Raw genomic sequence first — 136,114 nt, 5'->3', positions numbered from 1 at the left:
GGGGTCAACATCAGGACAATCCGGTGATCGGTTGTGCCAAGCATTGGATGCTGAGCTGAAGGAGATGCAAGAAAGGATGGCCAATCGCCAAAGGTACGAAGCATCAGGCCGCGCCTATGTCCTCTCCGGCTTGAGCTCACACTCATGGCAGAGAGCAACTGCGCGAGGTGACTCCACAGACAGCGAGAGCCTAATCCAGGCCTACCAGACTTCATCCATGGTCGACATGCTGCTGCGCTCGCAGACAATGAGCCGCTCCTCAACCCCTCGACAGATGAGGCATGTGAAGTCGTTTCCAGCGCGCCCGCAGCCTAGGTAACTGCAATTTCTAGTGTTTGGCAACGCCAATAAGGATGGGTTTTGCTAAAGCCTAGATGTGAATTTGGTGAAAGTAGTAGTGTCAGTTGAATTCTTGGTTTTGTGGCGGGAGGACGGGACGGGGGTATAGTTTGTGTGGTATAAGGGGGATTTTAACGGTGTAAATTAATTTGGGTGTGGTGGGGGTAAAAGGGAAAAAGAATCTGTATTTGGGAGAAGGATGGTATAAGAGTTGGGGAAATGGGGTAAGATAGGGTGGCTATTATTTTTTTTTTCCTTCTTGTTGGTTACCTGGTATACTCCCAGTATTGTACTAGTAGCTCTCCTCTCTCCTTTGTGTGGTGATGTACATAAAGAGAAGGGTATACATTTGTGAACTGGAATGTGGTTGAGGATGGGGATGGATACCTAATCCTTTTGCAAGGCTTGGCTTGCCTCTTCCTGGAAATTGAAAATTCTGATCATGGCCTCTTGTGTTCTGTTTTGTTTCCGTTTGCATCTGCTGGTGATGCTGCTGCATGTTGTCATCTTGGTGTGACGCTTTGCTTTGATTTGTTGGCTTGGTGGAACTGGTAGGGATGATCCAGTTGGCATCTTCAGCATCAGGAGTTTGGACAATCATCAGCTGGGAATCGGTTGGTAGATGAAGTTGTATTGATGAGGAAAAAAAATTCTCCCAGTTGATATAGATGAAATAATTTGGTGGAGCAAATGGGCAACACTAGCATCTTAGCATGTACTACCTTCATCCTGTTTAGATTCGCAGCACTTAGAATATATCACATCACATCTAGTACTAGATTAACTTATTCTGTAGAATATATCACATCTAGTACTAGAATATATCAGAATATATCATGTCCAGCACTAGATTAACTTATTCTATGATAGTGGAAGTGTACTCGATATGGCGAGAGAAGAGAAAGGAAAAGTGGGGAATCTGCGGAGGAATTGGCACCTTGAAATGCTTGACCGATCGTTGATAGATCGCAGCCGCCCTCCACCGCCGGCCACGGAGCGGCGTTTCTCCAGCTCGATCTGCCGATTCGGGCACCGCCGAAACCACGCGGCGGCGGGCGATCGCCGTCGGCCACCGCCTGCGCCGCGCCGCCAGGAAACGTGCCGGTTTCCAGCATTTTGGTGCGGCCCAAGAACGGGATGAATACTTTCGAGGGTAGGGATTTGCAATAAGTTTACTTCAGATACCTCATCTTACGTCGAGTTTGAATTTGTATAACGTGTCTCTCAACTGCAATACCGGTATACCCGAGATTGTAGGACGGTATACAAAAGAGTTGAATGGGACGAGTTGAATGGGATCCAAAAGAGTTGGCGTCGAGGATACCTGGTATTGTGTTTGAAGGATATGTGCAACTTAAACATGACCTCAACTAGGGACCAAAAGTAAACTTATTCCATGGATTTTGGCCTGCATGCGGTTCATTTTGGTTGGCCCGACTTACGTGCGGCTGGCCCATGTGAGTTCGGTAGCAAGGATCTGTATTACGTGCGGCCCATTCTGTTTGGGCCAGGGAGGAGGAGTTGTTGGGCCGAAATGTGTTTGGGCCTGCGTGATGGAAAGGAAAGGGACGTTGGCGTGGCGGTTGGTGGTGGGCGGGGTTGACGTGAATGGCTCAACTACGACCGTGCTTGTGTTTGCTGTGCTGCTGCTGCTGATCCGGTCGGTCAGGTAGCTACGCTCCGCCAATCTCCGATAGCGACCGACCCAAACGCAAACGCAAACGCAAGCGCTGATCGATACGTACTACGCACCGCCTACCGTCAGGAACAGCTCGGTTTGCCAAAAACCGGAACACAAACCGACAGTTTGATTTTTCGATTAATTTTTTTAAAAAATAAACTGGTTTTTTAATTAAAAGATGTTCGAATATTGTCGAGGGTCTATTGTTTTGAAACAATTTTCATTAACTCCGAGACAATAGTTGACATTCCGTTTTTTTGGCTCTGGAACGGTTCACCCTGATTCGAACACTATTACTAATATAGTATAGTTTATTCATTTTCCTTTTCTTAAAAAAAAACACAATACGAACGTAAACGTTGATAACCGCGTACACTCACCCATATAAAAACACAAGCACGCCCTACCATTAGGAACACATCCAATACTATTTGACCGGCATATCTTTGAATTGACGATGTCACTATGAATGTCGACTAGTATATTATTTATACAATTTTTTTTAAGTTTCATTTGAATCTGGTGTAGCCGGTCTTCCTCCGCCGCCTGCCAGCGTTCAAAGCGAAAACGATGCCAAAATCATCATTTGTTAACAGTGCGACCAGCACATCATCGCCACCACCACTCGCTCGTCACCTTTCGTGGATTACCACTAAAAAAACGAGAGTGCCACACGCCCGCACGTAACCCCCGGCTGCTACTAGTACAAGCACGACACAGCCATATGGGCATAGCATAGCATCCAGTGCTTTTCTTATCGCTACATCAGCCCACTAACAACATGGGATCAGTAATACTCTGTTAGTGTTACAGTAGGATTCTATGCTTTAATCATGCCGTCAACATCCGTCGGTGCAAAAGGTTTGCAGGTACGAAACTCTTATAGAAAAAGGAAAATGAAACGAGTGAGGTACGAAATGCTTTAATTAGTACATGATTAATTAAGTTTTAATTAGAGTAAAATCCATCACCGGTCCCTAAACTTGTACCGTTGTGTCATCCCAGTTCCTAAACTCGCAAATCAACCGTTCAGGTCTTCAAACTTGTTCGACTGTGTCATCCAGGTCTCTAAACTTGCAGATCACTCGTTTAGGTCCTCTAACTTGTTCAGTTGTGTCACCCCGGTCCCTAAGCAAGACGGTCTAAAAACTTTATATCAAAAATAATTCATAACTTTTTCATGTGAACTCTAATGAAGACAAACTTTATATCAAAATTATAGCCCTCGACGTGACCTACAACTTTGTAGTTGATAAGTTTTTTAATTAAAACTGTTTAGGGTCCCAAAATATTGTTGCATGTTTATAGATTTTGAAATTTTAATTTTAAAATTATATTTTGGGACAAAAAAATGACTTAAAATAAAAAAAATCAACTATAAAGTTGTAGATCGCGTCGAGGGCTACAAGATTGATATAAAGTTTGTCTTTATTAGAGTTCACATGAAAAAGTTATGAATTATTTTTAAATATAAAGTCTTTAGACCGTCCTATTTGACTCAGATGATATTAAAATCTAAGTTTAGGGACCGATAAAACACAACTGAATAAGTTGGAGAATCTAAACGAGTGATCTGCAATTTTAGGGACCGGGATGACACAATTGAACAAGTTTGAAAATCTGAACGGTCGATTTGTGAGTTTAGGGACCGCGATGACACAACGGTACAAGTTTAGGGACCGGTGATGGTCTTTACTCTTTTAATTATTATAAATTTTTAAAAGTAATTTATCTGATATTTTAAAGTGATTTCTATATAAAATGCTTTTACGGAATACACATGTTAGCAGTTTTAAAAACGTACGATAACACACGAAGTGAGCACAATAGGGTTTAATGCTATATATGATTTGACTTTGTTTTACTACTGTTTTGTTTTGTTTGTTTTGTTTCGGTTTATAATCTAAATTGGCAGAGTTTGTATCAATCGTAAAAATTTTCTTTGTAACGCAATACGTATTTTTGCTAGTTTAATAAATAAAGAAAGAGGCCTAATTAACAAAGGACGATAGGTGTACGAGCATAGCATCAGGTCCCGTTCGAAGCCAACCGAAGTTTGTTTGGTGTTTATATGGGGGTTCACATGAGGGGGGGTGCAGATCTGTGTGGTTCACAACGAGATGGCCAGCTAAGATCCACGAGGAGAAGATGGCCAACTGTCGGTTACTAGCTCGGTTGACGGTGCGGCTCAATTTCTTTCAACATTTTCCATTTCTTGTTGAGGAGAGAAAGGTACAAACCTGAAAAAAAAAGTTATTCCCATCCATGAAAATCCCTGAAAAAGTCAAGGAGCATATGACACAAAAAAAAGTTTCTTGCACTCACTATAATTATTTATCTTATTATTTTTTTTGGAATATCATTTTTGGATAGAACGATTTTTATGTTTTCCCTAACAAATTTATTTGGTGTTTTTAAAATTTCACATCATCTACCACCCTTCTTGAATTTCCTGGGTCCTTTGGGGCTGTAATTTTCAGATATACCAAATGTTTTGACCTAGCAACGACAAGATACAGTGGAGGAGCAAAAAAACAAAGTAGCTGTGCAAAGCATGCACAAAGAACACACAATAGAAAGGTCTTTTTTGGGTGGCAGAAAAACGGTTAAGGTTTCAACAGTTGAAATTAAAAAAAGAAAAAGAAAACACACACACAACGCGGAATGTGAAAGGTATGGGCATTCTCTAGAAGGAAGGAGCGTTCAACGTGTTTGTCAGTTGACACCGTCTCAATATGCGGGCTTTATTCCCAGGGGTCCCAGCTGTCATCCAGCAAGGGGCCGTTTAGTTTCCAAATTTTTTTCCCAAAAACATCACATCGAATCTTTGGATACATGTATGGAGTATTAAATATAAATAAAAATAAAAACTAATTGCACAGTTATGGGAGAAATAGCGAGACGAATCTTTTGAGCCTAATTAGCCCGCGATTAGCCATAAGTGCTACAGTAACCCACATGTGCTAATGACGGCTTAATTAGGCTCAAAAGATTCGTCTCGCGGTTTCCCGGCGAGTTCTGAAATTAGTTTTTTCATTCGTGTCCGAAAACCCCTTCCGACATCCGGTCAAACGTTCGATGTGGCACTAAAAAATTTTCTTTTCCCAAACTAAACACAGCCAAGGTTTAACCATGCACCACTTAGCAATACAGTTATTACAATCTATTAAAAGCACATTAACATAACATACAACAAAGTAAATAAAAAAATTAGGAACCCCTACACTAACATGTTACAAGTCAACCGTAAACACATGTGAAAAAGAGAAGAGAAGAGAAGAGAAGGAAAACAATCTATATATTGGTAGCCAGTTGCAGCACAGACTCTAATACCGTACAGACTCTAATACCATGTGAGTGTATAAGAGGTGAGACCATATATTAATGGTGTAGTATATGATTATAGCTTACTTAGCTATTAGATCAGCTATAAATGAATTGGAATGAATAGTTGGTTATATTATTAAACTTACTCTCATATGCTTTCCCTTTGTCAGCTCCAGCTCATTCGCTATTCGAAGAAAGAAAAAACTACCACCAAAATACGCAAAAAATAATACCAGTACTAGATCTCGACTAATCCCGCGTCACGAACTTGCTAATCAGTCAATAAACCTAATCAGGAGACACCAAACCACCGAAAAAAAAAGGAGAGAAATAATAATATTCGCGCATCCATCACGACCCCAACTCGTCCTCAATCGCGGCCACCCGCCGACCCAGCGACGACAGCGCAGGGAAGAAGGGAGGACGCGACGCGACACGAGCGCGAGAGGAAAGCGGAGGAGATCGAGGAGAAACTCCATTTTTTCCCCCCCTCGCCTTCTCCGATTTCCCTCGCGTGGAATCCCCTTGGACTCCTCCCCCTCCCGCCGCCGCGCGAGCCGGGCACGGCGAGCGGCGCCGCCCTGCCCCCGCCGATCTGCTCTGCCTTCTCCTCAGGTTCGCCGTCTTGTTGGATTCGCCTTTTTTTGCGTTCGTTTCGGGCGCCGTCAGATCCCCGCGCCGTGTTTGGTGAGCGTGAGCTAACGGAATGGCACGGCCAGATCTCGCGGGGGGATCCGAGGCGGTCGGCGGATGCTAGATCTGGTGCGGGGAGCTGTACGATCGCCGCCGCGTTAGATCTGGTCCCGTTGCTCGCGCCGGATTCCGCTGCTTTTGTTGTTCAAATTGTTTTGGTTTCGAGCTTTACCTTTGCGGGCTATTGGGTTGGATGCTCCGTGATGCTTCGAAGCTACGGGAGAATGTTAGTGATGATGCTTTTTTGGATCTTATGGACGAATTTTATACAGGGGCTTGCACCGAGGAGGAGGAGGAGAGAGCTGAGCAGAACAAGCTAGATTCTCAAGGAAGGGCGCCATGAAGAAAGTATTCGATCAAACAGTCCGGGACCTGTACGTGATTCACCTGCCATCTTATCGTATACCGTGTGCAGTTCAAGCTCTGTTCGTTTGCTTGATACAATATATTTCTGTCGTAATTTAATCTGTTCTGGTCTTTGTTTTTGCAGAAAAAGAGAGGTGAACAAGAAGGTCCTCAAGGTGCCTGGTATAGAACAAAAGGTAACAGAGATCTCTGCTGCTCCCTCACGCAAAAGCATGTGTTAAGCATGATAGTTACTGAATTTAATGGATTGCTCTGCTTTCAATTTTCATGAAGCATAATCAGTGACATCAGACTTATTCCATTTTGCTCGATGGCCTCATACAGATTCTTGATGCCACAAGCAACGAGCCATGGGGCCCACATGGATCACTCTTGGCAGAAATCGCCCAAGCAACACAAAACTAGTATGTTTCCTTCTTGGGCTTTTGTTATTTGATCACCTTTGTAACAAACAAAACCTAATTTTCCCGGTGCCAATGCCCTTTGCGTGCTTGCAGCCATGAGTACCAGATGGTCATGAATGTTGTGTGGAAGAGGATCAATGACACTGGTAAAAATTGGCGGCATGTTTATAAGGTTTGTTTTCTTATTTGCTTTTACCCCTTAACCTTCAGTGTTCTCTCCTTTTATGGATGTAAGTGGAAATAGCCACAGCAATATGTAGGGCAGTTTATTCTGATGCTATACTATGCTTGATATGTAGGGATTGATTGTCCTGGATTACTTGGTTGCTCATGGTACAGAGCGAGTTATTGATGACATAAGGGAACATTCTTATCAGATATCGGTATTGCTGGAAATCTATTTTCTGTTTCATATACTCCATGTAGTTTCTGCCTCAAGTTTCGTCAGTATCTTAGTTGCTTGATGCTCATTAACTTTGTTATTATAATTGCAGACACTAGCTGATTTCCAGTATATCGATTCGAGTGGGAGAGATCAAGGTAGCAATGTACGGCGGAAATCCCAGAGCCTTGTTAGTTTAGTTAATGACAAAGAGAGGATACAGGAAGTTAGGCAGAAAGCACTTGCTACCAGGGACAAGTGAGTGTGCTAGCTTTTCGTTATATCGGTACATTGTGTTTTGTGGACATGCATATTCTCTGTTATATTGACTACTTTTATGTGTTCATCTGAAGATACCGGAGTGCATTCGCCACCAGTGGAACACACAGGAGCCCAGGTGGCTATGACAATGACCGCTATGAAGGAAGCTATGGCAGTAGGTATGATAACAGAAATGGCTACGGGGGAGAAAGAGAGTATGGATATAGGGATGATGACAGATATGGTGTTGCTGGAACTACTCCCAATCGGGAAGGAGATCGTTATTCTAGGGATTCTAATGAGCAGCGCTACAGCAGAGATAGAGAAGATGAGTACAAAGGAAGTCATAGCAACCATGAATATGCAGAAGGATCAGGTCGCAGGAGCTATGGACGAGATAGGGATTCATATGGGGATGATGAAGCTTATTCATCCCGGTCCGTTTCATTGTTTTTTTCTGGATTTAATTTTTTACACGTTCATATAGCAGTCAATAAGCAGCCTATAAGATTGTTATTTCATTAAGTTGCTAATATTCACTTGGTTATTTATGGTTCTTTATGGACCCTAACTTACATACATTTTTCCATCACAGTGGCCGGCAAAGCAATGCTGACGGACCTACTCAGGATGAGAGGTAAATGATGGAGAAATGCTAAGTTCATAACATATTAACTTGTCTTATTTGAGCAAGTTATCTTATGTTCTGTACCTCCTTCGGTAGGCCCATGGAGCGGAAGCCTTCTAACCAGCAGATTGCTTCACCACCGCCAAACTATGAAGATGTCACAAGAGATACCCAGGATAATAATCATGATGGACGGTATGTATTTTATGTTATAATGTTTGATCAGTAGACATGACAACGATCTCTGATTTCTGAACCACCGTTCAATATCAGAAATGGAGGGACTGTGCCTGTGCCAGTTGCTGCAGCAAAGGTGTCTTCACCTCCAAGAACAAGTGTACCCCCAGGTCAGGTGAATGGTGTACATGATAATACCGTGGAAGACATACCTGCACCACCACCTACTCATCCTGAAGTTAATGGGTTTGACGAGTTTGATCCTCGTGGATCAGTACCAGGTATATTTTTCTCCTTTTTTGACACATTGCATTGCATATGAACCAAAAGCCCACATTAATAGAAAGCATCACACAATATTATTTTCTGATACATTTATGAAGAGAACTGTAGAAGGAATGACCCCTATTCTGGCATTATACTAGTATCAATATCTTTTGGTAGTAATTGAGTACTGATTTTTTTTTTCAATATTTGCATCCCATGTCAGATACCTCACCTCCAGTGAACCCCTCACAAGCCGTGAATAGCTTGGAAATGGATTTATTCGGACCAGATCCTATTAGTTCGTTGGCTTTGGTATCTGTGCCTCAGCCAACTGCCAGCCCAAATGTCGAGCCATCAGCAAATCCAGGATTTGAGAGTAACAGTTTTATGGGCATGCCACCGGCTTCTACTGGATTCAATGAGGTACGCGTCTATTGAACATAAGGCCATTCACGATACTAATCTCATGTTCTAATGTTGGCATGGATCTGTTATACTGAATTGTAGTTCTATGATTTTGTGGGCTCGAATAATTGCACGCGGCAAAGTGACACACACTATAGGACAAAACTTTATTTAAATCATGTTGTTTCTTAAATGTATTTAAACAGCAGCAGTAGTGGTCACAGAATTGTGGTCAGTACAAACTTTTTGAATTAACATCAAGATACTTGTTTTGGTGATGGGATGGTTGTGTTGTTCTATGTTTATTTGATTGGAATTTGCCTTGTCTGGTAGTTAAATCCAACCACCTGTTCATCTTATCCTTTTGGATTTTGACCTTGCAGGCCTTTGATGCAACTAATCCTTTTGGGGATCCTACGCCTTTCAAGGCTGTTCATGAAGAAACTCCTGCAGTTTCTCAGACAAATGCTGCACCTGCTGGTTCTTTCCATGCTACTGAACCTGCTGCAGATGCAAATCCTTTCCAGCCTGCTTCAGCAGCAAGCTTTGGTTTTGGAGACACTCTTGGCGACCTCTCTTTTGGATCGAATGCTGCACCTGGGCAGCAAGATATTTTTGTGCCCACCTCATCACATTCAGAGGTACCACCTGCAAACCCATCTGTGCACCCTGAACAGGCAGTCCCATCTTATGTCTCCTCCCAGGCACCTCAGCCTGCAGCTGCTGGTCCACAAACTCATGCTGCTCCCGCTTCATTTGCTTCTCAAGCACCTCCCACTTCATTTGCTTCTCAAGCACCTCAAGCAGGGGCACCCTATCCTCAGGCTGCCTCCACATTTCCTCGTTCACAAGCACCTCATCCTGCAGCCACTAATCCATCTACAATCCCTCAGAATGTTGCCACACCATTTGCTCCTTCACAAATGCCTCAATCTGTACCATCAGGCCAATCAAACAATTTTATGCAACCAGTTCCAGGGACTGGCATTAATGGCATGTCTGGGGCTCCTTCACAGAATGGAGCACCATCCTACATCCCTTCACAGGCTTCTCAATTTGCAGCTCCAACAAATCTACAGCCCTCTCAGCCAACCTTTCCCCCACAAACTGCCATGGCAGCTTCACAGGCAACATCAATTTCTCGAGGGGCATCTCAGCCTCTTGCAGTGCCGAATTCAATGCCTTCTGGTGTGAACTTTCCATTACAATCAAGTTCATCAGCTCCCCCTGAAACAATCCTTTCAGCCTTGCAAGTTAGTCAGTCTGAGCCAGTGAAGAAATTTGAGTCCAAATCTACAGTTTGGGCTGATACATTGAGCCGAGGTTTAGTCAATCTGGACATCTCTGGACGTAAGTGGCTTCTCTCTGGCTGTCTTCTACACTTGTACTTTTGTACTTTTGTGATCTGACGTAATCTTATGTCTGTTTTACAGCAAAGGCTAATCCGCACGCTGATATTGGAGTTGACTTCGATTCAATCAATCGCAAGGAGAAAAGGCAAGAAAAGAAAGTCTCTCAAGCTCCTGTGGTATCTACGATCACTATGGGCAAAGCCATGGGAACTGGCTCCGGCATCGGTCGGGCAGGTGCGAGTGCCATGGCACCTCCAGCCAACCCAATGGGTGCAAGCAGGGGCATTGGCATGGGTATGGGCGCTGCTGGTTCCGGTTACGGTGGTGGAATGGGAATGAACCGGCCAATGGGCATGGGAATGGGAATGAACCAACAAATGGGTATGGGAATGGGGATGAACCAACAGGCCATGGGAATGGGGATGAACCAACAGGCCATGGGAATGGGGATGAACCAACAACCAATGGGAATGAACATGGGCATGGGGATGAACCAGGGTATGGGAATGAACATGCGGCCTCCTATGGGAATGGGTCCAGGTAGTGGATATAATCCAATGGGTACCGGATACGGAGGGCAGCAACCATATGGTGGGTACAGGTGAGATTATACTGTACAATGCGATATTCAGTGAGGGGTTGAGAAACAGTTTAGGAGGCGTTTGGATTTTGGTCACCTGGATTTTCTTTATGTATGGTTTCTTTTGTTTTGTGGGGGGGGGGGGGGGGGGGGGTATAATTTTTCATCACTATTCTTTTCCTATCCATGTTGGATATTGTATCTACTAAATATATGACATGTGAACGGGGGCAATGCTACAACTACTGTGTTGTGTTGGATGCAAAGCCTTAATACTATAATCATCAATGTAGCTGTATAATTCTCTATAGGATGTTTTTTTTTCAGTAAACATTGTGATTGTTTCAGCGTTCTTGCTGGCTTGACAATAAAAAGGCTGTACCATTTTGTTCAAGCTATCTTCCTTTCTTTTTATGTCGTCACATTTTGAGGTGCAGACCTGCAGTTTTTGTGTCAGATGTCACCCGTCAGTCTGCAAATAGTAGTATCTGAATTATTTTTGCTCGTCCGAACTTTGGAACTACAGGAATGGCCCATCTCTACTGTTCGCCTCTTTTCTGTTCTGATGCGTGGTCACACAAGCCACTGTTGACACAGCAACTTTGTATCTCCATTATTGACACAGCAACTTTGTATCTGACCATAATGAAACGAAGAATTTTGTGAGTTCTTTTTATTTGGCTGGGATTCTTACAAAAACTGCAACCTAACCAGTTAAGTACTTGAATCTTAAGTCGAATCTTGAAGTTTGTAAAACGTGTCCCAGGAGCAGCAATTGTCGCATGTCATTTAACCAGCTGTATGTGAGGTTCAGGTCATCAGGTGGTATCAAAACGTGTATGCATTGGCGCATGCACGGTCGAGAATTTATAAGCCATTTTGACTTTGCTCATGCTACTAGCGTCCTAGCTACAAAATCTCGTGGCCAAGGTTTCCGTTTCTCCTTTTGAGAATCCCACGGTCACCACAAGCCGACGCCTCTAAAGTCAAAACTGGTTAAATATCGAGCTTTGTACGCCAACGAGTTGCAGTAACCTCTGCGTGATAATATTGGCTTAATCACTTCCATCGATTACCTTTCAGCTTATAGCCGTAACCAAAAATTAAATTTTAAAATTTAGTTTCGATGTTGATTTTAGTAGTTTTCATCTTAGTTTTTTTTTAATTTTCTCTGTTTTAAAATAAGCCAACCTTTATACATCTATATCAAAATTCATATATAAAAGTCGGTTTATTTTTGAAACATATGAAGTATTATTTGCCTTTTAAATTGCTAATAACATATTTATAAAAGTTTTATTCATAAATTATTTTTAAGTTGTTAATAAGCCGTTAGAGCTTATAATCAGCAAAAGTGAAAGTGATTCTTGTACACTTATGTCTCATTACCCAAGTATAAGAACACAGGTCAGTCATCCACCCTAGTCAAAATCAAGACTCCGACCCTTGCATCATGGAGGCCTAAAGCTTAACGAAATGGCCATGGCATCATTCTTTCGGAAGCAGAGAAAAAGCTCCGGTTGAGCTGTGTCGCTAGTACTACCATATTTGTGATGCAAGTTTGACCTAAAAACGCAGGGTCCCTTGCTTGCTCTGGAAAAAGAAATAAAAAATGCAGACGGTGTTTGAACTCAAAAAATCAAAATGATTGGCCCTGAAAAAGTCTGACCACCCACAGTTAAGAGGAACACAAATTGTTAACTGTTGCTTGCACTGAAGGACATTGAGCAGTGAATTCACCAGGGGTTTTAACCTACAGGTTTGCAGCAAGCGTAATCTTGGTAATAGGTTGTAACAGCATATTCTAATGACTAATTAGTCGGCCAAAATAATTCCACCAGATACAAATGTCTGCAAAACTCTGAATACTAGTACAGTGCATTTTGTGAGGTGCAATGCACACTATAGAATCTGAATCTGTAGACAGAGCACAGCATTGTTTTCAGTTTTTGTACAGTGATTCAGAGTTGCTGACATACAGTACAGTACAGTACATTGCCCTGGGCTCAGAAAACGAGCAGGATTGCTTCTTCGGATGAACTGTGCATCTTTGCCCTCAAACTGCAGCAAACTCGATTGCAATGTTGGCGTGAATGCATGTGCGAATGCTCTTGGTTTGTAGGTGTCGCGAGATCCACGAATGCCGGTGGTCTCCGCGTGCTCTAATGGCGATACGACGCCTCTCGCTTGGATTAGCTGCATTCTCGCTGTGCCCCTTTTCCTCCTTTTCTTGCTTCCTTCGTCTCTCCGAGTGACTCATCCTGCTTTAGCTTTAACCCATAATAAACTTGTCATCTGGCTTGCATTGCCCATGGTGGTTTAACCAGGGTTCACGCTACGTGTGTTGACATTTTGCAGATCACTGCAGCATTGGGAACTGGGTCCCGTTATTAGTTCTATGATCACTGTTAATTACTCGTGATTCCGGTAATTAGGCTTGACTGAAGCATAAATCCTTCAGATCAAAGGCCATTTCTTGGGAACTTGCTGGTTCTTTGTCTGTTCCCTCTGTTAGCTTTGTTTGCAAAATGCAAACCCTTTATTCACATCATCCAACGTGCCAGAGTTCGATCATTCTAGTAATTTGAGAACAAAATTTAAAAAAACCACATTTTACAGCCATAATCTTCGGATGCAAAAGTTGGCTTCTGACGCTGTCCGGCAGAGCGCATACTATACTAATTAAGCCAATGCATGCTTGGTTTTCTTAGCTTAGTTTTGTCTGAATATTTCCTGTGATGTTGAGAGCATTTTGTGCAGAGAGCATGTAGCTCTCGCTTCGTTGACACTCGCCATCGTCGTGCCTAGTGTTCACATTCCTCCTTCCTCTCACTCTAAGCTTCAGCTTTTCTGACAGCACCAAGTGATTACAGTTTGATTTGCTTCGGAACCAATTCTGAACTTTGCAGTGCAGCATCGACGGTGCCCTTATTACTAGCTTATAAAAAGGAGGCACATGATGCATTGCAACCTAGAGTCCAGTCCATGAACGATCATATCTACCTGCACTGCATTCCTCTGTGCTCGACTCTCCTGTATCTTCCTTTCTCTGAATCTCTGATTCATCTGATGTTCATTCATTCATTCGTCTCCTGCTGCACTGCACTCTGATGCAGTAACTGCTGCTTATTCTGATCCTGCAATGCTTCTGCTGAATTCTGCATGTATCAGCTCAATCTGAAGAGTTAATTACGTTGTTTCTGGCGTCTCATTTCCTGAAGGTAATAGCAAACAATTTCTCTGAACTTCATAGTAACATGCCACTAAGTATCTTTTTTTTTCTTTTTTTTTTTGTTCTCATGTCTTGTACTAGCAGTCATCAGGCTACAACTAGCTAGCTGCATATACAAATAACCTAAGGCAAGTCATATACAGGTTGCTTGTGTGTTCTGAATCATGTAATCCACTTTACTGAATTCTTACTGCATCTCTTAGATTCAGAGTAAGTAATTCATCGTGTAGCTTATATACTCATCAAGTCAAAAGTAGTACTAGTAGAGATTTCTAATACATTTCATCTCACACAGTTGATCGTTGAACGCTTTTTTTTTTCTCTCTTTCAGTTGATTTCCCGCCACAAAGTGCACACTAGTAGAGACGTTGCGAAAGAATTTAAACCGATCGATCAGGCGGGGTGGCGCGAGCGAGTTCCCGCCACCACCATGGGCGTCACCCGCGCGCACATCGTGAAGAATGACGCGCTGGAGGGGATGCTGGGCGAGTTCGTCGGCGGCGGCAAGGGCGGCGGGAAGGCGGGGCGCGCGGCGGCGAGGCACTCGTCGCGGCTGGTCGCGGCGCTGACGTGCCTCCAGCTCGCGTTCGCCATCTACGCCACCTTCCTACTCTACTACATGAGCCCCGCCGTGGACCTCCGCGCCAAGCCGGACTTCGCGTGGGCGACGCGCATCGCGCAGCACTGGAAGCAGCTCATGGCGCAGCCCGACGGCGGCGGCGGCGGCATGGCGGTGTCGCCGGAGGAGGTGTGCGAGCACGAGAGCATCGACTTCGAGCAGAAGAAGTCGACGGACGCCGTGATGATCCGCCTCAAGCGCGAGCTCTACGACGAGGTCCGCGACTTCCAGCGCCGGAGCTTCGGCGCCGAGACGCTGCCGGAGCTCCTCCGGATGCGCTCGCGGTGGAGCGCCGCCGCCGCCGCCGCCGGCAATCAGCCGCGGGTGACGGTGATCCTGAACCACTTCAAGCGGCGGACGCTGTGCGCGCAGCTGGACACGCTCCGGCGGCAGACGGTGCCGTTCCACCGCGCCTGGGTGCTCGCCTTCGGGAGCCCGAACGAGGCGGCGCTCCGCCGGATCGTCGGCAGCTACAACGACTCCCGCATCAGCTTCGTCTCCTCCGGCCACGACTTCAAGTACTACGGCCGCTTCCAGATGGCGCTGCAGTCGGAGTCCGACTTCGTCTACGTCCTCGACGACGACATGATCCCGGGCGCCCGCATGCTCGAGATCCTCACCCATGTCGCCGGCACCGACAAGTACCGTAACGCCGTGCTCGGCAGCATCGGCCGCATCCTCCCCTTCCGCCAGAAGGACTTCACCTTCCCGAGCTACCGCAAGTTCCGCTCCAAGGAGGCCGGCCTCTACCTCCCCGACCCGGCGTACGACATCGCCGTCGACCGCATCGTGCAGGTGGACTTCCTCTCGAGCTCGTGGTTCCTCGCCGCCGACCTCGTCAAGGCGCTCTTCATCGAGGTCCCCTTCACCTTCATGACCGGCGAGGATCTCCACCTGAGCTACCAGCTGCAGAAGTACATGGGCGCCGGGTCGTTCGTGCTCCCCGTCGACGCCGGCGACAAGGAGACGTGGGGGGACAGCGAGCACCGCCTCGCGTACGTGGCGGAGACGACGGTGATCTTCAAGGACATCGTGCAGGTGCGGGACGAGCAGTGGTGGCGCGCGCTCACCTCCGGCTACGTCACGCAGTGGGCGGCGATGCACCCGCAGAAGGTGGACGCGCTCTTCTACGCGCACTCGCTCGGCGAGGTCCGCGCGCTGGCGCCGCTGCTGGAGCGGTTCCGCACCACCGCCGGGAGGAAGGCCTACCTCGTCGTCTCCGGCGGCGGCCACTGCCCCTGCGAGGAGGCGGCGGCGGTGCTCAAGTGGCCCAAGGTTGTGTGCAAGGAGAGGCGCTTCAAGATCTTCGACCTCGCCGTCGGCGCGCTCTCCGGCCCCTCCCACTCCGACGTGCCCGTCCTCCACGCCGTCTACTCCAGCATGCGCGGCATCGTCCGCATGCACAACCCGAGCGTCATCGTCGCCGTCGCCGACGTCGACTCCAAGATCAAGGACGCCCTCCGCATGGCCGCCGACGCCGCCGTCAACCGCACCGCCCTCGTCCTCCTCCCCCGCAACTCCATCTCCAAGGTTCTCTGGATGGCCAACCTCCGCCCCACCTCACTGCCCAGTAAGCTTCTTCTACCTCAAAGCTCTAATCCGCCATTGTTGCATTGCATCAAAGCTCTAACCATTCGGGAAAGTGAATTCATACCTCGAGGGGATATCCCCTAGTTTCGTGAATGCACCTAAATAGTCATCAAAAAATATATAAAAAAAATTAGCAACATAAATTAATATGAAATATATCACTCTATAAACACACAAGTTTAAATTCAACTTCTATAAGTTATAAAAAAAATAATAAATATAGTTGCGAATGTGCGATAACTATTTTCAGTTTAATTTGTTATCTTTGTTGCAATTTATAGAAGTTGAATTTGGTCTTACATGTTTGTGGAATAATATATTTAATATTAATCTATGTTGTCAATTTTTTTTCATTTTTTTTATAATAATTTAGATGACATGGAAACAACGAGTGTATCCACATCCTAACCAATCCATGGATTTCACGCAGACTGGAACAGGATGCGGATCTCGGTGAACATCATCACGCAGAACCGGGCCAAGTCACTGCGGCGGCTGCTGGCGTCGCTGCGGGACGCCTACTACGTCGGCGACGAGGTGCCGATCAGCTTCAACATGGACAGCCGCGTGGACGCGGCGACGCTGAACGTCGTCAACGCCTTCGACTGGCCGCACGGCGGCAAGACGCTGCGGCGGAGGATCATCCAGGGCGGGCTGATCCGCGCCGTGAGCGAGAGCTGGTACCCGGCGACCGACGACGACTACGGCCTCCTCCTCGAGGACGACATCGAGGTCTCCCCCTACTACTACCTCTGGATCAAGTACGCCCTCCTCGCCTACCGCTACGACCCCCAGGTCTCCCTCCCTGAGCTCTCCTCCATCTCCCTCTACACGCCGCGCCTCGTCGAGGTCGTCAAGGAGCGGCCGCGCTGGAACGCCACCGCGTTCTTCGGCCGCAGCAAGAACCACCACCCCAACACCCCCTATCTTCACCAGCTTCCCTGCAGCTGGGGCGCCGTCTTCTTCCCCAAGCACTGGCGCGAGTTCTACGCGTACATGGCGGCGAGGTTCACCGAGGATGCCAAGCAGAATCCAGTTCAGATACCTCGGTCCCGCACCAATGGCTGGCAGGCGTCTTGGAAGAAGTTCCTCATCGACATGATGTACCTGCGTGGCTACGTCGCGCTCTACCCGAACTTCCCCGACCAGAGCAGCTTCTCCACCAACCACATGGAGCCCGGCGCGCACATCAGCGCCAAGGGCAACGTCGTCAAGCACGACAAGAGGGACTTCGAGGTGCCGCTCGTCGCCGACGACTTCTCGCCGCTGCTCCCCGCCGGGAGGATGCCGCCGGCGTCCAAGCTCCCCGTGCTCAACCTCTTCAACCAGCCGGTCTCCTTCAAGGCGCTCAAGGCCGCCGGCGCCAAGCTCCGCCAGGACGTCATCGGCTGCGCCGCCACGCAGCTCGTCGCCGTCGACCACGTCACCGGCCTCCCAAAGAACTGCACCGCCTTCTAATCACATATATTTTGCATTGAATTTCTTCGATGCATGAACGCGTGATAAACGATCTGATGACCCATATGTTGTTTACTATTCGATGCGTGGTGATTTTTATTCTTTTGCTCATGATCTCTACACTGTATTTAGCTGTGATTTACACGTCTCGGTTCTTTCGGTTTCTTTGTATCATTTAGCAGTGAAACTGAAGGGAGTTGCAGCGCATTTTCGCGCTCTGTACGATGGTCTGTAAAGGGCTAAAGATGTAGCCAAAAGTGGCTTCTCTTTGTTATTGTTCTTGATTTTCACCATAGATTCATCATTCATGGAAAGTACACTGCTACCTCAATAAGAACTGTTCTAGTTGTATAGTCTTCAATTCCTCTGTTTGTGTATAATGATCTTCAATTCACAACAGGTTCATGCAGAGTACATTGATTTCAGAGAGAGAGAGAAGCAATCTTGAGATGGTTCTAGGACAGTAAATTTGTGAAGGAACGACAGCAATTTCCCACCATTTTGGGCCTAGCAATTCTGCTATGCTTGATGTTTCATACTACTACTTGCTTAGACAGGAGCTCCAGTATCCAAATAGCAGCTGATCCACTCTCTGCTTTTAATTGTAAATTTTACTGAATGTCATAAATCTTCGGGTGAACAAAGTACAGAAACAGTAGGAGTATGACTCTGCTCATCGAATAATCGCTACTAGCAATCCATCTTGAGATTTCAACCGTGGAGAAGAAATGGTGAGAGGAATTAAAGATGGAAAAGAGAAACAGAGCGCCTCAGTTTTAGCCTTCAGGAGAGTAATGCCGACTTGCAGAGAGCTGCATATGATTTAGTCGCTGCTCCCCTCTCCTGCCCGGTCGCCCACGTGGACGCCATCGGCCATTTAGGGCATTTACCAATCTGGTGATCTGCCGGACCTCATCGCCGGTCCGCCGGCCGCTGGCGTCTTCACTGGTCATCGCCGGCCGCGTCCGGGCCTCACCTAGTCACCTCCCTTCGGCCTTGGACCAACAGCCCAACAGGCAATTCCTTCGAGAAGGCTAATTCGCGACTGGTGGCGTGCGGAGAGGAGGGCGGTGGACAGCGCGGTTTCTTTTTTTTTGGGTTTACGGTTTCCTTTTTTTTTTTTTTTTCTGTTTCACCTTTCCGTATCTTTTTTAGGGTCCCTTTGAATCGTAGGAATGAAAAAACGGAGGAATAGAAAAAACATAGGATTCTGACAGGAATGTAAGTGTAAAACAGATGATTGCAAAACACAGAAAAAACATAGGAATGATTGTTTGATTGGACCATAGTAAAAATACAGGAATCGGATGAGAGAGATAGACTCAAAGGATTTTTACCAAGAGGTTGGACCTCTTGCTAAGTTTCCTCTAAAACCAATATGCAACAAGCCATTCCATAGGAATTTTGTAGAATTTGGAAAACTTCAATCCTTTGAATCAAAGGGCTACATGGGAAAATTTCCTGTAAGATTTCAATCCTATGAAATTCCTTCATAATTCCTTTGATTCAAAGGGGCCATAGTATTTTCGCTTTTTTAAATACGTATTTATAAAACTTTGTATACGTACACATAAAAACTTTATATACGTGTATACAAACTTTATATACGCGTATATAAACTTTATATACGTGTATATTTTGGGTTTTTATCCGTACGCACTCAAACTTAGTATATGCATATACAAAGTTTATATACACGTATACAAAGTTTGTATAAGTGTGTTTTTTAGACTTTTTTATACATATGAACACAAACTTTGTATACATATGTATATTTTTATACATTAAAGTGTGTATGTATATCCAATATACATACATATAAATTTTGTATTTACGTATACAAAATTTATACATATGTATATAGTATATGCATACGTATATACACTAGTACTTCCTCCGTTTCACAATGTAAGTCATTCTAGCATTTGCCATATTCATATTGATATTAATAAATCTAGATAGGGAGTGGATTCTAATCCCTCGAGGGGATATCCCCTCGTATACCTTTTTCTTTCAAATTCGATGTAAATAGTTATGAAAAAATCTGAAAAAAATTGACAATGTAGAGTATAATGATACCTACTAGTGCACCAAATTCAAGTTCAAATTCGATCTACATATCGAGAAACAAAAAGACAAATTTAAATATAAACAGTACGCTACTATTCATATGCTGAATTTGTCTTTTTTATATCTCGACGTGTGAGTTGAGTTTGGACTTAAGATTTTGTGGAGTTGTATATATGTGTTGTATGAATGTTGTCAAATTTTTACAGAATTTTTCATAACCGTTTAAATGGTTTTTAAGCAAACGAGGGAACATCCCTTCGAGGGATTAGAATAGTTTCCCATCTAGATAGATATATATGTCTAGATTCATTACCATCAATATGAATGTGGCAAATGCTAGAATGACTTACATTGTGAAACGGAGGGAGTATATAGGAGAAGAGAGACTAGAGGGGGCCAGCTGATCGCGCGCGTGCGCGGCCGCGCGACTACCCGCGGATCAGCAGCCCCCTAATGCAGAAGCGGATTCAACGTGGGTGCCTACAGGGGGACTTGAGTCTCACTACACCCACAAGACCCATGGATACCCCTCAGCACCCTTTTCGATTTTTTCACCATGGGTGATAAATCAAAGGTCTCTAGATGGCTAGAGGTTGAAAAAACTGCGTAATTGAGCCCCCCCCCCATTTTTTTTTTCCTGGATCCGCCCCTGCCCCAATGCCTTGGCCTCCTCTCACTTCTCCTCTTTTTTTTCTAATTCTTGATTTGATATGATTTGATTTAGTGTAAGAACTCCAATATTTCTATTAAAAGTTTTGAATCACTGTATAACTAGCATGTAGCATGTTAGGCCACGTAGATTACATGGCTAGAATTATTATATTTTTCTCACATAATAGCATATATATTTTTCATATTTTATTAATAAAATATATTAAATGGTAACATAATTTTAAGTTCTGTACTAACTTGATTAGATTAACAAATGTGTAATAACTTAATTATATTTCTATATGGACTCTAGATTCCTCTTCCAATATTCCTTATTTTTTAATTTGAAGTTTCGTTATTTATAAATTTTATTCCTATATGTACTCTAAACCCTTATTTCAATATTTATTATTTTTAAATTCCGAATTTCAGTTATTTATAAATTTTATTTCTATATGGACTCTAGATTCATATTCCTTATTTTTTTAATTCCGAACTTTTGTTATTTATAAATTATACTTCTATATGGATTCTAAACTCTTTTTTTCAATATTCCTTATTTTTAATTCTTAATTTTAGTTATTTCTAAATTGTATTCATATATGGTCTCTAGACTCCTTTTCCAATATTCCTTATTTTAATATTCCTCAACCACTCACAGAGAACTCCGGTGGGATCGCTACCACGCCGATAATTGGACCAGGTGTGTAGTTGTACCTTGACCACTCGTAAAGAACTCGTAGAGGTGGTGGGATCGCTACCATGCAGGTACTCGGACCAGGTCTCTAGTCGTACCTTGATCACTCGTAGAGAACTTTTAGAGGTGGTGGGATCGCTACCACGCTGGTACTCGGACCAAGTGTGTAGTCGTACCTCAACTACTCGTGGAGAACTCTTAGAGGTGGTGGGATCGCTACCATGCGGCTACTCAGACCAGGTGTGTAGTCATAGCTCAACTACTCATGGAGAACTCGTAGAGGTGTTGGGATCGCTTTTTAAACCACGCCTGTACTCGGACTAGGTGTGTAGTCATACATCAACCATTCGCAGGAGCGCTTGTGTTGATTATTACATGTGCTTTTCATGTGGCCAACATGACATCACATACCTAACTTATAAGCATGTCAGATGTCCATTCACAATCATGCCGGGTGATCAAGCTGACAATGCTCACGAGGAGATTGTATGTAGCAACCTTTTCACAAATAAACTGGGTCGTGACCGGCACTAAATGTGAGATAGGCCGCCGGTATTTGTTGGTAGGTTTGGTCCGACAAGTCCACGTTTGTTCAAGAACGTTCTCGACAATGGGGTGTAATCGACCTCTGGCTATTAGAGTGCTCGATCATTCCTGAAAAATATTTTCTACAAGGCAACATATATAACATAGAAAGCCGAGTACATACTCAGAAAATTGTATAAATCTTCTAGTATTGTCAGGATGTAATGAGCATATTTGGATTAAGAATCGGGTATTATGTTTACTGTAAACAAGCGTCATATATACAGAAAGAATAGAGTAAGCCCTCAGTATTAAATGGTAATCGGCCTAATATAGGGAGCACTTGCACAATAGATATTGTATAAAAATATGTTATATGTAAACATAATAAATTATTGATATGAAAATAGGTATGGTAAATTGTATATATAAAATATTATGTATCTTTGTAGATATATGCCGAATATATATATGAAATTTTTAGATTAAATGAAATCAATTAGTCTATTATTTACCTTTTTGGACACATACTACAGTCTACAGGTAATATGCGTGTTTGTCTCCTGGATGTCCATGTGCACGTTTCTGGTAAGTGACCACCAAACAAGCACGTTGGTTTTGTCCTTTACCGAATAGGTGCATGGATCGGGTCATACGGTGTATTCGCAGTTACAGTCGTAGACTCGTAGGTATGCGTCGACAGAGTAGATTGTGATTACGGTATTTGCATGATATGAGCATCGTTCGTGCTAACGTAGACGCGAAATTGAGATAAAAGAGATATAGACAAGTATTTTTATATAGGTTTGGGCTCCTTGATTGTCAGGTAATAGCCCTACTCCTGTTGATCGAAGCCTATGTTGCTCTTATTTATCAGGATCATATGAGCACAATATTTGGGTCTAACCTACCTAGTCGTCGTCGACTTGGCAGCATGGAACACCACATGTAGTTGACGACAGGGTAGTCTTCTTACTTGAATATTAACTAGACGAGGTTAGAGGATAGCTCTAGATCCCTCATGTTGGCCTCTGTGACTCCAGATTGGGTCTATCTAGGCTTGTCCCTCATGTTGGTGTTTGTTGGCATATATTTGTGTGTGTCCCCTCTTCTCCTAGGGGATCTTGTATTTATACCCACGAATATCCCTTTTTCCAAGTAGAACTAGGAAGATATATATGGATATGATCAGAATAATCCTTGTAGTTTCCAACTTGAACTCTGCTTGTCCTTTCTTATCTAGAACACCTTTCGTATATGAGGTATGATTTAGTATAATAGCAGTTATATGGTGGGCCTCACCGAGACCAATCCAAGATCATTAAGCATGCCTTATCCATTACACACAATATGCATTAGTTGTTGTCGTGTTCGACTTGATGATAGATGGGAGGATGCAAGCGCACGACAAGTTTGCAGGGGAGATCAACATAGTACTCTGTACTCGACTCTGATTGCTCGAGAGTGCCGATGTCCGTCCAATGTGAAGGGCAATCTTCCCGAGGTTTAGGTTGTTGAGTCTTGGTTTGTGTTGATTTGAAAGTAGTCAGCCCGGGTGAACTCTTGTGGTCGACGATATCGAACCGTTGTTAGTCAATCTTGGTAGATGGAAATTGTTGGCGGCGACGTTATCTAGTCGGGTCATATTTCCCAGAGCCCAAGCCGTTGAAGTATCTCTCGTCGAAAAAACCACACTAGCAATGTCTTGACAAAGTTTAAGACAACGAGGATCCCGCTCCATTGAAGAGAACGCGCTCCGATTGGGTCGTATGTCCTAAAGCCGAAGTCATCAGAAAGTTCGCCTCTTGAAACCCATCTCGTCGAAAACTTGAAGCACCAAGCCCCCTACCTAGTGCTCCACTATCGAGGGTGGATATCCCGACCACAGTATTTTTACAGTATGGATATCCCTACCTGGTGCTAGGTTATACGTGAGATTGAGGTAAAAGAGACGGGAGACAGATATTTTCATACAGGTTTGGGTCCCTTAACTGACCGGTAATAGCCTTACTCATATTGGCCAAAACCAGTGTTGCCTTTATATATAAATATCATACGAGTACACTATTTGGGATGATTTAATCTAGTCTTTGTCGGCTTGGCGGCATGGAGCTCTCACATGTAGGCGACGGCTGGTGTAGTATTCTTTCTCGGATCTCGAATATGAACTTGGCAAGATTGGAGGTAGCGCTAGATCCCTCATGTCGACCTTTGTGGCTCCAAATTGGGTTTGTCTAGGCTTGCCTTCCATTGGTCTAGATTTGTATTGGCTTCTGTTGGCGTGTCCCCCTCCTCCTAGGGGTCTTGTATTTATACTCTCGGATGTCTCTTTGTCCAAGTAAAACTAGGGAGATAAGTATGTATACGATCCTTGTTTAAGTAGAACTAGGAAGATAAGTATATATACGATCCGAGTAATCCTTATAGTGCCCGAGTAGAAGTTTGCTTTTTCTTCTTTATCCGAAACACCTTCCGTATATGAAGCATAATTCCGTATAAGATTTAGTATATGGTGGGCCCCGCCAACCCCAACCCAAGATTATTGAGTATGCATTATCTATAACACTCCTTCCTAGATGGAGGAGGCTGCCCCCCAATACCACGTGGCCCTCCCCAAGGGGAGTCAGGCCTGAGGTGGGGCGGCGACCACTCCTTCCTAGAGACTAGATAGAGGAGGCTGCCCCCAATACCACGTGGCCCTCCCCCGAGGGGAGTCAGGCCCGAAGTGGGACGGCGGTCACCCCCTCATGTGACTAGGGGTCGGGCTCCCCCGACCCCCTCAGCAGGTCGCCACGTGCGGTGGGTTAGGTGGCCACCTTCCAGCGCTCACCTACCCGCATTAGTGGTGACCTGAGCAGACGCGCCACGCCGCATTTAATGTGGCGTGCACCGCGCGCTAATTTGGTCTGTGACTGGTCGAATGACCGACGGGACCCAGGGTGTTAGGCGTACTATTGCATGGGTCAGGGGGCGTGCACCCTGTCTTGTCCCATCAGTCATGATGACGAGAGGTCTTAACCTCTCATCCTGGCCAGAGTTGGTCCGTCCGCCCTAGTCAATTGGAGATTCCGTTTCCCGGCGCAAATAGGGACCCAGAAGTCTCCACCCATTAATAGCAGCTGACATGGGCGCCCCTCGTGTCAGGCAGCAAGATTTGACAGGCCCCATCATCAAGATGACATGCGCTTGCTTCCCAAGTCAAGAGACAAACATGCATTTAATGCAAAACACTTCTCCACCGGAGCTAGGTTTTTGGACCCATGTGGTAACCCCTTGAGATATAAAAGAAGGTCCAGGCCTAGAAAAAGGGAGGAGGGATCGAGGACGATCCATTGGACGCTCTAGAGCAGTCTCTAGCCCCGGATGATCAACACCACATTTTACTCCAACAAAGAGATCTTATAATCCTTCACTCAAGGAGCATAGCACAAGAGTAAGATATTACGCTTTTTAGCGGCCTGAACCTATATAAACCATTTTGGTCTCATCGTCTTTGAGGGGCTCGACCCCCTCAACACAAACACTGCTTCGCTCACCGAATCCTCGAACCTCACCCGCTGCCCCCGGCCGAACTCACAAAGGGGGGTCTCACGACCTTCCGCTAGAGAGGATCACTCCTTGACAAAACCAACTAGCAATCTCTCCTCTAGATGGGTTCAATCCAGCACCAGATACACAATGCAACATGAAATCCGAGCCAAGTTGGTTGAAATATAGGGATTGCGAAGAACAAGAAAACAACAGGTCAACCGGTACCTGGGTAGAGGATTATATACGCCGGCGGTAGCTCGGCCACATCGTAGCCGGCCTCCTCCACAACTTGAAGCCACACCAACGAATTGGATTCGCGCAGATCGGCACAGCCGGGCGATCGATCGGCGGACTAGAGGCGATCTATCGTATCGTAGGACGTCCGACGCTATCGACGAGATCAATAGGCCCAATAGGCCCATTGCCGTGAGGCACCCGCACCTCTTTGCTCAGTTTGTGCGAGTTTTCTTTGTTCTGTTTTGGCCATGAACTCTTCAAGTTTGTCTAATTCTGATCCTCTACTTCTAAACCGTTTAATGATGAGCAATGAACGATGGGAGAAAGAAACAGAGCGACTCTGTTTCTAGTCTTCAGGTCAGAAGGAGAGTAAGGCAGATTTGCAGAGAGTTGAACATGATATTGCGAATTGTGACGGGCTGATGATGTACTTAGTACATTTTCATGGACATGGCAGGCCCAAGTTTTATTACCACTAGCAGCCGAACAATATCTAAAGAGGATTTGATTCGTTATTGTATTCATGACTCCTCTTAAATCTACTGTAGTTTCTTCTCAAGCAGTTGAGCCCCGTGAAAAATCACTCATACTAAGGTGGAGTACTAGAACACAAGATGAAGATTTGAATGTTCATCATCCGTACACGGTACATCTATGGTGTGGCTGTGGGTAGTAAGACGATAAATAATCTCCATTCTGAACCCTCGTTTGTCAGAATTAGTTTGCATTATGTTCTTTCTTTTGTCTTTATATTATTGTACTGATCCGGCACAACAGTAGATTTCCCATTCATAATCTGCACAACAGTACAGCAATGTTCAAGTGCCCACTGGTCCAGCACATTATTAGGTGCCCAACTGCCCAGCAGAAGCCGCAAATTGAGTTGTCAGTGATCAGCAGTAGCGCATAGTTATACCAGAGGTAGCCAGATCACAAGAAGAAAGAAAAAGTTCAGAGCATAAAGGAATATATCTCCTCAAATTGGATGATCACAACTTGTGCAGAGGGAGGCACCACCAACCAACAAGGCAGGAGAAACAGAAAAAAGGCATATAGAGATATATAATTAATTGCTACAAAGTAATTGCTAGTATAGAAACCAAATAACACTTATCAATCCCTAGACATAGATGAACTGCAAAAAGAATTTTTCGGAGTTCAGTACATCAAGCTCCAATATAAACTATGATGGATGTCCCCCCTGAGTAGCTACTAGCAAGAAGAAACTTCTAATTAGCAAACCAACAAACTCCACCTCCTCATCACCCCCCTTAAAAAAAATACATCTCATTTTCCTCCTCCTAATTGACTGACTGACTAGCTGCAAAGTTTTCCTCTCTAAATCTGTCTCCCTCTGCTGCTGGTTTAGCTCTCCTTCTCACCTACCTAATTTTGCAAGCAACTGCAAATCTGCAATGCAACAACCACTGTGATTCATCTATTTCTCCTGCCCTCCTCCTCTCTCTCTCTCACCCACCTCTATACAAAACAAAAAATCATCTTTTTAAGGGGAACCAATTAATCAATAGACAAAAAGGAAAAAAATAAAAGCCCAAGAAAAGCCCTAGTGAACTAACGCCAGTATGACCCCGGCGATCGATCCATGGATTGATGATGATGCTGATGCTGATGCTGATGGAAACCAATGCAGAGCGGGCGGTGATCGATGATGGATGATGGCTTCAGGAGGGCAATGCTGCTGATGATCACACTGCTGTCCATGTCCATGTCCATGGTGATGGTGATGACGAGGAAGACGACGCACTGACGACTGAAGCAAGCATGCATGCATACATACTAACATGTATACATATATAGCTAAGGGGGACTGAGACCGACGACCAACCGTCCTCCGACGACGCCGCCGCCGCCGCCGGGAGATTAATCCCGGCGGCGGATGTACTGCAGGAGGTCGCAGGACGGGTCGGCGGTCCGGGTTGCCTTCTGGCGCATCTCCACCACCTTCTTGTGGGAGTTGGAATGGATGGACGGCATGAAGGTGGGGCTCGCCGCCGGGCGGTACTCCGGGAAGAGGCGGCCGGACTTGTAGCGGACGCCGCACGCGTTGCAGAGCGTCTTGGGGCCGAGCGGGCCCGCGCGCCACTGCGGCGTCTTCTCGATCTGGCAATGCGTGCACCGCCGCACGGTGCCCGGCGGGAGCGCGAGCGCGCCGCCTTCCTCGTAGTCGGCGTCCGCCGCGTCGGCCTCGGCCTCGGCGTCAGAGGCGGCGGCCGGAGCGGCCGGCTTCTTGGCCTTCTTCTTCTTCTTCATCGGCGGCGGGTGCGGGTTGGACTCGGCAATGCTCTCGGGATCCGAGTGCGACGAGGTGGACGAGTACATTGGCGTCGGCACCAGGATGGTGGTCTCCGTCGCCGCCGGCGCGCCGCGGACAGCCGGGAACGCGGACGGCCTAGACCGTTTGCTGCGCGCGCGCGCCGGGATGACGAGCACGGGCGGCTCCGGGCGCGGCGACACGGGCGCGGACCACGCGCGGCCGCTGCCGGAGAACGACTCCGACGAGGAGGACGCCGACGAGGAGGACGACGAGGAGGAGCCCCCATTGGTTGCCACGTTGAAGCCGCTGTGCTCCAGCACGGAGATGGGGCTGGAGCTGCGGAACAGCGCCTCCTCCGCCTTGTCCGGCAGCACGACGCCGGCGTTCGCCGTCAGCGCCGACGCCTTGATCGGCGCCGCGCAGTTGACGCCCGGAAAACTCGGCTCGTGCGGGATGGTTCCATCGTCGAACAGCCCCGACAGCCACTCCAGCTGCGCCATGTCCATGTCCAGCTCATCACACTGCAAACGACAACCATTGCCACGTCAGATCAGTCACATTTCCTCTACAGCTGCATTGCAGCAGCCTGCTAATTTTGTCGTTACTAGCTGTTCATGTTCATGGTCAGTAGTACTACTGCTAGTACCACCATGACATCATAATTTCTTCCATCCACTACTACTGTGTAAATCTACTGTAAATCAATCATCATTAGCGGTTGGAGGAAGGGGCCCAGGTTTAATTTCGGTTGCTTAAAGCGGAGAAAAGGGTTACTGCTATGCCAGGACTGTTTGTACCACGTTGGGTTTAGTACTAGCATAGTATAGTTGTTGGGCAGGCTAACTACCCAAAGTAAATGGGCCCCCAAAAGGCCGAAACCGCCGTAAAAATCCAACCAAACGGAAGCAAAAAACTCCCATCACGATGGCACGCCGACGCCCGTCCACCGACACGGCCATCGCCTGACCCAACTACCCCATTCACACACGACGCGCGCGTCGCGTGGCGTGGAGCGGGGGCGCCAACGCCTAATTGGCGCCCAGCTGTTTTGAACTTGAACCGCTCGACCGACGCCGACGCCGCCGCCGCCGACGCCGGCAGCGGCAATATCGTCCGAATTCCTCTAAATCGGCCGTACGCTCAACCACGGGGAGGTGGTGGGGGAGGGGGAACTTACCGGGCCAATGTGGGCGTCCTTGCGGTCGAACACCTCGGCGCCGAGCGCGCCGGCCGCGTCGAACAGCGCCGACGCGTCGTCCTTCGCGGGGGCCGGCGGCGGGGGGAGCGCCATCATCTGCGGCGGCGGTGGCGGCGCCGCCGCCATGTTGGCGTGGCCGCCGATGATGCGCGAGGACAGCGGGCTCCCTGGCGCCGGCGCGTCGAGCAGGAGCACGTCGGCGGCCGACTCCTCCTTGGGGAAGTCGAGCAGGTCGTCGATGTGGTCGAAGAGGTCGCCGCAGGTCGCCTCCAGGAGGCTCTGCTCCCGCAGCATGTCCTCCACGAATCCAACGCCCGCCATTGCTGCTGCTACCAAATCACAATCTGTTCACCGTGTAAATACAGAGGGGAGAGAATGAAGAAACGCGTGTCAATAATGCCTCATCTCGAGATCAATGTTTGGATATGCATGCATTAAACAAGGCAGTATCCACAATAATAAGAAAGCAAATTAAAGCAACACGGATTTATTCACCTACGATAAAATTAATCAATTCCAAGGATATGATCCACCTATATCAATAATAAGATAAAATTCGTATAAATGGCTACACAACACACCACTGCCAGAAATGGATAGATGACGAGGCGTTACTAATCTATCCCTACTACTACCAGAAGAAGTGCAAATCTATCTCTCTGAGCTGTAAATCAAAAGCTGCAGGAGGGAGATTTTTTTTCCTTCTCTTTCAAAGTGACGGCAGGAGCGGGCTCCATATGTATGCGGTGCATGATGACGCGCTTCCATGGGTGGGCCCCACCCACCCCCAGCCATGTGACCCCGCATGTGACAGGTGAATTTTCTTTTCTTTATTCTGAAGCAAGGCTATACAATACAGATGGCGTACTACTCTACCCAGGGAAGAAAATTAATATACACTCCGTATATAAAATAAAATTAATAAAAAATAATAAAAGTAAAAAAGAAAGAAAAAATCTGGGCGTTTGTTTGATTGATTCACCACCAAGGACTCCATCCCTATACGTACGAGTAGTAAAAGTCAAAGCTTGCCAGCACAAGGAATTTGTCAAAAAGGGGGGGGATTAGCTGACGTGGAGGCGCCCTATTGGTCCGGACGCGTCACTGGCGTGCCACTGGACAAAGCAGCCGCCTCCCTCGGTAAAAGCAGCTAATTATTGCCGAGTCCTCGGGTGAAAACACCGAGGAATTCATCAATTTTTTTTCTCGCATCAATCGCGGCCATTCCCACAGGAGGAGGGAGCAGTACGGATCATGCAAAGGCGAATCTTGCCATGGCGGCAATGGAAGGAATCTTTTTGGTTTTTTTTTTCCTTTTTGTTGTTGTTTTTACTGCTTGCTTGCCGGCGTATTGCCTCTCAGAATTTGCACATTTTTTCTCACTGTCCCCAAATGTTTCCAGATAATCCAGACTGTAAAAAAAAGTACTACAAAATCAGGGGGACGCGGTTGAAAAAGCTTGGAATAATAGCAGTAGTACCGACGTGTGAACCCTGATAATCCCATCCAATTTTTCCATGACTTTATATCCATCTAGTAGCCGGAAGCTTCCCTTAGTAATTTTACTCTCGATTTTTTTGAATTGATTTGAAAATTTTGAAATCTTCAAATTGAGAAAGAGTCCAAATCGGAGGCTTCCGAGTTTCATCATCCTCCTATATTCCTCCCCTTCCGTCTTCCTTCCGGGGAAGATGAATGAAGCAATGAACGTGCAAAAAAACACGCATGGCAATGAATTAAGCTGGCGACGCGGCGAAATACGGCCGCGCGCCACCGGGAAGCCAACTGAAAATGCAAAGCCCCTTTGAATTCCCGATCATTTCTTGCCATTTTTTTGAATTTGAAGAAAGCGGCGGCGGCTGATTTTGCAGGGGGGGGGGGGGGGGGGGGGAGATGGGAAAGAACGGCAAGCTTAGCTAGCTAAGGGAACACATCACATGCAGCAGGAGCAGGAGCAGCTAGGCTTTCAGCTCACCTGTGTGGGAAAATTGTCTCTGTTTCCTCGCACCGATCGATCAACACCTGCTCGATCGCTCTCCTCGATCAGCTTTTGCTTGCCTTGCCAAAGAAAATTGTCTCTGCTACCTCTTGTTGCACTCTAACTAGCTGCTGTTGCCGATCAAGAAGCTGGCTATCTGAATGCGTGTGTTTATGTAAGTAGGGAGCAGCTGCGAACTAACTCTATATATCTAGTACACCTTCTGCATGGACATGGTTGCTCCAGAGGAGGAAAAGGATGAGCAGATTATGATAGGAGGAAGAAGAAGAAAGTTGCTGCCTGCCTTGCACCACTGCAATTATATGGAGAGCACTTCACTGTACTCCTAAGGCAGAGAGATGGCGCAATTCCGGAGTGCTATATAGGTGGAGGTAAATGGAAGAACGGAAGGAGGGAGATGGAGAAAAAAGGATGCGTGCGTGGGTCGGTGGAATTCAATTCTAGAGCTATAAGAGGAGGTGTATGTAGTACTACTAGTATATGTATATACTGGGGGAGGAGGTAAGCTGCAGGCAGAGCTCAAAAAAAATTTCAAAAATAATAAAAATGGAGGATTAAATATGGGTGTGAGAACGTGAGGGAAGGTAAGAAACCAGCACAGCTTTCAGGCTTTCAGCTGGGACTTGAGAGGAGACGAAACCAAAAAAAAAAAAAAAAAAAGTGGTATCTGCTTGCTGGGCTATGGCTCCTGGGTTTTGAACGTTGGAGGCTAGCTAAGCTATGGCGGAGTGGAGATCCACTCCCACTCCTCGTTCCCTTTTACACTGGTGCTCGCACACGACCTGCACGGCACACGCGGATGGGAGGAAGAAAAAAGGAGACGATGCGTCGAGCTGGAACGGCACGAAAGAGACGACCAGAGAGAGGCGCCCTTCTACAGCTAAGCTTCCGTCCGTCAATCACTCACTGCCTCGTGAGGACCCAGCAACAACTAGTACTACTACTGCTGCTACTATGCATGCCATTTACTGGGTCTGGGACGACTACTCCTCCCACGATTATTACGATTACGGTCACGATTAGCAGTGTGGTAAATGGGTTGTTTAACCATCCATGACGTAAAAAAATCAAAATCAAATCAGCGTGGTAATTAGGATCGTTGAGCAACCACAATTGCTTGCTGGTAGTAAGTGCTACAGTACAGGGAGATGGGGACGGTAGGTGAGCCTTCCTCCCTCACTGCTAGCTGTCCTCGCCCCTGTCGTGACGTTGAAGTTTCCTCCCTCTTTCTCTCTCCTCACATCCCTCTTTTTTTCCCCTCTCCCAGTTAACCAAAAAAACCCAGAAAATACAAAATACTAAAATCACCAGCTCAGATTTTTTTTCTCTCCCTCCTGTATGTACACATGGCGCTGGGTTATCACACATGGATGGGCGTGAGATGCCAGCTGCTGTCACGACGGTCACGACTTTCCTCCCCCTTGCCTCCGCCGCTCGCTCCTTCACACTGTTTAACCGACAGCCACCGCTCCCGGGCATCGGTCGTCGGATCCTCTGCGCCACTGGTAAAATCCTCGCACGCCAGACCGGTCGTCTCGTCGCAGCTACTAGCGTCCAGCCGTGTCGCGGTTAGCGCGCGCCTCCACGGAAGCATCCCGCGGTCGCCGCCGCACCGCGGCCGCGCATTGACCGCGCGGAGGCCGCGTCGTCTTGCTTCGCTTGCAGCTGGGTGAGAACGGTCAGAAACGGAATCGGTAGCATCTCTTATAAAACAATATTAGATAAATCGGTAATTACTTATATTTATTATTTAAATTACTCAGTGTCAATATTAATAGATATAGGAAAAAAATTTAAAAATAGTCAAAACGATACCATTTTGGATGGTATCCATTGTACGGAAACGGCGCTCCGTCCATCAGTTGATCGGCAGCCGTATGGACGCGGACTCGCGAGCCGCGCGGCGCAGGGTGCGTAGCCGCATGCGACTTGGAGACCGCGACGGCGATTGGGGGGGGGGGGGCAAGTTGGGCAACGAGACAGACGCTGCGGAATTGCCTCTTGATTGAGAAGGACGCGAACCCGATTCAAAAATTTTCTTTCTCGGTCCAAAGGACTCGTGGGGTTGTAAATTCAAAACTTATCTAACTCGATCGTCGATTGCATATCCGTTCGGTTTTGTTTTTTTTCTATGTGCCTACTTGTTGGCGTTCTAGGGTCAGTGTACGTATGCTCTCTCGCCTAACACTTTTTTGAGTGTTCTGGTATATTGCCCAACCCATGGAGGATATGTGCGCACGAACGACAGTGCAGTTAATCCACTGTCTCTGTCAAATTAATCCCTTCGGTCGATAGATATTTACCGAACTTAATTACTGCCGTGCCCATGTTACGACTTACTAGGATATATACATGCCGTATACGCACATATATAGGACGTAATAGTAGTAGTAGTTGATCCGTTGATCCCTGATGCATTACTACTAGATTAATCTTATCCTGCCAATCGATCGATCCGCATGCATGCATGCAGCTGGTGTTGGTGGTAGCAAAGCACATCTGCACATGAACGATCGCATCTGGATCGAGCAGCAGTAGTGGCCAGGTCGGGTCACTCACTCACTCACTCGACCTACCTACTTCTCTCTACTACTACCTCCTGCGTGTGTGCACACACACAGCCACGAATACAAACGAACGAACTTGGTTTCGTTCGTGCATGCAGGTGGATGGGATGCCATCGGGGACTACTACTACACCCGTCTAAAATTAGATATCGTTTTGAGTTTTTACTTATAACATTTAACTATTCTTCTTATTTAAAATATTAATGTAAATTAAAAAATCATATTTAAAGTACTTTTGTTAATAAATTGAGTCGTAAATTTAAAAATAATAATTTTATATATTTTTTAATATGATGAATGGTTGAACGTTAAAAATTTTTTAAAACGATAAGTATATTGAAACAGAGAAGTACTAATCACACAAATCAACAACAAGAGTTGTCCTGCACAGGCAGCACAGCATGCAAGCACAGCTGCGCCACATGTGACTTAACGACCATCGTGGTTGGGGTTGGGAAAAAAATCGCACGGAAAAAATGGCGATTAATTGCTGGAAACGGGAGAACGGAGAAGAGGGGGGTGCGTGGTGATGGAAAAGGGGAGCAACGGAAAGGGAAGGAAGAGTAAAGTGACCGCACAACCGATGGTTGTTCGGGCCTCACTGCCCCCAGCAAATCATATGACGGGTCCCACTCCACTACGCTACTGATCAACCTCTTTTCTTTTCTTTTTTTCTCATATCATCTTCTTTCTTTGCATAACTAACTTGGGTTGCACTCCTTGCATCCATTCCTTGAGCTTTACTACTCCCCAACTCACTCTCACTCTCTACCCTGATCACACCTAAACCCATTGGCCACGCAGCACCAAAGCCTGTTCCACGTGTACGACAGTCGGATTCGTAATGCTTGGCTTCATCTTTTTAGTGTAAAACTCGATACGGTATCAGAGTCAATTTGATGAAAATGTAAACCCACTTTCAATCAGGTGAACATAAATCCATATCGTCAATGAATGTTTAAACTTTTCATATATATATATATAGGGATCTGGAGGATGAAGCATGCATCATTTTATTTTATAAAAAAAATTGATGGGAAGGAATTGAAAAGGTATTAACCATTTTGCGGTGACATAATTCATATGTGTGTGTTTTTTTCAGTGGTTGTTGCGGTTGCCACTGCCGTTTTCGCGAGGCATAATTCGAGCCTAATGATGCCGACTTTTTCCTCGATCGCGCGCTGCGGACGCAGCAGAAAGAAATTCGTGCGCGGCATGTCTTTGCTTGTTTGCCACCGACGGGGCCGAGCGACCTCTGCCAGACAAATGGGTGGCATATTATACTAGCAAAGGAGGTCGACACTGAACAGTTGATCGAGTGAGTTAACATCACTCGTCACCAACCCGTATATATACGTTGTCAAATCAATCGGCCGGGCAACTCAAATTTTATGTCAATCTTTGTTAACATATTTTTAAAATTATTAAACGGTGTGTTTGATGAAAAAAATTATATAAAAATTGTTTTAAAATACTAAATAAATTCATCGCTCAAGTTTGCAGTAACTAAAACTTAATTAATCTTAACCGTGCAGTTGTATGGTTTTCGGCTCTGGTTTTCCTTATGAAGTGGACCGATTCTCTTTTTCTAAATATAAAAGTGAAACAAAATTCCACCAGTGGTTTAAAAAAACTTAATTAATTGTACGTTAATATATTTTTAATTTTAGGATTGCTAATTTGATCTTTATCTTTATTAGAAAAAGAACACCGTTGAAGAGTGGCATACTAGCAAGGAGAGTTCGAGACTGAACAGTTGAGTGATTTAACGTCACTCGTCACCAACACCAACCCGTATACGTCGTCAAATCAATTGGCCGAGCTATTCGATCAGTGGCTGTGCTGCTCTCTCAGCTCGATCAGATCAGCTCGCTTGATGGCCGTGGCTAACTAGGTACGGCTTCAATTTGTTGGTGTCGGATCACTCACTCGATATGATCCAACTGCCGCCTCTGATCTCTCTCTCTTGCATCTCCAGCAAGCAACAATTGCTGTAGCATTTCTGGCCTCATTTTCTTCCTTCCTATTCTTCTGTTGAACATATAATTGCACGATTGTTGTATACTCAATCATTTTCAAAATGTTTGACACCGTTGACTTTTTAGTACGTGTTTGACCATTCGTCTTATTCAACAAATTTAAGTAATTATTTATTCTTTTTATATCATTTGATTCATTGTTAAATATGCTTTCATGTACACATATAGTTTTACATATTTCACAAATTTTTTTGATAAGACGAACGGTCAAGCATGTGCTAAAAAATCAACGGTGTCAAATATTTTGAATGGGAGGGACTACATCGAATGGAAAAGGTAGTATACTGATAATGTTGGATTCAGTACTACACTGTTGGTGGCAGTAGTAGTACCAGTGCCACGACGACTGTACACACATGCATGCTGTCTCAGCTCGGTGGCTTGGCTTAGCTCCAACAGCTGCGTTCCGGGCAGACAGGGATTAATTATGGTTTGTTGCAAGGCGAGACAGCCAGCCAGCCATCCATCCCTACGGAGAAGAGGACCATCGGATCGAGTACTCATCTTCATCTAGTGCGTGACATATATCACGAGTCGTCGTTTAACCACTCGTTTGGTGGTTAGTTAGCTGTGCGTATTAGCAGCGATCGAACAAACACATGTAGTACTACTGGTTCCAGTACTGTTTACATTGATCGGTCCCAAAATAAGCTCATGTGTGGGTTTCTATGCTTAACGTTTGATTATCTATTTTATTTAAAAAATTTATAGAAGGCTATTGTATAACGAATTATTCATATTTTATCTAATAATAATAAAAATAGTAAATTATATTATTTTTTTAAAAAAAATAAGTCTGATGGTTAAACGTTGAACATAAAATTTACAAGTGAACTCGTTTTGGTATGGAGGGTGTACAATTTCTCATGGGCACCTTGTCTTCTTTTGCCATTGAGAACTCACAGAGAATCAGACATGTATTTGTTACTGCTACTAGTAGTTGGCCAGGTAGATTGGCATTAGCAGGAGCAGCAACAACATGATGCTGCTTGTTGCTTGTTGCAAGTAGAGAGTAGAGTACAGTAATAATCAGTGAGAAGAAGCGACAAGAAGCACCCGATCTCTGACAATTATGGGATATTCAAGTCCCCTGCATCGATCCCTAGGGGGAGCGGATTATGATTGCTGCATGCTCAACATGCCCCTTTGTGCTGTCAGACAAATAAAGTTACTCCTACTACGAGCAGGTACAACAGACAATGAAAGAGAAAAGCAGCGGGCTATAGATCTGTAGCCAGCTGTAGCACGGATTTTAAGATAAACTATGTGTATGACAGGTGGGACCATATATTAATAGTATAGTAAACAATTATTGTATGAATTGACTATTAAATTGTCTATAGATGAATTGGAGCTAGCTGTAGCATTGGACTTGCTCTACTAGTACTACTGCAGGCAGGGCACCAATCATTCAAATGCTGCCAGTAATTAAACTGGCACTATCTAGTTTATCTCTGCCGTAGAATCACTTGGTTTTTAATCAACCGTGACCGATGCTGACGGCCCACTGGAATCCAGATTCTCCCTTCTCCCTCCTTGCAAGTAAAAGCTTGCATTCTGGTAGAAATGGCTAGCTACTGATTAATTAATGAATTGAAGTGAAATCCACCGGTCGATCGATCGAGCCATGTGTCAATGTACCAAAAGGGTCGATCCATCCAACCACCGGCCGGTTAAGACTAAGATGAGAGTTTATCTGGATGATCCGGGAGTAACATGGGATTATATCAGCTAGTAACATGTACATTAGTTGCTAGTATCATGGCCTGCTCTTACTTACTGTAGCCTTGTGACTAATGAGCAAGACAACAAGTAGTGATAACAATTCATCAGGATTAGTGAGATAATTAATTCACTAGTATGCCTGAGTATCCTTGTGATAATTAACTCACTTGATCGCCTGTTAGTGAGATAAGCGACAGGCTAACTGCTTGGAATTTCCTCTGGTTTCACTGCACAGGTTAATTAATCAACAAGACTGTAGATTAGTACTATTAGGTGGATCATCAAACGTAAGGAAGATTCAGACAAAGCATGCACGCACATGGCCGGAGTTAAAAGACAAACCAGCCCAAATTCATGGTTGGATCACCCCCAATTGCGCAATTTGATAATGAACTGACATAAACAAATCGAGGGCATAATTTTTTTAAAAAAAATAAAGGGAGCTGATGGAGCAAACCCCAGTGGCGCGAGAGGTAACAATACTGGAGTAGTAGTGGTACTAATCAGTTTGACACTGATGCATGAATGGATGGCTCCTGATTAATTAAATTAAACAATTTATTAATAGGATGGTAGAATTAGAGCTAGAAATTTAAGTAAATTATTCAGAGGAGAATTATTATAGCCGCGAGATGAGATGAGATGAGCTAGCATGTGGCTTGCAAGCTCGATCACCCTGCCGTCGTGTTGGTTGGTTGCCCGGTCGCTGGCTTCTGCTAGCTGCTTCACCTGCTATCTCTCCGCGTGTGCATGGATGCATGTATTCTATGAGTACTAGCTTAGTTCTGTATTTTTTTAGATAATAGAATATAATATCGGTCTTTGCTCAAAGAGTTACAGCCAGTTCTCCATAGGTTCCTAAATACAAACATTTATAGATTATTTAGCAAAGATTAAAAAGACAAGATCTCCCTTTAGCCATCTCTCATTAGTTAAAATTTGAATTTTGAATTGGTTAGATTTGTCTTGTAAGCATCTGATTAACTTCAGATGCTTGGTTTTTTTGTGTTGAAATCAGCTCCTTAGAAATGTTTATGGTGTGTATTACAAAATTTAATTTATAGAAATGCTTATATTTTTGTAACGTTGGAAGTATTAGCTAGCTGATGCGTTCTTGGATCACCACCGTGTCCATATTGCTGTGCCTGGTCAGCGCATGCACGTACAACATTGATCATACAGTCCAAATTCAGATTAAGGTGTTAATCATGTCATGTGCTTGCCCTCTATTATGCACTACCAACACACAGTCCTCGTCGTAGCGGTAGTGCCACTACTACAACTACCAGTTGTACATTCTAGTATAGTATAGTACTATACCTCATTCTAGTATAGTATAGTATAGTAGTGTATGCTAATTGTTGCTTTGACCGGAGCTGGATTGGAGATTCGTCGCCTTGACTAACTGACGCATGGGTAAAAAATGCAGAGGTAAATAAAACAGGGGTTTTACTAGCTTGACTCTGTAATTATCTTGGAGCGTTGAGAAAAGGACTGGTTCCTCTGCATTGCCTTCCCAGTTGTACTCTGTCAAAATGTTGTTATTTTTCTTCATCAACTTGTCTCGTGCCAAATGTTGAAGTGGTAATACGCGCGCCGTAGCTTCCTACCTAGTGAGGTAACCAACTCTGCGTGAATTCCTGATCTGTTCTAAAATAAAAGAAATCTGGTTTAAAAAAATAAATAAAATAAATCGTGATCAATGCAGGCACGTCATGTGGATCGTGCTTTGTCAAACCTAACTGCATAGTATTTTAGAAGTAGTATATGCTTCATACGTTTTTTGTACGATTTAATTTGACTGAACAAACTAAAATATATCGAGATGGGCCGTGAATGCAAGGAGAAAAGAAAATCCCTCTGTCCTAAAATAAGTATAGTTTTGCACTATTTATATGATCATATCCAACGTTTGACCGTTCTTCTTATTTAAATTTTTTTATGATTAATAATTTTATTGTTATTAAATGACAAAACATAAATAATACTTTATACGTGACTAATTTTTTTTCATAATTTTTTTAAATAAAACAGACGGTCAAATGTTAGACACAGATATCCATGGCTAAACTAATTTTGTAACGGATGCAGCACAAAGAGAGTTAATATGTTGGATCAAATCCGGCCGTTGATTTTGTGGGTGATGGATGGAGCAGGCAAGGCAGCTGACCCGGGAACTGTTTCCCAAACCGGATGCGACGACCAATGCCCTTGCCCTTGTAGGACAGAGAATGAAATGGAAGATGTGGCTGGTCTACTTCTCTACTACAGATGTATTTATTACTAATAATACTTTACCACTATTTACCGATAAATATTAGCACACTTACTTAAAGTTGAAACGATTAAATTTTTTCACACCTTCACAAGCATAAGAAAATCTTACCATATTTATAAGTCAATGGCGTGCGAGATTTAGTTTGCTGGAAAAAAATATTGCCATAACTGTATCTACAAACAAACAGCTGCTAATGTGATCAAACCCGTCTAATCTTAGACGTGACAAACTGTGGTAAAACGTGGCTGACAACCTAAGCACAACCTACTGCTGTATTGTTGCGTAACGCGTACAGCAAAGCGCAAGTGGAGACCATGCATCGATGCATGCAGCTAGCCCATGTCGAGAAACAGGATAAAGAAAAGGGGAATTGCGAGATGGCAAACGCCCAAAACGGGCAGCTTGTTGCCTGGAGAGGAAGAGTGCTGGAGAGTAGTAGAGCATTGAGCATTGCAGAACGTGGGTGCAAGTACAAGCCCACTTTACTTTTTTTTTACCAACGCTGCATGTTACCCCTCATGGATGGATGATAATGCCCTTTCTGGTTTCATCAGTACAATGTACAGTACAGTACTAGCTCTAGTTTGGGATGATCACCTACTTTATTTGTTCAGCACCCGTAGTAGTTGTATAATCTATGCTACTAGTTGTATCCAATGCCCATCCATTCAAGTGATGGCATCCAAATAATACAATAGCGAGAACCTATCATCTAAGAGCCTGTTTGGTACAGCTCCAACTCTTAAATTTAGCTTCAGGAGTTGGGTCTGGAGTGGAGTTGTGGAGCTGCCTAAACCCAGCTCCACAACTCTAGTTCATTTTGTGAGAGAGCTCCACCCAGCTCCACTCCTAATTTTGGTGGAGCTGAAACTGTTTGGCTGAGCTCCAGCTCTAGGAGGGCTGGAGCTGGAGCTGGAGCTGTGCCAAACAGACCCCAAATAAGCGAAACGGCATATTTGCCAACGACAAATAATTTATGAATAAAACTTTTATATACGTGTTCCTAACGATATAAAAGCAAAGGCTAAAAAATAAAGTTCGAGATATAAAAACAAAGGCTAAAAAATGAACTTTGATTAAAAAACTCAAATTAAACTTCAAATTTAATATTGAGAGTTCAAAGCTGATAAACATAAGTATAAGTGAAAAAAATGGGGCCGTAGTATAATCTAATCTAATCTAATCAACCTGTTTGTTCTCTCACTGCAGTTGGGTCCCACAACACAACAAGGGCGAGTGAGTGAGCGAGTGGTGCGGCGGCACGCAGCGACGACGAACCAGGAAGCGAAGCAACGCAACGGTGGACAGCTCACGCGCGGTGGGGGGGCAGCGTGGTCGGCGGCACGTGACACCCCCCGCCCGCGGCTTGGCTTGTCGTGAACCCAGCCAGCCATGTGAGTAGTGATCACCGGGGGCTCTACGCCGTCGATTCCGAATCCGATGGGCGTGATCAGACGGCAGAGAGAGAGAGAGAGGGGAGGAGGGGGGCAATTCAGCGCGGGGATCACGCATGCGTTCACGCGTCGGTGTCTGTTTGGATTCTGAACAAGAAGAACAACAGTGGGTCGATTTTCAGTGACGCGCTGCTGGGTTGTGAAGTCGACAAATGAGGTTCCTCCTCTCTATCGTACTCCAGCCGTTCCATAAAAAAAAATAATTAGACGTTTGATTCATAATATTAATATGTGTTACATTCGATAATAAATTAATTTTTTATAGAACGGATGGAGTACTTACTCCATCTCAAAACAAGTTAATGCTGGATATGCTCACATTCAGTACTAGATTAACTTATTATGAAATGAAGATAGTACATCTATTATCTCGATGCTGCTAGCTACGAGTACTAGTTTCATACTGAAATTTTCTCTTTAAAAATTGTTCCATTCTAAACCAACCTCTTTACACTGTAATAATAATTAGTTTATTTATTTTTACTCTGAAGTAGGTTATAAAAAGAAATAGATTATTCATTAATTTATAAATTTCAGCTGTGGGGTCTTTAATAATTAATATTGATAGCGAGTTTATACAAAGTCGGTTAACAAATTCAGCATGGTTAACAAATTTCATCTTCAGAACATACTGTTTATTTGCCAAATCAGCTCTGGATGTTGGTATAGCAATCTGACGATAAACCCACCTTTTTTCTGAACCATGATGAACCGATCCAACCAGCTGACCTGACATCAGTTTCATAGTGAGGTCCTACAACATCCCGGTCTGTTCATCAATGAGCAGTTCCCAATTTGACAGCATGTAGCCAAGCTACTGCTACCAGTACTGTCCTCTTCGTAAGTCTTTCCACCATTTTTAATGGCTGACGACGTTGGTAAAATATATTTTACCACTAGTACTTAAGATAGTAGTGATTCATTGGATTCCAAAAGAAAAATAAACGGTTTGAATCAATTTATGTTACCAATAGAGAACATTATAGTTGTCGGTAAGAAATTCCCATGCATCTACCAACCTCATCTTTTCTCTTATACATATACTTATCAGTTAAAATTTAAATTTTCAACCTTAAATTTATAGTTGATTTTAGGATTTTTTTTATTGAAGTTTATCTTTCAGCCTTTGCTTTTAGATCGCTAAGAACACATATATAAAAGTTTTATTCTTAAATTATCTTTGTTTGTAAATATGTTGTCAAACAATGGGGCCGTATATACTCCCTCTGTCCCATTATAAGTACAGCCATAAGTTTCCGTGCCTAATGTTCGACCGTCCGTCTTATTTGAAAATTATGAAAAAAATTTAAAAGTTAAGTCACGCATAAAATACTATTTATATTTTATCATCTAATAACAATAAAAATACTAATAATAAAAATATTTCAAATAAGAAGAATGATCAAAGTTAGGTGCTGAAACCCACAACTGTATTTATTTTGCGACGAGGGAGTATCTCCTTATAGGATCAGACATCCAGACTTTTGCTGCGCAATGAGCGCAGCAACATGAGCAACCAAATGTCAACTCCTTTTTTCCACAGGTCTTCGACTAGCACAATCGACATGAGTACATACATTGACACAAAGTGAATGACAGGTGGAGCTATCATATTCTTCATACACGCTGGCGAGGGGGGCCCACACGACAGTGGCAGCAAAGCTAGTGCAGGAGCATTGGCTTGCAAGGAAGGAAACAAAGAGAAAAAAGACAGGGGAGAGAGACGCAGAAGAATTCCTTGAAAGCACACTATACTATCATCCAATCGATCGATCGATTGATCAGGTGATGGGCTACCCATATGCACATCACAGTTCCTGTACACAGTACATCCCCCCTTTCTGTTTCTCTCAGCATATAATTGTTTCAGTTTCTATGGGCCACCAAATAATAATTCCTCTTTGTTTTATACTAGCTGGGAATTTTCAGGCCACTGATCACAGTGTTCAGTACACCACCCTGATCAACAGTTTAGGAACAAAACATACTCATTAGAGTAATTTGAAACACAAGAACGCCAAAAAATGATTGTTTATGAAAACCGATTAATTAATTGAAACCCTGATTACTTATGTGTATCCTTATTTCATCAGCAGACAGAATGTTGACCTATGAACTGCAATGTGCGATCTATCTATGTGACAATTAGCAATAATAATAATAATAATAATAATAATAATAATAATAATAATAATAATAATAATAATAATAATCACAGTTCAGTACACAATCCTGATCAAATGGTTTAGAAACAGAACATACTAATTAACTTGAAACATAAGAATGCCAAAATTGATTGTTATGACAAGTGATTAATTGAAGCCCTGATGATTACTCAAGTGTACATTTTCTTACATCAGCGGACACAACAGTTGACCTATGAACTGCAATGTGCAATCTATCTAAGTGACAACTATGAATAATAATAATAATAATAAAACCAATGGTGCAATGTGTTTGGAGAGGGAGGCATATGGAGCTTAGATATAGCCATCAGTGCATCGCTTTCATGACGGTGGAATATTGGTATAGGTTAGGTGCAGAGACTTGGACGCTAACACGGTGGAATTGATAAAAATTTTCAAGCTAATCATATAATTTTACAACTGGTCGAACTATATTAGGTACAGCTTTTGGATGCTAGTAGCATATACATAGCTTCCTCTATTTCGACGGCTAAGCTGAACCAACTTAGTACGGCACATGCTACACTCTTTTGCGTACTAAGGTTGGATAGGGTGAGACTATCAAGAATAAAAAGACTCCTTTTGAATCCTTGAATTTTACAGAAATTTCAAATGGATTAGTTCAATTCCAAAAAAAAAAATTTCTATAAATTCCTCCATTCAAGGAATGCAAAAGTTAGATGAATTCTGCCAATAATTTTTTTAATTAATATACTAGAAGAGCATATTTTTCACTTTGTTTTTAATTTTATATTATAATATACTTTTTATATTGTTTTTGTATTGGTACAATGTACATGGGAGAAAAGCAAGCAAGCTGCTTAGTTTAATTAAGAGTACACAGTACTATGCTCTTTTGTGACCTGTGAGCTGTCTTGTAATACTGACCTGGCGTCGCCTCATGAATCCGACGTGCCACTGGCCAGCTTCTCTGCGGCCAGCTGGCACAAGCTGACAAGCTGTAGCCATCGCCACGTAGGATGGGTACCACGACAAAAAATGACTTGCATTGCTTTTTGCAAGTGTTTGTTTAGTCGCCACTACTGTCGTTGCAACTTCTTAATCACCCCTACTTTGTGTACCAATGTATGTATATATATGCATACACGCCCCAAGATGGAGTACATTAATTACTAGTTTCATGTCACAATCCAAAGTAATTATATTTTGGGTACATACAGAGAAATTAATTGATTTGGAAGCTAACTTCTACTTACATGTTTTGATGGATACGTGTGTAATGTAAGGCCCTTTTAATTCTTTTTTTTTTGAAGGTAGTACTATAGTGTTTTGCCGTGCTGGTAATCTTGCTTCTAAGATACGTCGTTGCATCATTATTATGGCAAATATATAATAGTAATTCTACTGTTTTAGCAGCTGCATAATTAGGTGATGGGATTTGTCAATTGGATGCTGGAATTGCATGCTCAACCATCAAACAAATGGTTTAGTTTAAAAAACGTAAAGTAAAAGGGAAATGAAAAGAGGGGAAAAAATAAAGGAAATTAAACATGGGATCACGTTGGTTGCATGTGCGCCAAAGACTAAGCTCCGTATTCTAGACCAAGTGATGACTAACTAATTTTTATAGTTTATGAGCGTGCAAAGATGTGGAGAATCTGAATTATTCTTTTTAATTTTTTTTGCAAGTGGGGAATCTCTAGTCTTTATGTCCATTTTATCACTTTGGAAAATGGAAAGAAAAATAAGACAACATCGGTCATACCGTACTACTTTTGTTCTCCTAAAAAAGAAAGGAAAACTTCAAAGTATGTATCACTGCACATATGATCGAAAAAAGACCAATTTATAAAAGAAGAAAAAAAAACAGAAACAATCACTGGTATTGGACCAAATAGCACATAAAATTCAGTTAGGGGAGCCCACTAAGGAGCATTTGCAACAAACTTTTCATAGAAGAATATATGTAAACAATATAGTATATACTAATATGTAGCTCTCCCATATTATTGTTGGGATTTCTCTCTACAGTTTGCATTGTTAGTTAGGGAGTGAACATCTTCCTCTTTTTAGCTAGTCCAAATACCTTCCTTGCATTGGTATTTTCCCTTTTTACTCGTCCAAAGCAACAATTTCCAATGGGTTATTCATATCATAAGATTAACTTGATTGCATATAAATTTCTTCATGGCAACGTAAATTTATGAACATGATTCAATTAATTTCTATCAGAGTGTAGTATTTTCAACATGATATAAATTAATTTACTAGGTTTTTATAATTCTGCATTTTTTTGTTGAAAATTATGGAGGCCATATGGGAAAGTGTGACGATGGAGTTGTCGGTGATATGGGGTATGGCAGACAGGGAGGAGTATATACTACTGCTACACAAAGTCACAAAACTACACCGAATAAATCAAATTATTTTTTCAGTAGCAGCAGCAGCAAACAGCTCATCAGGTGTTGGTGATACCTATGTTCCGGGCACCGATGCGGCCGTCGGCCACCGACACGGCGACTCCACCGGCTGCAGCCGGTGTCCGGCACCGGCGATCGCCGGTGAGCCCAGCCATCTTCTTTCTTCTACACTGACAGACTAGACTAGGATTCGTCTTTGCCTCGGGATTCCCACCAAAGCAGAGATGTCAAAATGGTCCCGGTCAAACTGCCCTACCCAACCACATTATTGAAAATTGCTAATTTAATCGTTAACAAATCGTAAAATAAATACCAAAACCAAGTGGATCCCAGTAAACAATGCTTTGAACATGCAAATTAACAACTCCTATGTGTCTACATCTCATGCTAATGTGCAATAACATGAGAAGCTGCTCCTAAGATTGAACAGATTTTGACAAAGGTGAGATCTTTCGAATTTTGAAACATTTTTCACGGGCAAAACACAGATCAACCAATCAGAACGTCAGTATTAGAGGCTATTCACTACTTGGAAGCTGTTAACAATTTTCACACTTGACACGGTATCAGCAGTCAAAAAATTTTCAATGAGCCACTGTCCATGTGCAAGTATTCCTTTTTCTTGTTACAAAAATAATTTTGACCGATCTGAATCTTAATGGTGCAATGTGTGTGGTTTGTGCAGGGCATAATTCTGGGTCCTAAAGGGAGATAAATGATGTTAAAATTCGTTGAGTCACATGCATTATGAACAGATCTATCCATGCATCTGCCTTATTGGTGTGGTGTGGAGGATGATGAGGGCTCTACATGCATATGCATATGCATCCCATGTGACATGTTCTTCAGCTTCCATCCAATCCAACTATCTCCCAGTCCTCCTCACCCCACACCACCCACTCAACAACAGCAAAAATCTTTTTTCAATTTCCTCAATGAGATCAGCACAGCAGGCTCAACCAAAGAAACAATTATCAGCAATGATCCAACAACCATACAGTTCAGAAAAGGGGGTAACCAGGTTGGTGCCAAACATCATAAAGGCCACAGCCCACACTACCACCCCCTCTTGTTAACACACAAACAGTCTCAGGGTGCCATTGTTTAGTATACAAGCATTGTTGTTGTAGATGTATCAGCAATTAATGAAGGTGTTGATAAGGAAACATAAGAGCATAAATGCATGCTGAAATTTCAACCTCCAAATTAAGCTAGAAGAGTTCATCAGGAAAATGACAGTAAATACATTTACCACTTTACAGTGCAGATCCATGATACAGACCAGTGGAAATATGAACCGGCACAATGAAACCACAGCACTTCCTTCTGAATATCTGATATCTTCAGGTACACTAGTCATAAGATTGTTACAGAACATAACTGAATATGCTCCACCAAGGGGGAAAAAGGGGGATATCATCATATATTGAGAACAACAAAAAATAATGTTGGAAGCTGTATGGTTTGTTTCCTTCTTCAGGCTACTTCTCAGGAGCTCTGAGTGAAGGAATGATGTCATGGTTACTACTTCAAAACAATACATAGCAATTATATGCCATACAATGTACTGTCCAGTCTCCACTATACAGCTACTATACATGTGAAGTGAATGAGCTCGCACATCACTGTAGTATCTACATGTTTCAATTGCTCTACTCTGATCGTATACACTTCAAATCTTGGGCAATAGCTTCAAGTGTGAAGCTGTGTCTCAGTTTCTCTGTTCTGATCATATACACTACATCTTGGGTACTAGCTTCATCATAAAGTTGTATCGCACTCCTTTTGCTATCTTAGGTTCTGGCCACTTAGCATCTTCTGGTACACGGATGCATTTGTATCCTAGATTTTTGTACAGACGCAGCGCAGCAATGTTGTTTACATCACAATGTAATGCCATGGATCGGCAACCCCAACTCTTTGCTCGCTCCTCTGCTTCTGCAACAAGCATTTTAGCGATTCCTTTACGACGTTCTTCCTTTCGGACTGCAACATTTGCTATATATGCAATACCTGTTCTGCATGTTTCAAACAAATCTGGATGATGTCAGGCGGCAAAGTACTAGCTCGTGTGTTATATTAACCCTCCAAAAATATGGACAATCTTCTACAGTTTATACAGAGTGAGGCAAATGAAAACAAGGCTTCACATATCTGAGCATTTCATCAGTGCAAAAGAATAGCACAACCAATGTTTTTGTTGACTTTGTATCCAACCAAAAACAACTTATTCCATACATGCCACAGTGCCGCAGCTTCATTTAGACCGCATAAGGTGTTAGAAGAGGTTGTGGCAGTGTTGAGATGGATGTCATAAGAGGTGCCATGCTCTATAATGCAGTGCAATAAATATTAGAAAACTGCCACAAGAAACGAACTCAGAGAATATCCTTTTATGTTATCTTGTATATGACATTTCACATCTGGTGAGATTAAAGGCCACACAGGGCAGCCTTTTTGGCAGTGTTTTCATGATGATCTGTTGGCTAATTTGGAAGGAAAGAAACGCAAGAGTATTCGAACAAAGAGACAAAAACCCTGCTCAGTTGGTTGAGGATATCAAAGAGGAAATAATCATCTGGAAGTCTGCAGGTCTCTTTTCACATTGTGAGAAGTAGAACTGTTTTTCAGCCTTAGGGCTTTTTATTTTCCCTTTCTCGTGGGGTAAGGTTTTGCCTCACAACACGTTCGACAACTTCTTGTCGATGTACCCTTGTATGTTTGTAATTTGTTTTCTTCCAATATTAATGAAATTTGGTCAGCCATTCCTTCGGCCAACCCGGCGAAAAAAAGAAGAAGGCTGTGGCACAAATACAATGCGCGTTCTATCCTAATTCAACAAGACGGTTTAATCCCTAACTATGATAGACTTCGTTGATTGAACTGGATGTTCATTTTAACCCAGGCAAGTTGCACTGCATTTAAATGTATTTCTCCAAAAAATATAATAAAACACATGTTTTTCCTCTATGATTCCAATCAAGTTGAAATTCAAATTTGCTCACTGTTTACAAATATTTTCTTGAAATAGTCAACAATGAACAAGAAATTCATGATATTTATTGCATTTTCTTCAAAATTCTGTAGGTAGGCTGAGCCCTCTTGTTTCACACAGTTCTTTCATCTTGTACAAGTAAAGCTAGGTGAGAGTCACCCAAGGAAAGGAAAGAGACATCTCCAAATAAATTCCAAGGCAACAAATGGTGCCCACGGTGGACAGTCAATACAGGAAAAGAGAGTGCGCATGAAGTTGTGTTTGTCTAGCTGTAGATAACTGTATCTCCCTTTGGATCTTAGTCAAAGAACAAAAAGGAAGGACAGCAAACAGAAAAGGGTATGGGGGCACATACACGTTATAACCATAAACGGGAGCTGAAGCAACTCATGTCGAAGCATCAGGACAATATATAGCTTTTTTCTTTAGAAACTTACAAGGTGAGAATGACATGGACTATGGTAGTTACAAAAAGGATAAACAGTATAGAGAAAAAACATGTGATGATAAAATTCAATGCGATGAGGTACAGATCATGATAAATTAAAACCTAGCATTAAGTTAACTATGCATTCCTGGAGAAAAAATGGAGCACAACATTTTATGTATTATGCCCAAGATTGTAGTTTTCTTAGTTTTGATTGATTCAAACCAATTGTGCTTAAGACTTATATTACATCTTGGCACCAGTGATCAAAAGACTGAGGATGGTGAAAACCAAAAAGATGATACTGCTATGTGCAAAGCTTGGGAGAAAATTAAGATGCCACGGATAGGAATTTTGTTGCAACAAAAAGGTTTTATATGACGATTGAGTTGCCGGGTCCTATGCAGATTTACTATGCATGCTGCTAGTGGAGTTTCACTCTTTTTAATTTAATAGTTCTTTCTGTATTTCAGAAATTCCAACGAAATATAAGTGCAACAAGGCTTAGGTGGCTGTTAACAACCAAATTTGGTAACATCGGTGTCAGGAAAGAAGATTGGATCAAAGCGAAGTCGGAAGCGGAGATTGAGTTCGGAAACAGAGCAGGAATCGGCCGGAGTCCAGATCGGCTACGGTTAGGATCGGCTAGGTCTGAGTCGGGCTAAGTAAGCCGGTACAGCCGATTCCGACAATATGACTTGTACACGACATCGGGTTCAAGTTAATGTACTTCAAGATGATTGCCACGCACGGATAGAGTCCTGGGAAGGCAATTGTATCTATTAATTAGGATATCTTATGTAAATTCCTTATAGATAAATATAGGCAAAAGTCTGCCGCAAAGACTTATGGTATCTTAAGAGTTTGTTAGAGATAATAGTCGTGTCCGGTATGGGCATATCTTGTAATTCTCGGGCATAAATAGACCCCGAGCCCTATGTAATTTAACAACACACGTTCAATACAATCTCGGCGCATCGCTACCCTTTTTGCTTTAGTTTTGTTTCGACGAGTTCTTGCTTTCGGGTTGAGCTGCATCGATTTCGATCTTCAACAAGAGGTACAATTCGTTATGACGGATTGCGTTCTTAGGATTAGTGCTTCCATCTTTATGATACTCTAATCCCGTTTATGTAATTCGTCGAGTTATCATATGTCTTACATAATCTCTAGCAATATCATCATCTAACCTGCCATCGGTTAACATCTGTTAATAGAGGGTAGCCGATTAGGTTAAATATTGATGTTGATCTAGATTATATGAGATATCTACCATTCTATGAAACTTCTAGCGGCTTGATTGTCTAGATATCGTTCTTCTTTTCATACTTAATGCTGCATCAGTTGAGTTTGATCTATTAAGTCATGCTTAGAATATCGATCTCTAGCCTGCCTTCTAGTTGCCGATTAGAATAGCATCGGAGTTTCAGCCGATCGTATCTGATTTAACTATGTTTATTCTATATGCCTCATTGATATGTTAAATCTGCCCTTTATATCAAGATATTGCTGTATCTAAATATGTTAGGCCTTTGTTTGATACATTATTCTTGCTTTAATATCCTGGTATGGAGTAGTATCGGAGTATTAGCCGACACATGCTAGATTTATCTGATCGGCTATGCTATAAACATATATAGTCCTGTTATTGATATATATTTCGATCTAAGTGATTTATACTGTCTCGGCATGATGACCGATCTATCCCAATCACTTGATTTAAGTATACATCGATATAAGGAGTATATATCATTAATATCTACAGCCGATCGAGTAGATTTAGTTCTTTTTTACTTATTCATGACCGCCGATCGATACACAGATGACATCGGCTCAAAGATAAATGATATGTCATCGGCATCTAGCCGATTGGCTATCATTTATAGATTTAACCACGGCTTCTTTGCTTCTATTTCTTGTTGATTACAGGATCAAATCAACTGGCACGCTAACACATCCAAAGGCGAGCTTTGGACCTGCACTGGAGTTAAGCAGACCTCCCAGGCCACATTTCTGTCAACAGTGGCATAGTTCAGAAATTCTATTCCCGACTCCAATGGTAAAGAGAAACGCTTTCCTTTAGTAATTATTATCATGCAAGAAACACTTGTCTGTTATGAGAGAAGGGAACCATTACTTTTGTATACTTAAATACTCTCTCCCCATTTTATGGGAAGGAATCATATCATAATTTATCACTGTTCTAGACACAAGTAGTTTAAGACAAAACATATTTGGCATTTGAGTTTTGCATGCACCTCATATTTAGCAAAATGTATATGAATTGAAAAATGGGAACTCAGGTGTTCCCCCATTTATGCAATTAGTATAAAATAATATGTTATTGTTTTTATGGCATTGCATAGTCAAGTGTAGTCTTCAAGGCTCCAATTGCACAATAAATTTAAGTTATTAACTAGCATGTTTTTTTAATATGACCTGTGTTAATCTGTTATTGACTAGCACGTATCCTTCAGAGATGGAAAGGCATTACAACAAATTATCAATTTTTTGTAGCTTGGTATGAACTGTTAGAAATTCCCAAGCCAATAAAGTAAGCTTCAAATGTAATGGGACGAACAATTACTTGGCTGAGGGATACCAAAAAAAAAAAGGAACATCAATGTCAGGACAAAAAGGAAACAACACCATAAGTAGAATGGATATGGTAAACAGGCTTTGGCAAAGTGAGTGAATGCATTTAAGGTGCAAAGAATAAGCAAACCATTTATATCTTGCAGTTGCATATGTGTATATGTGTTAGCAATCTTATAAGGTGTTTGAAGAAAATAAAGGTATACCTTCTCTGCTTGAGAGGCCCTCTTCTGGGAAGATAGTCTGCCACCGTGTCTACTGTAAGAATGCCAGCTATGGAGGCCTTACTGAGACCGTGTTTTTCTTGGAAGTCAGCATCTCTTAAATCTCCACATTCAATGCTGATACTTCTACTAAGCGAATTACTGTTAACGGCGACAAGGCAAGTTCTCATGCAGCCAGGTGGAACCGAAAAACCGGATAGGAGGGCAATGTAACGATCAATACGTAGAACAAGGTCCAGTGGAAAAGTGTAATCTGGAAAGAAAGAGCTGCAATGAGTATCAGCTACTTCCCAGCAATCCTCTAGCCGCGCATCTCGAACCAGGATGTCTGGGCTCAAAGATGGCAACAATTCAACCGCCGGGCTGGCACAGCAAACTCCTGAAAACAAAGTAGACATTCTCATGGGCACATGCCAACCATGTGAAATAAACCCAGATAAATTTACAGTTAGCTCATACAAGACCAACATATAAAACACTGAATGTTTAGTGTAGTAAGTTCAAATTATCGCGATATATTCATTTTGAGGTAGCATGGTACCCTTTCTAATGACAACACTCTAAGCCAAATGCCCCAGTTGGAGCAAGGTATTCACCAAATACTAATTCAGTCGATTTGCTAAACGACACTCCCATCCTTTGGGGAGAACCAAACCGATTGCGTGCTGTCAAATTAATCTTCCCCGGATAATCCAATACTACCCAATTGTAAAGAGGATTACGATTATAACCTCAATTACTTATCAATGCCAAGAAAATTGGAGCGGTAGATAAGACCTGCAGCGGGTTTGGCGGCGAAGGACGGGCAGCGGTGGTGCCGGACGGCGACTGCGGCGGATCGGCGGACGGGGTAGAGAGGAGAAGCGGAGGCGGACGATGTCGGAGAGCGAGCCAAGCTTATCGCCGGCGGCATCATGGCCTCCCTCCCCCCGCCTCGGCTCCTCCGCTCCTTCGCTGTCTCTCTCCTCCGATTTTTAATCTACTACTGTTTGCCCCCACTCTTTCCGCCTTCCAAACTCGTTTACGTAAAATCAAATTACGCCTTAGTAGGGTGTAGCCCACGGCCCACCTTTCCGTCTTCGAAAAGAGTTTACGTAAAATTAAAGTGCGCCTTGTGAACTGTGCAGCAACTAACAAGGCAGTGGATTCCGGAGGCGAGCGAGAGAGGGAGAGAGGAGGGGTGGGAGCGGGGGCGGCGCGGCGGCGGCGGTGGATGACGATGGCGGGCGGCGGGGGGCTCAACCGGTCGTCTTCGAGGGGGCAGCTGCCGCCGCAGGAGCTTCTCGACGATCTCTGCAGGTAGCCCCCATCCCAAACCCTCGATCCCATCCATCTCGCGAGTTTCTTCTCGGCTTTTGCTCAGATCAAACCCCCCGGAAAAAAACTGAATCGAATCGCCGGTGGAAACGGAAAAATCGCAGCCGCTTCGTGCTCAACGTGCCCAAGGAGGATTTGGAGTCGTTCGAGCGGATCCTGTTCTTGCTGGAGCAGGCGCACTGGTTCTACGAGGACAACTCCGTCGAGCACAACCCCTCCCTCAAGTCGCTCTCCTTCAAGGACTTCACTACGCTCAGTAAGCTCCCGCCGAACTCCACCTTGGATTCATCGGTGGCGCTTCCGCCGTTGGTTTGATCGCTGACACCGTTATTGTTGTTGTGGTGGTGTATGTGTGCAGTGTTCAATAGCTGTGCTGCGCTCAGGCCATACCGCGCGCACCTTGATGACATTTACAAGGATTTCACTCACTATAAGTTCCGCGTCCCTGTCTGCGGCGCCATCATCCTCGATGACACCTACGAGAAGGTAACTACACCCCTACCCCGATCACCTTGTACCATATTACTTTCTACCTAGATTAAGTTTAGCTGAGTAGCTGCTTATGTTGCACAATGTGTGGGTGTGGCAGCTTGGAAACAATGCTAAAGTAATTCTGGTATTTTGTCTGTTACTGCAAATACCTTGTAGATGGTTTATTGTATAGTCGCTTCAATGCGTATAGTTTCAAGCTCTATACTGCAATGCACTAGGCACAAATAAAAATTACATCTTTGGATCTTTAACCCTTGTAGACCTCAATTCGCGCATTCTTTTTCACTTTGTCATCACATACTCACACCCCAAGTTTCATTCACTTTTTCTCCTTCTGTGCAGTGCTTGCTTGTGAAGGGATGGAAGTCTAGCGCCAGCTGGAGTTTTCCTCGTGGAAAGAGGAGTAAAGATGAAGAAGATCATACATGTGCTGTTAGAGAAGTAAACTTCTGGGCTGAATCGATGTTGTTCTTTGCAGTTTTATCAATTAAATTAGACTTATAAAGGATAGAAATTTGTATAAGTCACTGAACAATAGTTTTACATTTCCCTAGATCATCAAGATGCTTTTTTCTACAATTCAAATATCAAAGTTCTAGATATTCTACCATGCTCCAACACTTACTGTTTTCATTTAGTGTTTGCATTTTAATCCATTGCATACACCATTTGTTGTTTCTTCTCTAAAAATGAATTGCATTGCCTATCTCATGTTTAAAAAGGAACAAAAAAAGCTTAGCATTGGTTAGCTAAATATTGTCAGCTGGTCCTGTGCATAATTTTTTTTAAAGACATGCAGTGATCACGTCTTAGCTTTCGTGAACTAGTTTCCATGTTTTGCACTTCCCTTTGCTTATTGCATTACTAGTCTATGTAAGTGACATTTATTTACATAACAATGCAGGTTCTAGAGGAAACTGGGTGTGATGTTTCGAAGCTTTTAAAATTGGAAGATTATATTGAAGTTTCAATGTGGCAGCAAAGAGTCCGCCTTTATATTATAACTGGTGTTAAGGGGGATACTGTTTTTGCGCCTCAAACTAAGAAGGAGATCAGTGTACGCAAATGTTCAGTGTTTTTATCATATTTCTTTTTGCTCAACTACATTCAGAATATTTTGGACTCGCTATCTGAAAACGAAAAGGGGAATTGCGTGACATGATTGCAAAATGATACAATATGACTTTGATTGTTTGATTAATGGCCATAATCCTTCGTGTGTGCTTAGCTTATAGTAAGGAATAGCTCCTTTCCGATTAACAAGCTGTTCTACAGATTTTTTTTTTCCATAATGATCTGCTAAATTTCAACTCAGTTGAGAAGAGACTCAATTTGAAGCATTCTGTAATCACTTTATTGTTACTTAACTGACAAGTTAGTACATGTTCAGCCACATATTTTTGCTTGCTGACTGAGGTACTTTATCTTTTTATGCTGGTGTATGAATCACTTGCAATGCTAGCTGTCTTGTGTGGTTGTGTTTACTACCTTGTGTCTACTTGAAGACTGTAGTTACTGTAACTACAATTTATTGTTTTTTTCTTTGTAGTTTATCCATTGACCCTTTTGAGTTTTGAACCTCTCTTTGGTTAAAGAGAGTTAAATAGGCATTACTGAGTCGTGATCCTCTGAAATTGACAGGAGATCTCATGGCATAAAATCGATGAACTCCTTCCTGCTGGTGATGACGCAATATCTCGTGGAGTGAATGGGATGAAGCTCTATATGGTCGCACCATTTTTGCAGTCAGTACCTTTTTAACCCAGTTTAGTTTTTTTTTCTTGGTGCAGACAGTCATCATGAGCATGTTGGTTTAATGGCTTCTAAAATATTTAACCCGCATCCACATTTCCTGAGTGTGAATTTGTTTCTACATTGTTTAATTCCTTTACATTTTACTTCTTCATCCAGGGGTCTAAAAGCCTGGATAGCCACACATCGTCACCCACAGTATCAGAAATCAGACACGTCTGCTAGAGGTTTCTTCTGATCCTCCCTTTGCCCATTTATGTTAGGACCTAAAAATGTTAAATTATTTGTCAATTATTTTTAGCAGTTCTGCTTCTAGTTTCGCTTGTTGTTTTCTAAGTTAATCTGCAGAAGTAGTTCTCAACTGAGCAAAATATCAGCTAGTACATAATTAAAGCAGGTCTGATCCTGGCATAGTCATGAACTCATGGCTATACTTATGATCAACTTTTAGTACATAGTGTGTGTAGTACCATTGGTGAACCTGGTGCAATGTACTCCTAGTATGTAATTTGTGATAAAATTGGTGAACCTCTGGTGCTACATATACCGTTTGCCTCTATAATTGTGATAACATCTATGGTACCACACATCATTTGACAGGTACTGTGTGGAAAGCGAAGAATTCCTCAACTGGAGCGGCGCCTGTTGAGAACCCCGTTATTACTAGAACAGGATCTGACCCACAAACTCTTGACAGCCGCCCAGGTAAAAGCTTCCGAAACTTCAGGTTCGACACAGCGAGTATCCTGCAGTCCATGGAAGCTTCCTTCCTACGTACCTAGGAGCCTGACAAAGCATCACCCCATGTGTGTATGCTTGATGTGTATAGACTATGTAAGCCAAGGGCGTGTCTTCTGTTGTTAACTCAGCTTTTTCTTCACTTTTCTAGTTGTATCTGTAATCCTGAATGCAACAGATGCTTCTACCATTGTGATAATATCCCTACATTTCGTGCACATGAATGTTTTTTCTTCTGTCCATTCAGATTTGTGTTTGAAATGTTGCTCAAAATGGAGTAAGAATTCCTCTGCATTTTGCATGATCTTGTTCCGTTATTCTTACATTGTGGTTGAGAACTGAGAACTGATAAGCATCCTTCCTTAGACAATGTAGCGGGCTGTGCATGGCCCGAATGTGTAGAATTATGATGGGCCTAGCCTTTTGAGTACGGAGTTTGGGCCGATCCAACCATTTGTAGTGATGGGCCGTGGGCCTTGGCGACAAGCGAAGCTGAATGGGCTTTGTTCTTTTGCTATCTGTGGAGACTGAGTGATGCGCCGATGACGTGTGCGGAGCGTGTGGCCAGGCATCTTCTCCTTCACGCTTTCGCTGTACCACCACCACCGCTGCTAGTGCTCGCGCGCTCTCCTGCTGCTGCTAGAAGCTTCTGGAATCTGGAGCCGAGCCGATGCCATGGCGGCGCTCGTGCGGCCCGCCGTGCTGCCCGTCTGCGCCATGACGGGCGGCGGCGGTAACGACAAGCGGTCGCCGCCGCAGCAGCGGTCGTGGTGGGGCGGGAACAAGCAGAGATTGCCGCACCAGCCGCGGCGGCAGCCGGGCGGGAATGGTGGCCGAGGAGGAGGAGGAGGGGCGCTGGACCAGGTGCTCGGAGTGCTCCGCCGCGACGGCGAGTTCCTCCAGGCGGCAGCCGGCGCCCCCCTCCGCGACATCTTCTGGCTCCGCTTCCTCGAGAAGAAGAAGCAGCGGCGGCGGCGGAAGCAACCAAAACCTAAACCCAAACCTCCGGAGCAGCAGCAGCAGCAAGAGGAAGCGGCGGCGGCTAGCCAAGCCCCATCCTTCCCACCTCCCTCCTACCAGCCAGGTTTGTCGCCGCGCGGCAGAGAAGCATCTCGATTGGGCTCCGTTGCGCACGCATTGTTCCTGTTGCTGATGGGGATTCTCCCAATTGGTAGGATTATCATGCCTGGATCTTATGACTGCTGATTTCGAAGCCCTGAAGCTGTATATCGGCTACTCGAAGCATGCAATCGAGCAGCAATTTCTCAAAGGCAAGCGGCAACCTCAGCATCAGCAAACTCCTAAACCAAAACTCCAGCAACAGCAGCAGCAGCAGCAGAAGAAGCAGCAGCAACAAGAGCAGCAGAATCAGACACTTCAACCTCCGGCCTTCCCTCCCCCATCGTACCCTCCAGGTTGCTTACACCAAGCAGTGCCCAATTAGCTGTTGCTTAATCATTTAAGTTTCATCGATTGCATTATTAACTTGTTTTATGATTTTTGCTAGGGCTGTCTTGTATGGAGCTGATGATGGCTGATATCGAAGCTCTCAAGTTGTACATCAACTACTATGTAGCCATTCTCACCACTCCTCTACCCCAGCATTACGATCCGGAGATACTGTCCCGTTACTTCACCTCGCGTCCTCATATTCTCGCATTTCGCACCATTCAGGTAAAAGCTGTAATTACTGTTCATCTTTGCTCTTACTAAGCTTCAACTGATAAATCTAATAGTTCAGTGTGCCATGCTTCTGTATCTGTAGATAATCTTCGCATTTGTCTCGGCTGCAGTAAAGATGCAAATTTCTAAAAGAACAAACTTGATCACAGATGCCACCTACAGCGGTAATAGCACCGGAAGCAAAGGTTTCAATGCTTCACAATACATGGTTGGCCAGCTTCTCAAAGAGACATTTCTAGATCTTGGGCCTACTTTTGTTAAAGGTCAGGTTTTCAGGTTCGATAGCTTTAAGCCATGGTAGTGGCCACTCGGTTCGGATTAATGTTGACTTGCTTGTCTTCTGTGTGCAGTTGGACAGTCCCTCTCAACAAGGCCTGATATCACAGGCTCGGAGATTTCTGAGGTTAGGTAAAATTACTGCAGGATACAATAACATTTCTGCATTTCTTTAATTGCTTCATCATCTTCAGAAGTGTTTTGTTGATCATTAAACAATCTCCATAGTCTTTCTCAAAATTAACTGGCGCACACCCCAATCATAGGCACTCGCCGAGTTACATGAAAAGGTTCCTCCCTTCCCGAGAAAAGATGCAATGAAGATTATTGAGGGAGAATTTGAGCTCCCTGTATCACACATTTTCAGTTACATTTCTGATGAGCCTGTTGCTGCAGCTTCCTTTGGACAGGTAATCATATCTTGCAAAACTTTTCCCGTTCTTTTTTAAATATTAGAGACAGGAGCTTTGTAGTTTCTGATTAAGCCTTATTATATTTTTCTGTACTATCTCTTTCAATTTTTCTGTTATGCTCAGTGTACTCTTGTTTGTTGTACTTTAGGTTTATCAGGGACGTACAGTTGATGGTGCTCTTGTGGCCATAAAGGTTCAACGGCCTAACCTTCTTCCTTCAGTATTGAGGGACATTTATATTCTACGGCTTGGGGTACGTATGCAACTATATCTCCATTAAATATATAAGCTCATCTGTTTTTGAGTGTTTTTAATTCTGCCAAGTGCTAATGCCCACATCTTGTTCATAGAAGATATATACACCATAGGTTCTTTGCCTACTGTTTGACAAAAAAGAAAGTTCATCTTCTGATCCTCAGCATGAGCATAATACCTGATGCCTTCTATTTTGTTGTCCCTAAACAAGCTTTACCGTTTCCCTGATTTTGTGTTTAATTAAGAGTGTTAATGTGACTATGATAACCTGTGCTGACACAAGAAACATTGTACAGTACTTTCTTTCAATACAGATGGACCTTGTCTCATTTAAGTTTATCTGTATTTAGATTAAATGTTCTTGCACTTCATTTTATTTCTTTATTTTGCTTACAAAATTATAGCATTGCAGCATTTTTCCACTATAGTCCTAGCAACTTGATGTCTTTTCTACCATATATGTTTCAGCTTTCTTTTGTGAGGAAGGTAGCAAAGAGAAAAAGCAACATTGCCCTCTATGCTGATGAGTTGGGTAAAGGTTTTGTTGGCGAGTTGGACTACAATATTGAAGCTGCTAATGCTACCAAATTCCTGGTGCTTTGGTCTTGTCTCCTACCTATACTTTACTAACATATGCCTATTCCTGTTTTGGTGTTTTATCTCATAATTTGTACTTCTGTAGGAATATCATTCCAGATATTCATTTATGCTGGTTCCAAAGGTTCTCAAGCAACTTACGAGGAGAAGAGTTTTGACAATGGAGTGGGTATCTGGTGAAAATCCCACAGATTTGCTTTCCTTATCTAAAGGAATTTCATCAGAAATTGCTGAATCGTCAGAGAAGCAGAAGATCGAAGCAACAGCCCGTCTTCTTGACCTGGTATTTATGTTCGTCACAAGTTATTTCTAAATTATCTGCTTCATTTGAAAAAAGATGAGCACCATAAATAAATTAATCCACAACAATCAGTGCTCCCGGGTAGCAAATATTTGGAATTGAAGTTGTGCTCAGTGAATAGGGCTTTTTTGTCAGTTAGAAACTGCAGTTTACATGGTTCTTTGCAATATTGTGTTTGTTTCAGAAACACGCAGCTTAATTTTATAAATATCTATCACTTCAATATTGATGTTCTTTTCTCTCTGCTGTGGTAGAAATATAAACATTATAACAACAATTACTACATTTCAATAAACATTTTTCCCCTCTGGACAAAATGTTTTAACATCTTGTTAATTACTATGATGATAAGGTCAACAAAGGTGTCGAAGCATCATTAGTGCAGCTCCTCGAGACTGGTTTGTTGCATGCTGATCCTCATCCTGGGAATTTGCGTTATACACCTGAAGGTCGTGTCGGGTTAGTGTTAATTTATCTTTTTATGTACGCTCTATAAGAAAATGTCTTCTTACTATAATCAGCAGAATCATGTTATACAGTGGGTCTGATGTTTTTGTAATGGTTTTCCTCTGTCACTCTCCCTTTGAGCAATAGTAACACCTTCCTAATTATGTTAGGTTTCTTGATTTTGGTTTGCTTTGTATGATGGAGAAGAAACATCAGCATGCTATGCTTGCAAGTATCGTTCACATAGTAAATGGAGATTGGGCTTCTCTTGTTTATGATTTGACTGCAATGGATGTTGTTCCACCAAGAACTAATCTACGCCGAGTGACAATGGTAATTCATCAGAATGCAGAATATTTATTTATTTATGGTTATTACAAGATGGAAAAAAACAAAGGTTCTTATCTCATACTCCCTCCGTCCCAAAATATAAGGGATTTTGGATGGATGGGACACATCCTAGTTTTACAAATCTGGAAAGGGAGCTTGTAGTGTTATTTAGTTTGTTATTCCATTATTATTTTTAATGTTTGTTGATTGGTAGGACTTGGAGGATGCGTTGGGTGAGGTGACCTTTGAAGATGGAATTCCAGATATCAAGTTTAGCAGGGTGTGTAGCTTTCCCTCTTTAAGTTCAGTTATAAACTGCAGCATGTCTCTCTCTTTATCGGCATCTTCCTGAACTGTTAAAAACATCCTTTAGGTGCTTGGAAAAATATGGTCTGTGGCATTTAAATACCACTTCCGTATGCCGCCGTACTACACGCTCGTCCTGAGGTCACTTGCCTCTTTGGAAGGTTAGTTTGTTTAGATGAAATTCAGTACTGAACTAGCTCAATTATAAGTATGTGTTGCTTTTTTGTTACTGACTTGTACATATTTGAGCATGTGTTTTTTTTTGGAGGCTTACCAGCGTCCCCTTTTGTGTAATCTGTAGGGCTGGCCATTGCAGCAGATGGAACTTTTAAAACATTTCAAGCAGCATATCCATATGTTGTGCGGAAGCTTCTATCGGATAATTCAGTTGCAACAAGGAGACTCTTGCATCAGGTATTATTATTTTACCTCATTTGTTACCTGTATAGTATATATGTTAAGTTGATTTAATTAATTGATTCACTTTTCTTATATTTTGTGCAACCTGGACAATATGTGCTCTTTGAAACAGTCAACTCACCCATTTTCGTTTGTACGAGATGTACAGAAATCCTGCAATAAAATTTGAAATTCTGAGTTTTGTTAGTTCACGATATCAAACGTCAAACACCCAAGGGAAATGGCATCGATGATAATAGAGTTCTGACACCAATTATTAATACACAGGCTATTTTCAACAAAAGGAAAGAGTTTCAGTGGAACAAGATTACAGTATTTCTAAAATTAGCAACAGCAAGGTCAGTTCTCTAGTTCTGAGCAGAATTGTGTGTAAACATCATGTTTTTTTCACTAAACTGTATGAACAGAATTTCTTCTACTATGATGCTTACTTGCTTAGTTTTCACAAGATGCATCTGATGATGTTTTCGTATGTGAAGGGGTAACTTCAGGTATAATACTGGCGTTTTGCCTGAGAGGAAGGGTTTGGATGTTGCAAAACTTGTAGAGATCAGTGATGCATCTTCTTCACTCCATCTTAACCGTGCTACACCAGAAAGAGCACTACATACTGCAAATCTGTGCTTGCGGCTTTTACTATCGAAGGAGAGCATTGTGATAAGGAGACTTGTAATGACAGCGGTATGTACTTTTCCTTGTTTCCCCTCTTTACGTGAATCGACTGGCCCTTTTGGCTGGATTTCTGAACGCATAAAACACACTAAACTAGAAATCAACTGAGCTCACCATACTTCCTGTTGCACAGAACGCGAAGTCACTTGCTCGTGACCTGATCTCCAAAGATGCATCGATTTACCGGGTGCTCTTAAGTCGGGTACTTGCCGATGTCATCTTCCAGTGGATGGTGAAGGCAACTGGTTTTAAACGAGCCGGACAGCTCGAGCCTCACCCACGCGTGACAGCAGGAAAGAACGATGAAGACCTGGGGCTGTCCAAAGAAGCACCAGCCTTGGTGACATTCCAGACAGCAGTAAGAGATCGCAGGCTGAAGGTGATATTCACCAAGTTCGTCAGGGACATAAGAGAGGACCCCATCCTGATGGTCAGAGTGAGCTGGAACATGTTTGCTATCTCGGTGGTCTCCGCTGCAATTGGCGTTCACCGTTTCATCGTCGTCTTGTCGGAGGAATTTCTGTCTACATTACCACCGCCTGTGCCTCCGCCGCGGCTAGTTCAGATTCAGAGCATATGAAGAGCAGCAACTATGCCTTGGTGCATGAAGTAACTTTTTTACTGGGTATCCCGTAGCTGTATATAAACGTTTTCAGGAGCAGAATCAGCCATCCTGTAGCTGACAGTAGCTCGATCAGAGTTCTCCATGGCTAGTTCTCCGTAAATTTGTCTTCTACTATTACAGGCTTCCTTTGAAAAGGGAATTTTGTGGGAATTAAACTGATTTTTGTGAAAGTACTGTAAAATTCTTGTCATCGTGTCGCAAAGGAGCGAAAAAGCTTACTAACTCGTAACGACTGAAGGCTGAGATCGTGTACAGGCTAAACATTTGCACACAAAGCGAAAAGTCTAATTAACACATGATTAGTTAAGTATTAAATAATATAAATTTAAAACCCATATATTTATTTGTTTTTAAAAAAAAACTTGTATGTGGAATTTTTTTTAAAACGCGCGCGCGCACACACAGTTTATAATAGTTCGGTAGAGAAAGTAACCGTAGAAACTGGGCCTTAGCCAATTGGGCCGATAAATGGGCCGTGCGAGCGTCGTGTACCGGTCGACGAGACAGCAGCAGCTGATGCGCCTTGTGACCTGACCTGACAGAGAGAGCAGGTGGAGCTGTGTGTGTGTGTCCGTGTGATCCAGGGCGGGAGGGAGGAGGAAGCGGAGGGGGATGGTGGGGGGAAGAGGAGGAGGAGGAGGAGGAGGGGGAGGAGGATGGGGAGGGGCGGGGCGGAAGCAGGAGAGGCGGGCGCTGATGGTGGCGTTCGCGGTGGCGCTGCTGATGGGCACCGCCGTCTACTTCCGCATCTGGGCGCGCCAGTCCACCGACCCCTCCTTCACCGTCGACGACCGCGAGGAGCTCCGGTTCGTCCTCCTTCCTCTCCTCTTCATTTTACTCTTGCGAATTGGACATAAGGATCTCTCGGTCGAGCTAAAAAACGGAGGAAACCTGTTGTTGTTTGGTGAAATGGATCCGTGGCTGGGAATTCATGGACGCCTTGCTTTTGAAATACGAATTGACAGGGGAAATTGGTGCTTGGTGGGCGTTTGGCACTGGCTAAACCTTCGATTTAGTCATTTAGACCTTGTGGCATCATTGTCACGGCCCTGTGAATTGCATTCTTATCTTCCATGATAGGGATGAGATCAGCTCCTGAAATGGCTTGTCCCTGCTTAGTGGTAACGCAGAGACAAAAAGGAGTTCCTAACGTAGAATGGTTTTTTTTACTGTTATTGTCTATCTGCAATTAACCATTCACCCTAGATGCTTTGATAACTAAAAAGTGCGAAACTGCCATTGCTCGTAGGTTTATCAAGGGGAAGTTTCTGGAGGCTTTTGTCTTCTATTTTTGTTTCCTGTCAAGTGTCAATATGTCTCTGCCCTTTTTGACTGAAATGTGTTCTTGCCAAAATACTCCTGGCTGGCATAGGTTAAGCTGTTACCCGGTCCTCATTCTCCTTCCACATTGGTAGCTTGACAGCCCCATCTTTTCGCTTATGCTTATGCTTACGACTTTTTTTTACTTAAAATCTATACAGCTTATTAGTAACCCAAAAAATAATTTATGGATAAAACTTTTATATACGTGTCTTTAGTTGTTCTTTTGTAAATAAACTATGATAGAAAACCCACAAAATTGAGTTTTAAAATTCAAAATGTTATTAGCATAAACATAAGCAAAACGGTTGGGCTGTGAAATATCAACCCATGCCTGTCCAATTTGTTCGAGGCTGACTGATAGTTTCAATTGCACTTTTTTTTTCTGCATCAATCTTTTGCAGGAGGCAATTTGAGCGTGCCAACCTAGAAGCAATGGATGAATCTGCTGAATGGAGAATGAAATATGACACAGAGTTTGCGAAAAACAAACAGATGCAAGATGAACTTTTAAAGGTCTGGTCTATTTATATTATGTACTTGTACACAGCTTTCCTCAGTTTCCTTCTGCAGTGCTCATTTGAGAATCTTGTTTACAGGCTAAGGCCTCACTCTCTGCTTCAACTAAGAGATTTAGCCTATTGAAAAAGGTAACCTTTTGGGGGCAAACTTTGATGCTTCTCGTTGTAACACCCTAACATAATATTAGCTCTATGCTTCCTCAGTAATATTGAGCGCTTTCTCCTGGTTTCTCCATATATTTCACTCTCTTAGGTGTTACCATGCTTATGCTCATTTTTTTTCAACTCTTTTGAGATGCTCGTTTTCACAACTGCAGGATAATGAGGTGTTGAAGAGGCAGATTCAGATCATGAAACAGCAATGCAATTGCACTGTTACATCGAACCTTACACAAGAATAGTGACATTACTACATACTTCTTTTGTAGTTTAGCATTCATCTTCCTTAAAATTTGACATATGAACTAGCGGGAGGCCTAGTAGAGTGGTGAAGTATGAAGTAGGAGAAATAGCTACTGTAGCAAGAATATTACTTTGCTTGCGATTGTTAGTGAGTTTTACACATGCCATTTTGAAGTGGTTGCTCCTGACTAGCAAACTACCAGTGCAAATAGAAGATTTTTGGTTCATTTGAGTGGTGTATTCAGTTATAAGTTATCCTTGACTGGCCCTTACAAGGCTGTTTGGTATTTGTAAATATACGTTGTCTTAATGGCCATATCCAGTTCCTTTCTTGTTTGGTCCGTGCCCACATTTGGCCATGCGTTGACATCAAGTGGTGCAGTAATATATTCAAATGTCTGAAGTAACATTATGAAAACATCATGCATCATCATTTGATGCTAATCATGCTTCTTAAACATCTACTAGCTGCACCATCATGACATCAAGTTGTGCATACATATATTCAAATTTCTTGAAGTAGCAATATAGATCCATCCCAAAAAAAAAAGTACTTGCATTATATAAACATCATGCATCATCATTTGGTGCTAATCATGCCTTTTAAAAATCTACTCTAGTGGCATCATCATGAATAACACCAATGCCAGGGACTCCAAACCAAGCAATCGCATTTATATCCAAATGATCCGTTGGTTGAGAGAGCATGAGTACATAACTTTCTTCATGTATTGTGACACATAATTTTCTGACATAGTACGTCCACTCTTGTCAACATGCAAGATCAAAGGACAAACCAAATATACAGTGTTTAAAGTGGCAACGATAGTGAGAGCACAAACAAGATACCAACACATTCATGGAATCAATAGTATCTTGCCAATGTGGGAACTTTCTTCCATCAACTTGTGAGCTTCAGCAGCTTCTGACAGAGGAAACGTCTTGTATATTACTGGTTTCACCTTGCCTTGCACAACGGCAGGCCATACATTTTTCTCCACCTCACTGACAATCAGAGCTTTATTATCAAGGCTTCTGTTGCGTAGTCCAGCAGCTGCACAGAATCATACCATTTCCGCACATGCTAAAATCAGCGATATCGTTTAGGTATCATCCAATCACATAATTGTGATTCTCAGTAAGGCAACAACCAGCAGTGGTATAAGATCGTAAATAACAAAACTAGAAACACAAAAATCTAGTATGAGGGACATTGTTGCCTATAGATCAACGTTACCTTGTATGGTCAATCGTCGAGCAAGCATGGGTTGCAGGTTCACTTCAGTTACAGCGCCTCCTTGGAAACCAATGATGAAAAGTCTACCATCAACAGCTAAGCTGTTCAGGTTACGCTGAAGATACAATCCACCGATGTTGTCCAGAATGACATCAACACCTGGTAAATATACTTCCATGTCAAGAGTCACTAAAGCATATGCAAACTTGGCAGGTATCAAACATTATAGACAGTTCCATGGAGAAATGCCGTTATAAGAAATCCATCTGCATATAAGTACCAATTGGCTGGGGAAAATGATATGAACATGAACACACAAAAATGGTGAACGCGTGCGATATACCCTTTCCATTTGTTTCTTCTTTGACACGTGCAACGAAATCTTCAGTTTTGTAGTTTATGCATACATCGGCACCCAAACCTTTGCAGGCAGCTAGTTTTTCCTCACTACCTACAAACACATAGTGTAACAGCATTTACTTGAGCGATCTCTGCAACATCCTATTATATACTCCCTACTGTATCTATTCTTGTTCTACTATAAACAAACCTGCAGTAACAAAAACCTTAATTCCAAGGTGCTTTGCAATCTGTATAGCAAATGTACCAATTCCACTCGATCCACCATGGATCTGCAAACACCAAGGATGCACCGTGCTCAGGAATGAATCATGGAGTCAATGGGGGATTGAAAAGGAGAGAAGTTATCTTACGAGGAACGATTCGCTGGGGGAGAGGTGGCTGGTCATGAAGACGGTCGACCAGACGGTGCAGGCCACCTCGGGCAAGCCGGCGGCGTCCGTCAGAGACACCCCCTCCGGCACCGGGAGCAGCTGCCCCGCCGGCACCACCACCTTCTCCGCATACCCGCCGCCGCTGAGCAGCGCGCACACCTGCAAGGGGAACAACAAATCTCCCAAAATTTTACATCCTATCACATAAAACGCGTTTTAAACATCTGCATGAAGTATTAAATATATGCTAAAAGAATAACTAATTTCACAGATTGCGACTAATTTACGAGACAAATCTTTTGAGCCTAATTTCTCCATGATTTGACAATGTGGTACTACCGTAAACATTTGCTAATGATGGATTCATTAGGCTTAATAAATTCGTCTCGCAGTCTACCGACGGATTCTGTAATTATTTTTTTATTAATGCGACGGATTTTGTAATTAATTTTTTTATTAGTGACTGAACACCTCATGCGACACCCTATATAATATCTGATGTAATACGCTAAAAGCTTTAAACCCTAGATCTAAACACCCCCTAACCTAACGTCCTAATCCAAACGGCAGTGGCGGCGGCGGCAATCACCGATTCACCTGGTCACCGACGGCCCAGCGGGAGGGGACGTTGGGGCCGAGGGCGAGGATGGTGCCGGAGCACTCGAGGCCCGGGTAAGGGGACGCGCCGGGCGGCGCGGGGTACCGGCCCTGGCGCTGGACGGTGTCGGCGCGGTTGACGCCGGCGGCGGACACCCCGACGAGCACCTCGCCTTCCCCCGGCGGCGGGAGGCCTTCCCCGACGTCCCGCTCCTCCAGCACCTCCGGCCCGCCGGCGCGCGCGATCACCACCGCCCTCATCTCTCCCCCCACCTCGTCGGGGCTCAGCTGCTCGCTTTGCTTTGCTCCTCTCGATGAGTCCACGCACGCGCTGACACTCTGCGTCTCTGCTGCTGACTCGTCGACTGGATATTGAGATGGGCCTTGGGCCTGGTTGAGTAAAACTGGCCCAGATAGCTGAAATCTGGTCCGGCCTTCTAAAAAAAGACAAGTACTTCCTAAGTGCTACTCCTTCCGTTTCATATTTTAAGCCGTTTAACTTTTTTTCATTCAAACTTTGTTTTGATTGATCAAGTTTATAGAAAAATATTACCAACATATTAAAATAGTTTTATTGAATCTAACATTGAATATATTTTGATAATTTGTTTGTTTTGTGTTGAAAATACTACTATATTTTTATATAAATTTAATTATACTTTAAAAAGTTTAACTATGAAAAAAGTCAAACAACTAAATAATAAATAATATGAATGAAAAGGAGGGAGTAATACGGTATAAACGTTGTTTGCTACATTGTCTATATATTTTGAAAATGAATCGATTCGGGGCGAGTTGGTATTGACTGGAGAATAGAAAGTCTATATATCTGTGTAATTGAACATTTGGAGAATACTCTCACATTAATTAAAAAGATATAATCATTAATTTGGTGGATCATACTTGTACTAAAATGGATACCTTCTGAGGTATGGCCTGATATAGACTTCCATTAAAATGCTATTCTCTTACAACATTTGAGAGGACAAATGACTCTACTAATTAATGCACAATTTTTTTTCTACCACATGTCTTTCTTTTTTTTTCTCTATCCATATATACTAAAGTTTTCCTCTATAAACGCCTAGAGTCGACGACCATTGTCACATTTAACAAGTATATTTCTCTCTTTTTTTTTTTCATTTCTCTTATATGTCAGCAACTTAAAAGTCTGTTTATTAATTGTCTTTGTATCTGCCCTAATTAACTCTTACATTCACCAGAAAAATGTTCATACATCAGGTTGATATGACCTACCGTAAATAGTAGTTTAAAGTTTGTGTGTCAATAATAATGCAATTTATAAAAACTATGGACTTATTAGTTGTATTTTATTATTTTAATAATTTTAATGTTAGAATTATGAATACGAAGTCTATACATCCTATGCTCTCAATTTAGTTTTAACTTTTTATTTTAATTTCAAATTAAAGATTTGCATGATGTAACCAATATGTACAACAACTAACATATTCAGTCATCGTCTCGAGTGGCAACGAATAGAGTGTTAAATCATCAAATTTTGCTTGTACTCCGTGCAAACATCCCAAAAAAAGAAAAAAAAGACTGGATAATTCTCTAGTGATGATATAAAGTTACAAACTCGTGCAACACATGGATTGATGGCTACTTAATGATATTCCATGCATATTTATGAGGTTGTCAATTTTAATTGTATTTTAGTGTAACGAACTACTATACCTAATCTTGTTTTGCTTTTAGTATGACTAGTTACTATACCTCATCTTGTTTTGTTTGGTATTGCAGAAGAATTGTTTTTATCTTCTTTGTTAAGCTACGCGTTATTTAAGGCATCAGAAGTACTATACAGTTGGAAGAGAATCAACCAGTAACCATGACAAAAATATCAGTTGAGTGGCGGCAAATCATGTCATGCTCGTGTGGGACATAGTACTAGTACTACTAATGGGCGATAGCAACTCAGCAAGGCGAAAGAAAAGAAAAGAAATGAAAGTGAAAAAGACTGTGTTCTTTATAGATGAGACGGAAATTTTGTACGTAAAACGAAATGATCACTAATCCATAATTAATTAAATATCAGAAAAAGATATATTTAAGGTAAATTTAATATATCTTTTTAAGAAATATTTTTTTAAAAAAAATATATCATTTAAAAATTTAAAAAACATGTGCACGGAAAAATAAGGAATAACGTGCGCACTAGAAATGAGAAGTGTTGCAAAGAAAGCTTTCCAGATTGAGATGGATTCCCACGGTGCGGGGGCTTCACCCGCACGCGCGCTCTCCTTCGCCACCGTTGCCGGCTAACCAAAAAAGTGGAACACGAAGAAGAAGCAGCAGAAGAGGAGGAGCATCTCGCAACCACCGGATCGATTCATCCACCAATCCATCGCCGCCGCCGCCGCCGCCGACGACGACGAGGGCTTCGGGCTTCACCGCCATGGGATGCAGCGGCCTCCGCCTCCCCACCTGGGCGGCGGCCGCGCCGCCGTCGCCGTCGGACTGGGACGGGCGCCGCCCCCGCCGAGGGGCGCCGGTCGTCCGCCGTCGCTGCAGCGCCCCGTCGTCCACGCCCGCGCCCTCGGCGGCGGCGGCGCCGTCCCACCTCGCGGCGGGCGGGTCACCCCGGGTCGGGACCGCGGAGCACGACTGGCTGTGGGATTGCCGCGGCATCGGCGGGGGCGGGAGGGACTACGCTAGGGAGATGGAGGTCGCGGTGCGCGTCGTGCAGGCCGCCTGCACCCTCTGCCAGCGCGTGCAGAGCTCGCTCCTCCTCCCCGCCTCCGCCTCCGCCTCCGGCAGCGTCCACTCCAAGATCGACCGCTCCCCCGTCACCGTCGCAGGTTGGTCTTGTTGCCTTCACTCCTGAGCGAGCTCGTAGCACTGGTCAGTTCGTCGCCGCAATTTAGTATGCCCCCAAAATCCATAGCGAGAGATTAGTCAAACTGGAGCTCCATCATATTAGAATATTCAGATTGATACTGATTCATTGTTCTTAATTCAGTCCGAATTCCTAAATGGAATGGTTGCTTAATTAGTTATTGTTGTTGACTTTGAAATTGAGCGACTGTGTGCGTAGTGGTCTTATACTCTTATGTTCTGTGATTTCCTAAGGAAGAGAATTGAATACTTGCACTTGACTTGTTGGCCTGTTAGAACACTACTAAATAATAATGGTCCACTACCAGGTTCAGTATGAGTACAATGGTAGTGGGTAGCTCATGCTCCATGTTGCCAACATACCAGATACCAGATAGCTCATAATACCACATGGTCATATGTCAAATCAAACCTGATCTGATGCGATGTTATTTGGCCCACAAATTTAAGAAGATCTTTGTGTTAAATGCCATCAAGAATTGTGACTTTGTGGTTGGTATCTTTTGGATGCAATAAATTTATGCTTTTGTGGTAATTGGTTACCAGTAGTAATCTTTCCTTCAAACGTTATTCCAGATTGGGGCGTCCAAGCGATAGTAAGCTGGCTACTCTCGGATTGCTTTCAAGATGAAAACATATCTATAGTAGCCGAAGAAGATGATGAGACGCTATCTAGTAGCGATGGTGCAGCTTTGCTTGAATCTGTCGTTGCTGCTGTCAATGGTTGCCTGATTGAAGCTCCAAAGTATGGGCTGAGGTCCCCAGAGAAAGAGTTCAAAGCTCATGATATTCTTCAAGCTATTAGGAGGTGCAGCTCTATCGGAGGTCCAAAAGGAAGGTTTTGGGTGCTTGATCCTGTGGATGGCACGCTTGGGTTTGTACGTGGGGATCAATACGCTGTTGCTCTCGCGCTAATTGAAGATGGGGAAGTTGTATTGGGAGTTCTTGGGTGCCCAAATTATCCAATGAAGAAGGAGTGGCTCAACTACCACCAACGATATTACAGGTTGATGTCTAAGGTTTCTCCTCCCACATCAGGATCCTGGCATAAGGGTTGTGTGATGTATGCTCACCGAGGATGTGGCCAAGCTTGGATGCAACCATTAGTTCATGACTTTGGCAAGCTTGATTGGCGTAATTCAAGAGAGGTCCGAGTATCAACTGTTAGTGATCCAATCTCAGCAACATTCTGTGAACCCGTTGAGAAAGCTAATACAAGTCATTCCTTCACTGCTGGACTTGCTCATAGTGTAGGCTTAAGGTCAGTTCTTGAGTTTAATGTCTGCGCGGTATGCATAACCTTTATGGATGCTAATATTGTGTAACTACAGCCAAAACTACTCTATACATTTACATGCCATATCTGCAAACCATTGCCTGATCTTTCCCGAATAGTATACTTCTTTTGAAACTGTTTCCTGAATAGGATGCTGGTTCTGCATCAGTATAAAATTAAATGGCACCTTCATTTGACAGTTGTCCGTTTCCATCTATTGTAGCATGTAATTTGCAAGTTTTGGATTTATCGTACTGTTATATTTATATGTTTTGCTTGGATTCCAGGAAGCAACCCTTGCGTGTGTACAGCATGGTGAAATATGCCGCAATAGCACGAGGGGATGTAGAAATATTCATGAAATTCGCTAGAGCTGGATACAAGGAGAAGATATGGGATCATGCCGCTGGGGTGGTTATCATTCGAGAAGCTGGCGGAGTGATCACAGATGCTGGGGGCCGCCCACTCGACTTCTCCAGGGGTGTTTTCTTAGAGGGCTTGGATAGAGGCATAATAGCCTGTTCCGGACCATTGCTTCATCACAGAATTGTGGGTGCTGTCGATGCAAGCTGGAACTCATCAACACTGTAATGCAAATAGTACGGATGATTACAGTTGGTTGGACCAATGTCGGTCATAGAATGCAAAGGTGAGTTTTACAAAGAATTGCTGTTGTGCCCTCTGGTTGAAATCTGTTCAGCCATCTTATTCTCTGATAGTCTCCTACGGGAAAATCAGCTATTTCTAGGTTGCAGAATTAGTATGTGTTCATTTCAGTTCGATTTACGAACACGAAAGGTAATACTGCAGCACGTAATACGGTATATCCTGTTGTTCAATAAGCAAGTTGTGAGACGAGATTGGCATATTATTAGCTGATTCAGTTAGTTCTTGTATCTTTTCTCGCCGTTTCTGCATGTGAAGTTGTCGGCGTAAGCTCCTGAAGGTCACAACTTGATTAAGTTACTCATCTGCAACTTGTTGGCACCTGAAATAACTAAACCTTTGATTAACTGATTGAATGATGATTACATGATGTATTCTCTGCCACGCTTTACCCCTATATTATGCCTTCTTTTCTATGATTTCATTTCCCATATTTCAGATACTTGCAATCAATTACACTGATCCATTTTTCAGCAAAGATGAGACCATCTTTATGGGTCACACACATTCAGATGAGATACAGAGTATGGTGCTGTGATCAAAACTATGATACATTATACTGTGTAGACTTTGGTCTTGTGTAGTGTAATTCTGCAACTAGAGCTGCACGGAGCAGCACTGGCTGAACAATTCCTTGCTGCCGTCTTCCACGCCATCCTGATCCATGGTGGGCTGGAAGCTTCTCCATGGCGGCATCAGCCCGGGGTTTGCACTGGTGTCGAAGCTGTGCACCAGGGAGACGGTCCTGAAGCCGCCGTCGCCGCCCGCCGCCACCTGGTAGCCGGCGAGGAAATAGAGCTGATTGCCGACGACGGCCATGGTGTGGTACCGCCGCTGCGCCGACGGCGGGAGGGCGGCGAGCAGCGGCGTGTCCGGCATCGCCGAGTGGTCCATGATGCTCCAGATGTTGAGCTCGCCGTCGTACACCTCGACGTGGCCCTTCCAGCTGTTGAGGCAGTCGCCGGAGCTGAGCAGCCGGCCGGCCACCGCCACGATCTGGTTCGGCGGCACGTCGAGCTGCCACATCCCCGGGATGATCTCCCACACGCCCCTCGCGCAGTCGAACACCTCCGCCGAGCTCCGCTCCAGCGCCGACGACTGCGGCAGCAGCAGCAGCAGCGCGGTGGCCCTCCCCGGCGGCGGCGCCGCCGCCTCGTCGGCGGCGGCGGCGGCCGGCGACGACGACGACGTGCTCTCCGCGAACCCCCCCACGACGTGGAAGCGGCCGTGCCACGTCACCCCGACGCACTTGTACCGCCGCGTGCTCATGTCGGGGAGCCGCGACCACCCGCCCTTGTCGGCGTCGAACACCTCCGCCGCCGCCGTGCCACGGGCGCCGGACAGCGAGCGCTGCCCGCCGGCGACGCAGATCTTCCCGCCGCACGGCGCGCACGCGAAGTCGAAGCGCGGGACGAGGAGCGGCGCGCACCGCCCCCACTCCCCGCGGCGCGCGTCGTACCGGACCACGTCGCCGCGCACGTCGACGTCGGTGTCGCGGTACTCGCCGCCGCCGCCGCGCTCCCTCCGGCACAGCCGGCCGCCGATGACGTAGACGAAGTCGCCGAGCGCGACGACGGCGAAGCCCTTCAGCACGTGGCCGTCGGGGACGCCGGGGAGCTCGCCCACGCGGCGCCACGTGTTGGCCCCGGGCTCGTAGCACTCGAGGCTGTTCGACCCGCCAAGCGCGAAGCACGCGTATATCCCGACCCTACCGCCGCCGCCGCCGCCGCCGTTGCCGTCGCCGCTGCTCCCAGTGCTGGAGAAGGACGGCGAGGTGGCAGCGTCGCCATCAAGTGACCCCATGGATTCTCACCAAGGTAAGGTAATCTCACCTCTCCTTCTCCTGCTACCTGGTTGCTTCTTGTGTTCTTGTGCTACTACTCATCAAGCAGTTCTTGTGTTCTACCAATGGATTGGCCGGGGGAGTCTTGCAATGAGGACGTAGTAGCCAATTTATAGACCGATTTTGTTCTGTTTTCCATTTGTTTTTTGGCCGGGCGGAGCGATCGATGTGATGCACATCGAGGTGTTTATTGGGAACTCCGGATGTGCCATGGATCTGTCAGCCTGCTTGCCTTTCAGTTTGTCTTCTTCTCGAATGAACCAGGAACTGGTGCTCCATCTCTGTTTTTGTACTCACCCAAGCCAGGCTAGGTCAAGATTGTTCTTAGATTCAGTGTTGCATAAGAGAAGATCCTTTGATAACCAGTTTTTGTCAGTTCTTGATGGCATTGCTGTTCATTATTCAGATTTCAGAACCCATGGTATGAACAACTTAAGACAAAAATGTGTCTGTGTGACCATATCCACTTCTTGGGAAAAAGCATTGGTATTTACCGTGGGTTACCCTCCACACAAACATATAACCACATGTCCTCATGGATTAGCTGCTTTTTAGCTTGGATACTTAATTTTAGCCAACACTGGCTGCCTCAAGAAACTACTATGCTAATTATAAACCTCTTCCATTTCCATCTTTCTGTTTCTGATTCATTAAATCTTAGCCATTTTCCATCAGATGCTTTGGTCCCTTCTCCCTTTCTCTGCATATATCATTGTAGATTGTCCTTGTACCGATGGGGCCATCCTCTTTCTCTGAGGATCATCATGCCTTGAGGAGAAGCATTGCTGAATCCTCTTGGCGGCCCCCTTGCTTATCACACACAAAATTCGGCCACATCAACAAAATCGGCCTAAAGCATGACAATTTGCACCTCATAACCAGAATTTGCAGGAGGCTTCAGGCGTTTTCAACAGACATGAAGGCCTGGCATTACTGACAACTATTGTTGAGGGTGGTGGAAACTGCAATCCTGCTAGTGATCCATTACCAAACCAGTCCCTGTTGTCAGCAAGCATCATTAACAAGATCCTCCATCTGATAGATGCTCTAGATCTGCTATGCCGAAGGTCATACATTGCGTTGGATCAGGTACATGCCAAACTAGAATTCAAATTGTATCAAACTTTTTTTGCGCAAGTTTCATGGCCAGATCGATTTACATTTGCCTTTTCAAATCAATTCAGTTGCTTTTGGATACCCAGGAAGCGCTGAAGATCGCATACCCGAAATGTTTATCAGGCTTATCTGCATACCACAATACTTCCTCTGTATGTACAGCAGGTCAATTACTTCAAGTAATATTGTATATCTGTCGATGTCTTGACAATACACGCAAATCATCCTGTGCAAAGCTGTTCAGAAAAGCATGTCAACTTTCTGAATTTATCAATGATTTCTTAGCACATCTTCTGCATTAGGCATTAGCTAATGTCAGTACAGAACAAGGAGGGTCTAGTTCACCTCCATGAGGTTCTCAGAGTTGGTTCAAGACTGTCATGCACAACACAGACAAATGGGAAACTTAGGATCTGATAAGTTTACAGCCACAGTGAGACCCTGTTTAGATGGGACTAAAACTTTTAAGTCGCTATCACATCGGATGTTTGGACACTAATTATAAATATTAAACGTAGACTATTAATAAAACCAATCCATAATCTTGGACTAATTCGCGAGACGAATCTATTGAGCCTAATTAATCCATGATTAGCCTATGTGATGCTACAGTAAACATTCTCTAATTATGGATTAATTAGGTTTAAAAAATTTGTCTCGCAAATTAGCTTTCATTAATGTAATTAGTTTTGTAAGTAGTATATAATTAATACCCTAAATTAGTGTCTAAATACAGATACTAAAGTTAAGTCCTTGCATCCAAACACCACCTGAGCCAGAGCTTTGAACAATTTGGTATGTACTTTCATCTAACCTTGTTAATGTTGTCAACATCCAGATCAGAAGGAAACCAAAGCTGTAATTTTATTCTGAGGTTAGCGCTGCGCGCAAAGAAATCCGCGACGAAGCTGAAGCGATCGGCAGAGATGGGGAGCATGTACCGGCATCTGCGTGACCGATCTAGTAGAAGGCGGCGCTTCTCACCTGCATGGCGGCAAGAGCTCGCGCGACAAGAAAGCCCGGGCGTCGCCGGCGGCCGGCGCCAAGGGCGGTGGTGCAGGTCATGGCATGGCCGACGCATCGGCCGAGATGACCAAGAGGTACGTGCACGCACCGCAAACACCATTGACATTGATCATGACCTCGAGATTCTTGTGGTAATCTTCGCTTGCTACGACAATATTGGAACGGAAAGATCGGCCTACTTCCGGCAAATCGAGGAGGACGTCGGAACCCACCCGGCGGCGATCCTGGAGCTGAAAGACGCCGTCGGCGCGTTCCAATCCATGGACATGGGCGAGCTGGCGAGGTCCCACTGCAGCTCGCGTGCCTGACCGACGAGACGCAGGTGTTCGTCCGGGCGCGCACTACAAACCAGCTCACTCCCCTCGAGCTCGGCTGCTCTGCCATGGCGCCGTGCATGCGCGGCGCGTGCCGGCCGGCCGGCCTGACTGGCTTCCATTGCTGGTGCTTGCCAGGTTCGAGGGCTTCCCTTCAAAGAAGCTGGAGGCGCTGAGAATGGCCGCGGCGCTCTACTCCAAGCTGGACGGCGTCGTTGCCACGCCGAGTATTTTAAACATGCAAAAAAAAAAATCTTACTTTTTGAAAAATATGTATATATATAAAGGTTTTGTTTAGTTGGGGAAATTTTTTAGGTTTGATTGTCACATCGAATATACGGATACACATTTGAAGTATTAAACGTAGTCTAATAACAAAACAAATTATAGATTCCGCCAGGAAACTTCGAGACGAATTTATTAAGTCTACATCCGTCATTATCAAATATTTATTGTAGCACCATATTGTCAAATCATGCCACAATTAAGCTTAAAAAATTCGTCTTGCAATTTACACGCAATCTGTATAATTAGTTTTAATTTTTTGTCTATATTTAATACTCTATATATGTGTTTAAATGTGATAGTGTAAAAATTTTTGTTTTGGGAACTAAACAGGACCAAAGTTTTTACACGAAATGTATAATTAAATAGTTTAAGAAATGTGTTAATGGGAACGATGAAGTTGCTCAATCAGATACAGTCAATCCGATCATGTCCAATCGTGGGCCGTCCGATGACGGATGAACGGTCCAGATCAAATCCTAGAGGAACCCGTGTGCCATGAGAGATTTCAGAGGGACCATTTTTGTCCCGTTGGTGCCTCTTCTTGATACTGCTGTCAACATTCGCTAATGCTGCAGTTAAGGTCACGTCATTGACACGGCAACAGCAAGACCGATATGCTGCTCCTCCTGATGAGCACGCGAGGCTGGAACAGCATCAGCAAGCAGCTCACGCTCATCCGTGCGGCGACGAACTGACTGATCCCGAAAGGAGCCGGCGCGAACACTGTACCGGAGTAAAGCGAGCACAGTGCCAACTGTACTAGACTACTAGTCCCTCCCATGGTGCGGTATTTTCTCCTCTTCTATACTTCCTCCATTCTAAATATAAAATATAAGAGATTTTAAATTGATGGCACATTCTAAAATATTTTAGGGCGAATGAAGTAACTTCTATTTATCATGTTTTGTGTTCACGTTTTTAAAATTGTTAAACGATATACCCCTCAGTCAAAAAAAAAACCCAATCAAATCTATATGTCCAGATTCGTAGCTAGAGTTTGTTTTTATAAAAGACTTCTATATGAAAGTTGTTATAAAAGAATATCTTAATTTATTTTCAAATTATCTAATTAATAATGTGATAAATCACCGTCTTATTTTACGTAGTAGTAAATATTACTTCTTTCACTATAAAATATAAGAATATAATACTCTCACTATTATAAATCTAAATAGAGATTCTATCTAAATTTATAATATTAAAATGTGTAAGTTATATTATATTAAGATGGAGAAAATAGAGTCCACACAAGTACCAAGCCCACACACAACTACTCCCTCTTTGAGTTTTTACTTGCACTGTTTGATCACTCGTCTTATTCTTAAAAAAAAATTTAAAATTATTTTTTTTTTACTTACTTTATTATCTAAAGTTTACATTAAAAAAAATTTAATAAGACGAGACGGAGGGAGTAAACGAGTACACGACACAGCATATATCCATGTCCATGTCTTCCCACGGAAACTGGCACTGTTGAGCTCTGAAAGCCGAGCTCAACACGCCACGCCATTAACACCACACCCCCCCGCTCATAAATGAAAACCGCGCGAACCAGAACCACCCCTCCCTCCCTCCTCCATCAATGAACCTCCCCACCCCACCCCGCGACGCGACGCGACGAGCCGTACACCGACCGCCCCGCGCCGCTGCAGCCGGAGCCGGAGAGAGAAGCTGAAGCCGAAGCAGAGGCAGTCGCAGCGGCAAAACTCAAAAGACGTCGTCAAAAGCTCTGCCGCGCTTGCAGCTTTCTCGGGCTCAAGGAAAAGCCATCACAAAACCAGAGACAGACACAGAGAGAGAGAGAGAGAGAGACTGAAGAAAGGTGGCAACTCCTGCAGCAGCTGCAGCAGCAAGGTATGGGCAGCTCATGACCAGCAACAGCAGCAGCAGCGTCCAATTTCTCGTGGCGCTCGCTCGCCATTTCTGGAGTACTTAAGGAGTTCTTGGTTTTGTTCGTTCGTCCGGTAGCGCTAGTGTTTGTGGTTTGCTGGTGCTGTGGCGAGGCGATGATGGATGGGCGAGGAAGCCAGGAGGAGGAGCACCTGGATTTGATCATGCGACACCACGCCAGCATGGGGCTGGATCGCTGCGAGAGCGAGGTTGGCGTGCGGTGTCCGCGTTTGATTCGATCGGATGCTGGTGGTGATTTGGCGGTTTGATTTGGTGTTTGGTTCTTTTTAGGAGGCGCTGGGGTCGTCGGAGTCGGAGCAGCCCACCAGGCCGGCGCGGCCGCGCGGCAAGAGGAGCCGCGCCGCCGAGGTGCACAACCTCTCCGAGAAGGTTAGCCCGGCGACGGCGACTGCTACCTCTCGTGTTCCTCTTGGTATCAGCTGATTTTGTGGGATTGATTTTGACCACGGTAATTTGGTGCAGAGGAGGAGGAGCAGAATCAATGAGAAGATGAAGGCGCTGCAGAGCCTCATTCCCAACTCCAGCAAGGTAGTAAAAAAAATTGTCTCTCTTGTTTCTTACTCGATTTTTTGTTCAACGATGTATACACACTATTACTTGTTGCTGGAAGCTAATCTCTCGAGTTAATTTGGCGTTTATCTTGTGATGATGGTTTCATTCACCGATGCAGACGGACAAAGCCTCCATGCTTGACGATGCCATCGAGTACCTGAAGCAGCTTCAGCTCCAGGTCCAGGTAAGTGAAATGAATGTTGCATTGTTACTGAATTGCTTGAGGATTATTTTCGCAAATCCACATGTAAGTGAAATGAATGTTGCATTGTTACTGAATTGCTTGAGGATTATTTTCGCAAATCCACAGACTTAATGCTCCAGTTATCGACAATGGATATGTCAAGCGTTTTGAATATTGAGCAGCTGTGTGCTGAAGTGAAATGGTACTAGCATATATGAGTTAGGACAAGCTTGAAGTTCTAGCATCAAAAAGTGTACATTAGCTATCCTAATCACCATTTTCTGATGGCTTACTGTCTAAGCAAGATTTAGTCGGTTAGGACGTCAGAAAAGAACATTGATCTAATCACAGCATGCCACATTGTTGTTTGCACGGCATTTGTAAGAAAAACAAAATGTATGTATTCCACGTTACTGCAGCTAATTTCTGTTTGATTGCTGAATTTTTGTTCCAGATGTTGTCCATGAGGAATGGTCTATATGTGCCCCCAGTGAACTTATCTGGGGCACCTGAGCATCTGCCGATCCCGCAAATGAGTGCTGCACTTGACCAGAATAGTGCCAAAGCATCAGATCCTTCAGTTGTTTTGCAGCCGGTGAACCAGACTTCAGGAGCACTTCTTCCATTTGAGCTGGCAAGCCAACATAAACCTCTATTCTTACCAGGTGTTCCTAATGCAACCGCTCTGGAGCCTCGGTTCCTTGTAGAGTCTTCGCGTTCCAATCTTCAATCCTTACGGTTCACTGAACCCGCTGAGGTAATCCATTTTGTCTTGTAAGATCTTCAGCAATCAGCATACTGAACCTTTTTCCTTGCTAATAGAATAGCACTTCGTGTGGTCATTTTTCACTTGTTATATCTATTTATGTTGAAGATGATCTATCCTGATGAGATGATGTTAAAGCACCGCCTGACTTCAGCTAATGAGAGCACAATTGTGCCAGGTTAGAGAACATAAACTATTTCCAATAACCAATAGTAGTTTCAGATTGCATTTTTGGTGAACATTTTTTTACATTGACTGACCTTCCCTTTGCTTCTTCAATAGGAACCGATGAGAAGTCGGTTAGGCAGAACACATACATGATGAATGCTGATCGTTTTGATAGATATGCACTCAGCAAAGATCAGTTGCAGCACATTATGCCGAAAAACACAGAAAGTGTACTTGATATGCCACACTTGCAAAGGTAAAAGCTTCTTTTGCCACTTATTTATAGTATAATGAAAGTAGGCTCCATTGTCCTTATAGATAGGATTATTTCTTTATAGTACACCATAATACTTTCCTGTGATCATAAGCATATTTTAAGGAAACTGGATTTGGATGGCCTAAAGATTAGCGTGCGCCTATTTTATCTTGTTTTTTCATTAACATGTTTAGTAATAAATGAATGTCCCATAGCAGCAAGGTTTCTTGGTCTGACTATCTTATTCTGAGAAATAGAGAAAGGACCCTAAAATTCAAGCTGTAGGTAGATTAAACAGCAAGAACTAACATAATTTTGCAAATTAGACTATGCAACTGCAATTATTAGACTATGCAAAGAGCAAATTTCACTTATTAAAACTAGTAAATCAGTTTGTGACACTGTTCTCCAGAATTCTGACAAAGGTGTTAATTGTTTCAGATTATAAGCTGACGATTCAGCTTCCAATCTTGGACAGGTTGCAAACCAGTGACACCAAAGTTAGGGTCGAGGGCAGAATCAAAGTAAACCCATGATCTAATTTCCAATTGGACTTGTGGAGTGCAGAGCAGATCAAAATCGGTGACTGGTGATCATGAGCAGCACCTAATCTAGCATATTACCTCTAGAACAGTAGTTATATCTTGTTGTGCCATTGTACTCTGGTGTGAAGTGCTTTGTAAGGGAGATCTATCTATAAGCTGCCAGTAACAATGAACATATCCGATGTTAGGAAATAGGAAAATACCATCAAATCAAATCTATATTGCCAACGTAGGCCGGAATTGGGAGATGTGAGATGCCTGTGGCCACTAATTGAGGCTGCATAGTTTGTCTCCACTGTTTTAAAAAAAATCATTTTTCATAGCTTGTTTTGTTTCTTATCGGTTATCACAGGTGACAACAAAGAGCCTAAAATAGATGGAAATTTGGAAGCCTTCTCAAAGATGGAAATTTGGCTTTCACAGCTTGAGGATGATAGCAATTCTGGGTCCAAACACTGATGAAGTTAGTGTCAACCCAAAGGAAGCTCCTCTCCCAACAAATATGTAACAACCGAATTGAACAAACAAACAGCAGCACAATCATGCTACGCAATGCAGTCATAAACTCACAAATCTACTAAACCTAACATTCATCACTGTAAATCCAAGGATTTACAGAAGTCACAGATACAAAGGTAAAAAGCATTCCGTCATAAGCGATGATAAGCATAACATCATTTTGCTTACAAACAATTGTTAAGCAAAGGATGATGGTCTGAAGACTAGGGGGCATTTTGTCATATCCTTATGCGACAATCACGACTTCATTTCCTCATCTTCTTCAATCTTTGGCGCCAGATAAAATCTAATGTAGCCCATCTCTGCAATCTTATACTCAACCACCACTGGCAGCTCAGATGAAAGGCTGATTGTAACTTGTTCAGAGAGCGGGCTTGCCTTGGTGAAGGAGTTCATGTACCTCAGGGCAAAGGTTAGTGACACCGGTTCCTGCATCTCTATGATTGTAGCATCTTCTGGCTGCAATGACCCAAAAAAAACATCCATTAGACACTGATTATCACTTACTGTAATCATTGCTGCATGATCCTAAACCGGTACTCCAGTATGGAAAGAATAACAGAAAGTTTTGCAGTTAGCATAATGATCAGATGACATATTGACATGCAAGATGGGGATAATAGGATTCATACTTTATTCATGCTTAGAAATGTCTTAATTTGACTAAAAGATTTCAGATCTTTTGCAGCAAAAAAAATACTCCTTTTACTAGTTTTACTACTAAATTGTTAGATACAAACTTTACTCTGGATAACCAGACGAATGAGCACAACTATAGGACTGATGCAAGCCAGTTACTTAAAGATACAGGGTAACCCAATTATTGACCCAGGACCATACACATTGCAAACACATAACAGAAACATTAACAAGCAAACTAGGGTGACCGCAGATGTAGCTCAAATGCTATCATGTAACTGAACCAAATAATTCTTTTAGTACAGACACTACATTGTTCTCCATGAAATAATTAGCTGTAATGTTTTCCTAAGGAAATTAGCTGTCTAGCTGCTGTACTCGTGATTACTTGTTAACAGCGCAATATTTGAGTACAAAAGAACCATCTCTGCTACTGTAGTTTTCTTGACTCTCTTTCGGCATTCCAAGTTTACAAACATGACAGGTATCGTACACCAAGTTAGTAACAGTTTGAGAAGGCACCATCGATAGATTAATTACCTTGTCAACAGTCTTGTTCTGCCTGCAGACAATGTTGGCAGTTCCAATATCTCCAGCGGTAGAGAACTTAACACCCTCCTTGGTCACCGAGATGATAACTGGAATGCCAAGCAGTTTAAAGATTTAAGAACAAAGCCACAGAAACAAATTAACAACAAGCGTTCTGTAGAAACCACGGGAGGATAATCACACACACCAGTGTCTCCGATGCTGCTCAGATCCTTGCAGATCCTGGAAAACTCAGAGGACGGCATGCGGACGATGGCCTGGTACTCGGAGTCAGGGATGCCGAGGTGCTCGCTGTCGATGTCCATCAGCTTCATCTCGAAATCCGCAATCTTATCTTGGTCTATTCATCCAAGCACAAATTAATCAAGGTCACACAAATCAAGAACACGAGGGCACGAGACGATTGAGACTAGTACTACTCACTGGGCGACTCGAACATGAAGGTGACGGTGTCGGAGCCATCGTCGGCCTTGATGGTGATGATGTCGTCGTTGCCCGCGCAGCGGAGCATCTTGGCCATGTTGTTGAGGTTCATCCCCATGGAGAGGTTGCGGTCGCAGCGGTAGTGCTCGAACCCCTCGGAGCGGAGGAGCAGCGCGACGAGGGCGACGTGGCTGGAATCCATGGCCTGCAGCGAGAACCCCGTCCCCGAGCAGTCGAAGTTGGCGTCCGTCACCAGCTCCCGGATCGCCTCCAGCACCTTCTTCAGCAGGCTCCCCTGCACAAGCCTCAGCTCCAACATCGCGGCGGCGGCGGAGACTTCCCGGCGGCGATGCGGCGGCGAGGCGAGAAACCCTAGGATTCGCTTGTGGGGTTTGGGAGGAGGAGGCGGCGGCGAGGGGAAGAAAGGGGGAAGGGGGAGATTAATAGGGAGGGGTTTGGGGGACGCGAAGCGAAAAAAAAAATGGAGGGAGAAATTGGGGGGAAACCCGCCTCCGCCCGAAATGTTTCCCGCTTCTTGCAGTGGAAGATTCAGCTGACATGTGGGGCCATGGTGGAGTACGGGCCCACCTGGCAGTGGGGGTGAAGTGGATGACGGGTGCTTGGTCTTGGCGATTTGGAAAAGGGCGGGTGTTCTGGGAGCTGGGCGGGAGATGGAATTGCCTTTCGCGCCATCTCGCTGACCGCACAGCTTGGCCATTTCCCTCCAATGATTTTGAATTATTTTTCTTTTTTACTCTCTCCATTTTACAGAGTTATTCTAGCATTTCCCATATTTATATTGATGCTAATGAATCTAGATAAAATTTTAGCATCAATATAAATATGAAAAATGCTAGAATGACTTACATTGTGAAACGGATGAAGTATGTATGAATTTGTGTTTGAAGTATCCTACTACTACATGAATAATGGCCGAAACTAAGTACGGTACAGGTGAAATAATTATACGTTTTGCATCAAATTTAATTTTTCTTTGCCGTTCTTTACGCATGAAATTGAGTTCGTTCACCAGGAAAAAAAACAGAAAGTGGAGCAGACAAAAATAAATTGTATATTTTTAGATGAAAATAATTAGTTTCAACGGAAATGGAGTGGGTACAGTTTGATCCCAACCGTCGATTCGATCCAACGAGTGGAAAAAGTCGACCGCACCGTGCCGCCTCCTTGGGCCTAAGTTTCACCGCGAACCGGCCAGAACGGTAGGTGGGCTTGGGCTGCAGCCAGCTCTTCCACTTCCGTAAGAACCGGAATCTGGCTCAACGCGTCACTGCTCTCGGCCCATTAGGTGGCCGACGTTCTCCGGCCCAGCTTTTTGGTTTATGAAGAGAGCGAGCGATCCACGATCAATCTGGCCCACGATCCACTCCACAGCCCATGCCTACCGAGGCTTTCTTGTTTCCACGCCGTGTATAAGTATTGAGCATTTTGGTGTTTCTTAGCAATGCACCACGCTCTATTTTCTTTGATCATCCTACTAGTCCCCCAATCTCATAATAAAGTATTTTTTAATATGAATCTGGACATAAACAAATATTTTTTTTCTGGAAGGAGTGGTATGATACAATCTGCCCGTCAAAACATCAAGCAGGGCAGAGTTGCCTGTGATTTGTCAGTCTACTGTCTACTCCCTCCGTCCAAAAAAAAGACAAACTATGGGTTCCCTTGCCAACGTTTGACTGTCCATCTTATAAAAAAAATTTATAATTAGTATTTTCATTGTTGCTAGATGATAAAATATGATTAATACTTTATACGTGACTTATCTTTTTTTTATAATTTTTTCAAATAAAACGGACGGTCAAACATTGGACACGGAAATCAGGGTTTGTCTTATTTATTTGAACGGAGGGAGTACATCGATTCGGAAGGACAATCTCATATATCCGGTTTTGAAATTGGAAATTTGAAACAGAATTTTCTTCAGATGAAGAAAAAAGTATTGTCATCAGCTTATATGGTGTGTGAAAAAAAAGAGAGAAAGAAATAAAAGTAGTATTATAGTACAAGATCAGTTTGCAAAACATATAGAAGGTGTAAAAACACAGAACTCTGTAAACATTCTCAAAACCTAGCCCTGGGCACACATGAGATGTGCCCAACTACAGTATATATAAGCTAGCAGTATATAGTCTTTGACAGAAAGCTCTTTCTCTCGTCCTAACATCCTGACTGAAAACGAAAACATGTACATACATCAGTGCACACCCACACGCAGATGCCAGGCAACCAAAACCGAGCTGTGCTCCATCAACTCACGCATGCATCTCCTTCAGTTCAGTTAACCCAGTATCTTCAGGCGTTTCACAGATCGTGCAAAATCACTGCAACAAACAAAACAAAGGATTAACATGTCAGTATTACACAGAATCTAATGTTCAATCTTGCTGATTCATTAAGTTATACTAACACTGAAATAACTAAGCTTGAAATCGACTTACTCCCATGGCACGTCCCCAACCAGCATCCAATCCCCATCACCATCCTCGTAGGTAACCACAGGTCCAGCGGCATCGCCATGATCATCATTGGCCATTTTCTTCTCGCCTGTAAATATATCACGATAACCAAACCTAGCATCAGAATCATTGATCGCAATCGAATTCGGTTACTAGATTCTGCTTGCTTTTGTAATCACATGTGCTGATGAACAATTGGGTTGAGTTAAATTAGCTACTGACCTTGGTGGTCGTTGGTGGGGAACATGCGGGCGAGCGTGGCAGCGAGCTCGTCGTAGGAGGAATGGAGGGCCAAATCAACCTTCCTCCCGATGGCGTCGCCTTCCTTCTTCACCTTCACGTAGTTGGCGCCGCCGCACGCCCGCCGCGCCGAGCTCACCGGTGGCCACCCCACCACCGTCTTCTTCCTCCTCCTGCAATCGTCGTCGCTGGTGTTGCAGCAGCTGCCGTCGTCGAAGAGCAGCAGCGTCTCCTGGAACGCCTCCCTGAATCCCCTCTTCCCGGCCGACGAGGCAGACACCGGCGCGCTGCCGCTGCCGCCGCCGCTGCTGCTGCTGAGCTCGTCGACGACGAGATGACCGGAATTCGGTGGCGCCAGCCCAAGCTCCAGCTCCATGCCGATGATCTGATCCTTCGCGTAGCTAGGCTAGCTGTATCCGCTCTCTCGATCTTCTTGGATGGATTGCTAGCTGTATCCGGTCTCGATCTTCTTGGCTGGATTTCTTGTAGTTGTGATCGATCGATCGATGATGGCGATGACTTTAGTTGCAAGTAGGGAACGAGATGAGGTTTATATATGCAGAGACGTGCAGTGGTGTTGGTGGGACAGCGAGAGGAGATGAGGAAGAATCGGTGCGAGGGGGGGGCAGGGTGTCGGGGTTCAGGGGCGCACAGAGGCGGGCAACCTGTCTCCCTGTCCGTCCAGTGATTCAGTCTAGCTTCGCTTTGATCTCTTGTTGTTGTAGCCTACCGACACACGCATCAGTAGTTCTTCCCTGCGCCTCTGTGCAGCGTTTGCGTTTCTGTTTTTTTTCTTTTTTGATTGCTGTCATGTGATTGTGATCCTGTGGGCTGCTAGTATGTGAAATTCAGAGCTTCAGGTTGCCGCCCACTGTCAGACTGACAGTCAGAAACGTTGCACGGTTGGGCGTTGACGTGCATTTGGAATGAAAACGGCCGGGAAATACCATTTTCGTAACTATATTTTTCTCCGTCATCGAAAATGTAAAGCTGGAAACAAAAACTGTATCATATAACTACACGAACAAAAAAACATGCTGGTATCAACTGGGAACAGGTAATTGTTAATGTATAACATATTTAATTCAATGTTACACTATATAAATTATTAGTACAAACTATGTATATATGTCTATTTTATGTCCTTAAATTAGATATTTAGTTAGAAGTTAATACATCACTAAACTATGAGCTAAATAGAGACATGTTAAAAAATTATAAGAATATTTAGAAATACGGTTCCCACTAGAATACCATAACGATAACGATCAGTACAACATGAAAACCATTTATTTCCATAGTTTTTACTATCTTAGTTAAACTTTTTTTTAAACGAACCGTAGCGAGATCTCATACTAATCTGGTTGAAAATCAGAAACGAGGGTCGACCGGTTCGGCCTGGGAGACGCGTTGGCGCTAGGCATGCATGAGATGCGGCAGCCAGGATTTGTCAGCCGCCCAGCCGGCCGGCGCGCGCGATGTTGCCGTCGGCGCGGAAGGCGGCGCGCGGCCGGGCACGTGGCCTCGCCTCGCCTCTCCCGGGGAAGTGGTTGTGCGCCTGTGCGTGGGCCGTGGGCGTGGCTGTTTCCTGCGCGCCGTCAAGCACGTGGCGCGCGCGCGATCCATCAACAAACCAGCTGCTTCTCTGCTCTGCTTGACAGTGTTCCTAGCTGTACCGCAGCCTGCTGTGGAATCCTCCGTTTTGACCCGTTTCTTGCCTTGCTGATGCAGGACACATGCAAGCCAAGCGTGTACATTGGCATGAAAAATACAGATGCCCCCCGTTTGAATCTGATTAAAATACAAAATTATATGGATTTTGATAACACGTTTTCCAAATTAATAAATAATTGAAATTCATTTATCGTTTTACATGCTCGTACTTAATTTCAATCTTCAACGGGTGCAAACAGGGCCGATATAGACTACTCAAAACACAAAAACTCATGCAGACATGGAAAAGAGCTACTACAGCTCACCGTTTGCTCTTTAACTTGTATGTTGTTGTTAAAATTTAAATTTTAAAAGTTAGTTTTATAGTTTTATTTTTTATGACTTGCTTTAAATCGTTAATATAAAAATGTTACTGTAAATTAGTTGTTCATAAAAATCGTTACAGCTTATGACCAGCTACAGAAGAAACGATGAGTTTAACTCGGAACCAAAGATTTTATTTTAAAAAGGGAGAAACACCCCGAGCCAAAATTTCAGAGATATGCCAAGTGTCTTCGCCCATTCGGCGGCAGCCCGAGTTACAATAATCCTCGAGACACGACCATTATTAAAATCGAGCACATGCTCCTAGCACGAGATATTCGTTGCCATCCATGACTTGACATAAACAACTAATCAACCGCTTTTCATTTGCACATATTAATCCGGCTATTTTTTTTTCTCCAACTAGTAATCAACTGCAATGTGCTCCTCCTGCTATATCTTAAGCTGCTCCTTAAGCTACTCGTAAGTACTAAGTACGAACCACTAATGGCTTGGAGGAGAAGGGAGAGGGAAGCTGCCGTATCTGGCGTGTCCCCCGGACATGGCGGGTCTCATGGACACCTTTGTCCCGTCCCACTCGCCGCTGTCGGAGTTCTTCCACTCCTAGATTCCTCATGCGCCGCACCAGCTTCGATTCGATCTCTTCTCCCTCCAGCCACACAGGTACTCCAAGCTGCTGCTGCTGCTATTTCGCGTTTGATTTGATTAAACAATGGCTTAATTGACACTACTATTATTATTAATCATTCACCTTCTTGAGAAAATTATATGCATTCATTCTATCAGACTATTTATAGAATCAATTTACAATTTATAATATAACACTCTATTAATTTGTTGCCTTAACAATTCACATGTTGGAGAGAATATTCAGAGAAAGTAGCTCGTGGGAAGCTAGTTTATGCTTATAGCTGCCGTTCGATCTTTGGAGCATGAGACCACTGGTTATCTGAAGATTCTGAAGATACAAGATATATCGTCTACATCCTCGCGCTCACCACTATCGGCATTGATAAATACGATGATGAAATGTGATTTTTTATAGGCTCCCTGAATACTTTACTCGAGTTGATATTCCACATTTCCATGGATCATTATATCTCTGCGACCTGATCATGCGAATGTGTGATGATATGCCAGCTGAAAATGTCAATGGTGAACAACTTAAAACACGGCAGAATCAAAGGATTCTTCGGGAATAGGTTGATGCTTGATAACATTCAAAGTCCACGCTGAAGCATGTGATATATACTTGACAAAGCACCTGGGATCCTGCCGGCATCTTGCTTGCTATAAGTTCAATTTTTCTTTCTCTCACTTGTTTCCTTTCAAGGAAGCGGAGGAGAAAGGTGGTACTCTTTTTAGCTGTGATTCACTACAAGAAAGGTGATGTTGCATTTACGTTCCAATATTGACAAATGAAAAGTGATGTATGATCCACTCTATTACAACGATAAATTAAATGCTATTATTAGGGACTATCTACTCTACATTCCTCCCTAATATATTGTGAATTTTGGGGCGTTGGGTCGCTTTGAGATTTATACAAACACCTAAAACTTGCTACCTAGTTTTCTTCTTCTCTCCGTCGATTGTTACCGCATCTAGTGTATTTTCGAACTTGACCCCACTGCCACCGCCCCTCCTCGACTTGCTGACGCTAGAAGAGAGCAAAGGTGTAGACGAGGCCTGCCGGACCTTTTCCTCCATGTCCTTCTCCCCAAGCGGGGCCTGCAACGAGGTGTCCCTGCCACCTAACCACTTAGGTGAGAGATGCCCACGTTGCACCATCATCCACTGTCCTTCTCCGTCTTGCCACACCACTGCCACCGCCGTACCACCATTCGATCGCCAACTAGCACACCATGCCACCGTCGTCGTCCCAACATCCCTCTACACCTAGGGAACCCCCCCCCCCCCTCAAAACCCCAAACCCCCAAAACCTAATTGGTTGTGGTTGTTAACGCTGTTAACAAAGATCAACCAGCTTGCCAGAGTAGGAGAAGATGGTGGTGCATCACAAATCTTGGATCGAATTGGAGGATCCAAAGTTTGTAAGATATTGGGGGCAATTTTGGTCAAGCGGAGGTTAGCAAATCCATATATATTATTAGATGAACAAATAGTTTAGAACAAGTAGCATAATTAACGATGATATTTGACAAATAGTTGAATTCAACATATGAAATACTCCCTCCGTCCCACTAAAAGTGCCGTTCTATGTCTTCAGTAGTGTCCCATAAAAAAGTGTTGTTATAGCAAAAGTTTGGTTGCAGAGGTGGGGCCATCTAGCCTGACGGACCTAGCTTGTTCCGTCAAGTCTTATCGTTCTTGATACAGAAGTTGGATTGCTAGAACAACCATAGCAAGCGGATGGTGGGGGACATCCCTGCTGATGAAATGAGAACCACATCGAATAGGTAGGGGCAATTTAGTCTTTGTTACATCAAGATAATTTGGCTTGGGAATCTCAAAACGACATGTTTTTGGGACGGAGGGATTAGTTGAATGCCAATTCAGTCTCCAACATGAAATTACAAGTTATCCATCATTTTTCAATATCCTAATCTATATCTAATTATCTCATTTGGAATAAAAAGAATATATAATGTTTATAGAAACTAGTTTAATTCTTTAAATTTTCTATGTTCCAAAGCAAACTAGTAGTAATTAAGAAGCGAATAATGGAATAATCTAAGTCACACATAAAAGAATATTCAAGGACCAATGCATGAAATTCACACGACAAACGTTCTCCGCGATTTCTATGTTGAAATTCACAAAACAAAAAAGTCCACACAGATCCATTCCTCACATTTTACATTTTTACATTGGGTTTTGCATTTGACAAATTATCTCCAAATCCCCGCAAAATTCACTGCTCCAGCAAGGTGTACCCGCAATTCTCACGGTTACCACCATTTTCAGTTCAGATTTCAGAAGTTCAGATCCATCCAAGGCGAGCCTTCGTCCTCCTCCTCTGCCAGCCTCGCCTCGCCTCGCCTTCCCGCTCCAACCACCTCGCGCGGGAGCCAGATCCACGCGAGCTCTCCTCCTCCCCCCTCCACGAGATCCCCGCCCCCCGGCAATGGACACCGTCGAGAAGATCGTCGAGGACTTCGCCTCCGACATCGCCATGGGCCCCTTCTCCTCCGGCACGCGCCTCCGGTGGGGTTTTCCGCTCTCGCCCCTCTCGAATTCGGATCCGTATGGGTGTTTGCACGGAGCGCAATGGCGTGATCTCGCGAATTGCTGAGATGAGCTGAGCTTTGCCTTGCCGCGCAGGGACATGATACGGGCGATACGCGCGTGCAAGACGGCGGCGGAGGAGCGGGCGGTGGTGCGGCGGGAGTGCGCGGAGATACGCGCGGCCATCGGCGAGAACCAGCAGGAGATCCGGCACCGGAACATGGCCAAGCTCATGTTCATCCACATGCTCGGATACCCCACCCACTTCGGCCAGATGGAGTGCCTCAAGCTCATCGCCGCCGCGGGATACCCGGAGAAGCGGATCGGCTACCTCGGCCTCATGCTGCTCCTCGACGAGCGGCAGGAGGTGCTCATGCTCGTCACCAACTCCCTCAAACAGTACACCACCAGACTCTATTATCTCTGCAATGCGCTGCTGCGAGTTCTGTTTTTCGCATGTAATTCTGAGTTTTGAGTAATTTTAGTGATTAATTTGGGGGGCAGAGATCTCAATCACTCGAACCAGTTCATCGTGGGGCTTGCATTGTGTGCGCTTGGGAATATCTGCTCCGCTGAAATGGCACGGGATCTGTCGCCTGAAGTGGAGAGGCTGATGCGTAGCAGGGACGTTAACACAAAGAAAAAGGTAGGAATACTTCTCACTGTAATTCAATTCCTAGTGGCCAACTGGATTAGTGTATTCATGCCAATATTCCATTATTAAAACAAAAAGCTACAGGAGATTTGTTGGTTATTGTTGTTATTTTTAGAGATTGGGTTCATGAAACCTCAATTGATTACGGACTTGTGCATTCTACAGAAATGCCAATGACACTAGCTCTAAGTTATTATCTGTTAATACACACATCGAAACAATGTAGGTCACTTTTTTTCCGTTTTGAATTCATGCTATATCCTCTCCCCTGTTCATTAGGCTGCTTTGTGTGCTATAAGGATTGTGAGAAAAGTCCCAGACTTGGCAGAAAACTTCATGGGTCTTGCTTCATCGTTATTGAAGGAGAAACATCATGGGATTCTGATATCTGCAGTTCAACTATGCACGGAACTGTGTAAATCCAGCAAAGATGCACTAGAGTACCTGAGAAAGGTATGTACCAGTATTTCGTACCCCTTAGGCCGTTTTTACAGTAACTATATTAAGGAATGACCGTCAGTTGCTTATGTGTTATTCATTTAGCTGCTCAACTAATTCTGTTGTTAGTACCAAAACTTTTACCTACAGAAATGCAATATCCCCAGAAATCATCAGTGGCACCACACAGGAGCACACTATCGCTCCTAGTTGCATGCTTATAAAACACACACACACACACATTCTAGAATATAACGCAACATTGTGAATATTCTATATGTTGAGAACGGCACTGTTCGCATGAACATTTTTTTAAAAATCCCTGCAGAACTGCGTTGAAGGATTGGTGCGCATACTGAGAGATGTCTCCAATAGTTCTTATGCTCCTGAGTATGACGTTGCTGGCATATCAGACCCTTTCTTGCATATTCGAGTTCTTAAACTGATGCGCATTTTGGGTCAAGGAGATGCAGACTGCAGTGAATATATGAATGATATTCTTGCTCAGGTGATTGAATATATCCTTTTTTTTCACATACAAAATACTGACACTTTGTTCTCCATACAAAACATGCACCATCTAGTCAATTCCTATGTCAGATTTACTAATTAATTTTTTTTTATTTTTCTGGTTTCTGCCATATGCCCTGTGGACTTGCCTCCCAATCAGGGCATTGATTTTACAATATAGTATATTTGTTATATATCATCAGGATCTTAGTTTGCATTTTTTTTATGTAAGAGCATATTTGCTTATTTAACACATGGCGCTTGTAGTTCATGTTGTGTTATTCATACTAGAGGTTTGTTTCAGAAGGTCACACTTAGGGCATTGCTGCATGTTTTGGATTCTAGAACCTATTAAACTGTTAAACTTTCATGTTCCCTTCCATATTTATTTAAAATTTTACAACAATGCACTTCTTTGTTTTTGTAATTGAACTTGTTTTCATATTGTTGTGGATGGAATATTAACCATGGTATTGCTTTGTGCAGGTTGCAACGAAAAATGAGTCAAATAAGAATGCTGCTAATGCCATTCTGTATGAATGTGTTCAGACTATAATGGGTATCGAAGCTACTAGTGGTTTACGTGTGCTTGCGATCAATATTTTGGGTAGATTCTTGTCGAATCGTGATAATAATATAAGGTTAAACCTTGCCTGTTCCTTGAATGCTCATTTTTCTTTGAGCACAAAATGTTTGGGAATAATTTCCTTTACCTTCTGAACATGCCTGCTAGTTGTTATTGGGAAGTTTGTTCAGCTTGCAGCTGTAGCTTATGAATATTGCCTGAGTTATATCAGTTTCCTGTTGTTGATATAGTACCATACACGACATGAATGAGGCTACGATGTTCTTTTTATTAGCATAATGGTCACCCATCTCTCAATAGGCAAAATTTTTATTGTGTATATGTTAGCATAATGTTCACCTATTTCCCCTAGACCAAGTATTTACTATGCATGTCATTCTTTCAGATACGTTGCTCTGAACATGCTTATGAGGGCCATTACTGTAGATACACAGGCAGTACAGAGACACAGGACGACAATATTGGAGTGTGTAAAGGTAACAGTGGAAATATCATTCTAGTTATTTTTTGGACGTCTGTCTTCTAGTGAAGATCAGTGGGCAATTCAACTTTCAAAAAATCTTAGAAAAAAGAGGGCCTAAATAAGTTTTGTAGAGAGATTGTGTTTTGAGTTATCTATGCATCCTTGGAGTAGAAAATTTCTCTTGGATACTGTAGCTAAAGCTGGATTCAAGTTATCTGACCAACATAATCCAGTTAGGTTGGTACTGCTCTTTCAAAGTAATCTTTAACTCAAGATTTTATTATATATACTTCAAGTAAAACAAAGATTTCACATATACTATTTTAAAATGACCAATTCCTTAATACTTGCTATATATGATTAATATTGCAATCTTGAAGCTTAAGTCAGCTTGGTCATCTATTGTTTTTGCCTTCCTAGAATCTAATCATGTTATTTTGGCTTTTAACATTTTAAATTACTTGTGGACCTTTCAGGATGCAGATGCTTCTATTCGCAAGAGGGCCCTTGAACTTGTTTTTTTGTTAGTCAACGATACAAATGTAAAGCCTTTGACTAAGGAGCTTGTCGACTACTTAGATTCAGCTGATCCGGATTTCAAAGAAGATCTCACTGCCAAGATATGCTCAATAGTTGAAAAGTTAGTATCCAATATATACACATATTTTAATTTTTCCTGCTAAATTAAGGCACTTTTAACAGTGTTGCATCCCTGCTAGGTTTTCTCAAGAGAAGTTATGGTACCTTGATCAGATGTTCAAGGTTTTATCCTTGGTAAGTACCAAAGTACAGTAGGGCATTTCACATCTGAAAAGTGTGTGCTCCAGAACATATACTTTTCAGTTTCAGCAATTCCTTCCTAGAAACCTACCAGTGGGACACTCTTCATGGTGGACACCTACTATAACAATATTTTTATTTCTTCTTTTGTGTGTGTGTGTGTGTGGGGGGGGGGGGGGGGGGGTGCATTTCCTGGTAACTTTTGCACATTTGTCAGGACTGCTTATATTTTATGCTGATATTATTGAATGCATGCATCCATGAGATATATCTTCTGGTCGTCTGTCTTTGACCAATAGTAGAAAATGTCTTCAATTCATGCTGAACTCTTGTTGATTAACAGGCTGGAAATCATGTGAAGGATGATGTGTGGCATGCCCTCGTTGTTGTAATAAGCAATGCATCAGAACTTCAAGGATATTCAGTGAGGTTATTATACATGGCTCTACAAGCATTTGTCGATCAGGTTTGGAAAAAAAAATGTGTTTGTTATGATGCATATTGTTCCACCTTAACCTAACTGATTTGTGTAACTTGGTTGCACTACACTGTGTAGGGAAGTTTAGTAAGAGTGGCTGTTTGGTGCATCGGTGAATATGGTGAAATGCTAGTTAACAATGTTGGCATGCTGCAAGGGGAGGAACCTATTACGGTGAGAGGAGAATTCTTGTAGGCTATATTATTTTTGACCTTTTGATCTGGCTAAAGAAAAGCTTCCAGTTATGTCCCTAACGTTGAAACATTGTTGTACTTTTTCTATTTTTGTATGATCCACCAGTGTTGTTATCATTCTCATTTCTGCTTTTGCTAATTAACCATGTAGTCTATGCTTGCAGATTATTATTGCCATTTTTTTTCTGCAATCATTTATTTAGCTGTTCTTGGTAGTTGGTTTTGTACATATTTCGGGCACTTAGTTGAAGACAACTGGTCAATTTAGGATCATTGTCCTATATAGGTTGCCTACACTTGTAGTACAAACATTCAATTTGGCAGCATTAATTTGTGCAGTATGTTTTGAGACATCATGCCACAACACATTATTTTTTTTCAGGTAACAGAATCTGATGCTGTGGATGCTGTACAACTCGCTCTTAACCGTTACTCTGCTGATGTGACAACTCGAGCTATGTGTCTTGTGGCTCTTTTGAAGCTCTCGTCACGATTTCCATCGACATCAGAGTAATATACCTTTCAACTTGAAGTGCCTTTTTTCCTGGTGAATATTATGCTAAAATTTGCGAAGTAGTAGAGTGGAAACCAATTTTGCCCCAAGAGTATTGATGTGCTGCTGTGTATGAGCTGCTCGTCATTTTAGCTTTTATTTTGAAGTACCTTCTTTACAGGCTTATTACATCTTCTTTGATGGAGCTAGTTTTATCTAGATTAGTCTTATATTGTATTACTGTTTGGTTAAATAATACAAACTTACTGGGTATTAACAGGAGGATAAAGCAAATAGTTTCCCAGAATAAAAAGAATATTGTGCTTGAACTACAGCAAAGATCAATTGAATTCAGTTCCATCATACAAAGACATCAGTCTATCAGGTGTGTTATAGAACTTTTGGATGCTATCGCGGAAACTTTCTTCAATACTGTGGCACTTAATATAGGTATTAATGTTAGAGAAATATGGTGAAAGTGCAGGCCATCTTTGCTTGAGCGTATGCCTGCATTGGATGAAGCTAGTTATTTGCTGAGGAGGGCTAGTGCTACACAAGCAACTCTTGCAGCTGATAAGCCTACCCCAGCAGTCACTCCCGGAGGCCTTAAGCTTCCAAATGGTGTAGCAAAACCTGCCACCAGTCCTTTAGTTGATTTGCTTGACTTAAGTTCTGATGATGTGCCAGCCATTACCACTGCTTCTACCACTACAGCACCTAACGACTTCCTACAAGACCTTCTGGGTATTGGTGGGATAAGTTCATCACCTGCAGGTATTTATTTCAATATTTTTATTGTTGTCCACTTGGACTTCCTTGTTACTTTTCTAATCTTGTAATATAAATGAAGCAGCATAGTCTGATAGTCCCTCCCTTCCTCCCTGCTGACATGTACTGATTTTTTGCTGCATTTTGGGGCCAAAAGTTCAATGTCTTTCCAATTAGCTGTATATTTTTGCCTTAAAAGTTGATTCTGTCAATATAGTATCGTACAATTTCTGTTCCAATAAAATTAATTCTGTCAATATAGCATCGAGCAGTTTCTGCTCCAAAAATGTGCATGCAACCTCCTTGCCTTCTTTTGTCCCACAAAAAGATATCAGTTAGTTTTTGCTTTTGCAATAATTGCAACTATAATATAGTACACATTTCACATGCTGCCGCAACGTCTGAAATATTTGCATTCCAATCTATTATGTTAGTTTAGATTGCCACATTCTTTTTGCATGCTATAGAATTCCTTACCTTAGACTAAAATGTCCTTTTGCTTTATGTCCAGCTGCACCTTCATCCGCAAGCACAGATATTCTTATTGATCTTCTATCTATCGGATCATCTCCATCACAGAATGGCCCGCCAGCAGCAGACTCTACTCCTGCCCAAGGTAAATGTAATTCTAATTGTGCTAGTCATGTATTTCCATATTTTCTTATAGCCATCACTGAATTGTTCAAGATTAATGTACCTGATACTAAACCTGTTTCTACCATCTCTCAAGTCGGTGCGATTGTACCTGAAGCTACGGATCTTCTCAGTAGTTTGTCATCAAGTACATCTGTTTCTGGTTAGTTTCGTTTCATGCTTGTCGTACCGATTGCTTCTATTATAGCCTTTGCCAAAATGTCTGACACTTCCATTGCAGGGACCAAATCCGCTCCTGCAGTACCTCAAGATATGGATTTGCTTGATGGTCTGCCATCAAATACATCTGTTTCTGGTTAGTTTGATGTTAGATATTTGCTACAAAGTACTGAATATAATACTGTCATGATTACTAATAAACCTCCTTATTTGAGCAGGACTTGTTAATCACTCATCAATAACAGCTTTCAAGAGTGCAACCTTGAAGATCAACTTCGATTTCAAAAAGCAGCCTGAGAAACCACACGAGACTACCGTCCATGCTACTTTTACAAATTTGACATCCAGTTCTTATACGGATTTTGTTTTTCAGGCAGCTGTTCCAAAGGTAGCATCATGGCGCCTTTATCTATTGTCTTCTATATTTGAGCTGTCCTTACTTGCATTAGTGTTATGGCATGCAAGTTCTCAAATCTCACTTGACGAGCAATTATAATTTTCCGTAATAGTTTCTTGAGGCGCAAATCTTCTATTGTGGTGGTAGTGGTACCATGTGGTTGACCATTCTTTGTTCTTTTATTAATTTATATGGTTTTATTTGTCTATCTTGTACTCTTGAAGCTCTCTATACAAATTTACATTATAGCAATTGAAACAGATGCTAAAAAAATGGCAAGTGTGTTTTAGTTCATTTTATTCTACTAGTTTAACAAGGCTAAAATATTTGATGACACTGATGGGAATGTTTCTTGAACTGTCCAAATGAATTTCAGTTTATCCAATTGCGACTGGATCCAGCTAGTGGCAACATTGTTCCAGCTAGTGGCAATGGTTCAGTCACTCAAGGGTTCAGTGTCACCAATAACCAACATGGGCAGGTATGTGGAGACTTGCATCCTTCGCTGCCGTTTCACTTTTTATGCACACGTGTCTGCTGTCAACATGTGTATACCATTCTGACAGGTGCATAATCTGCAGAAATTTCAGTCTTTGAAATTCATGATTTTCTTTCAAGTTATGGAGGTCTTCAGATTTAGAACATACGGATTTCTTCTCATGTTTTGGACCTATTTGCCTTGTGCTTATAGCTGATTTCGCTTTGCTTTTCTTCTGAACAGAAACCACTTGCAATGCGTATCCGGATGTCATACAAAGTGAATGGTGAGGACAGACTGGAACAAGGCCAAGTGAGCAATTTTCCTGCCGGACTATAGTACTGCTCGGTCAGTGCCATTTTGTTGTTACATTATTGTCGTGATAGTCCTCTCCATTTGCGTACCTTGTTCTACGTGGTTCTTTCTGTTTTCTGTCTCCCTTGGAGGGGTTGGTTGATCAAAAATAGTTATTTTCTCATTCATTCTTCCTATATATTGTATAGTAGTAGAAAGGTACAATGTGAAATATTCAGATTCATCACCAAGATACCAATGTACTCATCAGTTCACGCCTGGTGTGCTGTGTGCATCAGTGACTCAGGAAAATTAATGAAAGAAAAATGTCCAGCCTCCCTGCCCGAATAGGAAAATTTCTTGGACGCCGTTTTGAATCTTACTCATGCTGCAGTACGTGACGAAATTCTACGGCTTGTGTTCGTGTCCGAAACAGCCTTACGATTATATTGTCGTCGTGGTAGAAGGAAACACACCCACGATACGTTACGTGCATCAGTGGCAATGGTTGTCGACGACGGCGAGCAACGAGCGTGCACCGCCGCCGCCGGCGACGGCGATGGCGGCGGAGACGACCATCTCAGCGGGCTACCCGACGATGTCCTGCTCGACATACTGGAGAAGGTGGTGATGGACGGCGACGCCCACGCCGCCGCGAGGACCTGCATCCTCTCGCGGTGGTGGCGTCACCTGCCATGGCACGACATCACCACCGTCTCCCTCGACGTCGACGACTTCATCCCGGACAAGGAGAACGCGTGCCGCCCCGTGCTCCAGGTGCACTACCGGCGCGCCACCGACAACCTCGCCGCCGCGCTGGCGAGCTTCCTCGCCGCGCCGCCGAGCAAGCGCGCCATCGACAAGCTCCACCTCAAGCTCGTCCTCACGACGGACGACGACCGCGTCCACCGCGTCGGCGCGCTCGTCGGCGACGCGTTCGACACCGGCAGGGTCAAGGCCGGCGCCGTCGAGCTCGAGATCCTCGCCGAGAGCGCCTGCGCGTTCGTCGACGACGACGACGAGGAGCAGAAGCGGCTCATGCTCGGGAATGGCCGCCGCTTCACGCGGCTCCGGCGAGCCTGCCCCGGCGCGTTCCGGTCGCTGGCGAGGCTCACCGTGCACAACCTCTGGTTCGACGGCGGCGACACGGTGGCCACGATCACCCACCTCCTCCATGGCTGCCCCGCCCTCGAGTACCTCGACATGTTCTACTGCGGCTTCGTGCCGTTCTCCGTGATGACGATCGACGCGCCGCCGGAGTCGCGGCTGGCGACGCTGGTGTTCGACCAGTGCCACGCCGCCGGCGTCGAGCTTGTCAATGCGCCCAAGCTCAAGGAGTTCTACTACGGGTGGGTCGACGGCGAGCCGGCGGTCTCGTACGGCGGAACACCGTCGCTCAAAGGTATAACCCTAGAAAACTTCTACGACGAGGAGCATAATGATGGGGTTGTTTACGATTTTAAATGGAAGCTTAGTAAGCTAATCCCAGAAAACCCTGGTCAATTAGAGCGGCTTTGTATCAAGTCCTTCGGCACAAAGGTAATCCCCTCTATTTGTTTCATATTATAAGTCGTTTGATTTTTTTTCTTAGTAAAATCCTTTTAAGTTTGATTAAATTTATAGAAAAATATAGTAGCATTTTCATCATAAAACAAACATATTATCAAACTTAATTTAATAATTTAAATGTTAATTTAAGAAAAAAAAGTTAAACAACTTATAAGATGTGATTATATATATATATATATATATATATATATATATATATATATATATATATATATATATATATGACAAACTTTGATCAAATTTTAGTTGAATTTTACCGCTTTAAATTTAAATTCTTAAAAACCATTCAAAATCTACTTCGTCCCGCGTCGAAACCTCAAAATTCTACGGTTTTCGTCGAACCCATAAGCCCTGGGTTAGGCTTTGACAACCTGACGTGTATGTGCTGCATGCAGATCTGGGTACAACCAGAGGAGCCCCTTGAGCAGCTGAGCTGACAAGCCAACTCGGCGGGCTAAAGAAGCTTGAGCTGGATGACATCTCACAGACATGCAACTTTCTCTCATGTACTAAGGGGTTGTTTGATTTATATACTATCATTGTCTAGAGTTACATAGTTGCCTAAAGTTAGACGAACAAATTTGGCACCACTTTTTAGCTAGCAATCCACAACCTTGCCATACTTTCTTGAGACAATGACATGTGGAACCAAAGAGCTAGAAAAAGAATCTGGCCACAATTGTGACAATGAACAAAACACATAGCTAATGTAGTCAAAGCTGCCTAAATTGGGGTGTGGCAAAGTATGGCAACATGTGGTTACGAACCAAACAACCCTTACGTTCCTGCTTAAAGCGGCGCCACTCTTAAAAACTTTCACTATTGCTGTGAGTTTCTAAATTTTAATTACTCTCAAGAGTAGGTTATAAAATATTTTGACTTTGATCAAAATTAAACTGTTTTAAGTTTTTAACTAAGTTTATAGATAAATATTACTCTCTCCATTTTAGGTTATAAGACGTTTTGACTTTGAACAAAATCAAACTGTTTTAAATTTTTAACTAAGTTTATAGATAAAAATAATAATATTTATAATACTAAATTAGTTTCATTAAATTAGTAATTGAATATATTTTCATAATAAATTTGTCTTGACTTAAAAATATTACTATTTTTTCTATAAAATTAATCAAACTTAAAACAGTTTGATTTTCACTAAAATCAAAATATCTTATAGTTTAAAACAGAGGAAGTAGTATATATACTATTATTAATAATAGCACTAATATAATCCATTTCAGATACTTGAATATGCAGCCTGATGCTAATTAACACACCCTCTTCCTCTTCTTGCTTCAGACGGACAACCACGTGTGCTCTGCCGAGTGGCGCAAGAGATGGCCCTCGCCGCCGGCGCGGCAGCCGTCGCCGGGGTTCAAGCACCACCACCTCGCCGAGCTCCGCATCCGCCGCGCCTTCGGCGTCGCCATTGACCTGCCGTTCGCGAGGATGGCGATGGAGGTGGCCGTCAACCTGGAGCTCCTCGCCATGGGCGTCGAGTCGCTGGAGTGCGACGGCTAGGACGCCGCCGTGCTCCGGTCGCCGGATCTGGCCAGGTCGAGGCTCAGGTTTCCAGGAGCCAAGCAGTACGTTGATTCTCTCGTCGACAGGCTCAGACATGGCTTCAACACCTCTGCCCGTATAGAAATACTAGGAGTCTCGGAATAATCCAGTACGTAGTAGTCGTATTCTAAAATAAATCAAGCTATGCACATGAATCTGACATAGCTAATTTAACATCTCTAGTTTCCATCTTTTGCTACTAATTGACTATTAGCCATTATGTTAGAGGTGCAATTCCCTCTCAATGAAATCATCTTAGTCATCGAAGGTGGGCCACGATGGTAAATTGTGTGTATGTCATTCATGTCTAAGGATGACAAATTATAAAATGCCACACAGTTAATACATTGCAGTTATATAAATATTTACTAGTAATGTATGAGAATGAGAACATGGCACTACCTGTCGCACATTATACATAGACGATACTACCTCCATCCTAAAATATAAAAGATTTTGTCCATATATAATTATATAGGCAAAATTTCTTATATTTTAAAACAGAGGTAATAGAATAAAAGTATAATGGATTTTGCTCATATAATTATATGGCTAAAATTTCTTATATTTTAGTACAGAGGTAATAGAATGAAAGCACTAGGTGTTTAGATTTAGATAGATACAGTCACAGTAGCCTAAGCATAAATATACAAGCCAACGGTGAAGTTCTAAAAATAAGTCTTGTCTGATAGTCTCAATCCAGAATTTCAGAGTGCACCAAACACGGGTTACCACTATTGAGATCGAAAGATAAGCCGGTTTAGCCTAGGGGCAGTATAAGGTCATATATATAGGTCAGGATAAGGTAGATGTGATTTGGACGAACCTAACTACCACATGCCAAGCATTCGTCCCGGTTGTTCAAGGAACACACCACCTCTGCCATTTTAGACTGGACATCCTCTTCCTCTGCATTATGCTGCTTATCCTGCACATGCAGCGTTTCTCAGGGTAAGAATCATGTGTAAAATATGATGCAAAATCTGTATATAGTTGTCGAATCACCTTGAGGAGAGTAGTGTCCACTGTGAATTTGATTGCATCAGCAGCAGCGCGTGTTCTTAGATAATACATTCCAGTTTTCAGGCCCTGGCATCAAACAATTTAGTTCATGCATATACTATTCAAGATAGCTGCAAAAACGTGAACTGTAGAAGAACTTGATGCAGAATTATAAATTGAACATGAACTGAAACTAAAAATTTTACCTTGGACCAAGCGTGGAAGTGCAGGGAAGTTAGCTTCCCAAAGTTCGGTTGGTCCATGTGGATATTAAGACTTTGGCTCTGATCGATATAACAACCACGATCGATGGCCATGTCAACAATAGTTTTCTGCTTGATTTCCCACACGGTTCTGATTCAATGACAGGATACATTTAGACACAAGTGATAGTTGGCATCTTATGAGACTATAGCTGACATGATAATTCACAAACCTGTAAATTGCTTTCAGATCATCTGGGATCTCAGAGATCTTTTGAACAGAACCATCTTCATAGACAATCTTGTTTTTCAGAACAGGGGACCAAATACCCATCTCAGTCAAATCATGGAGAAGATGCTTGTTTACTACAACAAACTCGCCACTGCCAAAAGGAAACTAGTCATGTAAACCAAAACAGACTGGCGAAAATTCATGTAACCAAAACAACGGTTGAACGTTTAACAAGGAGCAGATTTGCAGACCTTAAAACCCTCCGACTGTATATGTTTGAGGTGTATGGTTCAAAGCATTCGTTGTTGCCAAGAATTTGACTAGTAGAAGCGGTAGGCATTGGAGCAATAAGAAGAGAGTTCCTAACTCCAACTTTGGAAATCATCTCCCTTAAATCTGACCAATTCCATCTATCAGATGGAACTACATTCCACATATCAGGTTGAAGAATGCCCTGGTAGGAGATGCATTGAGTACAGCCTTAGAACATAGTATTGGCTATTGCAACCCAGATATCAAATAACAAAATGACATTTCAATTCAAAAGCCCTAAAAGTTTCAATATCTTACTTAAACTACTTGAGAAAGAATAGCAAATCATACAGGCAGCATTTTTCTTGGCCGGATTGGCACCTGCAACATAAATGCTGGGAAAGTTATTGGACATCAGGCACTAACCTTGCTGACAGGGCTCCCGCTATAAGTTTCATAAGGACCTTCTTTTGCAGCAATTTCAGCAGAAGCTTTCAAGGCATGATAATAAATAGTCTCAAAAATATCCTTGTTCAATTGCTGAGCCTGAAAAGATCATTGCATCGCATTTCAGCGAAGTATATATAGATTGGAATAACCACATTTTTAGGTTGGAAAAATTTACCTCTGTTGAATCAAATGGCATGCCAAGTAAAATGAAGGTGTCTGCCAAGCCCTGAACACCGATTCCGATTGGCCTGTGCCTCATATTTGATCTCTTTGCAGTCTCAACAGGGTAATAATTAGTATCAATTATTTTATTGAGATTCCTTGTGACAATTGAAGTAATCTGCAATAACCAACAAATATTAGTAGCATTCAGGCTAGTGGGGAAGAGGCATAAAGTAAGTAAATATTAAACACAAACCTCAGCTAATTTATCAAAGTCAAAATATCGGTTTTTGGATCCATTACTACCAACAAGCTTAGCCGGATGAGACTCCATAGGAACACCCTGAACAAATTTGTGTCGTGAGATACAGAAATTTCAACCTACAACTAATCAAAAATTATACAGCCAGTACTGCATAGTGCATACCTTTTCCCTTACAAAACGCGGTAAACCAATCGATGCTAGATTGCACACAGCAGTTTCAGTGGGACTTGTGAACTCAATAATCTCCGTGCACAAGTTTGAAGACTTAATTGTCCCCAGGTTTTGTTGGTTACTTTTTCTATTACAAGAATCCTGCAGACCAGATTTCAGAAATAAGCATATGTGGCAACAGAATTGTAGGCAAACTACTGTTCCCTTTATGAATTGCACACCTTATAAAGCATATATGGTGTTCCAGTTTCTATCTGTGCCTTCAAAATGTCAAACCAGAGCGCCTGTGCTGAAACAACTTTCTTTGCCTTGCCCTGAAATTGCATGCTAGGTTAACAAATATTCTTTAGATATTACTTCAATAAACTGCACACCCAGCACATCTTACATCTCTTTCATATTTCTTGTACAGATTCTGAAACTCATCTCCCCAACAGTCAGCCAAACCTGGAGCTTCATTGGGACAAAACAATGACCAGTTTTCATTATTTTGCACCCTTTCCATGAACAGATCTGGAATCCAGAGCGCATAGAAAAGATCTCTTGCACGATTCTCCTCCTGCGAATTGCACATGGTGAGTAAATGTGTTTCTGTGTTATCAATTTCTAATGTCTATCAGAAAATGCATCCTTTCAACAGCCTTTACCTTTCCATGGTTCTTTCTTAAATCAAGGAACTCAAAAATATCAGCATGCCAAGGCTCCAAGTATATAGCAAATGCACCTAAATTAATGTTAGGAATCCATAAGAAATCCTGAACACTGAACATGTAAATTAGGTCCATGTCTAACTAACTGATGGTATTTACCTTTTCTCTTGCCTCCGCCTTGATCAACATAACGTGCAGTATCATTGAAAACACGCAGCATGGGAACAATCCCATTAGATGTTCCATTTGTTCCTCGAATGTAACTCCCAGTAGCTCTAATATTGTGAATTGAGAGACCAATTCCACCAGCACATTTGCTTATGGTAGCACATTCTGAGAGAGTATCATAAATTCCCTCAATGCTATCATCTTTCATGCAGATGAGGAAGCAGCTACTTAACTGCATAAAACAGAGAGGAGCATAAGAGACCATTTTTAATAATCCAAATTGGACTTCAATGGTAGGAAGCATATTACTTGAGGCCTTGGAGTGCCAGCATTGAAAAGGGTTGGCGAAGCATGAGTAAACCAGCGCTGAGACATAATGTGGTACGTTTTGATAGCAGATTCAATATCATCCTTGTGTATCCCAATAGAAACTCTCATTAGCATATGCTGTGGTCTTTCCACAACCTTCCCAACAACTTTTAACAGATAAGATCTCTCAAGGGTCTTAAAACCAAAGTAGTCATAGTCAAAATCTCTGTCATAAATTATCTCACTGTCCAAGCGGGTGGTATTCTGAAATGGTGCATCATATAGAAATTATCAAGTCACATTGGCACAATATACATATAATAAAAAATTGAAGCACCTGAAGAAATATATCCACACAAGAAATTGAACAACGCAAAAAAGCAGCATTGATATAAGAAAATTTCAAGAACTCCAACAAAGCCAATAAAGCTAAACAAATATCAGATCATCAAATATGAATTTCAAACCAAATGACGGGCAACATAAGCATCATAATGGATCCAAAAGAACAGAAGTAAACAAAGAGTCACGGCAATACACGTGAATAAAATGTTAGTAAATAAATGTTGAAGAACAACCTATTGGTGCGATTCTATAGAAAGTGACATATTGCAGCAATACATGATTCGGAAACAATCTTTTTGGGGGAATAATATCATAAGAAAACAAATAAACAGTTAACAATTTGCGAGGCGGTCATTGTCACAAATGTTAATTGCAATCTTCATGCATGCCATATTGCAGAAGCACACATGCTGTAAAAATGTTAAGGAACTTCCAAACTGATTTTGATAAGAATGTATCTCACCTTCATGATGATCTCATAGACGTCATCGGCAATCAGAGGAGCCAACAGCCCAGATCGCTCATCGTAATGCATGTACATGACCTTTATCCTGCATGCAGAGATCAACGTAACCACTTCACAACACAGATCATCAACATTTCTATACCAGCAAATAAGAAAAAAGGGATCAGAACGTACGTCTCTGAGAAAGACTTCATGGTGGTCTTGTGCAGGTTCGAGATCGCGATCCTCGCGGCGAGCTTCACAGTGTAAATCAATCAGCGCCACATCCAGTCAATAACCATCGGATCGCCCCAGACGACCGCGTGTAGCGTACGGATCAGTCGCGGAGAGCCTTACCGAGGCGTAGTCGGGGTGGGAGGCGGTCATGGCGGCGGCGGTCTCCGCCGCGAGCTCGCCGAGCTGGCTGGTGGTGACGCCCTTGTAGACGCCGGCGCAGACCTTCTGCGCGACGAGGACCGGATCGCAGTGCTCCTGGCTGAGGCCGTAGCTGAGCCTCTTGAGCCGCGCGGTGATCTTGTCGAAGTGGACCGCCTCCTGCCGCCCATCGCGCTTCACCACGTACATCCTCGCCGTCGCCGCAGCCGGCCTCCGCTTCTCGCGGGCTTTCCGTCGAACACGTCGAGGGCACACACACGAACCCGATCGGCGGCGCGGTGATCGGTGATTGGGGAATTGGAGAAGAGAGAGAGGGATTCGAACGGCCTCGAGAGGTTGGTGGTTGCGGCGATGTGATCACTCGGCTTCCCTTCCTTTCTTTATGTATTTTGAAAAGTAAATACTCAAGGGGAGAGAGGATGCGGTGGGAGAAGCGCGGGAGTTGAAATTTTTCGCGCGCGTTTTTGCTTTTGGGGAGTGGAGGGATTCGTTGGCGGGAGAGGGGCAAGGGCAGCATTGCCAGCATAGGTGCACTTGCGGTTTGGAGGCCCCACACGTCAGTTGGTGTGCGGCAATTCTCCCAACTTTAAGGATGATCATTGCTCCTGCTCCCGCTGGATTTCGAGTTGAATAAAATTTGTACTGAATTCGAATCGAAGAAGATTTGTAATGCATATCTTTTTAGTATTGAAAAGGTTGCTTTCAAGTGCCAAAAGGGAAAAAAAGGTACTGCTACAAAAGTGAGCATAACACGTATACTTACTACAGTATTTATTTTGTTCTCACTTCCTACCTTACGATGGGTGTGTTTAATTCTTGAAAAAAGTTAGAAGTTTGAAGAAAGTTGGGAGTTTGTAAAAAAAATTAAAAGTTTATGTGTGTAGGAAAGTTTTTGATGAGATATGATGTGATGGAAAGTTAGGAATAGGGGGGAAACTAAACAAGGCCAATAACTTCAGGCCTATTCAATTCATGGGATTTCCAAATCACAGGAATAGGAAAAACGTACATGCAAAACAACATATTGGAACACATAAATTTTTCCTACATTGAGCTGAACAAAGAGGATGGAGTGGATGTTTTTATTCCTACATAATTGGTACATTTTGGAGGATTGGCAGTGTTTCTATAGAAAATTTTCCTTTTAATCTTATGAACCGAATACATGAATAGTACTTAGTACAAAAGAATTGAGATTTCCTTTATGAATCCTTCAAACCGAATAAGGCCTTCTACTCCTGTTCCATATATTATAAGACGTTTTGGGCTTTTTATCTCTCAACTAAATTCACTAGCATTCATATGAATTTAGACACATATATAAAGTATATACATGGATCCATTCATGAATCTATTCAAAACCCAAAATATCTTATAATATGAAACAGAGAGTACCATAGTTGACAAAAGGATACAAGGTTACACCGCTTAAGTTATTAATGGAGAATTCAGATCATTAAAAAAGAATACATGTCGAAGCTCTTAAGGAACCGAGTGAGGAAGTAAAACCAACTTCCAACTAATATTGAATTGTTGATACATGGCAATTATGATTACACAATCTAATTGTTAAACTTAATTCTGAAGAGTGAATACCAGGTTAACCGTGAGCATGCATCTATGATATACATACACTAATGTACAGTTCAAGGCATTGGAAATTGGAATGCAATTCTCCAGCATGGGGAAGGCCTACAGATTAAGAATTCTGAGGTTGTGTTTAGATCCAAAGTTTGGATCCAAACTTCAGTCCTTTTCCATCACATCAACCTATCATACACACACAACTTTTCAGTCACATCATCTCCAATTTCAACCAAAATCCAAACTTCGCGCTGAACTAAACACAGCCTGAATCTGGTTGCTCTCCAGGAATACCTTGTCCTTGACTTTGCTAAGCTATTGCTTGCTGAGTTGCTGTTATGTGTACCTGCCAGTCAATGCAGTTGCGGAGTACAGCAGCCTGACCACCATAAAGAGGACAGAATGGCAGACAACAAAAGTGATGACATGCTGGGCAGCTTGTTGACCGAGTTCGTCATGCGATTGGACCAAGGCACATGCTATCTGGGGATCCATAGGTGAGCACAGTGTCCTATCTTCACTGAATGTTAAGACTATATGCCAATGCTGTTTGCTGTTGATGTTCTACGCCACTAGGCTGAAATTGCGCTCTACTGCTTAACGACGACAGCACTCAAGGGCGATCCCACTGGCCATAGTGCTTGAGGCTTGCCAGATGAAAACCTTTTATGACTAACTTGGAGTAAGCCATTCTGCAGCTGTTTTGGCACCATCTCTCTTGTACTGTACTTGTACTGTAGGTTTATGTATGTGCCTAGGACAATGAAAATGCAGTCAATCTCACCGTGCACATAGACCTCATCCCTCAAATATTGCTCGGTTATTTGGGCGTCTTGGCCACCAGCATACAAGGTTCTTCTTATTCATAATATAGTGAAATCTCTCGCCTGACTTGCTCAGGAGCTCAAGAGCAATTGGATCATTAACTCTGCAAACAAGAAAAAGGCTTCTTGTTAAACTGTCGGATTTGAAACTCCACACATGTTTGCACACAAATGTGAGCAGCATTGAATAGCTCTTTTAGGATAAAACAAAGAAGAAAACTGAAAACAAAAGGTTCAAACATTGAGCAACAAAAATAATGAACTAAACTCCTCATATGTCTCTTCATCTCCACAAATGTGCAGCATCTTATAGGATGCTGCATTCAGGAATTGGAACGATATATGATGTCAATTCAGTCATCATTGGAGCATACCGAAAGGAAGCAAAGGAATGCAAACCACCGGAGTAGGAAAAAAGGAATAAATTTCACAAAACCCTAGGTATTATGGTCCAAGTTGCACAAAACCACATGGGTTTTGGTGCGTTACACGTAACCACATGTATTATGGCTTTATAATTTCATAAAACCACACCATTAACTATTTTTTTGTTTGATGTATCATGCACATGAGTTATAAACTTATATCTGAAATATATTAGTTTCTTTAATTTCATTGTATAAATGCTGTAGTAATCTAAGTTAATTATTTTTTTATTTTTGTAATAGTACTAAGATAGATTGGTTAACATTGTGGTTTTGTGAAACCTTAGGACCAACATACTCGTGGTTATGTGATATGAATCGTGCAACCGCAGTCGTTCAGCCGACGGTTTATGGAATAGTTCTTTTAGGATAAAACAAAATACAAACGAAGAAAACTGAAAACGAAAGGTTCAAACATTGAGCAATAAAAAACAACGGAACTGAACTCCTCAGATGTCTCTTCATCTCCACAAACGTGCAACATCCCATAGGAGCTGCATTCAGGAATTGGAACGATATATGATGTGAATTCAGTCATCACTGGAGCATCCAACCTAAAGGCCTAAAGGGAAGCAGATTCGGCACAGTGCACTCACCCTTCTTTTTCCCCTTCTCATAAAAGAACAAATAATCAAGCAATCAAAAACCTGTTTCAGTGTTTTGCACTTTGTAAAAATGAAAAAGATTGCAACCAACCGGAGTCGGGGGAGAAAAAAAATCCCCAAATGCAACACGGAAAAAGCTTCATGGAGTAAAATTACTCCGCTGAGAACCGACTCCTGACCCGTGCAACCACAAACCAAGAGGATCTCATCAAATGGATTTGCGTAAATGATGCAAAAGGAATCACTACTAAACTAAGTGATCTGTACGGGGCGCTAGGGTTTATGCGAGTAAGAAGATAGAACGACGCGGCCGTACCGTTGGAACGTAGCAGGGGTTGCCGCCGAAGCAGGATCAGCAGACGCTGGGTACATCGGACCTCTCCCGGTGCGCCATCTCCGCCGCCCGCCGCCGCGGCAACCGGTGCGCGGTGCGCCATCTCCGCCGCCCGACGCCGCGGCAACCGGTGCGCGGTGCGCCATCAAGGAAGAAGAGGGAGGAAATGGACAATGGCCGCGCGAGGGATGGGTAGAGAGATAGACACACGGGCCGAGTGGCCGTTGGGCTTTCGCTTTGAGAAGGCCCATTAAGAATGGAGTATTGGATCGTGCATTGGGCCTCCGGATGATGGCAACGACACGAAAGCACGGTCCGGATGCCCGAAATTTTGACGTTTTGACCCTTTCACAAAACTTATTTTTATAAATGACCCATGATAAAAACTATAACCAAAAAGTAAGCATCTAAAATTGAATTTTTGAATTTAATTTTTAAGTTGATTTTAAAATGTTTTCAACATAATTTTTTTAGCATTGACTTTTAAACCGCTACGAACAAATATATAAGGGGCATTTGCAAATTTGCCACCGGTTTTTCTAATTTTGCAAGAATGCCACTCGAATGACAGTTATAGTGGCAGTTTTGCAATAACGATTCAAAGTAGTGGTAAATTTATAATTGCCCCAATATATAAAAGTTTTACCTAAAAATTAATATTTATTTCCTAATAAGCCGTTTGACTTATTAGGAAATACGGGAAACCGATGAGGCTCTAACTCATTGTCATGGGCTTTGGCATTAAAATTATAGGCTTAGTGCCATATAGTTTAGCGTTGAGCAATGTACAGCTAATAATAGAGGGCTTTTAACTATTTGCCACTTTTAATTTGGAAAATAACTATTTGCCACCCATATCTCAATGACATGTGGGTCCACATGTGTATATGACATGTGGTTCCAGTGGCAAAAAGTTAATTGCCACACCTAAATGTGGCATATGGTTAAATATCTCTAATAATAGGATGATATGTTTCTTAGCAAGGTGTACTAAGTAGTCTAGTGTTAAGTTACCCGCTTGTTATATTGGAGGTTATGGTTTGAATTCTCCTTACTATCTTTTTTTTTCCGCACATGAGCGTTTCGCCTTCCCTTTTTTCCCCAATTAAACATCATACACATCGGTATTGAGCGTTCCGCCTCCCTTTTTTCTCCAATTAAACATCATACACAGAGTGCGGTGATAGTGCAATTGTGTGTGTATGACTCCACTCACCAGAGTTTAAATCTTAGTACTTACGAATATTACGTACATGTAGGTAGTTTCTTAAATTAAAATTTAGTGAGATCAAGGATGTGTGTCAGTTTTGTCTCTTTGAACGTGTGTAGGTGTGATGTTACGAGATATGGATCGTCTGCAGTACTGCATTTATACTAGCAGTGGCTGACAGGTGGATCCGATCCCACATATATATGAGCGGCTGCTATTACAGGTGTACAGTGATGTGGTCTACCATGTAATAAAAAGTTCAATAAATAAATGAGATAGACATGGGCAATTGCCAGTCAGTCCGATTGGCGCAACGTACCTGTGGCTGGTAACCGTTTTCACCAGCCCTTGCACCCCTGCAACCGTGCAACTGGGCAACTGGAGTACTATTCCTACTACTACTCCTAGGCTCCTAGCTCCGTGGAGAAGGTGACCCAACCCCACCGGCACCGCGCCAATGGAGGGCGGCGGCGACGGCGACGGCGGGAGGAGCAGGGCGGAGGCGATCATGCGCGAGCTCGAGAGGCTGCGCGCGGAGAGGGAGGAGCTGGACGGCCGCATCCGCCTGCTCGAGTCGCAGCTCCGCCTCGGCGCCGCTCCCCTTCCCCCCTCCGCCGCCGCCGAAGTGGAGCCCACGGGATCGCCCTCCTCCTCCTCCTCCGCCGCCGCCGACATGATCAGCCGCTACAGACGCCACCTCCTCCTCCCTCAGTTCGGCCTCGAAGGTAGCTCTTCAGCATCATCGCTCGTTGCTTGGCTTCTAGCCTGTACTACCACTGTTCATCCACTCGTTGTTATTTCAGGGCAACGGAAGCTGTCCCAATCATCCATCCTGGTGGTCGGTGCCGGTGGATTGGGCTCGCCTGTGGCAATGTATCTGGCTGCTTGTGGCGTCGGTAAAAGCGAATTCCCCTTTTTTTATCACCCTAAACATTGTAGTAATTTGACTTGGAAAAATTATTGCGATTTCCTTTACAACAAGAGCTGTTCATCAGGTATCAATTATCGTACTAGTTCATTCGGAAAGAATGTCTCTTCTCCTGAGGAACAGATATTTTTGCTTCGAATGCGATGATACCTTTTGTGATTAATCGTCCATGGCTTGATTTACTACTTGGTGTATTTTGTTAGGTTGCTTAGGTATTGTTGATGGCGATCGAGTTGAACTTGACAACCTGCATCGTCAGGTACCCGTTACCTGTCCCCCATATTCTCTTGCACTTTCTTCTAAATGTGATGGTATTGGAGCTCTATTTATAATGTTATGACTTCCTAGGAAGGCACTCTCATCGACTGCCACTTTATTAGGTTAATTAACTTGCAGGGTGGAAAGAACTTATTGACTAGTTAAGTTTTTTTTTTTTAATTTTCATAGACTAGTGGCTTGCATTTTCTTACATGGTTTGCTTTTGGCAACAACTAGCATGGTGACCCGCGCAGATTGCGCGGCTAGCATCATTATATTTTCTCTCATATAATAGCATATATGTTCTCTCATTATATTATTCAAATATATTAAAATGACAACATAATTTTAAATTTTGCTATAACTTTACGAAACTACTAATGTGTAATATTCATATTGTATTTTATATACATGTTAGTTATTAATTATTTTTAATATCAAATTTTAGTTATTTGTAAATTATATATATTCCTATATGGACTCTAGATTCGTCTTTTAATATTTATTTTTTTTGAATTCTGAATTTTTATTATTTATAATTGTATTTCTATGTGGACTCTAAACTCATCTTTCAATATTTTTTAATTTTTAATTTCAAATTTCAGTTACTTCTAAATTGTATTCCTATATTGACTTTAAACTCTTCGTCCCATGTTTTTCTTAATTTTGAAATTTAGTTATTTGTAAATTATATTTTTATACGAACTCTAAACTCTACTTTTAATTTTATTATGTTTATTCTGAATTTTAGTTAGTTTTAAATTCCTATATGGATTCTATACTCTACTTCTAATATTCCTTATTTTTTTAATTCCGAATTTCTATTTTTTTTCTTAATTGTATTTCTATATAGACTCTATACTCTACTTCTAATATTTCTTATTTTTAATTCTGAATTTCTATTATTTCCTAATTGTATTTCTATATGGACTCTATACTCTACTTCTAATATTCCTTATTTTTAATTCCGAATTTGAGTTATTTCCTAATTGTATTTCTATATGGACTCTAGTCTCCTCTTCTAATATTCCTTATTTTTTAATTCCGAATTTCAACTATTTCTAAATTGTATTTCTATATAGACTCTAGTCTCCTCTTCTAATATTCCTTATTTTTTAATTCTGAATTTCAGCTATTTCTAAATTGTATTTCTATATGGATTCTGCCTTTTCTTTTTCTCCGATTAATGTGAGAATTTCTAGGCCATGAGAGCGAACGTGGAGACTTCTTTTTCTATTCCTTTAACAATATAATAGATTGTTATGCATACAATCTAACCGTTCGATTTATATATGACTGAATTTGATTAACGGGTGTAAATAGCTACCTTGTACTTCTTTGATTGGTATTGGTTGCATATCTCTAGTTGCACGTGTAGCTCAGGAATTAATCATCACTACGCTATTAGAGTAGGTATAATAGTAGGCTATAAGTCAGCTGTAAACATATTTTAAGAAGATAAATAAGGAGAGAGAAGAGCAGTGGGCTATAGATTTGTAGCCAGCTGTAGCACGGACTCCAAGACGCCGTGTGTGTATGATATGTGGGACCAGGTATTAATAGTGTAGTATGTAACTATTATATGAATAAGCTATTAGATTGACTATAGATAAATTAGAGCCGGTAGTTTGCTATACTGTTTTAACTTGCTCTTAGTAGCTTATGATTTCAGTTGAAAGTTAATAGATCAATGGTAATCCTGCCTAGGCCATGTATCAGAATTTGTATGTTAACCTATCCTACTACTAGTAGTAAAAGTGGCACTCATGACTCATGAGCACGAATTGCATTCGCTCAGGGGCTTGAAAAAAGGTAGGGCATTGGCAGGACTAGTCCGGCAAGTCGATCATCCATTCATCCGTGTGACTTGTCAAACGATGAAGTAGTAAAATGGGTTCCCTGTGCAGTGGCAGGCCCAGACAACAGACTGCACGGCCCATCACATGACAAACCCGGCCCAGAGCTCATCATTGCTCCATCAACTTCTCCGGCAACTTTTACCTTTCTCTTCACCAATGGCACACCTTCGCGACTCGCCAATTATTTACCGCACAGTAGCACGTCATCGTTAAACCGTTCCTTCGATCTCAAAATATAAAAACTTTTAGACCTCAAGATTTGTCCTAAAATATAACAACTTCTCCACCAACATTCTCTTCCCAACCAATCACAACCCTCCACCACTCACTTATACATAACTTCTTAATAACCGTGTCCAACTCTAAAACTTCTTATATTCTAACACGGATGGAGTAGTACTGTGGAATAAGTATCGTCGTAGGAGTATTTACGTGGGCCTCTTTAGAGCAGGTACAATAGTAGGCTATAAGCCAGCTATAACCATATATCGAGAAGAAAAGAGAAGAGATAAGAAAGTGAGCTGCGGATTTATAGCCGGCTGCAAGACAAACTCTAAGACACTATGTATGTATAAGAGGTGAGACCGGATATCTGTGGTGTAGTATATTTTTATAGTTAACTATTTATATGCATGGGAGTTAGCTGTACTATTAAACTTGCTCTCATAGTCTTTTCTCTGTAGCGGTAGGATACCACTACACAAGCACACGATGTTGGGTCCAGTCACCACCTGACAAGAACAAAAGAGAGGTCTCGATCTCGCGTCGCTCATGGCTCGCTGGCCCTATCCATAATCAACTCCCACCCATCGATCGATTTCCTATTGTCACCAGATGAACAAAAGGTCGCCGTCCATCCCAATCAACGGCGGCGATGGCGGCGTTTACACGCCGGCGAGGGATGGAGGCGACGACAGCGGCGTGGCTTAGGACCAATTCGTTTTGAACAAATTTCAAAGGATTTTAACTTCTAAGGATTATTTTCTATGAATATCATTTGGTTCATAGGATTTAGAAATAATGAAACCAAAGGAAAATTTTCTTGCCTACAAGTTGTAGAGAGAAAACAAACAAAAATTTCCATCCCTACAAATCTCATGGAAAAAAATTCCTATTGATAGAAGTGGGCATGTATTTCTATTTCTCTATTTTTGTTATTTCTGTGTGTTGAAATTCCTCCAAACTGAAATGGGTCTTAGAGACAGGGAAGCAAGCAAGCAAGTCAGCAATTAAACAACCACCGGGTTTGGTTTCTTCTGGCTATTTTCTGGCGTGCAAGGCATGGTTTTCGTCGACAAGTTGCACGCGCGGCGCATGTAGTAACCGGCCGGAGGTGTGGCCGTGACTGGGTTGGACGTATATGTGCTGTGCTACTGGAGTACCACCGTGTATTGCCTCCCGGTCGAACGATTGATCGAGTTGCTGCATGCGCACGCCCCTTCATGCATGAGCATGCGTTTGGCTGGCACTGACAAATACTCCGTACTGTACTACACTCTCCGTCCGATAATAAGCTTTTATTTTACTCTTCCTATTTACTTTATCTCAAAATAAAATTATTTTTAAATAATTATTGTAATAGAGTTTATAAAAATATAAATATTTGAATTAAATAAAGTAAAAAAAATATTTGCATTGGAAGTAGTATGGTCAACTTGCTAACTCTAAAAATTGACACATCATCTAATCAATCTTTTCTTCACATGTGCTTAGCATTTTTGTACTAGCTCTACAAATCTGCAATTGTATACTTGTATTTGCTCTTTTATTCTTTTTTTTTGTTTTACATTGGTATATACGGGATGGGTGAAAATTAATTTATTTTTGAAACGGAGGAAGTAGCACGCGTCTTGTGATAATTTGTTACTCCCCTGATTTTACAGTAGAAATTTCTACGGGATAGTTGTGATTGTTTGATGCTGATAAATTTTAAACGGTAAAAATTTTCAAACGGGGAGTGAAGTACTCCCTCCGTTACAAAATATAGCAATGTAGGACTGGATAGGACACATCCTAGTCCAATAAATCTGGATAAAGGGATATATCCCATCCAGTATTAGATTGCTATATTTTATAACGGATGTAGTACTTGAAAATATATTTTTGAAATTTCTGTCACGGTCAAAAGTCGCGTCGTATATACGGCAAATATTTTTTTTAGAAAAAAAGCATTCGAGCAGTAAGCAGCTGTGGACATTAATCGTGAAGTGAGGTGTGTGTGCACAGTCGCACAGTACGGCGGAGTTTAGTGATCCAGCATTTTTGGTTTTAGGGACTTATTCTAAGTCCAAATCACATGGGATGTTTGGACACTAATTTAAAGTATTAAACATATACTAATTACAAAATTCATTTTATAAGCTTGGACTAATTCGCTTGACGAATCTTTTAAGTCTAATTACGCCATGATTTTGACAATGTGATGCTATAGTAAACTTTTGATAATTATGAATTAATTAGGCTTAAAAAATTCGTCTCACGGATTAGCTCTCATTTATAAAAGTAGTTGGGTGGCCCGCGCAATTGCGCGGCTAGCATCCATATAAAATTATATATTTTTTAATATGATTTACTTAAAATTTATTAAATGGTTATCTTGTTGTCTTAAGACATTGTAAAACCAAACCTTATCACCCTCATGTTTTTAATTTTATTGTTTTTAAAAGTCACACCAGTTGCTATCCCTTACTTCTGTCATATCCTTCTTTATTTGCTTGCTCGATCTACCACTGTTTCTATTCATTCTCCTTGCAACCTTTAAAAGTTGGATCTTATAGTTTTTAAAGTTTATTGTCTTGTTGGATTTTATTTTTATAATTTCTAGAAGCCTCGTCAAACACTACTATTATACTCCTCTGCGGCCGTCCACTGCATCTTCTCCATTTTTACTTTTTAGAAGTTCTGCCAAAACGCCCAGGACTTTGTCACTATACTCATCCACGGCTCGCCCGTTGCCGCTCTTCTTTATTGTCATTGAGATTTTAAAATCAATCATAATTATTATTGGTTTTTTTACTTTCTAGAAGCCCGAACCTTTAAAAATGGATCTTATAGTTTTTAGAGTTTATTGTCTCGTTGGGTTATGAACAGTGTATTTAACGGCGCGGGATGGACGGAACCCTAATGGCGATGTTATTTTTAGACAAAATCATTTGTACGATGGTATTTCTTGGAACTCACACTTATCGATGGTATTTCTTGGATTTGGACACTTGTCAATGGCATTTATTGGATTATCTCTAATTTAAATTAGCAACTTGATTTATATGTTATAATTTTTTTTTAGGTTTTCTGTTTTTTACATAATCAATATAAAAAGGGCGGACACCGGGTGTGGAACAGGAGGGAGCTAGGGAGTACGTATGTACGTTTGTGTATAGGACACAAACGTATGTGTATTGGACGGTGATTTAGTGATTTACATCAAACTAATATAGCATGAAAATAGGAACTAATATAGCATGGAAATAAGAGAGATCATATAGCATGGAAATAGGTGAGAATTAAAGGGATAGAGGGGAGGGAGGGCGTGCATCTCTGATCTCCCGTACGCACGGACCAAGCGGGATGTGGATTTTTTTTTACCAAAAAATAGATCTAATTCCATGTATTATTGGGTCCACCAAATAAGTTAAATCTAATAACTGAAAATCTGAAATAGTGGGTCCACCAGTTTATTAGATTACCACGTGGCGGTTTAGGAGCGTTTGTAGGAGTCCAATGTGGTGGCATGAGAGCGTTTGTAGGAAGTTTAATGGACTTTTAGTATATAATAGATAGGACTTGTAATTTGTAAAACATCTAAGGGAGGCTAAATATCTTAAATTCTTCCTCAATGTTTTTTTACAGATAATACACATAGAAGCATATGTTGGACAACCAAAGGTGAAATCAGCTGCTGCTTCTTGCCGTGCGTAAGATGTTATCATTTGGGCAGATAATCTATCATATATAAATTGTAAAAGCAATCTCACTTATGTGTGCCTACAAAGTGATATCAATTAGTTCTATATATGTTTCTCATGAAATCAGAATTAACTCCTCTATCAAGGTGTTCGAGTATCATATCACTTTGAATGCGAGCAACGCTTTGGATATTATGCGACAGTATCCTTGAGAATGCAATAGGAAATATCAATCATGTCCTTTTGTTTGTTCTTATTCCTGTTTCCAACACTACTAAAATATCACAGATATGACATAGTAGTTGACGCAACAAACAACCTGCCTAGTCGGTACATGATCAGTGATTGTTGTGTCCTGATGAACAAGGTATAAAGTTCAGCTTTGTTTCTCATCATCTCTGTTTGTAATATTACATATAAGCTGAAATCACTTCTTTCTGTCATGTTAGCTTCATCCACCTGGCAAGTTTCTACTTTATGGTTTCAAAATTTAGTTGCTAACAACTGACCATTATCAATTATCTTCTGTCAGTTCTGCTCAACATACTTTTTCATAGATGAAGTGCTGATTCAGATGTCATTTACTCCTTTCAGCCTCTTATATCTGGTTCAGCAGTAGGTTTGGAAGGACAGGTACTGCTGTTTTTAGTAACACGACGACTTTGACTTATCTGTTCATTTTAGTGACACTCATCTGAACTTTCTCTAACAGCTGACTGTTTATCATCACAACGGAAGTCCATGCTACCGGTGTCTTTATCCAAACCCACCATCATCGCCAACATCGCAGAGTTGTTCCGATAATGGTATTCTTGGAATTCGTAAGTAATTATCTTCTCTACGTAGCAAAAAAACACCCTATGAAAAGGCATGTGGATCAAATTGTGAGAAATTTCGGCATCTCAATTCTAATTGTACCAACATGAAGAAAATTTCGGATGGAGATTCTCGAATAGAATTCAATAATTGAGGGTTCTTTTATCTTGTGTTGGTGTCTTTTAGTTTATGTTTTCTTTACATTATATCAGTGTGTGCTGAGTTTGTTCGTGTGTGGACTTTGTAATAATTGGTTGTATCTCGTTGAGCAAAAGCCAGAATGTTATTCCATTATCTAAAAAAAATGAAGAAAATTACCAACTACAATAGAATAAGTAGAGGAATTCCATAGGTATAGGTATATTATCTTCATAGGTACATGTAAATGTACTTGTCGTGGATGTAGAGGCCGGTTTTCTAATATCCCATCCATATTGTCTATATGAATGATCCAATGTCTTCATTTTTGTTTGTTAGTTCCAGGAGTAATCGGCTGCCTTCAAGCATTAGAGGCTATAAAGGTTGCAACTGCTGTTGGTAAACCTCTCTGTGGAAGAATGCTACACTTCGATGCACTGTCCTCTCATACCAGGATCGTAAGTCAGTTCATTATGTCCATCGACTCAATTTCCTAAACAGCAACCATCAGAATCCTCTGTTTCAATCTCCCTGAAAGGCCATAAACGGTTACACAAACTCCTGCAGGTCAAGATCAGTAGGAGTTCACCAACTTGCAAGGTCTGTGGAGAAAATCCTGTTTTCACCAAAGAGGACTTCGTGAACTTTGATTACGAGAGCTTCACACAATCTCCAATGTCCAAAAATGTATGGATCGCTCTTTTTGTTGGGTTCTTAGATTGTATCATCGGATATCTGTGCATGGCAATATGACATCAATAAATAGTGCAAACTTCATATGTAGTGTAAATCTAAAAACTATCGTAGGATACGCAAATGGATGGCGTGAACAAATCTTAGACGTCCATTTATATATCATGTGGTAGTTTTCAGGTTTGCACTACACACGAAGTTTGCACAATTGCACTGTGTATTTTCCCTGGCATCACTCCTAATCACTCTCTGTTTGAACTGATGATGATTGCAGTCGACGACGCGGAGCCTGAATCTTCTCCCGGAGAACGCCCGGGTGAGCTGCAGAGACTACAAGAAGGTGCTCGACAGCGGCAGGCCGCACCTGCTGGTGGACGTGCGGCCGTCGCACCATTTTCAGATAGCGTCCATGGCTCACTCCATCAACGTCCCGCTCTCGCTGCTGGAGGAGAAGCTGCCACTGCTGCGGGACTCGGCGAGGGAAGTGTCGTCGCGGCGCGACGGGCGGCAGCACTGCCCTGTGTACGTCATCTGCCGGCGAGGCAATGACTCCCAGGTCGCCGTGCAGATCCTCCGCGAGAATGGATTCCTGTATGCGAGCGACGTCGCCGGTGGGTTTGAGTCCTGGGCCAAGGAAGTCGACCCCAGCTTCCTTCTCTACTAGCCAGATGCTTTACATAGTTGATAGTTGCAGCTTGCAAGTAACTTGTACTAGAGATTAGAGAAAAGGACATATGTAGTTGCCTTGAAGGTTCAAACATGAGTCAGGTGCCTAATGTTAATGTAATCCATTTCCAGTGTATAAAAGAAAAAAAAATGAAGGCTCAAATAGATGTGATTGATAATATGATTGTATTTACCACTCCTCTTAATACAAAAATGTGTGTCTCGCGTATTCCAAAAGAAAAAGATAATATGATTGTATTTAGATCATGAGAAATTCACATGAGTCTGTCAGACATTGAAATGGGGTGTAAAATTTTTGTTCCTGGAGATCAAGTTCAAACAAATGAGATACCATAACCAGGTCAAGGTTTACCTTTGATATCTGCCTCATTGGTCGTGTGTTAGAGGCGTACTCATATATACTCTCTCGGTCTCTCCAGTTAACAATAATTGTCGTTTTAATCTAAACAGATGTTAAACTTTTAAAAATTTTGACTGCAAATAACTTTTAAAATATTTACTTTTAGCAACATGGAAACAATATGTATAGATTAATTTTAAAAAGTATTTCAATAAAATCATATATTGTTGATAGTTCTACATACTACATACTACTGTAAGTACAAAATAGTGGTAAAAGTTGTGTTTATAAGAACATATTCTTATCTAAAACGATAAAAAAATTAACCTGAAAGGAGTACAAGCATGTGGGATGTGTGTTTAGTAACTAATTTATCAAGCAAAACAATATGATCTATGGGTGGGCAAAGTGAGTATAGCTCAACCAATTAGCTAGGTTCCTTGCGGTAAAACCACTCCACTAGGTTCAAGTGCTAGACTTGAAATGGATGCTCACATATACGGTTAATTATTCTTTCACTGTTAGGTGACGCACTCATCGATAGCGAGGCGCCTGTGGTGACTCCATCAATCCTAATATGTGTGAGTGTGTGCGTTCACAGGAACGAGTGCACGCGCATTGTGAGCACCTATGTTTGTACTGTGTTTCTCAAAAAATACGCAACTAGTAGAGGATTGACACTAGACCGAGTAGCACGAGGGTTGGGCTTCGACACCGTTTTATCTAGTGTCGAGACTTTCAACCTCGGCACCAACGAGGCAAAGACTTTAAGATCAAGTTTAATAGTATAGCCAACTACTAGTTCTAATTCATCTATAGTCAATCTAATAGCTCATCCATACAATAGTTACATACTACACTATTAATACCTGGTCCCACTTGTCATACACATAATACGTCTTGGAATCCGTGCTACAGCTGGCTACAAATCTGTAGCCCTCTGCTCTTCTCTCTCCTTATTTATCTCTTTAAAATATGTTTGTAGCTGGCTTATAGCATGTTATTGCACCTGCTCTAATGTTGAGTTAGGGTCTACTCCCTCCGTCTCGGTTTACCTCTCGCTGGGGTTAAAGCCATTGTCCCAGAAAGGAGGTCGTTTAGGCCTGGGTAGCTGTAGGTGAGCCACTAGAATGAGTACTTCTATTAATTTTTTTTCTCCATGTTTGTTGCAGGCTTATCAGAATGACAGGTGCCGTACTAGTTTTGTATCAATTTTTAAGCACTGTAATGATTAACATAGGGGCACATTAGTCATTTTTACAATACCATTTTTTATCACTCCTGTACCAGAACGACTACTAAACTGGATAGAGGGAGTATATCTGTAATAAGTTTTCTAGACGATATATTTCTAAAACATTTTTTAAAAATGGCTAAAGTCTAAAAAAGAAATCCAGGATATTAGAACCATGCCATTATAATTTTGCAAAGTTTAAGATATGCCATCGGTATCTCAATGACATGTAGGATCCACATGAGTCAATGACATGTGGATCAGGATGACATATCTCAAATTTTGCAAAATTATAATGGCATGTTCCAATTTTCCCAACAAAGAATCTATGGATGCTACGACACTGACAGTTGGGGCCCAATCTCTGCTCACACATCGTCCCCTCTCCCCATCCCAAACCGCAGCTCTGTCTTCCCCAAACGACGCGGACCGTATAAAACTCCGCCGCGACGCCGAGCACGCGCGCCGGCTCTAGAAGCTTCTAGAAGGCGCAGCTGTAGCGCTGGCTAATGGCGCTCGCGACCTCCACGCTCCCATTCGCGCCATCCAACCCCTCGCCGTCCTCCCGCTCCGCCGCAGCGGCTCTCTCTCCCAGCGGCGGGGTCCACTTCGCCGCCGCTAGGAGCGGCCTCCCGCTCGCGTGCGCCGCGCCGAGGCACCGAGGGAGGCCTCCTCCGAGGAGGCGCCGCGGAGGGTGCCTGGTGGTGTGGGCGTCCGCCGACTACTACGCCACGCTCGGCGTGCCGCGCTCCGCGAGCAACAAGGACATCAAGGCCGCCTACCGGAAGCTTGCGCGCCAGGTGCTCGACGCTTGTCCCCTCCCGCACCAAGCTTCAATTTTACTCGTCTTTATAGGAGTACTGTAGTTTTTGGATTGCTTTCTTTATGGACGATGTCGTACGGTTGAGAGTACACAATCACCAATACTGGAATTCGTTGGATACTTGGATCACACAACTGAAATTATTCTGTTTCTGATAGTGTATGCGATAGTTGCCGTATTACGGTATTAGATCAGCTCTGTGCACATCTGAGAAGGCCTCATTTTGTTCGCTATTGACTTCTTTTGTTTGGATAAAGTATGACATTTAGCCATGACTTTTAGAAGAACTTTCTGTGATATTATCAAATGATGCCCTCATCACAGTGTTCCGGTTCTCCTTTTAGGGTTAGGACACCTTTGTCACTGGTTCTAGCAGTATTGACGCTGACACCTTCAACTCTGAAAATCCCAGTGCCATCCTCAGTGGATGAATGGCATGAGCGTGCCATGCTGGAGCAACCAACATTGGTGCCAGTTGCTGCAACACTGGTCAGCAGGATTCTGGAATCTGGACCATGTACTATGTTGCTCTGCCATCTAGGACAAAGCCTTGACATCTGATCCGAAATTCGTGCATTCAATCATGTGCTTTTGCTAGCTTGTAACCATCGGAGCGTATAGCTGGGTTTGGAGCAAAAAAGTCAAACTGGAATAATATAATTGCAAACAAAGTAAGACCTCTGAAGGTTCCCTTTGTTTCTGTCACTTGCTTTGGGCTGAACTAGGGAACTGTCATAACCTTAGAAGCCTACATACAAAAAGCAGGCTTTTGAACCTACGAGAGGGTCTTATTTGGAGCTTAGCTAATGCTTCAAATACCCTTCAGACCAAGTCCTCGAGGTTTTACTGAGCTGATTTTCATGGCTACTAATTTACTATGGGATTTATATACTTTACCAAGTGGGATGTTTTTACTCTTAACATCAAGCTGCTAAGATTCACACAACATGCACACTTCTATTTTAATAGATAAGAGTTATTGATAACATCTTCACTTTTGTTTTTAGTACCATCCTGATGTCAATAAGGAACCTGGAGCAACCGATAAGTTCAAAGAGATAAGTGCAGCATATGAGGTATCCAATTCAGCATAATTTGTTAATTCATGTATTTGTCTGCTTTTTTACTTGTATTTAATATTGCTGATAAGTTATAGACTTTTACTATTGACATGTGGATTTTTTTTTTGCTGTAATAGTTTACAACGTCACTGCTTCTGGTTTCTCTGTTTTGTGTTTCATTTCCCTCTTTATAAGTGCTTAATTTCATTGTCATCAGGTGCTATCAGATGAAAAGAAGAGGGCGCTGTATGATCAATATGGTGAAGCTGGGGTTAGGAGTGCGGTTGGAGGCTCAGCTGGAGCTTACACAGTATGACAGCTTTGCTTTTCAACTTAATTTTTTCTATCAGCACTTACTCCCTCCATCCCAAAATATAAGGGATAATGCCCTTTTCATTTGTCCCAAAATATAAAAGATATTAAATGTAGCACAATAGCTTTTGTACTAGTTATTCTCCACCTAGCACCTTTTGTACTAGTTTATTCCCCACCTGTCAACTTTTGTACTAGTTTATTCCTTAACTACTAACTTTCGTATCACTTTTTTATGGATTTGACGGATGTATTTGCCCTTTTGCTACTTCCTTATTTTTTGTGAAAAAAATGGCATAATCCCTTATATTGTGGGATAGAGGCCGTACAAGGCAATATATTGAGTGTGATTATATAATTATATGTGTACTAGCTAAAATTCTTTGGCTAATAAGGATACTAGATTTTGCTTATTGACTAGTATTGTTTACCCTTTTCGCTCACAGATGGCTTCAGTTCTTTACCTGTTATTTTCTATATGCAGAGTAATCCTTTTGATCTATTTGAGACATTCTTTGGAGCAAGCATGGGTGGCTTTTCTGGTATGGACCAGGGAACATTTAGGACACGCAGGAGGAGCACTGCTGTTCAGGGGGAAGACATCAGGTTCTGTTGCCAGATATTCATGGTCAATGTGTTTATCTAGTTGAAATGATCAGCTAAAGCTGTTTAAATAGCATATGAATAGCAGCACTAATTATTGTAGTTGTTACAAACTTTAAAACCAATTGGGTATGTATGCCTCGGAGATCTAGCATTATTTGCATACATCTCAATCTAGATAAGGTATTCATACAACTTTAATGCTATTTTCTACCTTTCCCATCGTTTATCTTCCCTCTGTTGCCAGTATTTACGAGTGAGCACCCACACTAGCTATTCCCTTCTTAACACCCACATTAGCTATTCCCACATTGTTCCAAAGACATGGCACTAGGATATCATGGTTGTTTGCCACTACCATTATCTTGGTCTTATAACTCCCCTTATGCCCATGCTTGGTCAAAATACAGCTTACAGAAATAGCATGTTTGGGCAACAATGTTGATTCATTCTCTGTGCCAAATGTTTCTTTTTTGGTTCCTGTTTGTGTTTTTGCCTTTTCGCAAAAGCTACTAATACCTAAGTTCAAACATTTCTGATATTGGTATTTTTTTTTCTTGTGATCTTTTTTTTTTCTGCAAACAAACCAGGGATAGTAGACCAGCAGATTCTTATACAAAATTGTTCTTGCTAAAATTCTCTATCATTTTGTGATAAAAACTAGTGTACTTTATAGACTGACATGAACTTATACCATCAGATATGATGTGAATCTGGGGTTCTCAGAGGCAATATTTGGAACAGAAAAGGATATTATATTATCTCATTTGGAGACATGCGATGCATGTGCTGGTTCTGGATCAAAGATTGGGTCGAAAATGAGAATATGCTCCACGTGTGGTGGTCGAGGGCAAGTAATGAGAACTGAGCAGACACCATTTGGTCTGTTCTCCCAGGTAATAGCATTCATAATATTATTCCAGTGCTTTACCATGAAAACATCTGGCGATAATGTGACAGCTTTTGTCAGGTGCCATATGTGAAAATGAACATTAAACAGAACAGTAGAAGATCAGAATCAATACTATAAACAAGATCTCATGGAACTACAAAATATATTTTCAAGATATACTAGGATGTGAACAGTTTTTTGTTAGACAAATATAATGGTGTAAAATATACATAAGTGGCAAACATATAGATCAATGAGAAGGGAAAAGGGGTTAAATCTATTCCTAGCTTCATCATTGCTTAGTAAGAATATTAGCTGTATTAACTTGGTTGTTTTCTCACTACTGATTCTTTTTTATTATTAATTTATAATGGATAAATTAAAACAGATCAAAACAACTGAAGAAGAAAATATTTACTAATTTTTCTATCATTGAAAAGATATAGGTAACCGAAATACGTATTCAAGCACAGTAGAATATACAGGCTTTGCTTTTTACAAGATTGTTGAAGACTCGATACGTAACCGAAATATAAATATTTATAGCATTAGGGTGGCCTGTGTATCTAATTATCTATGCAAACGTTTTAGTTCATTTGATACTTATTACATATGTGATTAACTTCTAATATTTCTTGTTTTGTAGGTTTCAATTTGCCCCACCTGTGCAGGAGAGGGTGAAGTCATTTCAGAGTATTGCAAGAAATGTGCTGGAGAGGGGCGTGTTCGTGTTAGAAAGGAAATCAAAGTAAAAATTCCTCCAGGTGTTAGCAAAGGTAGTACTCTTCGTGTACGTGGTGAAGGTGATGCGGGACCAAAAGGGTGAGTGATTCGTTTATTATTTATCTTGTCTATACTTCATACTTGAATATGTTAAGGCACTCACCAGTGAAAATTGTGGTTTGTGGATATTGGTCCTAGAGGCATATAAATAGATCATTGGCATCCTCATAGTATTTTCTGGTGCTTTAGCTTCTGCATGCACATGCGCTCTTGCTTTTGCCTTCATCCTCTTTATTGTCTTATTTTACTACACCACCCTCCTCTGTCTGCCTTCTATATACTTTTTATGCGTGCATGCACAAATAATCCATGTGTAAATGCTATTAAAAAAAATGCCTAAACCCTTTTTGCATTTGGAAAGCAGAGGACCTCCTGGAGATCTTTTTGTTTGCCTTGATATAGAGGAGCCAGCAGATATTAAAAGGGATGGTATCAACTTGTATTCAACTGTTTCAGTAAGCTACATTGAAGCTATTCTGGGCACTGTTAAAAAGGTAAAATTTTTCTTGTTATGATTCAAAATTGTGATATTTAGTTTGGGTTGAAGCCCATTGCCGTTCTTCATTAATGAGAGTACAACTAATAGGAAATGAATGCCTGAACCATCTCACTTTTTAGTAACGGAGAATACTAACATGCAAAAACTGAGTTTTGTGTTCTGAGTTCTAACCACATTGGTTGTGTATAGGATGTTTGGTATATATTGTTGATTGACTCTATTGGTCTGCCTGAGCGTTTTTTATATACTCTGTTTTCTTGTGATAAAAAAACACCTACCTTTATGCACAATGATTAGCAAACCAAACAGGCAGTATTTTAAGTCATATTCCTAGAGGTACACCAACTTGATCTTAATCTGCTGTTACCTTTTTTGTTAAGATAAATTTGATTACACGATAATCAGATCATTTTGTTGATTTGACCTAATCCAAAACCATAGGATGTAATGTGCCTGACTTCTAATTGAGGCCAGCATTTCATTGGGATTAAATTTATATCAGCTTATTGTTAATCATTTTAGCTCAGACTAATTAACCAATGCTGCAGCTATGTTATCCTAGGTCTGATCAAATTTGTTTATCTGAGACTGATTTGAGTTTTGAACCTTTTCTAACAACCATGGCAGTTCAGATCAAAGTTAATTATTTGTACATATTTATTTTAGATTTGAGAGAAAGCATGTCCTTGTAATGATTCTTGTGGTCTATAGTCTACTGGCATTTCTGTCTTATGCTCATATTCTTCTTCCAAGCAGGTCAGAACTGTTGATGGAAATAGTGAACTTAGAATACCTCCAGGTACCCAACCTGGTGATGTAGTGGTTCTAGCAAAGCAAGGTGTTCCATCATTGAATAAGCCATCTGTTCGTGGTGATCATCTATTCACTATTAAGGTCACTATACCCAAACGTATAAGGTTATATGCTTCCTGACTTGAACCTACTTTCGAATACATACTGTTGGTCTAAATCTACATAATCACTGAGCCCATATCTCTGTGAATTTGTGTTCCTTCCAGCGGACGAGAAAAGGAGCTACTTGAGGAACTGGCTTCTTTGAGCAATGGTGGTTTTGCTCGTGCACCTGTGAAGCCAAAATGTAAGCAAGCTTAGCTATATCCCCCACCCTCCCCTATTCCCTCCCTCCCTCTCCAGCAAAGAATTCATTCTCATATTCTAACGTTACTATCGAAGTTTGATGAATTTTTTATTTTTAGGAACTAGCCTTGGAAGGTACTAACGATTTGCATTTGCATTGCAGCCATACGCCAAGAGAATGAAACTACTGTTGCCCAAGAAAATTCGGATCAACCTGATGAAGGGGAGGGTGACTGGTTGAAGAAACTTCAAGATTTTGCAGGGTAAATATTAGCTGTTTCTTATTACAATGCAATTGAGTTCTGGGAGGGTTTACCTCATACATTCATGCATCATATTGCAAATTTTGGGAACTTGATCATTTGTAAAAAAAATGCAAGGAAGTATAGGTTATAGTGAGAAAGAAAGAGAGCTGTATATTACACTTAAAAAAGTTAGTGTTATAACCAACCTTTATACATTTTCATTGATCTTCTACATGTTTTTCTAAAGATAAGTTACTGAGATAGTGAATCCACATCAACAAAATGTTTTTGTTACACTGAACATATAGTTAATACTTTTCCTCTTTTGCTGTTTGGGGCAGCTGAAGTTTTTGAAAATATGCTCTTTCAGTAATGATCCATAATGAGGTAAAACTGTTGTTACAGGACCTCCTTTACAGCAGGTTGTAGCCTGTCTAACTCTGTTGTTGCATTCATTTTTACTTCTAATATTGATTAGTGCAACCCTTGTTCCAAAAATGAATATAAGGAAAAATGCTAACTGACGGTCTCAATATACATACTTGCTTCTATTGAAGTTTGAAAATACAAATTGTGGATTTCTTTGTTTCTCTATCCTATGCAATTCTGCATTCTTTTGTTGATCATGTTGCTTACTGAATTCTTTCAGATCCATTGCTAATGGTGCTGCCAAGTGGCTAAAAGACAACCTTTAGCCTGTAAATAGTTACCGCGGAATGCATTTATATTAATCGCTGTTATGGTGTAGTCCAATCTGCTATTCTTCAATTCATTGGATCCCACGAGCTGTTGCATTTGTTTTGGAGAGGCTCAAAGTTCTCAGGCTGTGAAGTGGCAACGAAGAGGCTGAATCTGTTAATTAATTTCATCGGCAACGTTCTTATTTTGGTATGCTTGTAAAGTGGCATGATTTTTTATGTAGTTGCAGTTATCATTCCCTAGAGCATGTGATGGTTTTACGTCACTTGCTGCTGATACTGAATTCAGTAAAGATAATGCACTGTAAATATATATTTCATGCAGTAGAGCATCTTGAAATCTCAGGTATGTACTCTGTGGGTAAGCAACCGTGAGGTGTGTCGTTCTGAACTAGAGATATTTAAATCCAGAACAAGAGCACCCATATTCAGAAGGTTGTGTTGAGACTTGATCACCAGCCTGATCCATAACAAGAGCACTCAAAACAGAGGAACCTGGATGTACCATGTTACATGTACCACCCAAGAACTAGAGAGAAAAAACCGTGACATGTAGTATCACACTTGAATTTAGTTCAAGCATAATCTGTAAACAAAGTTTGAAATTCGAGGGCAGCCTATGATTCTGAGAAGAACTAGTTTCGATTAATTCCATACAAGAGTACTCAAGGCCCAGCCGCCGAGGCTTCAAATTCCATCATACAAGAAAATTCATCATCATCTGGAAAGTTGTAAGCTAGTCAGTCATCTCTCGAGCTGACTTTGAGCAAGAGGAGGACAGCAACAGCCACAGGGATGGACACCATTAACAAGGCTACCACGATGTTCGGCCTTGTGATGTCAGGTAACAGGATGCTCCCGTACTTGATAGCCGCTGCGCCGCCAACCGATCCAAGGCCCAATTTCCAAAGGTAGCTCGAGTCATCCTATGATGCAACACACCCAAAAGACGAATGGTTTGATTCAGCGTAGGAGAACTATGAAGAGATTTTTTGGTGGAAAACATAAAAGACTCGCAGGTTAGTCTGTAAGTAAAATATAGCCATTTGAAAAAAAAAAATCCCTTTGTGTTCTTTTTGCAAAACAACACACGGGTGAAGCTGTGAACGGCTATGGCAATTGTTCGCAGTGGATTAGATGCCTCCTGGAGGCCAAACTGAGAAATGAAGAAATATTTGTCCCAATGGGCTATCTATCTATCTATCTGTCTATCTATCTATCTATCTATCTATCTATAACTGAGAAAAGGTGAGGAATGGTGGAGAGCGTGTGCGAGCAGTCTATCTATGTATCAGTATCGCTGACCTCGATTCGCCCCGAGTCCGCCTCCGCGTCGACGTCGGCGGATTTACCGGAGAAGCGAGCGGCCACGCCACGGCGGCGGCGCTCGCGCCACTGCTGCTGGAAGCTGCGGCGTGGCGGCGGGTTTGAGTTGGTCTTGCCGGTTAGGGACGGGGCGGCCACCGAGAGCGCGCAGGCAATCGCCATCGACCGCCGCTCTCCCGCGCAGCTCAACCAACCACCGAGAGCTCGCGTTCTGTGCACGTTATCCAGAACCGAGCGAACGCATATGCGTCTCTAGTCCTTACCACTACCAACGAGATGTGCTGGAATTTGTACACCATTTCGTCAAATCAAACCGTGCAAATTTTTTTTTTTTGCCAAAACCCATGTAAAATTTTAAGCAACAAACATACAATACTGGATCCTTCAAAAGTAGGACATAGATTTGCACAGCATTTGTCAAAACTCAGAATTGCTAGAAGGTTACAGAACATGAACGGCTCTATGGTGTAGAGAGAGAACGCATTCACCCAACTCTTCAACTGAACCTTTCTCGTACTCCTAATAATGAGCTACTAGTATGACAAACGGCAAAATGGTGCACAGGCATTCCAAGAATCATTTGAAACTAGAAGTAGCTTTTCCGCTTCCGCCCTGTGTATTTGGTGTCCGCGGGCACCTCCCGTCCTCGCCTTCTCAGCTGCTCCTTTTTGTTTAAGAGCCAAGCCTTGCCCTTGCCGTTCTTCTTCGTCTTCTGCCTCTTCTTTGGCCTATTTCTTTCATATATGCCGACCTGCATACCAAAAATATAAGCATTCATCTAAGCCGGTCGAACATCAAAAGGGAGGGAAAAAACCCCAATATTAGGTCCTATAAAATAGAGTAAGAACCAAGTATGAAATAGATGATCCTTGAGTCCTTGACTAAGCACAACCATTTAGCTAGTATCTCCTCCAAGACAACAGCATTTCTATAACTACTGAACATCTAAGGTAAAACTGAATAATAAGTTAGTAAAACACCACAGGAACAATGCAACTTGCAAGCAGAGATTGGTAGAAAGATTTTGTACACACACACACACACAAAAAGCAACGGTATCACAACTTATGTGATGTAAAGGCGACAATATAACAATATCAAGGGGAAGCTCTGGACAAAGAATGCAATATACTGCCATCCGTTGAAGCAGTAAGTAGTCCCCTTGAAACATGAAACATAGCACAATGCAATGCATGAACAAGCTTGTAAAGCATGGGCTTACTGTTTGGGCTCCATCTTCATCACCACTTCCATCATCGCTCTCATCATCATCACTACACATGGCACCATCTTGACCTTTACCCTTCGGAAGCGATGAATTTAGAGAAGGTGGTCCACAAGTGAGGACAAGGTAGGATTTCTTTGCTTTTGAACTGTAAGAAAGAAGGCATGCCCATAATTGTATATCAGTAACGAAATATGTAGCATTGTTTGTACGCTAATATGGCATTGTTGTGAGGTAATAAAATACTAACCTGTGAGGCCAGTCAACAACCACTCCACCTGCAAATCCAGCACGCATGGCAGCAGTCACGATCATTTCACTCTGCTTCACATTATCAGCATAAAATTGCAAAACGGCTCTTGCTCCCCTTGCTAGGGATCTATATAATGATCCAAAGAAAGCCCTGAAAATTAAGCACATATGAAAGTTATGAACTGGTTGCAAGCAACCTAAGAGGCTAAGAGAAACAATAAATACACACTTTAACCGCAATCTTGGGTTGTGACAAGACTTGTCAGCATTGCATAACCACTGCACAAACAAAACACACAGTTGAGAGGATAAATTAAAAGTGCAGATTTGAGATCAACATGGTCAGTTTGTTGCAGTAACATAACAGCTCAAACATTACCTGAACTGCTGAAATACTGATTGCGCCATCAATAACTCCAGGCCGCAAGCCTAAACCCTGGAACAGGATTGAATATAAATAAATACACATGCAGCACCTTAAAGCTAGACAAGTTGTGGTGAAGCAACTGTGAAGAAGTTGCTGTATTTGTGTTAACCAAAGGATGGTGAGATTGTGCAGAAAATATTATTCGCCAGGCCATGTGCAGAGAAAAAAAATATAGCCATTCAGAAATCATAGTACTATCGGAGAAGCCAACTGTTTGGGTTAATTCTCTCTTGTTCTCTCCAGAAAGGTTTGAATTCCTAGACTCATAGTTACTTTCAGAGTAGAAATTATTTTGAGAACAATCATGGATTCATGGTCAATAGCAAAAGTAATGAAAAATATTAGTGTTATTAAGGGAGTATGTCCCTTACACTTATGATTTATTACAGTAGAGCAAGTGTGATACTAGAAATAAACAAGACAAGCATTTCCCTTACGGTTAAGAGTATTGGCATACACCACAGCATAAACATAACATATGAGATTGAAATTTCTTGAACCATACATTAATAAGATGCATATTATACCTGGCCCATATCTGCAAGAAGGAGATCACCCTCCGCTTCACGCTCCAGAGCAACATCTACAGAAAGAAATTTAAAGCACTCAGCCAAAAAAAAAAAATCCAACAAGCAATAAGCCAAGATTTCCTTAAGAGCAAGTAACAAAGCGAGGTGCTCACCAAGCATGGACTTCGAAATATCATAACCAATCCAGTGATGACCCTGCTCTGTCAATGTCTCGCCACTAAGTCCAGAACCGCACCCTGCAATTCAAAACATAGTACAAACTAAGCAAAGTAATTGTACCAAAAACAACTTTTTTTAATCAAATCAACACATCGTTTGAGCAGGAAGAGAGTAAAAGCATTACCGATGTCGAGAAGCAACTTGGGGACGCCATCGTTGGGTAGCGCAAGCAACTCGAGCGCCCTCTCGGTAATCCTCGACTGCAACATAACTAAACATGAGACCAAGAATTCCTCCACACCCAGCACCGCGAACTGGCAAGAAGCTCACCTGGATTTCGATGATGCGAGAGGAGGTGGTGTACTTGCGGGCCTCCGACTCGTTGTAGAATATCTCCGGCGGCGCCTGCACCTCCGGCCGCGGCATCCTCTCTCCCCGCTGCCTCCTCCTCGGCTTCTCCCCTCTCCTCTCCTCGCCGCCGCCGCAGAGGTCAGTGGTGTGCTCGCGCCGCGACTCCCCGAGGGTTCCCACTACACTACGCCTTTCTACTGGGCTCTTCATGGGCCTCCGGTGTAGCGAGACACGTGAAATAGGCCGAGAATCCCAAAGGCCCAAAACAATATCCCGGCCCAGCAACGGATCTCCTATAAATTCTCCCACGCATCTAGGGCTTCGTCTCATCACACCAGCCGCCGCTGCCGCCTCGTCGTCCCAAATCGTCCGAGCGCCGCCGCCGCCGCCGCCGCCGCCATGGGTAACCATCTCCTCCGAGTCCTCTCTTTCCCTCGTGATTCCTTGCTTCTGTAGCTCTCTAGGCCGTGCGATTTGGTGGGTGATTGATGTGCTTTGCCCGCCTCGATCGCAGGTAAGGTTCACGGCTCGCTGGCTCGCGCCGGGAAGGTGAGGGGGCAGACGCCGAAGGTGGCGAAGCAGGACAAGAAGAAGAAGCCCCGGGGCCGCGCCCACAAGCGGATGCAGTACAACCGCCGCTTCGTCACCGCCGTCGTCGGCTTCGGCAAGAAGCGCGGGCCAAACTCCTCCGAGAAGTAGATCTAGAGATCGCTCCTTTGCCCCCGTCTCATTAATTAATACTCATGGATCCCTTTTTTTGTTTGTTCCCTAGTAGTTTTTTGTTCAAGTATGCAATTTTTGGTATTGAACTGATGTCACTGTAATACCTATGATATCTCTATGGATGGTGTTAAGATCTTTTCGTCAAGTGTTCATCTTCTACTTGTTACACGATGTGGTTTGTCTGATATAGATTGATTGTTGTGATGCTTATCAGCTTATGGTGTTATATGCAGTTGTTCAATGACCGTAATTTCATTATATGCTCATCTTTATGCTTAACTTTTTTCAGATAATGTGTTTCTTACTAGAGCATGTATAGTCCTAGCATATATATGTAACTGCTGCGTGGAAATCACAAATGCATAATGGTGTAATCCAACTGAATTTTTGGAGACTATAATTAGGATTTAGCTTCACTTCTAGTGTTTCATGATCGATTGTCTAGTAATTTTGCAGTGCTGCTCATGAGTATGTTTTTGTGTCTGTTTATATCCTAGACAGATCATTTTTCTTTTGTTAGTAAAGTAGATTTTTGTCTATCGAAGTGTGGTGTCAAGAACAGCATGTTAGTCTTGGACTCTTGGTTAAAGCCTAAGAAGCATCTGTGTGAGTTCGTTAGTATGACTGTATCTACTTGATGGATCAACATAGTATGCCATGAAACAGCAGCATTGGCATGTTTATCCTTGTTAACAGTAGTAGAGAGGTGTATAGATTGTTATCTATAGTTTCTTTCTTCTGCAAGTCTGTGCGGGGTTTAGTGCTGAAACCAGTACAGTATGGTTGCTGTGATTGCTATTGGAAGTGAGTTTGCTAATCAATATTTTTTACTGTTCTCAAAATCTCAACTGTTTGATACTATAATAATGTCTGGATGGAATTCTGTGCTAGTTTAAAGAGACTGGATTATTTGAATTCTCAAATAGTGCTATGCATCGGTGTGATGTGATGTTAACTTTTTTATAATTTGGATGGAGTGTTAAAAGCTTTTGATAGTGTTTTGTTCGTCTTGATCAGGCCATGATGTGCGTGATAGCTTTGTTTTTATAATATCCAAGATGGATCATTTGATTGCCAGTGTGCTGTCTATATTTTTTTCTAGTAAAGTTCTTATGCAAGCGCAAGAGCATTCTGTTTAGACTTTAGACCAGACGGCTAGCGGCATTAAACCTATGAAAGCATATGTGGATTTGTTAGTATCCAGTATCCACCCGGTTGCTGTATGGATCATCATCAATCATGCTTTAAGTACAGAAGAATAAGCCACAGGTTTGTTATCAGTCTGTCACTATGGTTCCTGCGATTGGTTACAGGACAAGGGATGTGGTAGTTTCCTTGGCTTGCTGATATTTGCTTATTAATGTTTTCTTTCTGTTCTAGAAATTCTGGAGGAAAATCTTGAGTATATACATCTAACTATAATCTATGGAATTTAGTGGCAATCGAACGGACGGGGGCGTCCGCCATCCTATGATCTCAAGGTAAGCATCAGCGAAATCTGAATACTAATTCGTCTTGATCAGGCGAGGCTGTTGTTGCCAGTAGCTTTGTTCAAGTCGGAGCCTACGCATTCTTTCATGTCCTGCCAGTAGCTTACCCTGCGTGCACGCACTGTCGCGATGACGCGCAACGAACTGCATGGTTAATGAAATTCCGATATTCGAACAAAAATCGGGCCATT

The 136,114-nt window shown here is 42.6% G+C and overlaps 20 protein-coding genes and 1 pseudogene across 29 annotated transcripts in view; 13 read left to right on the top strand and 8 right to left on the bottom strand.

Annotated features, from left to right (window-relative positions):
* The window catches only part of LOC127763190 (E3 ubiquitin-protein ligase WAV3-like), a 4,864-nt gene extending 4,056 nt beyond the window's left edge, over positions 1–808 (top strand). Inside the window, exon 2 of the mRNA XM_052287825.1 lies at positions 1–808. This exon is cut by the window's left edge and continues 1,577 nt beyond it. Coding sequence (XP_052143785.1) covers positions 1–319 — 319 coding nt within the window. The 3' untranslated portion in view covers positions 320–808.
* A 4,890-nt stretch (positions 809–5,698) lies between these two features.
* LOC127763189 (clathrin interactor EPSIN 2) lies at positions 5,699–11,260 on the top strand. Of its 2 annotated transcripts, none has more exons than XM_052287824.1 (14): positions 5,699–5,962; positions 6,067–6,414; positions 6,531–6,582; positions 6,731–6,810; positions 6,904–6,982; positions 7,110–7,193; positions 7,305–7,450; positions 7,546–7,890; positions 8,049–8,090; positions 8,178–8,276; positions 8,355–8,539; positions 8,749–8,948; positions 9,314–10,280; positions 10,364–11,260. In XM_052287824.1, the coding sequence occupies exons 2-14, from the start codon at positions 6,380–6,382 to the stop codon at positions 10,885–10,887; spliced, it is 2,838 nt and encodes a 945-aa protein (XP_052143784.1). In that variant the 5' UTR covers positions 5,699–5,962; positions 6,067–6,379; the 3' UTR covers positions 10,888–11,260. The 2 variants fall into 2 exon arrangements, with proteins under 2 accessions (XP_052143784.1, XP_052143783.1); XM_052287823.1 differs by having other exon boundaries at positions 5,700–5,962; positions 6,313–6,414.
* Positions 11,261–14,429: 3,169 nt separating this feature from the next.
* LOC127764282 (uncharacterized) lies at positions 14,430–18,073 on the top strand. Its single transcript, XM_052289136.1, has 2 exons — positions 14,430–16,283; positions 16,734–18,073. The coding sequence occupies exons 1-2, from the start codon at positions 14,525–14,527 to the stop codon at positions 17,759–17,761; spliced, it is 2,787 nt and encodes a 928-aa protein (XP_052145096.1). The 5' UTR covers positions 14,430–14,524; the 3' UTR covers positions 17,762–18,073.
* Positions 18,074–26,508: 8,435 nt separating this feature from the next.
* Positions 26,509–31,794, bottom strand: LOC127762702 (GATA transcription factor 11-like). Of its 2 annotated transcripts, XM_052287174.1 has the most exons (4): positions 30,921–31,794; positions 29,441–30,357; positions 28,925–29,289; positions 26,509–28,268 (listed from the first exon to the last, which is right to left on the bottom strand). In XM_052287174.1, exons 3-4 carry the CDS (start codon positions 29,264–29,266, stop codon positions 27,354–27,356), a joined length of 1,257 nt encoding a protein of 418 aa, XP_052143134.1. In that variant the 5' UTR covers positions 29,267–29,289; positions 29,441–30,357; positions 30,921–31,794; the 3' UTR covers positions 26,509–27,353. The 2 variants fall into 2 exon arrangements, with proteins under 2 accessions (XP_052143134.1, XP_052143133.1); XM_052287173.1 differs by lacking the exon at positions 29,441–30,357 and having other exon boundaries at positions 30,921–31,778.
* A 15,179-nt stretch (positions 31,795–46,973) lies between these two features.
* Positions 46,974–52,805, bottom strand: LOC127762976 (uncharacterized). The gene is made up of 3 exons (XM_052287521.1): positions 52,593–52,805; positions 51,798–52,194; positions 46,974–47,592 (listed from the first exon to the last, which is right to left on the bottom strand). Exons 1-3 carry the CDS (start codon positions 52,729–52,731, stop codon positions 47,313–47,315), a joined length of 816 nt encoding a protein of 271 aa, XP_052143481.1. The 5' UTR covers positions 52,732–52,805; the 3' UTR covers positions 46,974–47,312.
* A 170-nt stretch (positions 52,806–52,975) lies between these two features.
* On the top strand, positions 52,976–56,332 carry LOC127762975 (mRNA-decapping enzyme subunit 2). The gene is made up of 8 exons (XM_052287520.1): positions 52,976–53,114; positions 53,237–53,388; positions 53,491–53,618; positions 53,967–54,065; positions 54,529–54,681; positions 55,266–55,369; positions 55,536–55,603; positions 55,977–56,332. Exons 1-8 carry the CDS (start codon positions 53,029–53,031, stop codon positions 56,156–56,158), a joined length of 972 nt encoding a protein of 323 aa, XP_052143480.1. The 5' UTR covers positions 52,976–53,028; the 3' UTR covers positions 56,159–56,332.
* A 348-nt stretch (positions 56,333–56,680) lies between these two features.
* On the top strand, positions 56,681–62,629 carry LOC127763508 (uncharacterized). 2 transcript variants are annotated; one of them, XM_052288235.1, is made up of 17 exons: positions 56,681–57,198; positions 57,290–57,529; positions 57,622–57,788; positions 57,880–58,060; positions 58,148–58,200; positions 58,340–58,483; positions 58,635–58,739; positions 59,210–59,335; positions 59,424–59,621; positions 59,992–60,098; positions 60,257–60,419; positions 60,631–60,696; positions 60,790–60,883; positions 61,024–61,136; positions 61,410–61,480; positions 61,634–61,823; positions 61,948–62,629. In XM_052288235.1, the coding sequence occupies exons 1-17, from the start codon at positions 56,790–56,792 to the stop codon at positions 62,392–62,394; spliced, it is 2,874 nt and encodes a 957-aa protein (XP_052144195.1). In that variant the 5' UTR covers positions 56,681–56,789; the 3' UTR covers positions 62,395–62,629. The 2 variants fall into 2 exon arrangements, with proteins under 2 accessions (XP_052144195.1, XP_052144194.1); XM_052288234.1 differs by having other exon boundaries at positions 61,622–61,823.
* A 384-nt stretch (positions 62,630–63,013) lies between these two features.
* Positions 63,014–65,033, top strand: LOC127764373 (uncharacterized). Its single transcript, XM_052289251.1, has 4 exons — positions 63,014–63,245; positions 64,164–64,275; positions 64,359–64,409; positions 64,598–65,033. Exons 1-4 carry the CDS (start codon positions 63,052–63,054, stop codon positions 64,679–64,681), a joined length of 441 nt encoding a protein of 146 aa, XP_052145211.1. The 5' UTR covers positions 63,014–63,051; the 3' UTR covers positions 64,682–65,033.
* A 298-nt stretch (positions 65,034–65,331) lies between these two features.
* LOC127764372 (uncharacterized) lies at positions 65,332–67,592 on the bottom strand. The gene is made up of 6 exons (XM_052289250.1): positions 67,251–67,592; positions 66,633–66,812; positions 66,470–66,551; positions 66,263–66,370; positions 65,920–66,078; positions 65,332–65,736 (listed from the first exon to the last, which is right to left on the bottom strand). Exons 1-6 carry the CDS (start codon positions 67,509–67,511, stop codon positions 65,540–65,542), a joined length of 987 nt encoding a protein of 328 aa, XP_052145210.1. The 5' UTR covers positions 67,512–67,592; the 3' UTR covers positions 65,332–65,539.
* Positions 67,593–69,458: 1,866 nt separating this feature from the next.
* LOC127763514 (PAP-specific phosphatase HAL2-like) lies at positions 69,459–72,254 on the top strand. The gene is made up of 3 exons (XM_052288242.1): positions 69,459–70,075; positions 70,689–71,373; positions 71,676–72,254. The coding sequence occupies exons 1-3, from the start codon at positions 69,673–69,675 to the stop codon at positions 71,977–71,979; spliced, it is 1,392 nt and encodes a 463-aa protein (XP_052144202.1). The 5' UTR covers positions 69,459–69,672; the 3' UTR covers positions 71,980–72,254.
* Positions 72,255–73,861, bottom strand: LOC127763515 (uncharacterized). The gene has a single exon (XM_052288243.1). The coding sequence runs from the start codon at positions 73,855–73,857 to the stop codon at positions 72,652–72,654; it is 1,206 nt and encodes a 401-aa protein (XP_052144203.1). The 5' UTR covers positions 73,858–73,861; the 3' UTR covers positions 72,255–72,651.
* Positions 73,862–73,920: 59 nt separating this feature from the next.
* Positions 73,921–76,886, top strand: LOC127763516 (uncharacterized). 2 transcript variants are annotated; one of them, XM_052288245.1, is made up of 5 exons: positions 73,921–74,986; positions 75,082–75,178; positions 75,852–76,113; positions 76,209–76,361; positions 76,492–76,886. In XM_052288245.1, the coding sequence occupies exons 1-5, from the start codon at positions 74,956–74,958 to the stop codon at positions 76,636–76,638; spliced, it is 690 nt and encodes a 229-aa protein (XP_052144205.1). In that variant the 5' UTR covers positions 73,921–74,955; the 3' UTR covers positions 76,639–76,886. The 2 variants fall into 2 exon arrangements, with proteins under 2 accessions (XP_052144205.1, XP_052144204.1); XM_052288244.1 differs by having other exon boundaries at positions 73,923–74,986; positions 76,209–76,885.
* Positions 76,887–78,113: 1,227 nt separating this feature from the next.
* Positions 78,114–81,345, top strand: LOC127763079 (transcription factor SPATULA-like). Of its 3 annotated transcripts, none has more exons than XM_052287664.1 (9): positions 78,114–78,495; positions 78,616–78,740; positions 78,823–78,921; positions 79,015–79,080; positions 79,223–79,288; positions 79,743–80,045; positions 80,163–80,232; positions 80,337–80,478; positions 80,957–81,345. In XM_052287664.1, exons 2-9 carry the CDS (start codon positions 78,648–78,650, stop codon positions 81,012–81,014), a joined length of 897 nt encoding a protein of 298 aa, XP_052143624.1. In that variant the 5' UTR covers positions 78,114–78,495; positions 78,616–78,647; the 3' UTR covers positions 81,015–81,345. The 3 variants fall into 3 exon arrangements, with proteins under 3 accessions (XP_052143624.1, XP_052143623.1, XP_052143625.1); XM_052287663.1 differs by having other exon boundaries at positions 78,116–78,495; positions 78,610–78,740; XM_052287665.1 differs by having other exon boundaries at positions 78,120–78,495; positions 78,610–78,740; positions 80,920–81,345.
* Positions 81,346–81,584: 239 nt separating this feature from the next.
* LOC127763080 (proliferating cell nuclear antigen) lies at positions 81,585–86,371 on the bottom strand. The gene is made up of 7 exons (XM_052287666.1): positions 85,853–86,371; positions 85,613–85,718; positions 84,400–84,406; positions 83,154–83,433; positions 82,918–83,070; positions 82,722–82,819; positions 81,585–82,001 (listed from the first exon to the last, which is right to left on the bottom strand). The coding sequence occupies exons 1-7, from the start codon at positions 86,244–86,246 to the stop codon at positions 81,780–81,782; spliced, it is 1,260 nt and encodes a 419-aa protein (XP_052143626.1). The 5' UTR covers positions 86,247–86,371; the 3' UTR covers positions 81,585–81,779.
* Positions 86,372–90,786: 4,415 nt separating this feature from the next.
* Positions 90,787–98,756, top strand: LOC127763396 (AP-1 complex subunit gamma-2-like). Of its 2 annotated transcripts, XM_052288083.1 has the most exons (20): positions 90,787–91,036; positions 91,154–91,456; positions 91,562–91,703; positions 91,992–92,165; positions 92,479–92,658; positions 93,147–93,301; positions 93,632–93,722; positions 94,186–94,349; positions 94,429–94,483; positions 94,833–94,955; positions 95,046–95,141; positions 95,544–95,671; positions 95,935–96,039; positions 96,139–96,428; positions 96,934–97,038; positions 97,153–97,218; positions 97,297–97,371; positions 97,454–97,623; positions 98,009–98,113; positions 98,354–98,756. In XM_052288083.1, the coding sequence occupies exons 1-20, from the start codon at positions 90,957–90,959 to the stop codon at positions 98,447–98,449; spliced, it is 2,703 nt and encodes a 900-aa protein (XP_052144043.1). In that variant the 5' UTR covers positions 90,787–90,956; the 3' UTR covers positions 98,450–98,756. The 2 variants fall into 2 exon arrangements, with proteins under 2 accessions (XP_052144043.1, XP_052144044.1); XM_052288084.1 differs by lacking the exon at positions 90,787–91,036 and having other exon boundaries at positions 91,307–91,424; positions 98,354–98,755.
* A 122-nt stretch (positions 98,757–98,878) lies between these two features.
* On the top strand, positions 98,879–99,843 carry LOC127763398 (uncharacterized; annotated as a pseudogene).
* A 1,953-nt stretch (positions 99,844–101,796) lies between these two features.
* On the bottom strand, positions 101,797–107,020 carry LOC127761118 (ribonucleoside-diphosphate reductase large subunit-like). The gene is made up of 17 exons (XM_052285343.1): positions 106,548–107,020; positions 106,386–106,447; positions 106,209–106,296; positions 105,401–105,664; positions 105,083–105,323; positions 104,921–104,997; positions 104,662–104,832; positions 104,495–104,587; positions 104,265–104,414; positions 104,094–104,180; positions 103,851–104,015; positions 103,652–103,771; positions 103,225–103,427; positions 102,975–103,124; positions 102,745–102,892; positions 102,542–102,625; positions 101,797–102,464 (listed from the first exon to the last, which is right to left on the bottom strand). The coding sequence occupies exons 1-17, from the start codon at positions 106,773–106,775 to the stop codon at positions 102,363–102,365; spliced, it is 2,433 nt and encodes an 810-aa protein (XP_052141303.1). The 5' UTR covers positions 106,776–107,020; the 3' UTR covers positions 101,797–102,362.
* A 4,925-nt stretch (positions 107,021–111,945) lies between these two features.
* On the top strand, positions 111,946–121,082 carry LOC127761555 (adenylyltransferase and sulfurtransferase MOCS3). 3 transcript variants are annotated; one of them, XM_052285865.1, is made up of 11 exons: positions 111,946–112,293; positions 112,372–112,464; positions 112,700–112,755; positions 118,463–118,527; positions 118,646–118,720; positions 118,807–118,885; positions 119,113–119,151; positions 119,231–119,339; positions 119,812–119,930; positions 120,040–120,159; positions 120,440–121,082. In XM_052285865.1, exons 1-11 carry the CDS (start codon positions 112,026–112,028, stop codon positions 120,827–120,829), a joined length of 1,413 nt encoding a protein of 470 aa, XP_052141825.1. In that variant the 5' UTR covers positions 111,946–112,025; the 3' UTR covers positions 120,830–121,082. The 3 variants fall into 3 exon arrangements, with proteins under 3 accessions (XP_052141825.1, XP_052141826.1, XP_052141829.1); XM_052285866.1 differs by lacking the exon at positions 118,646–118,720; XM_052285869.1 differs by lacking the exons at positions 118,463–118,527; positions 118,646–118,720; positions 118,807–118,885.
* A 1,745-nt stretch (positions 121,083–122,827) lies between these two features.
* Positions 122,828–129,772, top strand: LOC127762960 (uncharacterized). The gene is made up of 11 exons (XM_052287504.1): positions 122,828–123,226; positions 124,257–124,325; positions 124,528–124,620; positions 125,107–125,228; positions 125,926–126,121; positions 126,764–126,939; positions 127,265–127,394; positions 128,156–128,316; positions 128,419–128,498; positions 128,661–128,760; positions 129,392–129,772. The coding sequence occupies exons 1-11, from the start codon at positions 122,936–122,938 to the stop codon at positions 129,435–129,437; spliced, it is 1,464 nt and encodes a 487-aa protein (XP_052143464.1). The 5' UTR covers positions 122,828–122,935; the 3' UTR covers positions 129,438–129,772.
* A 227-nt stretch (positions 129,773–129,999) lies between these two features.
* LOC127762962 (uncharacterized) lies at positions 130,000–131,019 on the bottom strand. Its single transcript, XM_052287507.1, has 2 exons — positions 130,746–131,019; positions 130,000–130,366 (listed from the first exon to the last, which is right to left on the bottom strand). The coding sequence occupies exons 1-2, from the start codon at positions 130,926–130,928 to the stop codon at positions 130,181–130,183; spliced, it is 369 nt and encodes a 122-aa protein (XP_052143467.1). The 5' UTR covers positions 130,929–131,019; the 3' UTR covers positions 130,000–130,180.
* Positions 131,020–131,146: 127 nt separating this feature from the next.
* LOC127762961 (18S rRNA (guanine-N(7))-methyltransferase RID2) lies at positions 131,147–133,920 on the bottom strand. The gene is made up of 9 exons (XM_052287506.1): positions 133,690–133,920; positions 133,544–133,619; positions 133,353–133,436; positions 133,198–133,253; positions 132,623–132,679; positions 132,473–132,522; positions 132,242–132,394; positions 131,989–132,139; positions 131,147–131,517 (listed from the first exon to the last, which is right to left on the bottom strand). Exons 1-9 carry the CDS (start codon positions 133,918–133,920, stop codon positions 131,353–131,355), a joined length of 1,023 nt encoding a protein of 340 aa, XP_052143466.1. The 3' UTR covers positions 131,147–131,352.
* Between the last annotated feature and the right edge of the window lie 2,194 nt (positions 133,921–136,114).

This window comes from Oryza glaberrima, chromosome 2 (assembly GCF_000147395.1).
Source record: "Oryza glaberrima chromosome 2, OglaRS2, whole genome shotgun sequence".
Taxonomy (NCBI): Eukaryota; Viridiplantae; Streptophyta; class Magnoliopsida; order Poales; family Poaceae; genus Oryza; species Oryza glaberrima.
Note: the sequence above shows the minus strand (reverse complement) of the source record. Positions and strands in the feature narration are given on the sequence as shown.

Bases quoted from the DNA above. Each gene is read 5' to 3' on its own strand.
- LOC127764373 (XM_052289251.1), top strand. From the start codon at position 63,052: ATGGTGGGGGGAAGAGGAGGAGGAGGAGGAGGAGGGGGAGGAGGATGG. The intron at 63,246-64,163 runs GTTCGTCCTCCT...AATCTTTTGCAG, and splicing joins GACGACCGCGAGGAGCTCCG to GAGGCAATTTGAGCGTGCCA. The intron at 64,276-64,358 runs GTCTGGTCTATT...TCTTGTTTACAG, and splicing joins TGCAAGATGAACTTTTAAAG to GCTAAGGCCTCACTCTCTGC.
- LOC127762961 (XM_052287506.1), bottom strand. From the start codon at position 133,920: ATGAAGAGCCCAGTAGAAAGGCGTAGTGTAGTGGGAACCCTCGGGGAG. The intron at 133,620-133,689 runs GTGAGCTTCTTG...GTTATGTTGCAG, and splicing joins CTCGCATCATCGAAATCCAG to TCGAGGATTACCGAGAGGGC. The intron at 133,437-133,543 runs GTAATGCTTTTA...TTTGAATTGCAG, and splicing joins CAAGTTGCTTCTCGACATCG to GGTGCGGTTCTGGACTTAGT.
- LOC127762960 (XM_052287504.1), top strand. From the start codon at position 122,936: ATGGCGCTCGCGACCTCCACGCTCCCATTCGCGCCATCCAACCCCTCG. The intron at 124,621-125,106 runs GTATGACAGCTT...TTCTATATGCAG, and splicing joins GCTCAGCTGGAGCTTACACA to AGTAATCCTTTTGATCTATT. The intron at 126,122-126,763 runs GTAATAGCATTC...CTTGTTTTGTAG, and splicing joins CATTTGGTCTGTTCTCCCAG to GTTTCAATTTGCCCCACCTG.
- LOC127762962 (XM_052287507.1), bottom strand. From the start codon at position 130,928: ATGGCGATTGCCTGCGCGCTCTCGGTGGCCGCCCCGTCCCTAACCGGC. The intron at 130,367-130,745 runs GTCAGCGATACT...GTTGCATCATAG, and splicing joins CGGACTCGGGGCGAATCGAG to GATGACTCGAGCTACCTTTG.
- LOC127763516 (XM_052288244.1), top strand. From the start codon at position 74,956: ATGCCGAAGGTCATACATTGCGTTGGATCAG. The intron at 74,987-75,081 runs GTACATGCCAAA...AAATCAATTCAG, and splicing joins CATACATTGCGTTGGATCAG to TTGCTTTTGGATACCCAGGA. The intron at 76,114-76,208 runs GTACGTGCACGC...TGGAACGGAAAG, and splicing joins TCGGCCGAGATGACCAAGAG to ATCGGCCTACTTCCGGCAAA.
- LOC127762976 (XM_052287521.1), bottom strand. From the start codon at position 52,731: ATGATGCCGCCGGCGATAAGCTTGGCTCGCTCTCCGACATCGTCCGCC. The intron at 52,195-52,592 runs GTCTTATCTACC...CTTTGTTTTCAG, and splicing joins CGCCGCCAAACCCGCTGCAG to GAGTTTGCTGTGCCAGCCCG. The intron at 47,593-51,797 runs GTATACCTTTAT...TGAAACATGCAG, and splicing joins GGGCCTCTCAAGCAGAGAAG to AACAGGTATTGCATATATAG.
- LOC127764282 (XM_052289136.1), top strand. From the start codon at position 14,525: ATGGGCGTCACCCGCGCGCACATCGTGAAGAATGACGCGCTGGAGGGG. The intron at 16,284-16,733 runs GTAAGCTTCTTC...GATTTCACGCAG, and splicing joins CCGCCCCACCTCACTGCCCA to ACTGGAACAGGATGCGGATC.
- LOC127761555 (XM_052285865.1), top strand. From the start codon at position 112,026: ATGGAGGGCGGCGGCGACGGCGACGGCGGGAGGAGCAGGGCGGAGGCG. The intron at 119,152-119,230 runs GTACTGCTGTTT...TTTCTCTAACAG, and splicing joins CAGTAGGTTTGGAAGGACAG to CTGACTGTTTATCATCACAA. The intron at 120,160-120,439 runs GTATGGATCGCT...TGATGATTGCAG, and splicing joins AATCTCCAATGTCCAAAAAT to TCGACGACGCGGAGCCTGAA.
- LOC127763508 (XM_052288234.1), top strand. From the start codon at position 56,790: ATGGCGGCGCTCGTGCGGCCCGCCGTGCTGCCCGTCTGCGCCATGACG. The intron at 57,199-57,289 runs GTTTGTCGCCGC...CCCAATTGGTAG, and splicing joins ACCTCCCTCCTACCAGCCAG to GATTATCATGCCTGGATCTT. The intron at 61,137-61,409 runs GTATTATTATTT...ATTAATACACAG, and splicing joins CAAGGAGACTCTTGCATCAG to GCTATTTTCAACAAAAGGAA.
- LOC127763079 (XM_052287664.1), top strand. From the start codon at position 78,648: ATGATGGATGGGCGAGGAAGCCAGGAGGAGGAGCACCTGGATTTGATC. The intron at 78,922-79,014 runs GTTAGCCCGGCG...AATTTGGTGCAG, and splicing joins TGCACAACCTCTCCGAGAAG to AGGAGGAGGAGCAGAATCAA. The intron at 80,046-80,162 runs GTAATCCATTTT...TTTATGTTGAAG, and splicing joins GGTTCACTGAACCCGCTGAG to ATGATCTATCCTGATGAGAT.
- LOC127763189 (XM_052287824.1), top strand. From the start codon at position 6,380: ATGAAGAAAGTATTCGATCAAACAGTCCGGGACCT. The intron at 6,811-6,903 runs GTATGTTTCCTT...GCGTGCTTGCAG, and splicing joins GCCCAAGCAACACAAAACTA to CCATGAGTACCAGATGGTCA. The intron at 7,194-7,304 runs GTATTGCTGGAA...TTATAATTGCAG, and splicing joins AACATTCTTATCAGATATCG to ACACTAGCTGATTTCCAGTA.
- LOC127763515 (XM_052288243.1), bottom strand. From the start codon at position 73,857: ATGGGGTCACTTGATGGCGACGCTGCCACCTCGCCGTCCTTCTCCAGC.
- LOC127763080 (XM_052287666.1), bottom strand. From the start codon at position 86,246: ATGGAGCTGGAGCTTGGGCTGGCGCCACCGAATTCCGGTCATCTCGTC. The intron at 85,719-85,852 runs GTCAGTAGCTAA...ATATATTTACAG, and splicing joins CCCCACCAACGACCACCAAG to GCGAGAAGAAAATGGCCAAT. The intron at 83,071-83,153 runs GTGAGTAGTACT...TTGGATGAATAG, and splicing joins CTTCATGTTCGAGTCGCCCA to ACCAAGATAAGATTGCGGAT.
- LOC127762702 (XM_052287174.1), bottom strand. From the start codon at position 29,266: ATGGCGGGCGTTGGATTCGTGGAGGACATGCTGCGGGAGCAGAGCCTC. The intron at 28,269-28,924 runs GTAAGTTCCCCC...TGTCGTTTGCAG, and splicing joins AGGACGCCCACATTGGCCCG to TGTGATGAGCTGGACATGGA.
- LOC127761118 (XM_052285343.1), bottom strand. From the start codon at position 106,775: ATGTACGTGGTGAAGCGCGATGGGCGGCAGGAGGCGGTCCACTTCGAC. The intron at 106,448-106,547 runs GTAAGGCTCTCC...TACACTGTGAAG, and splicing joins CCCACCCCGACTACGCCTCG to CTCGCCGCGAGGATCGCGAT. The intron at 103,125-103,224 runs GTCTGCAAATCT...TCCTTTTGGCAG, and splicing joins TACAGTCGGAGGGTTTTAAG to TGGCGAGTTTGTTGTAGTAA.
- LOC127764372 (XM_052289250.1), bottom strand. From the start codon at position 67,511: ATGAGGGCGGTGGTGATCGCGCGCGCCGGCGGGCCGGAGGTGCTGGAG. The intron at 66,813-67,250 runs GTGAATCGGTGA...TTCCCCTTGCAG, and splicing joins GCTGGGCCGTCGGTGACCAG to GTGTGCGCGCTGCTCAGCGG. The intron at 65,737-65,919 runs GTAACGTTGATC...GATTCTGTGCAG, and splicing joins TCGACGATTGACCATACAAG to CTGCTGGACTACGCAACAGA.
- LOC127763514 (XM_052288242.1), top strand. From the start codon at position 69,673: ATGGGATGCAGCGGCCTCCGCCTCCCCACCTGGGCGGCGGCCGCGCCG. The intron at 70,076-70,688 runs GTTGGTCTTGTT...ACGTTATTCCAG, and splicing joins CTCCCCCGTCACCGTCGCAG to ATTGGGGCGTCCAAGCGATA. The intron at 71,374-71,675 runs GTCAGTTCTTGA...CTTGGATTCCAG, and splicing joins GCTCATAGTGTAGGCTTAAG to GAAGCAACCCTTGCGTGTGT.
- LOC127763396 (XM_052288083.1), top strand. From the start codon at position 90,957: ATGGACACCGTCGAGAAGATCGTCGAGGACTTCGCCTCCGACATCGCC. The intron at 91,037-91,153 runs GTGGGGTTTTCC...CTTGCCGCGCAG, and splicing joins TCCTCCGGCACGCGCCTCCG to GGACATGATACGGGCGATAC. The intron at 91,704-91,991 runs GTAGGAATACTT...CCTGTTCATTAG, and splicing joins ACGTTAACACAAAGAAAAAG to GCTGCTTTGTGTGCTATAAG.
- LOC127762975 (XM_052287520.1), top strand. From the start codon at position 53,029: ATGACGATGGCGGGCGGCGGGGGGCTCAACCGGTCGTCTTCGAGGGGG. The intron at 53,115-53,236 runs GTAGCCCCCATC...GAAAAATCGCAG, and splicing joins CTTCTCGACGATCTCTGCAG to CCGCTTCGTGCTCAACGTGC. The intron at 55,370-55,535 runs GTCAGTACCTTT...TTCTTCATCCAG, and splicing joins ATGGTCGCACCATTTTTGCA to GGGTCTAAAAGCCTGGATAG.